The sequence below is a fragment of the Brienomyrus brachyistius genome, chromosome 8 (genome assembly GCF_023856365.1).
Source record: "Brienomyrus brachyistius isolate T26 chromosome 8, BBRACH_0.4, whole genome shotgun sequence".
NCBI lineage: Eukaryota > Metazoa > Chordata > Actinopteri > Osteoglossiformes > Mormyridae > Brienomyrus > Brienomyrus brachyistius.
This window is the reverse complement of record NC_064540.1, coordinates 452009-559470: the sequence shown is the minus strand read 5'-3', so window position 1 is coordinate 559470 and position 107462 is coordinate 452009. Positions and strand designations below refer to the sequence as shown.

The 107462-nt window shown below is 42.2% G+C and overlaps 6 protein-coding genes and 1 long non-coding RNA gene across 9 annotated transcripts; 4 read left to right on the top strand and 3 right to left on the bottom strand.

Moving 5' to 3' along the window:
- Positions 1 to 6849: 6849 nt before the first annotated feature.
- LOC125747135 (uncharacterized) lies at positions 6850 to 9113 on the bottom strand. Its single transcript, XR_007399177.1, has 3 exons — positions 9046 to 9113; positions 7359 to 7592; positions 6850 to 7152 (listed from the first exon to the last, which is right to left on the bottom strand). It is a non-coding gene; the product is annotated as an uncharacterized LOC125747135 (long non-coding RNA).
- A 2005-nt stretch (positions 9114 to 11118) lies between these two features.
- On the top strand, positions 11119 to 42816 carry ripor3 (RIPOR family member 3). 2 transcript variants are annotated; one of them, XM_049021902.1, is made up of 23 exons: positions 11119 to 11261; positions 11852 to 12025; positions 27598 to 27711; positions 28207 to 28359; positions 28813 to 28891; positions 29354 to 29377; positions 30061 to 30114; positions 30335 to 30484; positions 31715 to 31778; positions 31987 to 32030; positions 32232 to 32357; positions 33232 to 33377; positions 33938 to 34067; positions 34426 to 34995; positions 35763 to 35902; positions 36587 to 36746; positions 38030 to 38162; positions 38795 to 38956; positions 39274 to 39432; positions 39924 to 40126; positions 40789 to 40872; positions 41224 to 41314; positions 41933 to 42816. In XM_049021902.1, exons 3-23 carry the CDS (start codon positions 27617 to 27619, stop codon positions 42031 to 42033), a joined length of 2868 nt encoding a protein of 955 aa, XP_048877859.1. In that variant the 5' UTR covers positions 11119 to 11261; positions 11852 to 12025; positions 27598 to 27616; the 3' UTR covers positions 42034 to 42816. The 2 variants fall into 2 exon arrangements, with proteins under 2 accessions (XP_048877859.1, XP_048877858.1); XM_049021901.1 differs by lacking the exon at positions 11119 to 11261 and having other exon boundaries at positions 11776 to 12025.
- Positions 42817 to 46715: 3899 nt separating this feature from the next.
- On the bottom strand, positions 46716 to 48330 carry LOC125747133 (bladder cancer associated protein). 2 transcript variants are annotated; one of them, XM_049021931.1, is made up of 2 exons: positions 48187 to 48330; positions 46716 to 47660 (listed from the first exon to the last, which is right to left on the bottom strand). In XM_049021931.1, exon 2 carries the CDS (start codon positions 47534 to 47536, stop codon positions 47273 to 47275), a length of 264 nt encoding a protein of 87 aa, XP_048877888.1. In that variant the 5' UTR covers positions 47537 to 47660; positions 48187 to 48330; the 3' UTR covers positions 46716 to 47272. The 2 variants fall into 2 exon arrangements, with proteins under 2 accessions (XP_048877888.1, XP_048877890.1); XM_049021933.1 differs by having other exon boundaries at positions 48191 to 48279.
- Positions 48331 to 51848: 3518 nt separating this feature from the next.
- tmem74b (transmembrane protein 74B) lies at positions 51849 to 56557 on the top strand. The gene is made up of 2 exons (XM_049021926.1): positions 51849 to 52370; positions 53237 to 56557. Exon 2 carries the CDS (start codon positions 53313 to 53315, stop codon positions 54066 to 54068), a length of 756 nt encoding a protein of 251 aa, XP_048877883.1. The 5' UTR covers positions 51849 to 52370; positions 53237 to 53312; the 3' UTR covers positions 54069 to 56557.
- Positions 56558 to 63326: 6769 nt separating this feature from the next.
- On the bottom strand, positions 63327 to 68879 carry psmf1 (proteasome inhibitor subunit 1). The gene is made up of 7 exons (XM_049021923.1): positions 68638 to 68879; positions 68090 to 68242; positions 67864 to 67946; positions 67510 to 67683; positions 64400 to 64453; positions 64098 to 64262; positions 63327 to 63868 (listed from the first exon to the last, which is right to left on the bottom strand). The coding sequence occupies exons 1-7, from the start codon at positions 68764 to 68766 to the stop codon at positions 63817 to 63819; spliced, it is 810 nt and encodes a 269-aa protein (XP_048877880.1). The 5' UTR covers positions 68767 to 68879; the 3' UTR covers positions 63327 to 63816.
- An 8328-nt stretch (positions 68880 to 77207) lies between these two features.
- rspo4 (R-spondin 4) lies at positions 77208 to 95215 on the top strand. The gene is made up of 5 exons (XM_049021927.1): positions 77208 to 77418; positions 82177 to 82365; positions 83806 to 83943; positions 87426 to 87590; positions 93220 to 95215. The coding sequence occupies exons 1-5, from the start codon at positions 77337 to 77339 to the stop codon at positions 93372 to 93374; spliced, it is 729 nt and encodes a 242-aa protein (XP_048877884.1). The 5' UTR covers positions 77208 to 77336; the 3' UTR covers positions 93375 to 95215.
- Positions 95216 to 101767: 6552 nt separating this feature from the next.
- LOC125747124 (P2Y purinoceptor 1-like) lies at positions 101768 to 103530 on the top strand. The gene has a single exon (XM_049021921.1). It carries the CDS (start codon positions 101895 to 101897, stop codon positions 102927 to 102929), a length of 1035 nt encoding a protein of 344 aa, XP_048877878.1. The 5' UTR covers positions 101768 to 101894; the 3' UTR covers positions 102930 to 103530.
- Positions 103531 to 107462: the final 3932 nt, after the last annotated feature.

Genomic DNA, 107462 nt, shown 5'->3' with positions numbered 1-107462 from the left:
CTTCAGTTCCATGTTAATCTGACAAGGTGGAATAATTTCCCTATGAAACAGAATTTTGAAAAAGAGATCATTGGAAAGCAAAGAAGAAAAATATTCCTTTTATAGAATTGAATCTATTTTTGAGAAAAATTGAGATTAACTGAGGAAAATTAGAGGAAGGCAGATTACTCCTTCCAAACCTGCAGCGCTTGCATTATGTAGAATGCATAAGTAATTTGACTGCACCTGTTCTCAACCTACTCTGCCTTCATTAGGCTCAATTTATCGAGTCCATTCTATGCCCTTTTTTTATGTGACCATCTGTGTAGCCGCTTAACCTCTGAGAAGAGGGGAACGGCTGATTTGTTTTAGTTTTCGGGACATTTATGACAGTTTTAAGCCTATTATGTATAGTTATTAAAAAAAAAAAGTTTTAGTTTTTCACTGATTGACAGTGTACTAAAAGTGCATTAGGTTGGTAGCAGATTATTCAAAGTGGACAGAAACTGAACGTTAGCCTGCTACTTAAATTTGGACATTAGTACATAAAGTGCTCTGTGTATTAATGTGGGATTCTCTAAAAATCAGACACATAAAATATCCCTGCAACTTTCAGTCTTTCCCTAGAAATACAATTACTAAAACTTAATCCGAAACTAAAATATATAACAACTCAATAAAAATGTGTTTTAAAAATAAAAACTAATAAAAACCACAGTAAAAATGAACTAAAACTGAACTAGATTTCAAATAAAAATTGAAAATAATGCAAACATCTATCCATCCATTTTCCAAACCACTTATCCTACTGGGTTGCGGGGGGTCCGGAGCCTATTCTGGAAGTAATGGGCACAAGGAAGGGAACAACCCAGGATGGGGGGCCAGCCCATTGCAAGGCACACTCACACACCATTCACACACACACGGGCAATTTAGCAAGTCCAATTAGCCTTTTTGGCCTGTGGGGGGAAACCGGAGTACCCAGAGGAAACCCCACGACGACATGGGGAGAACATGCAAACTCCGCACACATGTGACCCAGGCGGAGACTCGAACCCGTGTCCCAGAGGTGTGAGGCAACAGTGTTAACCACTGCACCACCATGCCGCCCTAATGCAAGCATAAGAAGTAAATTAAAAAAACTCAAAACTGTAATTTCACTGGCTGGCACTTTCAGCTTTCAGTCTGAAGAAGGTTGATCTCACAGATACCGTACATAGAATTTCTGAGTGAGCATCGGTATATTTTTGAGCCCCTATAAAGTGGGGGGGGGGGCCTGAATCTGGCTGGATATCTTTGCCCTTTTGACGCCCCTGTCACAAATCCTAGACAAGAACCTTTGGCAAAATCCTTCCCCAAAGAGCTATTCTACATTACCTTTGTTTGATGATGTTTGAGCTGGACTCTCAGGAGATGACAGTTCTTTAAGCTTGTACACACACAGAACATGTTGCAAGTGGTGAAGGACAGCCGCACCTATGCACATGACATATGGCTGCATTGAATATTCCACATGAAGCAGCCTCTTCGCATCGCCTGAGCCCAATAAACCATAAGACTCAGAAACAGCCCAGAGTCAGGTCTTGATCTCACGATCTGCTACAAGTCCTGTCGTGCAGCTGCCCACTTTTGCAAGCAATGGTTAAAATTATGCTGGCGATTAAAGAAGCCGGCCCATTACTCGTGTCAGATGTTGTGCTCCACCGTGACTATATATTGTCGGCATCAGGGGCGTTGCTGGGGATTTTGGGCTCCGTGCAAATCATATTGGGTCCCCCCAGTCCAGAACAATCCAGTTATTTTCCAAATGTAGTCCTCCTGTCACTCAGGGGCCCTTGCAACCGTCCTAACTTTCCCCTGCCTTATGGCGGTCCAGGTCAGCCTTAAATGCCAAAAAGTCAAAGGCACAGGTTTGTACAGCCATATGGAGCAGGTCTCCTGAAAATGAAGGTCCAAATTACCCGGCGATGGCATCGTGAACTGCGGTGCCTCTAGCAACAGCGCTCACTGAATCAGGGAATACAGTGAGATGCCTAGCGCACCTCCGACGGAGGGACAGCGCTCACTGAATCAGGGAATGCAGTGAGATGCCTAGCGCACCTCCGACGGAGGGACAGCGCTCACTGAATCAGGGAATGCAGTGAGATGCCTAGCGCACCTCCGACGGAGGGACAGCGCTCACTGAATCAGGGAATGCAGTGAGATGCCTAGCGCACCTCCGACGGAGGGACAGCGCTCACTGAATCAGGGAATGCAGTGAGATGCCTAGCGCACCTCCGACGGAGGGACAGCGCTCACTGAATCAGGGAATGCAGTGAGATGCCTAGCGCACCTCTGACGGAGGGACAGCGCTCACTGAATCAGGGAATGCAGAGAGATGCCTAGCGCACCTCTGACGGAGGGACAGCGCTCACTGAATCAGGGAATGCAGTGAGATGCCTAGCGCACCTCTGATGGAGGGACAGCGCTCACAGGAAGTCTTGGGACACTTGCTTAAGTCAGTAAAAAATACTGCAAATTTATTGGTTTCAGGATGAAAATTATTACTTTATTCATGTTTGTAAAAAGTATTAATCGTGTTTGAAAAAAACAGCAGGTTTAAGTAAGACATTCATTTCAAGTAGGAGTAAACTGACACCCAAATTATAGTTCTAAAGGAGCCACTCTGACTTTAAAACTTCATTAATGAGGAGTGTCACAGGGTGCTTATTATGTAGTAATACATTTGTAATAATATAAAACACCAAACATTTGTGTTTAATATCCCCAATGGGAGCCAATGACTACAATTGCAATTAATAGCAAAATGGTAAAAGAGTCTGTCAAAATAGCTGACACTTAAAAGAAATTGTCTGTGTGGATGATATGTGCAGATATGTTAAATGGTGCTTGTAAATGGGTTTTTGTTATGAAACAAACTTTTTGCTGAATTAAGCAAGTGTCCCAAAACTCCCTGTGATCACTGTATCATACGCATGTATAAAACAAGGAAAATGTTTCAGAATTACAGGTCTCACAGTAGGATTGTCTGGATGGGATGGTGAATGGACCCTGGAGATTTGGGCTTGGGTTAGAAAATGAGGCAAAGGGAATTGGTTAGGGCAGGGGTGGGGAACCTGATCCATGGAGAGCCGGTGTCAGTGCGGGTTTTTGGGATGGCCTCTCAGTCAGCCAATAACAGTGGATTCCAAGGACTGGAGTTGAGAATCGCTGCTTTATTATTGGCTGACTGAGAGGTCATCCCAAAAACCCGCACTGACACCGGCTCTCCATGGATCAGGTTCCCCACCCCTGGGTTAGGGGATTGGGGAATGAAAGTAAGACTTTCATTTAAGCTTCAGTACAAGAGAATCACGCAGGAACACAGAATCCGGGATGTAGTGAGGGTTATGAAGGGTGAAGCTGCTTTGAGGGATGTGGGTCTGGATGCATGCATGTCAAGAAAGAAAGCAGAAGTTTTTTATTTGTATTAAGGCAAAGGTACAATGAATGAATGGGTTAATTAGTAGGAAATGTACACCCCCATGACAAACTATTATCATGTATATGAACAAAATAAATCTTTTTCTCAATGAAACACAACAAAACCTTCATATGGTAACATCTGTGGTGTAATTAGCTTAGGGAAGCGTGATTTCATTAGTTACTTGTCTACTTTGCATTCCGCTGTGTCACAATAGAGATAAAATATATATGAGTAGCCCTCACCCTGCTGGGGATTAATGATTACCTTTTGGTGTGGTTGCTTAAAATCCAAAATATGTTTATATATTTTAATCCAGCAAGGTTACATGTTAGTTTAACATAAGAAAGCCCTCAGTTTGAGGCATTTGCACCTAAAAATAGTCAGTTGAGTGGAATATTCAGTGAAAAAAATAAATCAGGACCAAACATTTGCCTCCATGTATCCAGCAAAAAAAAAAAAACTAACAGTTGTTTTAATCCTATATAAATAGATAACAGATGAGAAGTTACACAATGAATTGTTTGCTAGCCAATTAACATAAACACTTGCATGCATAATGTTTATCGTGATAATGAATGGAATACGTATGTGTTTTGCTCACAGTCTTGTTGAGGCAACTTGCTCCGACCCCATCTGCACAGATCCCACCCACTCAGTAAAGCGAGAAACAGATGCATGGTAGAGGTTTTAACCTGAGGGCATATTCCACAAAGCAGGATTTCCCAGTTAACTGGATAACTTAAGCCAGACCTGAAAACTGGGCAATAGGAAGAGAGGGAAGGGACATTCTTGTCGGGCAATATTTTAAGAAATTTGGCTTAAGTTATCTGGCTAATGAAGCAATCCTGCTTTGTGGACTACTCCCCTAGGTAGGTCATCTCATTTTAGTTTACAAATACACGCAAGTGACCAATGAGGAGGAAAAAGATTCTGTACAGTCAGGAATATTTACCCAGCAGCCTTGAAGAAACAAGAGTCAAATAGTCATACTTTTAAAAAATCTAGTCATCCCTCCACCCATTTACACAGTGGGGGCAAATCAATAAACAAACAAAACAAATGAATAATGATCTTTTGCTATTAAATACTACCATGTACTTTTAGTTCAGGTATAATCTTTATTGACCATTTGTCCAAGTACAGGTACAGTGGAATTATTCTCTTAACCTGCCTCTCCATGGCTGCAGGGGGGGGGTCACAGTGAGGGGTCAGGCAACATGCAGCACCCTTAGAGCTGGGGGTTAAGGGCCTTGTCCATGCCCATGGACATGTGACTGTTCTGCCAACACCAGGTCTTGAACTCATGACCTTCTGATCAGAGGCACAGCCTGCAGAGTCACTTACCATATGTATGCCTTCTATGCACTCAAGTGGAGTATCAGGTATAATTATCCGTTCATTTTCCAACCACTTATCCCAGGTTTGATAGTGGCAAAAATATGGAGGTTTACATTAAAGAAAATCATTACCTATTTTTGTCTATGATTTTCTGCACCGCAAGTGCTATTTTCATCCTTTGTCTACAAACTGTATCTGTGTTTTAACATCCAGGTAATTCAAAGTTTGTCAGCTGAATCTGAATATATTTGCCAAAGGATTTCTGAGCATTTAAATGTTTAGATGTATCGGGATGTATTTGCCAGCAAATAAAGGAATACAGACGTTCCTCTACTTACGAATGAGATACGTTCCGGACGGCCGTTCGTAACTTGAAATGTTCGTAAGTCGTTATTCAACGTCATTTTAAGGGTATACACAAGTACTGTACAAAGAACTAGGATGCTGGGAGTACGCACACTATACTGCTGCATCGTGGGAGTAGCGGCCAGAAGTCGTACTACGCAGAATTGGCGCGCAGAAAAAAAAATTGATGTTGCGGACAGGAAACGGGAGCCCAACGAACACAATTTGGACTTGCAGTCCTCTTCGTTCATACGTCTGAAAGTTCGTACGTTGAAATTTCATAAGTAGAGGAGCGTCTGTAACTCACGGAGACATGATTTAGGAGTTGGAGCACTTCTGTGTCTGTCTGCTGCGGATTCAAAGCCAGAGAAACAAAAGAGCATATCCATGTCAGTCTCATTGTTGTGATATTTAGCACAAATGGCAATAAGCGCAATTAGTTCTACTAATTTGACTACTGCAGATGTTTACACACTTCTGCCGTGCAGGTGTTTCTTAGCCTCCCCAGTTTGTATAAAGGCAGTGGGTCATTGTAGCTTCAGTGAAGGCGGCAGTGTACAGTGCACCAACTGGGGAGCCTACCTGTGGGAGTCCACTGAAGGAGGGCACCTGCCACCACTGATTATCCTCTTTGCAGAATGGGCTGCTAGCCCCTTTTTAATGAATTGTATTCCATGCCCCCCCAGCCGCCCTCCCCAAGACAGCACACCTTTCATCATGGGTAGAAGTGTTGTTGCTGTCCCAGAAAGTGTCTTTTATCTCCAGTTCTCTCCTCCGACCCGCCTCACCTTTTCTGTAGGCCTCTGAAGCTTCCAATTTGCCACGAAGACTCAGTTCATCCTCGCCTACGCTACCCGTCATTCTCGTCACGTTCTGGCACTCAGAGAATCGTAGATTTCTTCTGACAACTGCTCTGTGGCTTTCTCATCTAGATGCTCCTTCTCTTACGTCCCTCTGGCCGAAAGGGGAAGAATGTTTACTCATCTGTCCCGAAGACTCATTCTCTGATCCTCTCTCTTCATATATCTATCTCTTACTTTAAATTTGACAGTTTAACCATCACTCTGCCTACCCGGCTCCCCGCTGCTGTCCTCTACCGCTCATTTTGTGCCCTTCGCTCTTTCCCAGATGACCTCAATATCTTGCTCAGCTCTTTCTCAACCGACTGCTCAAGCCTAATTCTTCCGAGCAACTTTGACATTCATTTATTTGACGCCTAGTCTTTTCATCCGTATGTCTGCACATGTCTGTCTGCTTGTACTCATACGACCAGCAACCAGCTTGGCCTTCAAGGAACAGCAAAACCCTCATTCCCCCAATTAAACTCCTCCATGCATTTCATAGCTGCCCCCCATCCCCATTTGTCCCTTCATCCATCTCCACCTCCTCTTCCCTCCGTCACAATCCTTGCTTCTTTTCCGCTCATTCACCAACTCTGCAGTCTCACAGTGGACCCAGAGTGCAATCGGAACCTCCTCCCATTCTCCCCTCATACGTCCATCCATGCATAACCCTCCTTGAGCCCCAGGCATCTCGACTCACTTTACGGCAGCAGGACAAAGCCGCGTGTGGCAGAAAGGACGTGGCACGATTCCAAGAAGCAAACCGACCCGGTGACCTACAGTACAAGAATCTCATGGCTTCATTCCACTCTGCAGTTTCTGCTGAGATTACTTTATTTTCGGATAAACCCCAGTTTGCTATTAATAGTCCATGAAAATTCTTCTCCACCTTCTTTTCTTACCCCTCAAACACCTTCATCTTCTCTTATTGTATATAGTTTCGTCTCTTCATCAAGGAGAAGGAGGCTGACATCATCAAGTTAATTTTCTTCATCTCTGAGTTGTGCCGTGGCTATAATATTTGCTTTGACACTTTGAATGCACTCTTCTTAGACATCAACTCACTTCACAGCTTCTCATGATGCCAATACACTGATGATCCAGAGCTCTGCCTCGTCTTCTGCAATAAACTTTCTTTCCGGTATCTTGGTCTGGGTGGCAGACAGTCAATTCCAATTCAATCTGTAGAAGGGTGACATTGTCCATATCCCAGTTATCTGAGCACTTCCCCGCAACATTACTATAACACAAATTCAGTTGATGGTAAGGTCATCTATACCATCCATTGGGTGACCCTTGAAAAGTACATCGCCGTACTTCCTTACATAGCTGTAATAACCTGGTCCTGCAGATTTGCAATACACAGAATCTGACAGATTTGCCCTTACCTCATGAAACTGTCAGCCCATCTGTTGGTCCAGGCTATGATCATCTCTAGACTCCAGTCCCTGCTGACTGGGTTTTTGACTTCCCACACCAAATCTGTCCAGTTCTTACAGAAATCTGCAGCATAAGTTGTTTGCAGGTCCCCCGATGACATGTATCTTCTCTCCTGGTCTCTCTTCATTGGCTACCTGTTAGACCTTATATCCCATTCAGGATCTTAGTCCTGACATGCTATGCTGTCAAGAAAACATATTGCCATAGATGGCCATAGATCAAACTCACAGTATGTTCCTTACTGTTTCTCAACATCAGAAGTATGTCTGAATGTCATAAATCAGAATCTTGTCTGTTTTATCTTTGGTTGCTGTAAGGTAGAATGAGCTTTTCCTGAGCTTCAGGGCTACAGAATCCCTCTCAAAACTCATCTCTCCAGATTATTCTGCAGCTCCAAACCCGTCATTACATCCTATTTGCAATCAAAAGCTTTCTCCCTTTAATGAGCCCTTATGGATATGTTCATAACTTTCTGTTTTGGGGTTCCCATGTATTATACAGTATTCATACTTGTATAGCCTGAGTCTTGGAGGAAATGTATTCTATCATAATTTATGTCTTAAATTTCGTTGTTGGCAAACTATGTTTCACATTTGCAATTGTCGTATCACTGGTAAAGACGCTGAAAAACATCTGATATATTAGTTGATGTCTGTTTGTTTTATACGGTTCATATTTGCACTGACTGGTAAGTTGCTTTGAAGAAAAAGCCTCAGCAAATGGATAAATGTAAATGTGAATCTGGGCACTGTGATTCTTCCAGGGTACTGGACTGTGAGGCTGATACAAATTCCGAAATACACACTTTCACAACAATGCACAGCTTTTCATTTTCACATGTATCTTATCTTTTCATGCATCTGCTCCACAGTATTGAAAACAGGATCACTAATTATATTTTATAATAATGCTTGAAATGAAAATATGGGTTAGCAAAACAAAACACCTCTAACTTCCCAGATTCAGAAAAAGCACAACATTGGATGCAAACCTACAGCTATAATGGTCACTTTTACGGAACGAATGAATTTCTGAGTCAGTTTGTTTGCCTCTAAATTTGTCTTTCTATATTGGTAATCCATCTCATTTTCACCATTCTGTGATTCATACGGTGATTACAGACAGCATGAGTCATACATGCTATTTGATATCTCTCACATAAAATTGAAAACACGCAAGGTCTAAGAGGCTTATTGCAATGCAATAACACAGACCACTGTTTGTAGTGGGTTAGGCCAAGATCTGAATAGTAAGTATTTCTGGCTACTTAAATCTAAGAAACAAAGACCTATATCTACTCCTATGTATATAAAAGCATTTAATTATATAATTGGTTAATTCCATCCATCCATCCATTTTCCAAACCGCTTATCATTCTGGGTCGCGGGGAGTCCGGAACCTATCCCGGAAGCAATGGGCACAAGGCAGGGAACAACCCAGGATGGGGGGGCAGCCCATCGCAGGGCATAATTGGTTATTTTTGAGAGATAAAAATGAGGTTTATATTTGTGTGAGGGAAGAAAAAAACATTCTGGTGTTAACAGGGGATGATGAGAAGAGGAAACACCTGACAAGACATTTCGTGAAAACGCCGATCTAAATTTAACAATGACGGTGATCCTCTGGTGAATTTACCGTATGCAGCCAGAAGGTGGAGACACAACAGCACGTGGTAAGAGCGTTTTGGGTGAAGGCCAACTGTCAACACAAAAACCAAGGGGTTAACTTAGGGGGGTGTTAAAACTGAAATAGCAGAGCCGGGACGACTTGATAATAAATACACACACGTAGAAAACATATAAAAAACATCAAAGATTTCAAATACTTTTTCTGAAGTCTTTTGAAAACTGGCTAGATTTTGTGTGTCTGTTCTCATAGTGAACATGTTCTCATGTGTTTAAAGTACATATGAGTTCCATGTGAAACCTTGTAGCCTTTTAGAGAAAATGTAATCTATTCAGTTTGAAGTGCACACTAACATACAGGATTTGAGTGTGCAACACAAAAAGAACTGGTCTCAGTTTCCAGATCAGTCCGTGTACATATTACGTTTCTTCAGTAGGTTTCTTTTTATAAAACCGACCAAACGATGTGTGTGTACAATCCCACATATGTTTTGTGTTTTGTACAGAAATATAACGCTATTAATGCTTTATTTGGGGGCGGCATGGTGGTGCAGTGCTTAGCACTGTTGCCTCATACCTCTGGGACCCGGGTTCGAGTCTCCGCCTGGGTCACATGTGTGCGAAGTTTGCATGTTCTGCCCGTGTCGTCGTGGGGTTTCCTCTGGGTACTCCGGTTTCCCCCCCACAGACCAAAAACATGCTGAGGCTGATTGGAGTTACTACATTGCCTGTAAGAGTGCATGTGTGAGTGACTGGTGTGTGAGTGTGCCCTGTGATGGGCTGGCCCCCCCATCCTGGGTTGTTCCCTGCCTCATGCCCATTGCTTCCAGGATAGGCTCCGGACCCCCCACGACCCAGTAGGATAAGCGGTTTGGAAAATGGATGGATGCTTTACTTGAATATTTGTGTATCTGCAATTGGTCTCAGTAAAATGAAACAAATTGAATGGCGCATTTTTTAAATTGTTATATTATGCTGTTGTCGGGTGTAATCCTTATTGCTTTCTTTGTTATCTTTTTATGCATCATTCGACCAACGTTACCATGCGCCAAATTCGGCAAACGCAAATATCACTAGAGGGCGCTGTTGTGACATTCACCCTTTAGAAGCAGTATTCGAGACCTCAAATAACGAAAAATATCATCAGGAATTGACATTCAATAGAATTCTTTGTGCATATGTTACAGATGTTCCTATATTTTTCCGAATTGGTTCATTAAGGAAGAAGGTAAAAGAAAGTCTTTTACCGGAATATGTCTCAGCACTCATACACTAAAGGAAACCCCTACAGACCCAAATCATTTGCTGTACAACCAAAGGAAAACAGGATCCTTTATATTAAGTGAATACAATCTCTGGACCTTGTCCATATAACTTTGAGGAATGTTTGCCTCTTTGTGCCCTTGATTCCAGCTACGTAGATGAAAATACAGGAATTGCAGGCCTATAGATAGAGGTAACAACACAGACACTAGTAATACAGCTGAAGGCTGAGAAACAGGTTTGAATGGTCCGGCAAAACTGAAGATGCACAGGCCAACACAATTACAGGGACAGGTAAAATGGTGGCCTGCAGTGTAGTGGAGGAACAGATACCGGGACAGCTGCAGGAACAGAGAGCATGAAGACGTCCTCGCCCACTCAGCGACAGAGGATGCAGTCCTTAGAGTCGTACTTAGTATTTGTCTTTGCGTGAGCTGGTATAATTGTAAGCAGGAGTTTACAGACAACTCTTTCGAGTTGACTAATTGTGGTCTGGGGAAATCCCAGGGCAAAATCAGACACTTTGAAGTGAAAAGACTAAAACGTAGCGAAAGGGACCCACTAAATCTGTTTTGACAATGTCAGTTTAATTACTTCGTTCTATTCTTTTTTTTTCATGGGAATAACCTTTTGTTTTACTCCTATCTTTTAAATTGAATATACTCAGAGGTGTGTGCAGGTCATATGAGCTGGTTGGCACTACTTTGGCTTCAAGCCTTCAGGGCTGTGGGTTTGATTTTGCATGTTCTTGTGGTGTTTGTGAGGGTTTCCTGTGGGTGCTCTCGTTTCCACAATCAGCCTGACGACGTGGTTTTGGTGAGCGTCCGCTCGTTATGCATGCACCGATACGGACTGGCATCCCAATCAGGCTCGTATCTTGTGCTTCCTACGGTAGGATCTGGATTGATGAGTGATTAGGGAAGACCAGTTAATGGATTATGCAAATTACCACTCAGAAATGAAGTGAGTATATTTTGCATATTTGGTATTGCAAAATGAAGGGTTCTGGTTTTTGTATGGAGTAAATTACCCTTCAAATAATTACTTTAAACTGAATCTTTCCATATGCTTCATTCAGCTTGGTCTGTAACTGGCTGGGGAGGCAAGGGGCAGGGGCAGCCAGCCAGGCAATAAAACAAGCAATGTATGTATTTCAAACAAAAATACATTTAAAGCAGAAGAAATGGTTCATTCCTACAATGTGCATGTTACGTAAAACAAATTTCGGGGTCATTCCTGCCGTAATATATGAAAAAGCCATGCCTAAGCACGTACAGAAATTCGAAGAAAAAAAAGAAGCGAAGTGAATTGCAGGAGAAAATTGCATGTAGGGTACATTCAACTTCGAACCGTTTGTAGGGAAAATACAAAGTGAACAAGTTTTTTAATTTTTTTTTTAACTAAATAGTGAGACCTGCAAGCGAGCGAGAGAGTGCAAAGTGAGGGAGAGACAAGCAGCGTGAGGAGGAAATAAATAAGTGAACCGTCCTACCCCCTTTTTCTCCCCTCAAAAAAGCTAGTTCTTGGAATCGTGTGTCATTTCTACCTCCCAGAGCCTCTCAGCCGAGACAACCGGCTATCAGAAGCAAGCAGACGGCTGCCCCTCCTTGTGTCGCACCTAGGCAGACAGCAGCAGCCCCTAGTGCGCCGGACATGAGCGCATTGACAGCTGTCGCTGCGGCCGGACGCCCAGACTGGACGCCCAGATAGTACTGTCTTCTTGCCCGGTAAGACCGGCCTTGCCGGGGGTTGGGAAACGTGCGTGGATCGGCGGCTGATTAGTTCTCCAATACTGGTGTTAGTAGCGATGCAGAGAGAGAGGGGGCTTTCGGGGACCGTTCCTTCCTGGAGGGTGTTTACACTGTCAAAGTTTGTCATACTTTCTCATGCCCTCGCTGCACGGCTGCTTGCCAAAGAGTAAAAAAGAAATTAAGAAAGGAAAAATCCATTGATGGGCTCAAAAATGTAAATTGAGTATATCCAGTGCAAAATCTAGTGCACTCAAAAGTTTACATGATCGGTCTGCTTTGCTATAGCATGTCTCTGGAAGTCAGCCTTCCAGGTTGCTGGTACTTAAGACGTTTCTTCCGCATGACAGCTGCACTCAGATGCTCCATGGGAAGCCAGAGTGAAAACAAGATGATGCAGACCACACTAAGCACTAATAATGGGATTTAATGCAACTTTTTTTTGTTATGGAAAGACATGTTAGGCTCTTCAGTGTATGTGGGGAGGGGTGGGTTGTACAGTAAGGGCTGATAGCAGCCTGAATCGACGAGGTGATGTTTCATAAACCCCCACCAGCCACCCCCATCGATCTCCCGCTGACGCCTGTCTGTGAGAAACTGAAACCAAATTCCTGATTAAACTGCTTGCTTGAGAAACGTGAAACTGGAAAAGCGGGAGAAAAAAAGAGACGCCTGAATGTTACTGGGGGTTATGGGAACCGCGACGGATGCATCTGGGAATGGATTCAGCCTCATCAGAAACACTAACAGACTTTCTACAGAGATCATCTTCATACTTATCTGTCCACCCATCCATTTGCCACCTGCATATCCGGTACAGGGCTGCTCCTGGGGGGGTACACCCTGCAGAGGATCACCATCACAGGACACGGACACACACATCCAAACACAAAGAGAAAATACCTGTTCATCTAACTGAATGTCGTTGCACTGCTGAGTGAATCCAGACCATTTACAACAGGGCTACTCGATTGGTGGACTCCAGTCCCTGTCTGAGGTACAATTTAACCCAGACCACGCCATCGATCTGCCCACCCACGCTCGATGAACCACTCCTCGATCAGCAGAAGCTATCGAGGGGGGCCACTCCCGCAGAAAATTTAAACAGAGGCAGTGGATCTTGGCTTTGTGTCGCCGGTGGAATTTGTTCTTCAAACCCCCCAACCAGAAGGGTGTGCGGAAGCAGGGTGGGCCACTGCACCACCATGCCATCCTCACCCAAAAAATATGAGACAGAAATTATATTGTACCTAGATCAGGTGATGCTGTAAGGAGCTGTCATCCAAGAGGCAGGAATGTAAGACAGGCGAAGTCAGGTTAAGTGAAATGAAACATACATATGGAACATAAATCCTTCTTAAACTCACATGAAACATTGATACATAAGTTGTGATGATGTTCCTCTCTGGCTCTGACAGACGTTTTAATGCTGATGAGAAAAAGTTATGCTGACATAAATTAGACATTTGAAATCTAGTGTCGTCTCCGTGCTGCAGCTGGATTATGCTCTATTTGGCTAAAAACACCGCTGTGGGGAACAGAGGGAGTTCAGTGCGTTTTGTGAATGCAACAGTGTGCCATGAAACTAGAGCAGCCATAAAACTACAGGAGCCTATGGGAGTCATAAAGCACAAACCAATTAATGCTACTTCTGCAGATTGTGGCATGTATAGTTAATTATGTAGTATGTTAAAAAAAAAAAAAGACATTAATATTTACTGCCCCGGAGGTGTACGTTCACAGAATCTGAGTCTGTTCATCGCCGTACCTTTCAGAGTTATCAAAACATTCTGTTTCTCCAGTTTGTCAAACATTGCATTCAGAAAATCTTTTTGAGCTTTTTTAGCTGATGAAATTACACTTGGTATTTTTGACAAGGAATTATCATGCGCAAAACCAATGGGATAAATGGAAAGTTCAACTTCAATCTGTCTCAGTCTATTAGTTATCGCATCTGATATGCATACTCCATGCAGTACAATGACTGGAGGAACACAGTTTTTTAGATACACGATAAAACGAGTGAAATTGGTAGACAGAACACAGTATTAAGCACGCGCACATTCTTCTTCAGGCAGTAAATGCTAAGAAACTCCGAATATTACATTTCCTGGGAGGCTAAAACATGACCTGCTTGTACTGAACAGCTGGAGCACAGAATCACATCACAGGATCAATTCACTTATCTATACACTGCAGTGGAGGGAGATCCCCTGCCCTGTGAGTCCCGGGATAAGCTGCAGACTCACTGCAGCCCTATACTGGATAAGTAGCTGGGCCGATGGGAGAAGGATTGTTTGCAGAAGTCAGGGGCGTATGCCTGGTAGTGTGGTATGTAAAATGTGGGGCTCCAGCCCTTGACAGGACCCTCCCTTTCGCTCTCACCCACACAGACAGTAAGTATATCGTGTTGTACTTGTGCTTGAGTCTTGGTTTTTTTGAATACATGATTTTTGTTACTATTGCATATAGTTTTTTTTTTTTTCAGCTGTCAGGTTCCGCAGCTGGAAATAACAGAATCTTATGCATCCTTTCTCTTCATGGATCAGTCAAAACCAATGAATTATTGCAAATACACTGAGTTCAAAGACAGACGGCATACTCTCAGATGACGGAGGTGGCATGCTTAGGTTCTGTTAATACTCTATTTAATCCTTTCTGGTTTGTAGTGTGTTGTCAGCTTTTAAAGTTTGTTTTCAGGTGACAGTCAGATTTCCTGTGGATACTCCACAATGCATGGCCCTATGAGTTATTAGTCACGACAGCATAACTCATATCTAAAATCGAGAAGGTGCCATTCGTTCTGTTTTAACATGCTTTAAAATTCGCAGATGTCAGCCAGCGTGGCTATACTCTGCGTCCTGACATTCTGAAGGTCACCGGAGAGGAATTTAATCGCATTACAGTCTTATGTCAGACGGACATAAATGTGAGTGAACGTTCTCAGATGTTTTCAGGTGTTTGGGTAGGCGTGATTAACAGAGTGCTGAGTGGCTGTAAGCAGTTCGGTAGAGGGAAGGTTACAGGACCCTTGGTTCTCGTGAAGCTCACACGTAGCACTTATACGTGGCCTACGGGGCCACCTCTGGTGCTGGGCTTCCATATTCCCCTTCACATGTAAAATGAAAGGACAGTACTCATGTCTGCAACATCGCAGACTTCAGCTGGGCCCCTTGTTTTGTTCTGAATAAGTACATTTCACTTTGGCTTGATGTTGAGGGATGGTTGAGCGATGCAGTGAGTTACCACACTGGATTTTTACCTGTGCTGAAATTAAAACTATTAAAGTACAACTGTATTTGTATTTAATATTTTATGACTTAAATTCTACAGCCAAGCCAAAAGTGAGATTCTTATGCTCGAAAGATTGGGTGTATTTGCCTAAATATTTCGCAGAGCGTAATGGTACACATTTATTGTAAGCTGTTCAACTGGTTAATTTCTGCTATAACTAGTACTTCTTGATTATCACCCACCTGTCCATCCATTGTAGTTTGTAGATTTATTTATCCAGAGTATATCCAACCATAAGTTGTCACATGATTGTGGTACTGCTGCTTTTGTGGGGAGTTCCGCTTCACTCCTGCAGAGAATATTCCCGAAATTCAGAATCAGATGCATACTGGCAGCCAGTTTAAGGTCTTTAGTCTTTGCCCGTATGACTTTTAACAGCTAAAGGCATATGCCACCCCCCCCCCCCCAAACTTCTGTTTTTGTCTTTGTGAGCACAACTGTTCCCACTGGAGTGTCCAGAAGTAAGCCACACAGGGAAAACATCCGCGGCTGGGGAAGGATGCAGACCCACAGCCCTGGGGCTCTCAGGCATCTGTGGTACCATGATGTCTCAATATGTGTATTTAGAAGATTTCGGTGCTTTTCAGTGCATTCAAGAAACAAAAACTAAGAAGACATTAGCCATGGTACGGTGATCCATAGTGATAATGGAATATGGGGAAGTATGAAGTTCCTTAGGGCCAGCTGTATATATTGAAAAACAATAAATATTGAAGTACTTTTTACTTCCAGGTTTATCTTGCCAATCAGGATAGAAGGTGTTTCTCCTGTAGATGATACAGGGTTGCATTGTGATTATGCCGAGCATTTGGCCGCAGCTGAGAAGGTACAGCATGACTCTTCGCCTCTGAAAGTTGCCGAGTTGTGAGTTCCGAAAGATCCTGTTGCGGTCAGCTAGGGGAAGCCCTGCGTCGACCCCAGCAGCTCTGCAGCCAGAAGCTTTATCGCTCGGGGAACCACCTGCACGTCCGTCATGAGTGACCCCCACCCCCCGAGCAAAAGTTCTGTTTCATACTTCAGATTTGTTGCGCTGAAAAACAAGTAGGGAGAAATGGAGGAGGGGTGGGAGGTCGGCTTTCTGGTGCAGTGGAGATTTGCACATCAAAGTGAGTTAAACGTTCCACAAGCTTGCGGAGAGATGGCGATGAGCCAACGTCGGATGTCCCCTACCCTGGGTCTGGACCTCATGGGCATTTACTTCAGAGCTATGAAGCCCTATGAACAAGGAGATACAAAATAAATGCAGCTCTCATGACTATTCATGCGGACCTGAAGCAGACTTAAAGTCTAAGACGCTTAAAGCAGATAGACAGACCACATTCAATGAGAAGCATGCCTGTTAGCATCTAGAGTATTATTTTCCAGCTAATATTCCATGAACTCGTTTAACCTGAGTTCTGCTAAGGATTTCCAGCACACGCTGTTTAGGAAGTAGGAATGCAAATGAGCTTGTGCTTTGAGCAATTGCAGACGTCCTAGATGGACCACCTCATAACATCTATGGTATTTGATCAATATGTTGTCGTTCATGCGATTTATCTGTGAATTGTGTTGTTTGTGAGAGACAGCTCTCATTTTTAAGGTTTGCAATGGGGGAAATGCTTAGAGAAAGATGGCATCCAGACTGGGACAGATTACTCATCTGCAACCCATCTCCCTCCTCAAGGTGTACCTGTATGATTTGTATCGAAGTACAAATTTGCTGCTGGTCCCTCAGGGTTTTCCACCAAATATATTGATGGTTATGTGGATGAATATCAGCTCATGCATATCACTGCATTGTAGGGGAGTAACGGCACATAAAATTCATGATTTGGTGAAAACCTCAATTTTGGGTTCATGGTTCGGCGCAGTTTCATTACGCTAAGGCAAACAGAATTTGTTTTGAAAATCTTATTAAAACTGCACAAGCAAGCACAATTAGAAATAATTGTAAACCAAAATACCTGCTGATGTGTCTGACCAACAAAACCTAAGAGACTCTTATTTACACATCTATAAAAATAAATTTAAAATGAAAAACACAAGAATCACGACAAACTAATCCTGTCTAAATCCTGTGTTCTTTACTACCGAGTTTGGTGCATATCTGCAGCAATAAACACCACTATAGTCGTAATTATTTTTTAGCCCGGTCTGAATTTCCTGGCACACGCACCTTTCTGCCTTGTCACGGCCATAAACACACTTGGATGATGTCATCTCAAACAAGTTAGCACACTGGATGTGCTTCCAGCAACAGTTCGGTATAATAGAGCCGACAGAAAGCCTTGATCTTCTCACCTACTCTCTCTCCAGTGCTGCTATAATATATTTGGGAAACAAATTGTTCCCAAACCATGAATTAAGACTGATGGTAATTAGCATTAGCCATAACCAGCTTACAGCCACGATTAGCATAACTGTTTTCCATGTTAAACATCGACTTCTGAATTTCAATTCATTCGCATCATTGCGCATACTGAACCGAAAATTATGTACCAAATGGTACACAACGTATTTGTGTGCCATTACAGCCCTATTATATTGTCACGTTTACCAGAAAATCTACTGCGTTTCTCATCTTTACGACTTTTCCATGAATCCTGGTGAAGCGGTTGCTCATGGAGTCCAACCATGTCCACCTTGGCATAAAAATTCTGACCAGGGTGGGAAATCCAAATTTGGGTTGGTGCACAGCCACGGATATTTTCAACGTGCACGTGTCAGAGGTGTAACTCACAGGCATCGCTTGTCTTGTCCCTATTAAAATGGAAAGAGTGGATGAGTAATGAAGTTCTCCTGGCCAGTGGAATGAGGGTATGGAGAGTGGAACATGATTCCCATGAATTATAACCATAAGAACATTCCTTGCATTGACTGCATAAGTGTTCATGCATGGCCTACCTTTCACCTGGATCTCCAGCATCTGCTATCCATACATTTAAACCATCCATAGGGGACAGTATATGTTCTTTGTGCAGCTACCAAGGCTGTTTGCTAAGGCCCAGGTAGCAGAAAAATGTTTTCACAATTTGGCTCATTGGCTCCAACATTTTACACAGCCTGTGACTTCTACTCATCTATAAGATATAAGAGCAATAACGCCATATTATGTAATAACTCAACATAATGTGACACATTATTATCACATAATACAGTGTTATTACATAATGTGTTGTAACACAACATGTGGCCATGCTTTATGTAATTACACCGGATTTTGTATTAACTTAACATTTAACAAGTTGTCATTAGATAAATTTAGGTAAAATTAGCTAACTTTTCAGGGGTGTCTTTCCTGAAAGGTTCATGTTGCCAAGTAGTTGGTTATCTCATAGTTAAAATCATTAATTGATTAATGAGTTTTTCACGACACCCTTTGTAACTGAAATAGTTCGTGACCATATTCACAAATTAACGATCTGAGGCATTTGTTACTTGGCATGTCATTCTGTATTTGAACTTTCACCCTGCTAATCTCTCACTGAGATATCGAGGGTCACCCAAAACCGATCAGGAAAACATAACAAACCTTTACCCATCCACTGTATTCCCATCACTCAGTGGGAATTCCATTCACCGCAATTCCCATCACTGCTTTGGCATCCTCTATAAAGCAGGACAGACTAGTCAGAGGCTTGATCAACGTCTAGCCCAAAACATTGTAGAACATTCTAGAAACTACCATAGTTCACTGAGGTTCCAGGGGCCATGTGTATGGGGGTCTGGATCGTCACCAGGTTTTTGTAACCCTAAGAATACATACAAATGGGACAGAAAATTTAATTACAGTGCAAAGCTACAAAGGACTGGTCTCGGGACACGGTCTGGTTGCGGCATGCTTTAATCTGGCAAGGAGACAGCGAGAGTTGGTTAGGTTGAGGATGTGTTGGGCAGGAATTATGGAGCTGAGTGGTAGCCCCCTTTTCCCTCCTAATACTGTGGAATAGAGAAATAATGACTCTTACAAGCAGACGACTCACCCACATCCAAGGAAAACACCATATTTCCAGAATGTTCTTCGATGTGAATGTTTCATTATGGGGAATGTAATGCTTCTTTTTATTGCTGGGCAAAATATTTGGGACAGTGCTCTCCAGCGCCTCGTCGCACTCGCTGTTTAGCTTGTGTTTCTGTCATCAGGATGACAGCGTTTGAGATGTTGAGGTGGAGAAAGTAACTGCCAGCTGATAGCCATTTATGTCTGGGTGCTTTCGCTGGATTCTGACGCCTGCTAAATGCAGCAGAGCATCTGACGCGCCAGAAGGAAAATAAAAGTCCTGTTGACATTCTGTGTTACTCCAAGGTGACGTCGGCGTTTGCTTTGTCACGGGGCAAATGAAGCTTAGCATCGACAGCAGACGACCCAGAGCTGCGTGTCTTCTGCCATTCCAGAAGGACATGGATTCTAGGCCGTAGGCGTCAATACATCAGCAACAAAAAAACAAAATACTGATTCTAGTGGATGCTTTGGCTGCCGGTTGATTCCGTCTTTCCTCATCTGCATGGCCAAGGTTATGCTTAGGTGGCAGCATGTGGTTCAGCAGGTGATGTGATCAGAAGGTCTCCTGTTTGGGCCCCGGCAGAATAGTCACATGTCTGTGGGCCCTTGTGCGAAAGCCCTTAATGCCCAGATCCACGGGCACCGTAGGCTACTACCCTTCCCTGTGATCCCCAAGCTTGGCGTCATCTGTGCATCTCCTACCTGATGAGTTACTGTCTGCCTGAGATCAGGTGTGGTTCATCAGAGACCGGATGGGATGGAAAACCTGCAGGGTCACCAACCCCCGGGGTAGACACACCAAGGGGAGTGATAGCGTCACATCACATGACCTGGCCACCTGACCTAAACCCAGTAGACATGGTTTTGGACACCATAGTGTCCTGATTCAAGGTGAGCATCTTGCCATTACAGGTGTCCTGCAAGCTTTATGTCTGTGTGCTTACTAGTGCACCATTGCAGAGGTAAAGTAAACAGGAATTAGAGAGTAACAGCATACAGGACGCGACCTTATTCTTCGAACCTTCATGTTTAGATGATCTTCTTCATTTGCAATTACAGGATTACTTTAGTATGCGATGCAGTATACTGCCCAGGAAACAGTTTGTTGTAAACTTTCTTCTACCTATCCTTGGTCACTAATCTCCCGATTTAATGCGACTAAGGAACGCAACACGCTCCGTCGCAGCACATGCAGGTATCTCCAGGCCATTACATTCACAAACAGCAGGATTCCCAAATAATAAAAGTAATAAAAAAAAAACTTTCATCTGTTCTTTTCAAAATCTGAGTCTGTCGACGTTCATACGCCCTACCGACCGCACTCACGATAATAATGAAAATAAAACAGCCAGAAACTGGAAAAGCCCATAAAAAAAAACTGCCATTATATATGTGGTTGGAGGTCTTTGAAAATATCTTTTGTCCAGGCACTGTGCCACAGGTCTTGGGGTTACGCCATTAGTAAGATTTAATAGTGCGTTCTCTGTATGGTACAGTCTGTATGAGTGGGCCTCCCTGTGTGGACAGTGCACGGCTCGGCTCCATTCGTTTGTATATGCTGTTTCAACAAGGCTGAGCAGCGGGCCGTCGGCTGGAAGTTAGGGCAGTCTCACCGATTCTGCCTCACCGCTTTTGTGATTTACTTGCCTTCTGTCTAGTCCGCCCTCCCCCCCACCAGCAGTACCAACGCCTCCAGTCCTGCATATGTGCCCTGTGTGTAAAGCATACATCACGCAAAGGCCTTCAGAGGACCTCTCCCTTTCGCAGACCGCTCGATTTCCTGTTGAGGGGGCTCACACAGAATCTTTCTTCTCCGGATTGCATGTTCCTCCTCAGGCTCCGTCTCCTCGATGCTCCAAACAATAAAATATCAGCGACCAGAACAGATGGAAGGGAATTTCCAGTGCTTTGTTTCACAGCTGGCAATGTTCTCCCTTGACTGCAAGAATGAAAGAATAGAAGTTGGGGGAATAAGGGGACAGCCTGTTGAAAAGGACAGTGCTCGCTCTCCGAATTCCTGTTTCCCCCCTCAGAGCAGCCCCACGTTCCTCCACCCCCCTCCCCCCCCCGGCCTCCCTCCTGGGTCCAGCATCGCTGAAAATATTCTCCGTTGGCCACCCCGGGACTGCAGGAACACGTGCCTCGCTCGCTGCAAGATTAACATTCGCACTGCCCCCACTGGCCGCCTGCTAATGTCTTTTAAAGACCCCCAGAACAGAGCCACTGTTCCGTACACGAGCCCAGATCCGACAGGCAACTTTACGCTCGTGTGAGAAGGAAAGTCGCGCTCAGTGCAGCACACAGTAGGCTTCAGAGGGCTGAGTCGCTTGCTTTGCTCTTTTTGTAACGTGACTCCAGATTTTCAAAGAATTTTTTTGGAGCTAATTTAATGTGATTTAGGTTTTACCGGTCTGTTGATTTTTCTGCAGGTATTTTCCAGCATATTTTCCGTAAATACACAGGGGAACTAGCCTTACTCTCCAGTTAACGCCAAACTATGGAAAATTGTGAGTGTATTTACAGGGTTTTTAGCCTGACGTCACACATGGCCGAAAGCCCAGGGATTCTGAGTACTCTGCTGGGGTAGACAATATCGGGGTTAAACGTTACTGATGACTCATCCCCCCACCAGCTTCACATAATGATTTCCCTGAAAGATACCAAAAACATGGGGTGCTTAGCTATGTTCACAAGCTGTAAAACTATGTTGACATGCTGAATCTGAGAAACAAAATACCAAAATTTCCCAACAATTAATTACAATTAATGTGTTATTTAATGCCAATGTGGCTCTTCGACCTGGGACAGCCTCTGCCGCATCACTTAATATGAACTGAATGGAAGCATGATTTTGCACTTGCTTAAAAGTACAGCTTTCAGGACTGCAGCATGTTCAGCACTGAGAAACTCCCTTTAACTTTGTGTATGAACAGATAGGTTCTCCCTTAAACCTTCTTTTAGCTCTAAATTAGGTGAGCCACTGACTTGATCTGAGGTATTTAGGTCATGGGTTTGGGTGTGGTATATGTGCACTTTCACTTGAACCTGAGTTACATGAATCACTGGTTTGAGTCTGAGTTGTGTAAACCACTGGTGTGAGTCTGAGTTATGTTAACTTTGAGATTTCAGTATGAACTATGTCAGCTAGTTTTAACCCAAGATATAACTATGACTGAAAATCTGGCAGCGGAATATAAATGCTATTCATACAGCTTTTTTTGGGTGGGGGGTGGGGGTGCTGGTTGCCCACAGCGAGAGATGTGCTGGTTGCCCACAGCGAGAGATGCGCTGGTTGCCCACAGCATGAGATGTGCTGGTTGCCCACAGCGAGAGATGCGCTGGTTGCCCACACCGAGTGATGTGCTGGTTGCCCACAGTGCAAGATGTGCTGGTTGCCCACACCGAGAGATGTGGTGGTTGCCCACAGCGAGAGATGTGCTGGTTGCCCACAGTGCAAGATGTGCTGGTTGCCCACAGTGCAAGATGTGCTGGCTGCCCACACCGAGAGATGTGGTGGTTGCCCACAGCACGAGATGTGCTGGTTGCCCACACCGAGTGATGTGCTGGTTGCCCACAGCATGAGATGTGCTGGTTGCCCACACCGAGTGATGTGGTGGTTGCCCACAGCGAGAGATGTGCTGGTTGCCCACAGTGCAAGATGTGCTGGCTGCCCACACCGAGAGATGTGGTGGTTGCCCACAGCACGAGATGTGGTGGTTGCCCACAGCACGAGATGTGCTGGTTGCCCACACCGAGTGATGTGGTGGTTGCCCACAGCACGAGATGTGCTGGTTGCCCACACCGAGTGATGTGGTGGTTGCCCACAGCACGAGATGTGCTGGTTGCCCACACTGAGTGATGTGGTGGTTGCCCACAGCGAGAGATGTGCTGGTTCCCCACACGAGAGATGTGCTGGTTGCCCACAGCGAGAGATGTGCTGGTTGCCCACAGCGAGAGATGTGCTGGTTGCCCACAGCGAGAGATGTGCTGTTCCCCCAGCCAGTGCAGGCCGATTCCATCCCATGGGAGTGTTTGACAGACAGCACACTCCAGAAGTGTACACCCTGCCTTCCAGACATCCCGGCCAGCCTTTGGGGCTGCAGCGGGAAAGAAGGCTGATCCAGAAGGGTAAATCGCTAAGCTGGGGAGACGACAAGGAATGACGAACAAAACAGAATATTCATCCATCTCTTCTTTTCAACGAAGAGCTCTGGAGAATCATTTTACTTCGAAGAGTAGTAGTAGGAACCTCTTATTCTGACAGCCTGTTCTAAATCAAATACACTCATAATAACATTACAAAGGTTAGGAATGAACATCAAAATCCGGGGGGGTACAACTAGCTGCTAACAAGCTAAAATGAAAATTTTATTTGCCTATTTGGAATCTTTTCACATGCAGGAATTGTTCTCATTATAACTGACCTCTTCATTGAGCTACTTAATCCTCAGCCTCTGACTCCAGCTGTTGGACTGCGGTAGCGTTTGATGATTTAGGCTTAAATACTCCAGGCTTTATTCAGTCCTCCAAAGTAGCTAATAGCATTATCTTACATCATGCGTTACTAAGGTGCCTCAGTATTTCTTTGGGTAGTACCCAGCCAATCGCAGTATTTAACGTTAAACAAAATTAGTTGAAGTCATTCATCACACATTCATAGTACTTTTTGTGTGTGTGTGTGTGTGTGTGTGTGTGTGTGTGAGCACAATGTCCCCACAACGTGATGGATACCCGTTTTTTTTCCCTTATGGACACTAGTTTCCTGGTCCCCATAAGGGAAAACTCAATTTAACAAAAATATGTGACTTCAATGAAAAATCTAAAAATGAAAAAACTTTTTGCTTGGTTACTTATGCTTATGGTTAGGGCTGGCTGGGGGTTAAGGTTGTCATAATTAGTGTTAACATTTTTCCCATAGAAATGAATGAGCGGTCCCCATAAAGATATGTTTACCTGACCTGTGTGTGTGTGTGTGTGTGTGTGTCTTATGATTCGATCCTTGCAGTTCTGTCAGAACCTTTCATGTCAAAAAGTTTATCTGTAATGCGAAGACATGCACCCCTGATATCCGTTTGACTCCAGATGTTTGTACGTCCCGACAAACTTTTTTAACAGCGCATCATTTGATAAAAATAGCAAAGGTATAGCCGTAGTGATTCATCGTCTTACAGTGTAGTCAGACTCGGTCACAGTACAGCGATTTTACGACCTGGAAATAATGCCAGCGCTGATATTTGAATTGGCAGCGACTCTCCCAGCCTAGAGAATACCATGAACAGACCTGTCGACCCAAAGTTAATGCAAGATCAAGACTTAAAAGGCTTGCAGAATCCTGCTTCACTATTATTCACATACTCTCTCTCGTGCCGCATAAGAACCGCAATCTCTGCTTCTCCTCGCAAACACAGAGGCATTAGCTTTGTTATCACACAGAAAAAAACCCTTGTAAACATGTGCGGTGTATGTTTTCGACCCTCGAGCATCATGTTTATTAAAACAGCGTGCAGGACTGCTTTGCAATGCGGACAATGCGGAACATGTGCCACGGTTTCTTTTGTCATCTTATTCCAATTAAATCAGCTCTGTTTATTTATTTTAGTTACCGACTACCCCGTGACTGTTATTTACACATGTCAGATGCTCTGCCTTCCACAATAAACAGTTTTTTGCACTCTTTTCCTGCTCTTGGGTGCTTGTGAAGATCCGATAAAGCAAACAGCTATCTTCTTCTTTTTTTTTTACCCTGGGAATACCCATATCCATTGTTTTCTCTTTTTTTTTCATTTCACCATTATTCTGTGAGAAAATGTGCGCTTTTGGTCTTACTGGAACAGAGGGATCGAAGAGAAAAACGACATGTAGTACAAGAAGAGCAATAAACATGAGCACTAGCTCCCGTCTCGGGAAGCACGGGGCACAAGGCCGGGCACACCCTGGATGGGACGTCAGTCCCTCACACGCCACTCGTGCAATCAGCCACTACGGGGAATTCAGAGACACCACCACATCTAATTCTGTGTCTCTGGTATGCGGAATGAAACCCATATGAACGTGCAAACTCCATGCAACCCAGCCGACAGGCAACGTTCCCAGAAGTTTAGCCAATGTACAGTAAAGGTTTGCCCAAAGCTGACAGAGGTTGTTCTTACTGTTACTGTTCTTAGTGGTAGTGGAACATTATTATCGACGTTTGACATTATAACAAAGTTTCTCTCAATGTTCTCTTAAAGTTTTTCTCAACACGATAACAGTATTACCTTAACATCCCTTCAATGCACTGTTGAAAAAATATTGTTTATAATAAAGTTATTATTTGATAAATAAAAATGCTGTATGCGTATGTTGTAGATGCATCATTGAGCCTTGAGCCCAAGGCCTTAGACATGGAAATCCACAGTGTCGCCTGATGGTCTGTTACACCCTTAGTTTGCTTCAGTTTAATTGGTCTTAGTTGTAGTGGCGGCTGTAGTAGTGGGATAACCTTCATTGAGCATCAAGCAAACTGGACACTTTTCCATCCCTTAATCGTAACATTCAGTAAACAGGCTCAGAAGTAAAATTTGTTAGCTGGGAAGGAGGAGGAATTAAACTTCGAGTCCGGGGGGTGTGAGATTATGGTTCAAATGTTTATTTATTTTTTATATATATATATAAACATTTACATACACACACAAATACACACAAATTCAGACTGTATTTCAAAGCCGTGGTCAGCGTTGCAGCCTGACACCTCCAGAACTGGAGAGTTTGAATTTCGCCTCTAATTTGCATGCCAAGGTTGCATGATCCTTTCTTGTTAAGCAGGATTTCTCTGGGTACTATGGTTCCTCTCTTAGTCCAAAACCATTAGGGGATTTGATATCTCTCAATTGCACAGAGTGTGTGTGTCTGCGTGTGTGTATGTGTGTGTGCGTAGGTATACCCTACATGTGTGAGTGGGTGTGTGTGCGTGTGTGCCCTACAATGAACTGACATCCTATCCTGGGTGTTTCCCTGCCTTGAGCCCAGTGCATCCTGGGATAGGTTCCAGGCCCCCTTGCAGCTTTGGCCTGGATACGCAGTTGGCATACGGATGGATTGATGTTTATGGGGAACACAGCAAAAAGCTAAATAATTTAATCATGCATGTGTTTAAAGCAAGTAGCAGCATTTCATTATGTCTTCAGCACCTCCCAGCACCTTTGTGGGCGTTTCCTTCTGTGTTTGATGCCAATGCAGTGAGACACCTGCACTAATAGCCATTTATGGGTGCCCTTTGTTTACCTGTAGGTACAAACATTCAAAGCTGCATTTATCTTTGGAACATGTGTTGATACTTCCTACTCGCGTTTGTAAAGAACAGGATGCTGGATTTTTTCCCAAGCTGATACGGCGTTAACACCAGAGCTTTGCTGACTGGAAGGAGACTGGAAGAAAACATGGATGTTTTGAGGAGGAACAGGGTGGCATACTTTTATAAGAACAGGGTAGCATACTTTTATAAGAACAGGGTAGCATACTTCTATAAGAACAGGGTAGCATACTTTTATAAGAACAGGGTAGCATACTTCTATAAGAACAGGGTAGCATACTTTTATAAGAACAGGGTAGCATACTTTTATAAGAACAGGGTAGCATACTTTTATAAGAACAGGGTAGCATACTTTTATAAGAACAGGGTAGCATACTTCTATAAGAACAGGGTAGCATACTTTTATAAGAACAGGGGATTACAAGGGGTGACTGCAGAAAGTGGGGTCTGTGCATAGAAAGCTCTCTGAATTATACTTCCGCAACGGGAAGCAGGATTTGAGTTACTACCCAGGGCTTCTGGGTTTTCTATCAGAACATCCCTCCCTCCCCTCTCTCGACTCCTCTTACAGGGAGGCCTCCCTGCCTCTCATTTAAATGATACTATATTCACCAAATGTACAACTACATAGCAATCTTTCAGTTTCTGCGTATCCCTTCTTACTATTTTTTTAAACATACAGGAGAGAGCAAAGCTTGGGGTTAGAGAATTTGCCAGTTCCTTATAGGCCTTGCTCAAGGTGCAACAGTGATGCAACCCTCTTGCCGATCACATGATTTAAAATGGCAACCTTACGATCACAGGCACAGAGCGCTAACTTGCTGAGCCCTACCGCCCATTTGCAGGGCAGATATAGCAGTTCTTGGTGTGAAAACCATGGGGCGAATTTGCTTATTGGGGTAGATGGGCGTCTGGACTGAGGGAGGAACAAGAGGGGGTCGAGATGCGGAGTCGTGGCTGATGCCCACCTGCCTTTTGCAGATCCCACGGAGAGCAGGTGATGTCGGTCAAGCTGCGTTTTGAGTATCCGGCTGAGGGTGGGGTCCAACGGAGCCGCTCGTTCACGAGCTCCAGCACCCTGAACAGCCGACGCCGGTACGCACTCGTCCTGGCCTGGTCCCTGTCCACCTCTTCCATCTCCCACCAGTCTTATGCCTTGTATTTCCACCAGTATCCCCCTTATGTTTCATCCTGTAATCCTCTAAATCAGTGACTCCCACTCCGGTCCTCGGGGACCCCCCAGACAGTCTACCTTTTTGCTAAAATGTGCAAAAATGTAGACTGTCTGGCAGGGAGCTCGGAGGGAACAAACACATGGACCGACTGTGTGTCCCAGAGGACCAGATTGGGAATCACTGGTCTTAATTATCCATTGTCATCTATCCTTTCTCCATCTATCTTCTTGATTCAGTCTGTTGATACCTCGTACCTGTCCGGTACTTACCTGTCCCATTTTTGACCCACTTTGGTCTCATATGTCCAATAACATCAACATTGTGACACCATCCTCACTGTCAACTGCTTCACGTACAGTGAATGTTACTGATCTGTTACAGTTACTGATTTCATTTGTTAAACCTGCCTTTGCAGTGTCTCCTCAGTGCAGAGCTCCTTAAGGTCCAAAGGGTTATCAGGGAAATCTCCCAGAATGCCATACTCCTCTGGCAGGTTGGGCTGCAGCATATGGGGCCCTCAGCCCAGTCAAGTTGACAGGGTCTTCCAGGCATTGCGGAAGGGGCTTAAGTAAGTATTTTATAGCTATAACTACCTCTAATTGCTAAATCCTAACCCCAAGCCTTAAGACTAATCTCTGAATTTGCAAAGCATTTTTAAGCAGCTGAAAAATGCATTTTTGTTGGCCAGAAATTTTTCCATAAAAAAAACTGTAAATAAAGTCTTGTTGCTGAAATGCAGCCCTATTGGTTAAAAACTAAAAACAGCTTGTTACTCAGAAAACACCAAGTGTTAGTAACACAAGACACTCTGTGGTTTCAGCTGAAGACCATACTGGTATATATAAATATTTAGAGTTATGAAACCATTGTGAGTATGTGAGTAGTACTAGTGATATATCAGTGTCATTACTACTGCAAAATAGTTACTGCGAAAGCATGCGGATCTGACAGATATCTCCGCTGGCTACATGGCACAAGGTGAAGATGTTGTTCTTAGCTCAACCCCATCCTATGTGGACAGGGAGTATCTTCAGACCCATCAGGCGGAGATGGACTTCCTTACTTCACAGCAGCGGGACAGCAAGAGAAATTCCAGACTGGTAAGAGATTCCCAGCGACACACACAAACCGTAAAAAGCCAATACAGTTTTTTAAAGGTGTGCATGGAGCCTAAGGTCAGCGAAGGAACGCATGTCATTTTGAGCTTAGACATCAGGCAGGTAATAGATTGTGCCTTAGGGGGGGTCTGACAGTCACTCGTCTGCGATGGATTTTCAACATTGTTGAGAAGAAAGTTAAAGTCAACAAACTTATTACAAATTTGAGTCGACAGCTTTTTAAATTAGTTATAAAGGATTTAAACATTCTGAAGCTTTCTTGATTTACAAATGCAGGCCTCTTTATTTTTGACCAGTTTGACAGCAGGTACCAGAGGAGAGTGATTTTAGGTCCTTGTTCTTTAAAAATTTTCTTTCAGATAATTCTTAAGATCTGTCAGTTTCTGCAGAGAAATATTCACTTACTCTTCAGCTGGGCTAAACTGCACTCATTTTAAATTGCAGGCTTTTCTCTATGACCTGGAAAAGGTAAGTTCTCTTCTGTTGTCTGCTGTTCCTTGCTTGGATCTTTCCTTTTCTCATCTCTCAGTCCCCTTAAACACCCAACTCACGTCAGTCTTCCGTCTTCTGGTTTAGCAGCAGAAAGATGAGATCGAATCTTTCAGATCGATACTCATGACCAAACCCCTTGTCACACCACAGACCAGGGAATCAGGAGCAGGGAGACAGAGAATCGGGGAACGAGGGATTTATTAAGAATCAGTCGTACAAAGACCAATGAGACATCAATGAGAAGACTGGGGAAACATACTCCAACGTGGACTTAAATGCAGAAACTTAATCAGCGAAGACTAGTAACAGCTGGTAACATAGGGGTTCCAGACGTGGTTAACGAGGGGGCGTGGCCCACAGGAGGAGGGGATGCAACACCCCTGCCCATATTAACTGCATGCTTTACATTTAGAGAAATAAAATGAAAAAAAATATATAACTTCCCAAATGAAATTGAAATTTATTCTTGCCAAACGTTTAGGAAGGAAGTTCTTAAGCTTAAGGCGAAAACTTCCTTCTATCCTCCTTGATCCAGTGTCTGTGCTTTTCTTCATGCATGATTCTCCTTTCCTCTTCGTGCTTTTTGGTTTTTGTTTTTTTTCTTGTGGAGCGACCAATCAGCTGTCACCTAATGGGCCTCCCCTGTTTCCTGAGCACAGGAGATTCGCATTCTGGAGCGGTACATACGCAGACTGGAGTTCCACATCAGTAAGGTACAGACAGTCCAGTACTCCTGATAATAAGCATGACAACTCAGGATGAGCTGTAAACAATAAATCCAGGGATCTGTCTATAAAAATTAAAAGCAGATGCTTTAAATACATTCTTTATCCACTCGGCCACCTGCCATTTCCATATTTTCAGCCCTGCAAAAACAAAACTCGAAGATCCATGATTTATTATCAGTCTTAGTAAAACGCCTGTCTGCTTCAGGTGGAGGAGCTGTATGAAACCTACTCTATCCAGTGGCGTCTGTGTCAGGGGGCTATGAATATGAAGAAAGCCTTCTCCATTTCCCCAAGCACCCGTGCTTCTCGGGGAAGCCTGCTGGAGCTCAACCGAAGCCACCGGCTCAGCCTGGAGGTACAGCCATTTTTGGGAGGGGGTACGAGGGACCTACAGTTGAGAAATACAGTCGAGCCTACAGACTTGTGAACGTGACCTTCATGGATTTTTTCGCAAGCTGGCCGTGAACAATTAAATGGGAATATTTATGGAGTTTGCCCATAGATTGCAGAATCTTGCAGATGATATGTAAGCAAAAATATATAAACAGTATTGAAAATGATTTGTGTCAGGATCTGTCCCTACCGGTCCCGTCATTTTCCTGTTTGGCCAGCAGATGTCACTGGTCATCCCGCGTGTTCCCAATGTGTCTTAGCCTATTGTCTGGATCTCTCGCACCTGTTTCCCATTTGTGGCTCATTGTATGTGATCCCCAGTGTTTGACTTATTATCAGTGATTCACACCTGTCCCTGGTCTAGTCCATGTTATCTGGGTATATATATGCCTCCTCTTGTCCTGCTCCTTCTTGGTCATTGTTGATGTACAGCTTAGTGTGTGCTTGTTTGCTCCCGGTGTAGACTGTGTAGACATTAATCCCATGGGGTTTCTCTTCCTGAGTCCAAGCCCTCGTTAATCTTTCATTACTGTCTGCCCACGACCGTGACCGGTCCCTTTTATTTCTTATTTCTATAGCGATCTAAATAAAACCTCCTTCGTGTTGGAAAACTGCATTGTGGGATGTCACTCTACCCCTGGGTCCAATCGTGACAATTTGGATCACATAAAATCAGAAAATACAAAAATATTGCTGTTATTTAATATTTGTTTGTGTACATTAATACCATATCTTTAGTATAAAACGTTCTTCTTGGTTTAAAAAAAAAAAAAAAGAGGCTGTGAGACCTACGTATCTTTGCTTGGAAACGCTGGGCATCTCAATCTCGGTCACCAGCCCCTCCTCACTTGTTAGCTGTCCCTGTGACCATGGAATGGGGGGTTTCTCGCAGTAATGTTTAAAAATGCCAGTGCTTTTCATTTTGCAGTTTTAATAATGGATCGAAGTATTATTAGCTTATTTTCACATCCGCGGGAAACTTCCACCCCTAACCCTCGTAGAAGTGAAGGGATGACCATATAACTGTAATTGCCCTGAATTAACATGTGTTTGATGATTGAACTGACACAGTAATTAGGAGTAGCTGGAATGTTTTCGTTTCTTTTACATAGTCTGTGAGATACATATTTAGCTACTCAGACCAGTAAAAAGAATGATTCTTTGTTAAAACCTTTCAACTCCCGGTTTTCAGGACATGTACATTATGGAGGGAGAACTGGAGATTCTCCTTGGTGAACTGCGCATCAAGATGAAAGGTATTTGGTCCTTCATCGTGGTGTGTGAACTTCAATATGCTTGAAATGCTTTCAGAAAGAGTTCTCTGAGATATACCAGTGTTATGATAGAATAACTATTATAAGAGTTACTCCAAAACTCCAAAAAATGACTTTGAGATGTGACATAATGCAAAAGGAATGTACTGTATCAAAATTAGCTGCTGCAGTTCCTGTTTCTGATCAACAGGATTGATCGGCTTCGCTCGTCTTTGTCCTGGGGATCAGTATGAGGTGGGATTTCAGCTGGCTTCCCTTGCATCCAGCTTTACTGTATCGTAATCAGATAATCAAAACATCATGTAGCCTCTGCTGAGATTTTAACCAAAAGAATCAAGTTAGTCCCAAAGAACATCGCGATGGGACACATAAGTGTCTGCATGTGCATAATGTTACAGTTTCTGCTTTCTTAAGGTCTCTTCCTTACTCATACAGGTAATTATCCGCCTGGGAAGGCAGAGATGGAGGATAAGAGGGAAGATCCAGGCAGATGACCAGCAATCGTGGGATGAGGAGGAGATGGTCTTCCTGCCTCACATATATGAAAACTTTGAGATAAAGGTCAGAGACTAGGCCTATCAAATATTTGAGTTTGTACCCCCAGGTGATGGATAGCTAGTACATGAACATACTTGCTGCAGCTCAAATACAGCTTGTAACTGTCTAACGGTTACCTGATACCTTTGTGTTTACCTGTATTTTGGATGTATGAAATAGAGTCATTGATTCTTATGCTTGATAAGGAGAAACCCTTTTGGAGTTTCCTACAGAAATACTCTACGGAAACATAGGATAATGTAAAAAAACAACATGAAGGCGTTAGTCCCTTCATCTGCCAGTAGCTGGGGGGGGGGGCAGAGCACCCAGCAGTCCAGCTCTGCTGGTGGGGTTGGTTATGTTCTCCTAATGTTCCTTTTGGGTCCCCCGCCTGATTTTGCATCGTGTTGGCATTTGGACACACGTCGGTGATGAACTTGCATTCCCGCTGCGGATTTTGAACCAGCTTCAAAAGAAATCTTAACCTAAATCACATTTTTGTGCTTTACATCTCATTATGCTTTTCGTGTTAAATGGGGTATAATAGTCAATTTCCCCATGGGGATGGATAAAGTATCACTATTCTATTCTATTCTATTCTATTCTATTCTATTCTATTCTATTCTGATTTTAAATGTATTAGTAAATGAGGCACATCAGTATTTGCAAGTTTATTATTCTTTTGTCATGAAAACAAGCTGCTTGACATTTATTTGGCAAATTAATATCAGCTGCGGTGTTATTATGCCAAATGCTGTGTTCTGCGATGGTCCTGGGATAAAGTCAGGAGTCCAAGATTCCTATGTAGAGAAGGAGCGTCCAGGATATGATGGTCTATGTTATGATATTTTAACTTTATGATGGGTTTTCTCTTGTGCTGTGACCTTCGGACCTGCAGGTTACGGAGGTGAAGGGCTTGGTGTCAGTGCCTGTGGGCGTGGTGACCTGCGAGAGCGCGGACTTCTTCACGGCGCAGCCACAGATGATGGTGGTAGATATCACGGAGCTGGGCACCATCAAGCTTCAGCTGGAGGTCCTGTGGAAGTAGGTACCCTGTTATGGGCTTCCAAGCCTGTCTTTCAGTGCTAATTATCACCATGACTGTTCATGAAACCACGCTAAAGCCAGACTTATTAAGAACACAGTCGCTCTCACTAGCTGACTGCTTCATTATGAGTATTCGCATTTCACGTGGCGTAAGGGCGGCTTTGCTTGAGGGGAATCGCTGAGTGTTTTTCATCCTGGTCACAGTCCTGTGCACTACTCAAGATTTCACACACCAAACGGATGAGCCTTCAAACTCTGGGCAGCGGGGGCACATGGATTAATGTCAAAGCAGGAAATGTAAATATTTTTTTTGTTAGGTTTTTATTGGCTAGTGATGACATCACTGTTCAAATCACAGGAATGCAGAATCACACATCGGGGGGAATTCCAATATATGCATGAAATGGATTCAAGTCAAGTTCATGGGATTGTTGTGATTCTTGAGGAAGAACGGGTCGAGGAGGGTGTTGGTGGTGGGGGGGGGGGGGTGCCGGTTGTGAAAGACTGCAAATCTCGATCTCAGCGATTAGTCTGTTGTACCTTCTCCCTTCCACCAGCCCGTTCGACAGCAGGGAGGCGAGACCAGTTACCCCATCCCCCAGCAAGCCGTCCATCCATAGCCGAAAGGGCTCCATCTACAGCTGGACCCCTCCCAGTACTCCTAGCTTCACGGAGAAGTACTTCATTGTAAGTTTCCCTCTGAAGCCAGTGCAGAGTCAATGCTGAAGATCATACATCTGTGCAATAGCAAAACAGCGCTAAGCTAAACCCTTCCAGGTGTCAAGCTAATTCAGCTGTTGGGCTTTCAGGTATGAACGTATATCTTTTTTGCTCAGACTTGCCATGCTATGTACTGTCCTGCCACTTCGCCTATAAATCTCCCCTAAGAATGTTCTTACCCCTGCTGCTGATTTCCTGGGGGTGCAGCGTAATAATTTGGAATGTGTCTCACCAGATGGTGATCCTCATATAGAAACAGATTTGTGAATGTCGAGGTAGGGGCAATGTAAAAAGAATGTTCCCCCCCCCCCCTTTTTTTTTGTAGTCTATGGTCAAGCAGTTCCAGGACTCTGAGAACGCCTTTTCTGTGAGCTCCCAGGAATCCAGAGGGGTTTCCCTACTGAGCTATCTGTCAGACACCTCCCAGGTCTTTATGCCCTCCATTTTTGGGGGAAGTGAGACGCAGATTAACAACGTGAGGTCATCCAATGCCCGGGACCATATGGAAACAAAGCTGTCAGCAGGGGGCAGCACTGATTGGCTGCCTGACCCTGATCATTGCCCGGCTGCTCCCAGGAGGCTGACGCCTTCCCTCCATCGCTACGGCACCCCTGACATCCTCAAGCAGAATGAAGGCTCCGGCCCCCTCAGACACACAGAGCACACGGAGGCCGTCAGCAAGGACGTCAGCGTCATGGAGCCGCTCTCCTTCAAGGACCCAGAGGACCCACCCCTGACCATCCCAGGGGGCACCAGCACTCAAAGCAGAGCCTTGGCTCTGGCCATCAGCAGTCATCTGGGCCAGCTGGAGGCAGAGCTTCAGCAGAAACACATCTGCGAGCCCGAAACGGAGAAGCTGGAGAAGCAGGTCCAGCGTTTCAAGATCATCTTAAAAGTGGGTCCCGGATGGACATTTACATTACAATTAAAAATCTGCACGTTTACACTCAAAGGCAGAAGGTTGCCTATGCCAGAGGTGTCTAGTCTTATCCAGAAAGGGCCGCTGTGCGTGAAGGTTTTAGCTGCAACTCCTTAATTACATTATTAAGTAGAGGACTGATTGGCTGAGGAGTCCTCACACCTGGGTTTGAGCAGCTGACCTAAAAGTTATCACAAAAGCCCGCACACACAGCGGCCCGCGTGGTCTTACTAATGGTCATTCTTAAGATGTGCCGTTTCTCTTTGAAGCCAGCGGTCACTCTCTTAGTACGCATTATCAACGCTTGTTTTTTTGTGCCTCTACAATCGCTTCAAATGTAGATGGATTTTGTGTTCGGAGAAGCCTTTCCGCGGACCAGGGTAACACCGGGCTGTTCGGCCATTTTCCTTTGACCTCATTCATCGCCGAGGTCTTTTCAGCCACAGAAATGCCACGTTCATCGTTCCTCACACCGTTCTCTGTAAATTATAGACGGGGGGGGGGGGGGGCGGCTTTTTCTGAAACGCTGGAGCCACCACTGGTCGCACCAACAATCCAAACAAACTATTAAAATGACTAAGATTGTGATTAATCAAACAGTGAAGGAAGCTCTTCACCCTGAGCATGTGCTGTATGCATCGCAGTCACGTGTCTCACTGCTTGGAGGAGCCTCTCCGCATTAGCGAATGTCGAGTGCACATTTGAGGAAATCATATGAAGGAATAGTTTTTGTCTCCATCCAGAACGAGAACTACATGCCCAAGCCGTCCCCTACAGAGACGCTGTCCGTGGAAGAGGTTCTTGGAAGTTTTGACTTTCTGTCCATGGACTTCAACGCAGACGAAGTCTCGTCTCTGGGCAGCGTGAGGCTGAGGAATCCTGAGTGAGTGCTCCATCACCTCTTACAGCGTTCAGATCAATAGACTCACAAGGAGAAACTGACACAGTCTTCAGATGGATAAGCTCATCCCACACAGATCCATACACATCACCCTCAGAACGAACTTCACAAAGGCGTCCAGTTTGCATTCAAGTCTGTGCCCCCCACACTTTTTAAAAGCAGGTGACAATTAAGTGCATCAACGTTCTCGAGTCCCAGAAGGTCTTTTGCAGTACCTTCGCTTTGGCTTAAAGTGTTAGCTGAGCAACCAAATGTAAATGAAAGTGAAGCGTTTGGCCGTTCTGTCACGATTCCATTCAAATGCGAGTGCAAGGCAACGGCTGAGTGTCCTCGCTGCGTTTGGAAGGCGTGGAGTAACATACTGTATGTACATACACTGTAGAAAATGTAGGATTTCCTGTAGCCAGTCGTGAAAATACGGGTGGGTTCTGTGTCTCCAGCAGTGAGTATTTTCTGGGGGGGGGGGGGGGGGGGAACGACACCACAGTGTGCTGCTTAAGCCCTTGCTGAATGTAGCATGTTTCACAGAGATTGAGAAAGCATGGTTTTATTACTGAGAAAACAAAGGACTTATTTAAGGGGGCCCCAACACGCACGTGGTGGGCTGGGGGGCAGATTTATCCCAGTGGCCCACCCTGGTCACCAGTGTCTTCCCATGTTCCACAGAATCAGCTCATTTAAGGGGAATAATCTGAGAATCCTGGGCCTGACCCCACAAGACGTACAGTCTCAGAAGAAACCAGAACTCACACCTCTGACCACGGGGCACCGTGGCCTGGATCAGACATTGGAAATTCATCTCGGCATGTGTAACATACTTCTGCAGGTGAGCTAGCGCTCTGCCATCATGTCATAGTCAGGTGTTCAAGCAGAAGAATCTAACCCTAAATTAAATTAGAACAGTTGGTAGCACTTTTCTTGACCGGGCACAAATAATGTGGTATTATACTATAACTTATGTATTAATTAACGACAAACTTAGTCCTGGATCTTGCCTCTTATCCTCCATCTCTGCCTTATTATCTGCCCGGGCAGATAATTACCTGTATGAGTAAGGGAGAGACCTTAAGAAAGCAGAAACTGTAACATTATGCGCATGCAGACACTTATGTGTCCCATCGAGATGTTCTTTGGGACTAACTTGATTCTTTTGGTTGAAATCTCAGCAGAGGCTACATGATAATTCGATTATCTGATCACGATGCAGTGAACCACAAAAGTCTTAGTTACATACTGATCTCATGTTTGTTCATCATTAATGAATCATGATGCATCTTTTATCTCAAGTAGCGAGTATATTTGTTCAGGATTTCTTCAGGATTACTTCAGGATTTGTTTTTCAGTAATAACTGATTTATTGCTAAGTATCTGTGCCCCGTTGAGGAAAGTCTAACCGAATAGTCTAATTGCTTGTTTCTTCTGTGTTTTATATGTGCATAAATAAAGTGAGAATAAGGGGAATAAACAATAGCTTTGGTGCTAATGGGTTCTTTGCTGTTGTGATGAACTGCTTATGCAGATTCAGACAGGGTCACAGGAAAGTTTGTTTTGATAATGGTTTGCTAAAGGTGGAATGATTTATTTTAAAGCAAAGTTTTCAAGTGTTTACACTAGGGAATAATATTATAATAAAGTCAGTTCTGTAAAAACAATGTAAATCGATAATAATCTGGAAACTGAATAGACCTGGGGGTGGCATGGTGGTGCAGTGGTTGGCACTGTTGCCTCACACCTCTGGTACCTGGGTTCGAGTCTCCACCTGGGTCACGTGTGTGAAGTTTGCATGTTCTCCCCTTGTCGTCGTGGAGTTTCTCCCGGGTACTCCTGTTTCCCCCCACAGTCCAAATACATGCTGAGGCTAATTGGAGTTGCTAAATTGCCTGTAGGTGTGCATGTGTGAGTGAATGGTGTGTGAGTGTGCCCTGCGATGGGCTGGCCCCCCATCCTGGGTTGTTCCCTGCCTCGTGCCCGTTGCTTCTGGGATAGGCAACCCAGTAGGATAAGCAGTTTGGAAAATGGATGGATGGAGGGATGTATGGATGGATGAATAGACCTACCGAGTATTAGTGTTTGTTTATTATTATATATTATTTTTTGCACTTATCGCAGCACATCAAGCGCACAGATTCACCTCTTGTCCAGAAGGAACTGCTTGACGAACTATCACAGCAACTTAAGGTACTGGAAAAAGTTGGCAAGTTATCCTTGGAGAAGAATTTACACTTGACCTCGATAAAAGACAGTAAGTCATGCTTCGATGTCCTGCCAATGCAACCTTATAATATTACATTTCAAATCCAAGAATTTTTGGATATGCTATTAAATTAAGCATTTCTTGGAATGTCATGGCTTTTATGAGTTTTGTAGGAAGTGAGCAGTTAGGTATGCAACTTAGCAACTTAGGTATGTGTTTTTACTTCAACCCCTTAATTAGATTACTAATTAGAGGACTGATTGGGTGAAAAGTCCTCACACCTGAGTGTGAACAGCTGACCTAAAGGTTACCCCCAAAACCTGCACTCACACTGACCCTTTGCGGATAAGATTGGCCACCCCTGTTTAAGACAGTAGGTGCCCTCTAGTGGCAGAATGAAGAATGATTTTTTTTTCTTCGCTTTCGGTACAGTATCTGTGTTTGTTAGAAGGTTAATGTTTTTCCTGTTTGAGTCATACATCACGGACATTATATGGTCATTGTTAGTGCTACACTTCTTGTAGGCCTTGCACACCTTTTTATTTACAGTAACTTTGCAGAGCATTAATGTATTTTCTTAATGAATCCACTTTATTACAATTAAGGCCCTTTCCCCTTCATGTTTAACACTTACTGGGCCACCCCTCCCCTTGTCTCCTAACCCCCATTGTGTGTCGTAGTCGTCCCAAAGGCGCAGAGGCAGAAGAGCCTGCTGGCCTTCTGGGAGGAGAGCACTCTAGGCGAGTCGCCGTTCTGCTGCTCGGCCACGGCGGCCCTGAAGACACTGAGGAAACGTTACATCCACAAAGTCAGAGCCAAGCTACCGGGCCAGACTGACGCAGGTGGGATGGGGGGACAGGCTGAATTTCCTAATTTCATTTCTTCATTTCTTAATTTAATTTCCGGCCTTGTTATGCACTAGCAATAGCAAGGGGACACATATGCCCAGCTACAAATAATAAGTTAGCCATCTTGTGATCATTAATGCTTCCTTTCACCACTTGATATAATGAAAGTGCTTCATTCATTCATTAGAGATTCATTCAACAATCCTGATTTTAACTGTATCATAAGTTGATGCATTTTAGATGCTTTTATATTCTTCTTTTTCATTTTATTTCATTTTTTCCTGTCCCTCCCCTTCTTTTCCCGTGTCCAGTTTTCATGCAGCTGCTACAGCAGATGCAGTCCATCTGCAGGATGGTCCCAGTGCCTCTGCACAGCTCAGATCATGTGACCATCTTCCAGTTCTTCAACCACCTGACCAGATGGGGCCTGACGGATTTTGGAGAGCACGTCTCCCGCCTCTCCAAAGAGCGTACGCCACGTGATCCCGCCCGCGTGCTGTGATTATGTGCGACCGGTCCAGGTTTATGGAAGTTTCAGGGAGCGATTCCTGTGCGTCTACATTCTGTAACAACAGACATGAAAAATGTCTCTGACGTTGTCATCTCATACACATTTTCAAATGATAAATGATCTTATTAGAAATACTTCATTTTAAATGTTTTCAGATGCATGTATTGTACATGTTTATGAGAGAAGATTTAAGCTCAAGGAAAACACGTCTCGCTTGGTCTGCTATTTCTCTCGTAGTGCATCGTCCATCACATAGCACAGAGATCTGAACATCTGCTGCTACATTAATTGAAGCACGGCAGGGTGTGAAACCGCGGAGAGTTTATCTTCTGCGCTCATAAATGCAGGAAAACAATGAGATTCATCAGTGGGGAGGGGTAGCATGTGGAGTCCCGGTGACCCCACTGTGGTGACCTCTGGAAGGTGACAGGCGCCGTGCTGTGTTCTCAGTGCAGCTGGTGAGGATCCTCCAGAGCCCTGAGCGGAGGAGGGCCCTCCGGAGGCTGAAGGGGAAACGCATCTCCGAGCTGCAGCCACTACACTCCACGCTGCGCCTCCTGGCCGCCATGCACACCGACGACAACCGCAAGGTCTCGCAGGCCGCCAGCTCACGGCTGTGCAGAGCCTCGGCCTTCAAAGCCTTCCGGGCGAAGGTAGGTTCAGGCAAGATCAGCAGCTCTCTCTCCTTCACTCCTCTTTCACCCCGGACACACTTCAGGTATTCCCACTCCTTACAAGACAGGTGCTATTCCTTTGTTATTCTTTTATTATTCTGGTTCTTTCTGTTGTTACTTGTGTAAGAATAAGTAGAGCATTATGCTAGCAACACAAAGGTTGTAGGTTTGAATCCCAAGGAACACACATAAATTGTAACCCTTCCCTGTACTGTAAGTCACTTTGGATAAAAGGGTGAAGGAGGGATCTCAGCATGGGGGGGTTAATAGGGGTGGGGGCTCAGTAAAATTTGCCAGCCTGGGAAGGGGGGTGTGCTTGGTGAATTATTGTGAATTTTGCGTGATCGTCTGTTATCAAAAGGGGCACTTAGTATATTTTGCAGTGGGCCCCCTGCCTTGATGTTGTTGTTATTATAATTTGCAATTTTTTGTTTCTTTTTTTTGTTTGTTTTTTTACCATTATTCTGGGATCAGCATCTTATCTTATCTTATCTTGTCCTGTCCTGTCCTGTCCTGTCCTATCTTGTCCTGTCTTATCTTATCCTATCCTATCCTATCCTGTCCTATCTTATCCGTGTGGTTGAACAGCTATTTCATGTTCCAGAGTATTAGCCTGCCCCCCTGACTGTGCCATTCCACAGGCTGTGGTGTATTACACTGCCATGCTGGGACACACCGACGTGCAGCTCCAGAGGGCGGCCTGCCTCGCTCTGAAGAACCTCAGCGTAAGCAGAGCCTGCCGAAGCAGCTGTGTGGTCGGGGCGCAGCCCCCTGCTACATGGGGGGGTGTTTTGGGTCAAATTTCTTCACTTTCTCTCTCTAGATTCTAGTCTGTGCTGCTAAAATGAATGGTTTATTTTGAAATAACTTTTAAAAAATTGTCCCACTTGAGTGAGAGTAATTGTTACTTAATGGGGAATTTAAAATGTGTTTTATAGGCAGTTTCCTTTCTGAAATTGGCCTGCTCATGTCTCCATTAGCCTCCCTAAGTGTTGGAGATGGGGGAGAGGAGTAACTGATTCTCCGCCTTGGGAGAATGAGGAAGGCAGATGATTGTGGTTGTTTTTGTCCTTCAGGCGACAGAAAGTGTGGAGCAGGTGGCTGATCTGTGGCAGTCGGCAGACGAGGAGTTGCGCAACGCTGCCAGGGAGACTGTGCTGTCATTCGGTAAAACTCACCGCGCCGTAGGGGGGCGAGTCAACATAACCTCACATGTTACCCGCATGCCTGAACTAGCACACAACCAACACGAGTTTTACATTTCATATTTGTGCAAATTGTGCAATATGGACACGTGTGCTGCTGTTATTCACAGTGGACAGCCGGAGTGTTACGGTCAGTCGGGTTTCTCGCGTGAAGCTAAGGTTCAGCTCTCCGGAATTTTTTTTTTTTCAATACATTGGGTTTGTACTGTAGATAGTTTGTAAATCCATCAGTGAATTTAAATGTTTAAATGATTCAACACCACATAGAACATTTGCTTTTCCTTGTTGATTTATGCATCCATGGAAACTTCAGTTCACAACCTTAGTCTGTGGAATAACATTGGTTCACAAATCCAAATTTTTAACCAATCATCTACTGCCCATGCTGTCTGAAATGTTCCAGCTTAAATCAAATATTTTCTTGCCTCTGGATCACAGATCGGAATAGTACTCTAATAAATGAGTCATAGAGACGTGGTTTGAGTAGAAACAGCCAGGATCCTAGACAAGAACATTCCTTCCGAACGTATCCATCCTTTTGTAAATTCCTGTGTTCCTGTGTTTGTGGTTTCCCTTACAGGTAAAAAAGGACAGCTAGCATTCCAGCGTATGGAAAAGATTTTCTGTGAGCGACAAGAGGAGATGTACCAGAACTTAGACACAGAGATCACTATATTATAAAATAAATAAGGGAATCTCTCCAGGAGATGGCAGCAGTGATACCCTCTGGGTATTGCAAGCAGAGGTTATAGAGGTCGTTGTTTTGCTTGCAGATAGACTGGATATAGAGGACTGGAGCTGAGGTGTGACCTGTTACATCCACTGGGTGTTCAACCAGGGGCCAGAATTTTGGGATACCAGAAATATGAATTTATTCAGAATTAAGTTTTTTTTGTAAAATGTTGTAAAATGTTCATGAGGATATTTATAGACATATTTTTCAGTTTATACGTATGTCAGTAGTCACATGAATATATAGAAGAGTATAAATTGAATGAATGTACTTTATGCTGAGTGATTAAATTTGGGTCTTTGGTTCTGTCCTGTTTGCTTGATGTTACCTGTTTTTTGTCTTTATTTTAAGAAGGCAGAGAAATCAGCAGTCTTTACTGCATTGCCACATTATCTGTTACAGTACAAATAAATCTGCATCTTTGTAATATATGTAATTTTATAATATTTGATCTGTACTTTTTTTACCTGGGTTTTTCATCAGGGAAATGGAAAATTAATGTTTTATTTACAATATTGCCATTTATCCCGTGTTTATATAGGAGTATTCATAACACTGAAATTGTGCTAATATTACGGCTAGTTTTTTAATCAGAACCTGATCCACTTTGTGGCTGTTAAGTACGTAGGAAAATTACTTTGGCGAGATGCAATACATGTTACCTGATCACAAACCATGCAAAAGTATTTACACTCTGTTTATAACATGTTAAATTATAGAAAAGCCTAGAAGCCTTGCGTGTCCGTGTCTGTTGTTTTTTGTGTGGGTTAATTTGAATGTCATTATAATAGGTAGTTATCTTTCCCCTGAAATCCATTCCAATTTGTGTTTTGATGAGAGGGGGTCTATTTAGTTTCGTTATACAACAATAATTAAGCACAATATTGCAGATGATAGGTATCATTATGGCTGATTAAACTGGGTGTAATAAAGACAGACAAGATTTAAAAAGAAGACAATAATGTTCAATGTTTTATCTACAGCCCTGAGGTCACACTTCTGTTCATGTAGTCCTGATTTAGGTAATATTGATGTGGATGATTTGGGGGAAGAAATGATGTATTTTACCAATAATCTATTTTAATTTCTCATCCATATCCATCCATCCATCTTCAGATCACTTCTGGTAAGGATTACAGTGGCAGGATCAGACTGGATTCTAGCACCTTCTGGGGGATCTCCATGAAGTTCCCAAACCAGCGGGGAGACCTAATCCTTCCAGCCTGTCCTAGGTGCTCCTCAGAACCTTCACCCAGGACACTCCTGGAACAGCTCCCTCAGGAGCAGACCAGCTGACGCTCTTAAGATGCCCAAATCATCTCACCAGATTCAAATCCGGTGGTCAGCAGAATGAGACCGTAATTGGGTAATAAGGGCCTTGTTTTACCAATGGTAAAAATCACTCTGGTGACCTTGGAATTCAAACCAACAACATTCTGACTGCAGGCGTAGCATCCTAACCTGCTAAAGCACACCGCACACACAGATAAAACCAACTAAATGACCATAGGTGGAAAAACAACATTCATTGACTGGAAAACCACGAGCCTCAACCAACACGTTACTTTCCAAACATGGACATGTCTGTCAATCACAGGTTCCCTTTTACTGTCACTCATGGACAAGGTCCTGAAAAGTCATTCATTAGGGGCAGTTTTTCCCCTCTCACCTGCAAGGAACATCCCGCTTATTTCCGTAAGAGCCCCATGACCGTCAAGGTATTAATTATTATCCAGTCTTCATCAAACTCAGCACTGAAACAGGTCAAGAGTTTTCTGACTATCAGTCAGACTATTTTTAGTCCAAAAAACTGTCAGGAAGTACTTCAGTGTCGTTTACTATAATTTGGAAGGAAATCCAAAAAGCCGGTACTGGGAAAATCAAACGCAAGGAGGAAATCAAGCACTATTTCCAGAAAACATTGTCCATAGCATGGGTCAGAGACACATTCAACTGCATACAGAGTAATGGCTTGATGGTGGACAAAACAGAAAAAGGGGAAGATCGTGATGATGATTTAGCAGATGTCTGTGTGTCCAGCAAGAAACTAAACAAGCTACGCAAATGTAACTGAATAACTTGTCAATTATTTTGTTCAAAACATGAATCTTGCAGGGCGGCATGGTGGTGCAGTGGTTAGCACTGTTGCCTCACACCGCTAGGACCTGGGTTTGAGTCTCCGCCTGGGTTACATGTGTGCGGAGTTTGCATGTTCTCCCCATGTCGTCGTGGAGTTTCCTCCGGGTACTCCGGTTTCCCGCCACAGTCCAAAAACATGCTGAGGCTAATTGGAGTTACTAAATTGTGTGTGTGTGTGTGTGTGTGTGTGTGTGTGTGCCCTGCGATGGGCTGGCCCCCTATCCAGGGTTGTTCCCTGCCTCGTGCCCATTGCTTCCGGGATAGGCTCAGGCTCCCCTGTGACCCAGTAGGATAAGCGGTTTGGAAAATGGATGGATGGATGGATGGATGGAAGAATCTAGCATTTTGACTACCTGCCACAAGAGGGAGATGGAGAACAATGTATGATGCTATTCTGTTATATTTGTACCGATAGCCAATATTCGTTGCATGACGAACAATGCAAAAATACTTCTACAAAGTGCCAACCACTGAACATAAATAGCAGAATGAAGTACAAAGCTTTTTAAATCTCATCATTCAAATTTTGTGGGGAAAAAAAAACATAGAACCAAGCATTTAGTAACTGTGGTGGAATTGTTTATTGACATGTATCTCAATATCATGGACTAAAATTAATTTAACATTAATTAATTAGATTTTGCAACGTCAATGCATCCATTTTCAGAAAATCCTTACTATATTGGGGTAGCAGTGACCCAGATCCTGTGCTGAAAATTATAATGGGTTACATCCTGCATGGGACTCATGTTCTGGATCAGCACAAACACAAGTTAGCACAGGAAACGCATGAAAAGGCAAGGAGAGAGAAAGGCTGAGGTCAAAGGCTGGCAAGGAAGCACTGATTTACATTTCAAACTGTTCAATGTATCAGCATTTGGAAGATATTTATCAAAGGAACCATTTTCTGCAACTGGCTGTACCTTGCAACAGACCGCCATCACACGCTCTGCTAAAACATACAGAGATAAAGTCAGACTTCACATTCTGAAGACCCACCATAAGGATGCTGACAGGTAACTGGGGAAAAAAACTCTCCATTGACAGAACCACACATACTGCGAAATTTAGAGACATAAATCAACCAAAGAGTGGATGTTTGCTGTGATGGCCTGACTCCATCCTGCCCCCCCCCCCCCCGCCCCTCCCGAATAAGGACTCAACAGAAGCTTTACTAGAATGAAATATAACAGTGTTATATAATATAACAGTGGTTCTCGGGTTCTCCCAGAACTGTGAGGGAGCAATAATGTGGACTGTCTATGGGGTTCCTGAGGACCAGATTGGGAAACTCCAATAAAACACAAAAAAAAAAGCTTTAAGCCAGCCCACTGTGTCTGGAACAGTTAATACAGAAAAAGTGTCCTTGACAAGCTGATGCCAGGTCAGCTTTCCAGTCACTCTGGCATCAATGCGGCATTAAGGAAGGAAGTCACATTCGCCAGATCGTAATGAAGAGGACATCTCCTGGCTCGCTGTGGTTATCGTGAAAACAACCATTATAACCTAACAGACGTGGGAAATATTTTCGAGAGGAGACTGATACAAATATCATTGGCCAAGGTAAAAATCCAATTTGCGATCTACAAAATGTCTATTTAGATAACAAAGACTGCCAAGCAGTGTATTTATATTACCGTACATACATGTGTGGCATAAGTCTGCCTTCTTGAGAGTGGGGCAGACACTGCTAAATTTACTCCAGCAATTACACCTTGTATTAAATATCAAAATCTCTGGTTACGCCTCTGCAAACACACAGAATGAAAATAGAAGTATCTGGGTCATATGATACAAACGGCATATGACATGTTACAACAGGAGACAGGCCCACAGAACCAGGCCATCAAAAGGGAGCATGTGTTGATACTGATATCGGCCTTTTTCCATTTCTGATTTTTCCAGCGAGAGAATCCCAATCACAGGATCACACAGTGCAAATGGCAAATGTTAACCAACTCAGAGACATGAAGCTCTGATATCAGCTCTGTGGGCCTTAGAATGAAAGACTAACATGCAGATGTATTCATATTTTTAAGATTTTCTGAGAGCATTGAAATTCAAACCTGGACCTGCTTCAATCACTGGAAAACTACCTGCATTATAGGAAAATTATTATAAATAATAAATGATGATTTATCAAAATACAAAATCTTTGAAAATAACTTGCAATTCTACTATTAAAATACATCGTCATTCTAGTGTCTGCTTAAGCCTCCCTGGGCTCTATTTTTCCATGTTTCCTAATATCAGAATTTATATGCAAGTTGTTGATGAATGTCAACTCAAAAATGTTACTTACAGGTTTAACCTGATCCCACCTTTCCCATAACTTACATAAGCAGCTTGAAGCGGTATTAATACATCATTAGGCAGTGATTCATATCAATGTTTCACAGTTGACCACAAACTACTGCAGCATTCAATACTAAAAAAAACAGCTTCAAACATGCTCCAGTTCATCTTCAACAGAATAAAATATATAGCCCTGTTTCCTTAAAAAATAACCTTTATTAAATCAAAATAACACAATTATTCATAACTAATACAGTTGGTACCAGCATCCCCTTTTCAGACTAACCCGAATAATCCAGCATTGGCCTTTTTCCCTTAGTTTTACCTAAATCCACAGAAGAACAGAGGCAACAGCTGCTCATGCTGACTTCTGCAATAACACTCGATATTCACCACAACCATCTTCATTCCAAAGAAATCCAATTCAAAAATCACACGCACATTACCTTCAAAATGTTGAAAACAATAAGCATCTTGTTATTACAAAAGCAACCAAAGGTATGTATGGACACAGCAATCAGTGGGAAAGAAGACTATAGCCAACCCATGCAGTAATCCTCAGAGGAAATGGATCTCTGTCCTGTGCAGCTACAGGCAGGATATGCTTCGTGTATGAAATAAATGCTTCTCTGAATGCAGAAGCCAACGTTTGGGATTTTATTCACAGCCCAGCTACAGATTGTCCCACGTCCTTGCAGATGTGAGTCTGAAGAAAAGGTGATCATGTACAGAGGGGCTGACGAGTGACTCAATCTAGGTGCCCACAATGCTGGGGTCGTGTGCAGAGTCTGGCAGTGGAGAGTCCTGGCAGTGGTACAGGAAGCAGTTCCCCCAGCAGCTGTAGCAGATGAGAAACAAGGCTGCCAGGAACACCAAGGCACAGATGGTACATGGCTTCCTTTCCAGAAGAAAGCTAAGCAAGTAAAAACCCATGAACATCGAGTGGTTGAACCATAAGGCCGGGTTCAATGGTTTCGGGATGAGCAGGACCGGGAGTAACCACTGAAGGCAGTACATCGTCTCTGGAGTTTCCACACCGGGATCAATCTGACGTCCAGCCGGGCAGTGCCTTCGCTAAGGGACCTCTCCGTCCACCACTGAAAACGGGGGTTCACGAGTTTTCGTTAGCTTCAAGCCGTGCCTTAAAAAAAGAGAGAAAGCCATTTTTGAGTAAAACCATGTCACCGCATTTAGTTGCGAGAATTTTTCAAAGCAACGACAAACGAGTTTCTTTTAAGCAGAATTTTTTTTATATATCATAGCTGTCTATTACATGCTAACAGTCCCTACATTTCCATATAGCACCTAGCTATGCCAGATGAAAGTCCCTACCTGAAATAAAGTATATATGCTTAATTTCCGTATTTACTAAAATCCCAACGCATATTTCGGTTAATATAGGCAAGGTGGAGCAACACAGCCAATAAATACGCGCAAATAACAGCATGTCGGCTAGCTAGCTACATGTTTGGCAGTAAATATTAATAATACATAACAAGGTAGCGAGTGTGTCGAGCCTCGTGAGCTAGCGAAGCTGGCTAGCGTCGTTAAAGTGGGTTATTCCTAACGCTGAACAAAAGACGGGCTGGCCTGATATATATGGGACCGGTGTTTGGGGAAACCCTACACGGCAATACGAGCCACGGCGCATAGGACAACGAGCAGACCTGCCATTCTTAGAGCTCACTTGCGACTCCACACACCGTCCGCCTCCATTACTACTCTCCGTCTCCTGCGTAGCTTCAACTCGTTCCGTGTCAGGACCCAGAAGACGGAAAATATTAGCTGTCCGCCTCCTTTGCCTGCCTTAAAAACGATTTATTAATGTTAAAGGAATGATGTGAGAAGAATTTGTGAAAAACAAAATGAAATTATTACCTTTAAAGTAGTTTGTTAATAATTTGCAAAATAATGTCTATGCTAACCAGTTTTTCATTATTATTATTAAATTGGTACCATAACATTCTCACTCCCTGCATGGACGTGACGTTTACTGGCATCACTTGACGTCGCATGGCACATAATTGTAGTAAATAAAAACAAGCAGCCTGTCCCAAAACACACCTTGGCTTAGTCATGGACATTAAGTGTTGCTGCCTTTAATCCCCTGTTTGTTGTAGGTTCGGACATTTGCGGTAACTGACTTAGGGGTGGCGGAGTTGGGTTTTAAAAAGCGAGATCACAGGCACTGACTTCGGACAATGTAGGGAATGGATGCAGATGTACAGGCTCAAGTAGATCCATCTCTGAAAACATTTACAAGCACTCCCTGCATTTTATAGTGCATCAATTGAGATGTCAGTCAGAGTTTGGCGTTGTCCACAGCCACCATGCTACATGGCATTTCTTGTCGGATATGTCTGTTGTGCATGTTGACAAATGTGATTAACTAGTGGGTTAAAATAGTCATTTACTAGTCATCTCAGTTCTCACTTAACCTCTGTTTGAATACAAAATAAAATATATATTAGGTTGGTGAAATTAACAAGAAGCATCATAAGGGAAAAACAAACAAACTGCAAAGTATGTTTATTAAAATCTTTTAGCCATCTGCAGTGCATTGTGTCTCAATAAACCTGTTTGTGATTCAGTTATTTTTTTTAATCCCCAAATGCCGGTGAATAATGTTCACCTATTTATTTTGTGTGCCTTTTATGTTTGTTTATGCTGCCTGGCCAAACTGTAAAATATAATGAAAGGCTTTTGGGTGCACCAGCGTGACTGAATTAAGGTTATAAAATACCTTAAAAGAAAGCAAATGGTATGAAATTGCCTGCAATGACCCAGCTGTCCCATTTCGAGATGCTATATGTTTTAAAATGCTGGGCACATGTCATGTCCTGTGCCAGTTAATGAAGAAGGCAGGATTAAAGGTGGCAACCAAGATCATAGAGAACAAGAATATAAGTGCTGGAAATGATCAGGACTCATTGGGATTGCATGATGCTACTTGATGACATTCAGCTTTATTGAGGAGGGAGCGCATGAAGACAAAAACGCTTTACAGTTTGGCTGTGGCCTTTGTATGTTGTGCAAACTGATTGGGTAGAATAAAAAAAACAAACATTTCTGTACATAAACACGTTTTCTGTTACCGATCACTTCTAATTGCCTTCATACTCTGACCTGAAGCATAATAATAATACTGACACTATATTGATCCCGCCCCGTCTTGCTTGTTAAGGCCCTTGCTCAAGGGCCCACAGACTCATGACTATTAGGTTGAAGCTCGAAGAAGCGTCCTCCTGATCATAGGCGCAGAGGCTTAACCTGCTGAACACATAAAAGAATAAAAGACCACGAGTTTGGTGTGATCTCCAAAGCTCTACTCTGTCTTTTCCACGAAGCATGAAATGACCCTCTTTAAGGGTGGGTACTTGATGTGCAGTGCACTCTGGGGTCTTTCTGAAACGGGCTGTTACTGTTAAGTTTCATTAATCAGAACATTAACAGTATATTAACCACAGGCCCTTAACATTTTTTGTCATGTTAACTTTAGAAAGGAAGGTGTATTTTGTTGACACAAAACCAGATGTGTTTTTCTTGTCAAAGTTTAGTTTTTATTAATGGATGCAGCTGGCTGCAAGAAACTATTTCAGTTGAACTTATACTGAAATGTGGCTTTTATAAAATTCAGAGTTGTTGATTGTGAAAATATCTTCAAGTTCACATAATGCTTTAGTCTATATTCAATTCTCTTTCAATTGTATATTCAATATGTTAAATGTCATTTTAAATTGTGCATATTGTCAATTAAGTAATTTATTTGAAGAGATAATGAGAGAAGATGGAGGAATCCTCCTGCCCTGGGCCTTGCATAAATAATGCATCGCACTGGCTGGATCCCTCATGGTTTCCATGGTAATCCTACCATTTTATCAGACTCCTCTGTGCTCTTGATTTTCTGTGGACTGAAAAATAATCCACATTGATCATTTCAAAATAGATCATATTTAAAGAGACTCTGCTGGTGCTTAAAAACGGTGTAATTTTCCAGTGACAATGTGGTATGAAAGACCCTTGGAGAAATCCTCCCCCAGTGCAAGAGACTTCAAGCCAATCATTTTCTTTTTTGACTTTAGTGTTTCCACAGGAATGTACTACGAAAAGACGTGTGCTTCTTTTGTCATGATTTGAAAAGGAAAAAAAAAAATGTGTTTTTATGTTGGCTATACTTGTGTGATAACCTACAGTACACACAGAATTAAGTTTTTGTCATTTTTGTATTGTCCACATTATCACCACAGTATCGTTAAATGTATAGAATATGTAAACCAATGAATGGATGGTGTGATATCTTCTGGCTGATTACAGAAACAGTGTAAATATTACGTCAGTTACCATGGTAATGACAGCTTCTAACTCAGAAATCCGCGCATTTAACTAAGAACTATGTTCGTTTTAAATTTCGTTCATTTTAAACATGACGTAATATATTTATTATAAATGATAAAGTCATGTAATATTAATCGATTATTTTGTATTAATTGTCTTAAAATTAATTAATACTTTTTATTAATAAAAACACTAATTGGTACCCCAACAACAGTTTAGATGCATATATTTACAGAATGTCATCCACAAGGTTAGAAATAATTACTAAGAGTTACTTACCCACGATTATTACTTATTTAAATATAAGCGAGTTAGATAGATAGATATAGATTTACATCTACTTTATTTAGTTGACACTAGACTCTTTTGTTCAATTTAATAATGTTAAACGATCTGAAAACACCATAACAAACGAGCTTGTCTTTTTGTTAGATTTTGTTTGCTGACCACTTTCGTTTACAGTTACTGCATAAATTGCTGCATCAGAGGTAATTGATATCGTGTTCGGTCCGCCTGAAAAAGATATGCCTGCAGCTATTACATTTTTTGCCTGAAGGCAATCATATACTGTAAATACACTTATGTACTTCAATAAACAGCACCTCACACTACCTGAATAACGCCCCTACCTGGAGCCCCTAAAGGAACGCAGTTGGAAAATGCTATTTTCAAACAGTTTCGCGTTCAAAACCACTATTTTAACTAGCACGTATTCTCCTCGTTCAGTACATGGGTAGTCTATTGAATTGCATATTTGTAAGCGTACGCTACACCTTATTAACACAATGTTATTTACAAAGCGTTTGTATTAAAAAGTGTAGAAATTTCTGTACATTATATGTTGGAGACATACACAGATTAAATCCAATTCCACGCCCAAATTCAACCTCTTGAGAGTCCCGCTGTTGCTTTGCGCTCTAAGAAAGAACCGGCGATATATATTAGCTGCAGGTAACCTTTCCACCCATAGGCGGCAGTATCCAACAAATATAATCCTAAATGAATTATGTTCTCATAAATCCCTTTGATTATTAATAGACAATACATCAAGCTGGCTCCGATACCACAGATAGTGAAAGTGACAAGTAAACACGGCGCTGCGGGGGTGGGGTAAAATCCAAATTATTTTAAGTGCCGGCTGTTAAAACGTTATTTATCTCAATAAAGCGCCACTGCCTGGACAAGAGCTGCCCTTTATCCATGGTACCGCTGTGCACAGTGTAAGTCTATACACACCGCGCAGTAACGCTTTGGTATGTTATGCTTTGGTACCGCACAGCTCTGGCAATGATAATGTAAAATTATTACTTGTTCAAAATATATAGCGATATAGATCGGGCGTTTTCAGTGTTGGATGTAGCTCTTGTGAAAGCTCTCCTTTTCAGCCAGCGCTGCCTATTCGCGCATGGCTACTCCATCACTTGAGAGGTCCGTCGGCAGGGTCTCTTCCTCGGAGCATCCTGCATCTTTCAGCCGGGCTCTTATCAGCGCCAAAGCGGAGCATCTGCGCCTGCAGGTAAGCGTGCCCCCGCTGGTGCATGCATCCGTCATTAAAACACGGAAGATCGCCTTTCACCTTCCTTAAAAAAATCAAGCCCTATTTAAAAAAAATACCCTTTCAACTCACCCAGAATGTAAAATCCCGGGTATACTAAGAGCAAGATTGGAATCGGTATCAAGGTCATACTGGGTTTTGCACGGGTACTAGGATTTTTTAAGGGGTAAAAAACCACACCTAACATGGGACTTCCCGATATTATTATTGAAGTTGTTAAATGCATTATGGAATTTGGAGCCGCTGGGCACAGTAAGCGCAGTTTATGGCGAAAACGTGTTTACAGCAATAAGTAGATGCATATCAACAGTCCTGGTGGTTGGTGTTACATTCTCTGGTGTTGCTGGTTTTACTGGACTGACAGTTACCGGGCACCTTGCTCGGTAATTATGGTCGGAGGTGCTGCGGCATCGGGCTGGTGGCTCGAGTTGCCGAGTGGCAGAAGGGGATGTTACTGGCAAAATAAACACGGAGCTTCTCCCTTATTACAACTGTAAATGCCAAGTAAAAGAAGATATCACACATATTTAATATATAAATAAACGAAAGCGTATCTTTTTTATTTCTAGGCGATAAACGTACTCAGGTTGAACAACAATACCTGACTCTTCTTTTAAAAAAGTAAAAAACAAAATGTTCCTCTGATAAAAATAGCATCAACATAAATATAGCTTTATTTGGTTTTACTTGGGTTTATAAGGCGATTAACTACCGCATATTTTGTTATATACTGAAATGAACAAAATTAAATAACTTTAAGCATCTACATTAATGATTTAGAACAGAAAAGTGTACTTATGCCTATTGCTGCTTTTAATCTTTTTTAGGCTTTGGTTCTCGGAGCAATGAAAAGCAGGAACTAGTTTTTTTTTTTAACGGAATGACTAGGTCAAAAGTATTTCGATGGAGTCCTTGAATGCTGTTGAGCTTTCTCATTTGGGGGGCGAGGGGAGTGACTCTGCCCATCAGCTCTCAAATTCCCAGCAACGAAGACATCGGTCACCTCAGACGACATTGGGTCAGGGCATCGAAAACGCCTCATTCCAGTCCGAGGAGCAGGATTCTGGGTTTGCCCATCAGGGGGTGACCAGCATCAACCTCCCCTACTTCGCACCCAGTGACAGGGAGCATCCATCACACTCGCAGCATCTACAGCGGGACGTGCCGTCTCCCAAGTCCGACGAAGAGCCAGAGGCGGAAGCTGGCGGCCAGTCGGTGGATTATGGCTTCATTTTCGCCCTGGTCTTCTTGGTGAGTGGCATTGTCCTGGTGGTGATAGCCTACACCATCCCCCGTGAGGCTCGAGTCAATCCGGATACTGTGAGCGCGAGGCAGATGGAAAGACTGGAGATGTACTACGCTCAGCTGGGTTCCCACCTCGACAAGTGCATCATCGCGGGGCTTGGCCTGCTGACGTTGGGCGGGATGCTCCTCTCGGTGCTTCTCATGGTGTCCATTTGCAAAGGCGAGCTGTACCGAAGGAGGACATTCACCATGTACCGAGGTCCGAGAAAGACCTACGGATCTATAAACCTGCGGATGAGGCAGCTGGAAGGCGAAGGCAGGGAGACTCTGGTGGAGTGGGAGCCGGTGGCTGGCTTGTCATCGGCCATGAACACGTCCACGTCTGCCGTGGTGAGCGCAGAGGCGGTCAGCTAAAACCGACACACTTTCACATCACCAGCAGCACGACTTTCCTTTTTTGCCTGACACTGGAGTCCAAGGTTTGTTCTGACCGGCGTTCGCGGGCTCAGGGGCCTGACAAAGGTGGCCGCGGCCTGGAAATGGACTTTTCCAGAAGGACTTCTCAACACGGGCACCCCACAGCAGCCCCATTCCAGCAGTCACAAAGACGCACACGACCCACATGTGTACAAGCTTTCGCCGTACATATCAGGCCATAATTAATGGCCTATGACCATTTATAAAGCACAACGAATACAGTTGCAGAAGTTGTGGTGTACTTCAAGGAAAAGTTGCTACAGTACTGGTTCTTTATGAAGAACAAAAAAGAACATAAATATCGTTATGTCACATAATGTATACAGTAAAGTATGAAAAGATATTAAAGAGTTTAAAGCTTAACTATCATATAAAGCTGCAATATGCCTTAAATGACAAAAAAAACCACTTTGGCCAAATGTGAGGAGTAGATCATGTATTTAACACTTTAAGGTCTAACAAAAGCTGTACTTCTGCATTCGCTTTTACTATTGCCAAGGATGACTTGGACTTAAATGTAGCAACACAATGGATTCACTTTAAAAGCTGCAGGTGACAATAGGTCAACATGCTAAAACCTTTGGAGCTGCTCATACGTTTAATCAGGGTGACCTTTGCCCAGATTTCCTCGGATATACAAAACAATAAGAGATGTTTGTTTACCGTTATAATATTAGAGCAAAGGACAAATCGACGTCTGTCAGGAATGTTCAGTGCATCTGAGATAGGCACAGTGAAAGATGAATGTTTATATCTTAATCAGGAATGTTTTTAATTACTGCTAATCCTGAACCTTCTATGTAAGGATCTGCAGTACAATACACAGAATATTCTAAAGGATTCTGAATTACGCAGAATGTAAGTTACAGGTAGCAAATCGCTTAAATACACTTTTTTTCTGTAATAAAAAGTAGCACAAAGTCAGTTAAGCAATGACAAAAATATAATTTTCCCTTTGGGCAATATAATCCCTCATCCAACTTAATTACACTTAACTCATCGTGTGAAAGAGACCCAGAATTTTGCTACCTGAGACTGATGAAAGGTCTGCTTGTTTGTTTACCTAAGCACATTAGCTAAAGCAGTGTGAGGAGTCATTGTTAGTGAGAGGCGATCTGTAAAGGCACGTGGAGCGAGGAGTTAAGCACAGCAGATTCGTGACGCGGAGCAGTTCGCACCTGTATCTTGGGTGTTTGCGTTCTCGATATTTTATCGGTGGTCAAACTGCGTGAGGGACGTGTGTGGAGAAGCATCCTGCTTTGATAAACGTTTAGTGAAACCTGTGGTGTATTTTGTTGCCTGATTTTGCTTCTTGGAGAATACTGTAGATATCATAAAGACAATGTTTTAAGTGATTTCACGCATTTCACTATGTCTGCTTACCATTTCTGAAATATTTATCATTCTATCTCTTATATATTTAATATTTTAATAGGTTGTGACAGAAGACAAAACGCTGACTTAAAATTGTCATTGACAGTAAGAAACAGACTATTTTATGTCATGATAAACTATCCCCAGCTATTTATTGTGTCTGATTAGCGTTTAGAAGTGGTTTGTGTGTTTGTTGTTCCATCTGACTCCAGACCATATAACCAAGACTTTACGACAAAAAAAGTGTCGAAAAAGAGCAAACAATGTGAAATATTTGCCTTTTACAGTGAACATAGTATGAATATAATTAACTGCTATTTCAGGTCATTGTCAATAGATTGAAATGTACAGGCCTACAAAGGTCTTTCAAAACCTTTCTCTTGATCAATAACAAAGTGTAACCTCGTCTTTGCCGATAAAATATTTTCATACGTGATTTCCTATAAAAAACCGGAGTACTTCGCATTACATGAAAAATGGCGATTAAAGGCAAAACGAACAATATTGATCTGTTGAGACTCTGCTAGATGTATTTGTGCCCTTAAGTACAAAAATGAGGAATTATTAACTGTAGCCACTGAAAATATTCAAAAGGTTTGACTGATGGGTATTTGATACCGATGTATAAAGAGCCTTGCTTTATTTTTTCCTCAGCTCATTCGCATGTGCATACCATAATAGTAACATCATTACAAGCAGAAAGGTTACCACGGGAACTAGCTTGCTAACATATGTTTGGTATAGTTGTTGCTGTTTGTTTTTATCTAGCTTTGAGCTAAATCAAAATGACCACCATGAGATCGACTGGAAATTGCACATAAAACCATTCTGTCATCAACCTCTAAATGTCTGAGAGACCCTGACTCTATAAAACAGTCTTTCTATAACCGACGCTTATAACTGTTTTATTAGAAACATAACTATACTAATTTGTATGGCAAGTATTAATGCAAATGTAGCCAGGAGAAAAAAAACTGCACAGATTATGTATGGAGAATCAGTGCAGTGCCTCAAAGTCTGATGAATAGGGACTGTTACTCCCCCCCCCCCCCCCCCCCTCGTTTCCTTCCCTGAATCCACACAACGAGTCTTTCTTCCATGTAACTGGAAATGGTGAGAAAAATATAATCTTAAGGGCCCGAAAAGGGGCATCAATTAGTGTCGCATGTGATGCGTGTAAACTGTTGTGGAACCATAAATTTAAAGACACTCTCCTATATCCTGTATTATACAGTACACATGTACCTTTTATTTTTGTTTTACCAATTTAAATGTGACAAATAACCTCTTTGCTGTTTTCTTGCCATTTCGGATTTGGTAGTGAGAAACCTTATTGCTGTTGTACCTGGAATCGCGGCGTGAAAAAAAAGAAAAGCAGAAATTCAGCTGAATATATTACATATGCTGTATAACTGAAGTGAACATTTTGTCAAAAAGGGTAAAGTTGTAAGATTATAACGTATGCAACATTTTTATGTACTTTATGTTGATCCTTTGCCAAACGTCACTTTACTGATGTTTGAGTTTATATATATAATCGATTTTCTGTGAAAGATCAATATAAAATTGCCTAAAGATTCAACTCAGTGGATGATTGTGTGTTATTGTTTAGATTAAATGTGGCATTAAAAAGCACAGTATGACGGCCGTGTTGTTTTATATGGGTTGATGGGTTGAACTGTTTTTGTAATCGTGAGACCGCATTCGGCCCAAACCTAGCATGGAAATCCGGATCCTCTGCGTCAGCAGTAGACTGAGCAGAGTGGACCGTCCTTACCTTACTCCACCGAATGGTGATATTCATGGTAAATCTAGATTGTATGAGGGTAGATTTCCAGGGCTTAGAGTGTATGACAAGTTAAACCTGCTCATCCTATTAGAGCAAGTTCCGCCGCTGCTGATTCTGAAAAATGAGTTTACAGACAACAGAGACGAACAACGAACTGACTTAGTTATTGAATTAAGAGAATGGCGGTTTCCTCTAAGGAATTAACATTCTGTGCTTTCCTGTATAATCCCCTGTCTAATTTGCTCATTTTTTCCAGCCCTGTGATAAAGGTCCGTCCTCCTCAGGCTTTCCACACAGTGTCTTTCATCCCCAGTACATTGTATGACTTAATTGCTATAACTGCCCAGAAACGAGTGAAAGAGAGCAGAAATGATTTCTGCACAGGGACAAAGGGAAGGCTTTCGCAGGAGCTTAAAGTCAAACAGACTCCACAGAACAATGGCCGCCCCATAGAACTGCTTTAATAGAACAAATATTTTAAAAGGACTATGCAAAATTTGGGCGACTTTGGTACTTGGCAGCTACAGAGTTTTCTGTAGGTGCTAAATAGGTAATTATTAAATTATCATCAGATCATCACTGATTTTTATTTGTATGCAGAAAAATGTGCAAAACTGCACAGAATCTGTTAATTGAAGTTATTATACTAATCTACAAAAAGTTGTTGAAGTTTGTTCGGATGAGAAGGAGGCGTGGCCATGCACTGTCTAAAGGCAGAGGTGGTCAGGTGATCAACGCTCCTGTTCCATTCCCATGATTCCACTGTTATTTATACCTGTTGCCTTTCATCTTGGTCTCCTTTATTTACAGACAAACGCTCTCGTAGCAGACAGCACCTCATGCATCTCCAAATTCTGGTTGTTTTTTTTTTATTCCTTCCCCCGTGTGACAGGTGATCCATCAGAAGAGAATTTTTTTAATGTAACCGCTATGTTTATAGCAGCCAGGACTGTGTGATCGACAGTGTGGATTTGACAAAGATCTGGCAACTCTGTGCGTCCTGCAAGATTGTCATCGGAGAGAAGAGGAGTAGAGTGGATGGGCTTCTTCACATGTCATCGCATTTGCTTCTCAAATATGATGTATTGGCTCTCTCATTCTGGGAAGAATGCGACACTTCCCCTCCTTCACTGGACCTTTGTTTTCATTGCGTCTCCCAGCAGAGTGTCGGTTCAGTAGGTGTCTTACCTCAGTCTGCGTTATATCCAAAGAATGATCTGGCAACCCCAAAGCAAAATGCAGTCCCTTGCATTCTGGGATCATTAGCTACCCGTGAAAGGGTGATGCCATCTATCGCGGAGCAGACACCGCAGAGCCCTGCAAAAAACAGTCCACAAAAGTAAATCTCTTTCCTCTTAAACTTGTAGGCATATTTAATGCACGGTGCTATTTATGGGTAAAAAAAAAATCTGTCCTTCAGAGACAAATATAGTGTGAAGTACTATGTAATGCTGACTGCCTGTGTTCTACAAATTTGCAATCAGGCTGTGGTGGGAGGGCATAGCTGAGCTCTGATTACAGGCATTGATTGTCCTTTGGCGCATGCAGTCCAACTTGCAAGCCAGCCCAGCCTCCCCCCTGTGAGCCTCAGGAACCCGATTGGCGATGCGTCTATTCCATCGATCTTGCCGCAGCCATTACTTAGCAGGTCTTAACTCTCGAAGCACAAATTAGGATGAATACCTGCACTCCGTTACAGATAGCCCAAATAAATCAACCCAATTTGTCCTACGGGCAATTTGGGGGACACTGATGAGACCCCATCAGTAATATGAAACTCGAAAATCCAAGAATGCCGATTGAAGACTGGACGGTGAGATTTTGCCGAGATTTTGGGGGATGTCTTCCGACTGAAGATCACACTTGCTACCAGTGCCAGAACTTCCTTTTCTGGGGCACTGGACGAAACTTTACTGGGCAGGCTCTGCTTCCAAGAGAAACTCACAAGCATTTTTTTTCTCCGCATCGCATGTAATTCAGGACTTGAGGTGACTGCCTGTTCTCCCAATAGCTGGAGCTGGTCCTGCTTGTCACCTTTTTGAGCTGTTATTTCTGCCCGATTCATCTTTTTAGACCTCGTGTCATTTGTTTATTAGTATTGTAACCCAGTCCACCCAGGTGCCGCCTCAGTTATTCATACAGAGCAAGGATGTTATCAAGGCCAGTGATGACGTGCAAGGAGCTGCAGGGATCTCTGACTGAGGTGGATGAACAGCTGTGAGTCAGCATTTATCCAGGACCTCCACACAAGAACATGCCAAGAAGAAAGCTTTAAATCCGCCATGCGATTAAGTAGCAATATTGTAATAATCCACCCGTTTTTGATAACTGCTTATCCTCTAGGGTCTTGGTGGGCTTGGGGCCTATTCCAGGAAGCACGGGGTGTGCATGCAGACTATGTTTCTGCACCATGAGTACCCAGAGCAGACCTGCAAAGAGACGGTGAGAGCGTGCAGGCTGCACAAGCCAAAGGTGACACTTACTCCCTCGGCCTTGGAGGAGTGAGGCAAGAGTGCTGCTCTCAGAACCACAATGTCACTCTTAGCAAGATTATAATAATCACACAGCTAATTCCCAGCTCCTGAAGCTCTGAAGAACTCCGTCCTCCAGTAATAAATGCTAAATTAAATCTTTAACGCCGGGATCCAGGATTAAGGGCGTAAAAATGTGTCACTTGAGTATCTCAGATAAAACTGGAGCCCAAAAAGAAGAAGACCGTTCATGTGTAGATGGATGCTGAATAATGCATGCCTTTGGTCGGCGTCTGAAAACGGAGAGCGATTCAGCAGTCCGTCTGCTGGCCAGAAGGTCATCCCACCGCAGTGATGAGAAAAGTGGAGGCCCCTTATTGTCGCAGAGGGTGGGGGAAGCAACCACCCTCCGTATCTGATTGCAGTGTGTTTGTGTGTGTGTGTATGTGTGTGGGTTATGTATATATAACATTGTGGGGACCATTTTTTTGGTCTGGTCCCCACAATGGGAAAAATCAATCAGAAAACTGAAAATGCCAAAAGTCTTGTAATTTGTGTGGTTACATATGTACTAATGGTTAAGGTTAGGGCTGGGTGGGGGTTAGAGTTGTCATTGTTGGGCTTAGGGTTGTGTTGTGTGTGTGTGATTATGTTTGTATTACATTGTGGGGACCAAATGTTCCCTGTAATGTGATAAAAACCTGTTATTTTTATTTTTAAGTTGTGGGAAACATTTTTCAGGCCTCCACAAAGATCTGTGAATGCAATCAAAAAACTAAAAATGCCAGAAGTCTGGTAGGGGTGAAGGTTGTCATGTTGTGATTAGAGTTTTCCCCATAGAAATAAGTGGAGAGTCCCCCCAAAGATAATTACCAAAATACAAATAATTACAAATCTGTGTGTGTGTGTGTGTGTGTGTGTGTGTGTGTGTGTGTATGTGTATGTGTGTGTGTGCGTGCATGTGCAAGGTCATTAGACCCTTGCTGTCTCACAGATTTCAAAAATCTGATATCCACTCTAAATTAAAATACACGCTCTCATGATCACATTAATCCACAGCTTCCAATGAACTATGACAAAAATTACAGGAGTCACAAAATATTCATCTCTGACATCCATCGGTAAAGTTCCTGGAGAGGAAACAGAATTCATTGCAAACACTTTCAGAGTTTCTGGGAACTTTTAATCAAGTTATAATCATTATACCAGTGCATGAAATTGCCATCTGTGATCAGGCTTGTGAACCATTCTGTGCCTAAATTAATTTACTTAATTGGGCCCAACCTGGTGTCCTTCATTAATCTGTTCTGCTTCTCCATGTCCAGTCCAGGAACCCTGCATTATTCATACGCAGAGACACGTCAGAACTGGCAATGCATGTGGAAATATGAGAGCATCTTACATCATGGTACATGCAGAATCCCATGTTGCCTGGGTGCGCTTCCTATGCAGCCCAGCCACTTCCTGTAAGTGAGGAGGAACTGGGCTGCGGAGTCCAAACGAACTGAAAATGATGCTCACACTCAGATCGGATTGAACTAAACATGCTGAACATTCAAATTCATGTGTTTAAACCTTCAAGGACATGTCAAGGATATTAAAGGAGACTTGTACTTCTTATACTGACATGTATTCTTATTATGCTAATTTTCGCTTTGTTGATTCAGATCATTTCTTATTTCAAGTAAAATACAAGGAAAAGGAGTTGTCGGTAAGAAGGACAATCCACACACACATTTCTTGTCTTTTTCAAAAGGCTGGAACTGTTATTGCATTTTGCACGAATGACACAGAAAATCAATTTAAAATGAATCATAAATCGCTGCTTTGTAGGGGCCTGATGTCTATTTTCTCTGCAGCTCGAGTATCTTAATGCTATGTGAAGTTGATGAATAGGGTTTTAAATCTGTTGTGATCTGGTATGTGCCAGGAATCAGCTCCTAAACCCTGAGCTTTTCCAACTTCAAGGGCAGGACAGTGTTCACGTAGGGACTGTGTTTTTTGTATGTGTGGGACTCGTCAGTCTTCTGGTGTCCGTAAGTGTTTCCTTTCTGCCATCCTTTATTGCCCCTAAACTCCAAAAGCGCTGTTTCCCAGAGGCGTGTGACCGTGACCTTGGCGTGTGACTGTGTGTGTGCATGTGGCTCCTAACGCAGCTGCATCCTACCTTACGCCGCATACTACCCTGGGATAGATTCGCTGATGCGCAACGCGAACCTGCAACTTACATCGCGGGTTTGGGAGTAATTCTACTGCAGGAGGTAAAAGCCCCACACAGTCACCGATTCGCTATGCCTCAGTTTCAGACCCGCTCCGCATACTGAATAGCTGCTGTCCTTCTGGGCTCCAGTCTTAACATCCCAGGGGTCTCTGTGTCACACGACACCAACGGAACATTTCCCGTTTGCCATTTTCTGTTGCCGGAACAGGTGCCGTGTACCTGTTTTGCGTCGGATTTATTCGATTGTGTTCCCCAGCCTTTAGCTCGGCAGACGGCTAACGCGGATTAGGGGTCACCACAGTGACCTGCAAATGCCCATAGGCACATTTTGTCTTTTAATTAAATTACTTCAGGCAAGTGATCCAAGGTCCTAGGAGTGTGCTCCCAACGAGATGGACTGGAAGGCCCTTTTCTGTGCATCTGTCCCTTAGTTTGCTGGCAAGGTTTGGTACATTTTACAAAAAGAAATGGTCTCTTTTGTAGTGATAAAAAGACAAGCCTTAAAATTCACAATATCCGTCTGTTCCGAGTGCGTGTATTTCTTAATTTTTTTGTGTGATGTCACCCTGCGACCCAGTAGGATAAGCGGTTTGGAAAATGGATGGATGGATGGACGGATGTGTGATGTCATTAATATGCTGGGTTGCCATGTTGTGTTGTCCACCCTAGAGATGGCATTTTCCCCCTGGACCCAGTGAAGCCTTTTGATTTTTTGGTTGAAGCTGGGGCATTGTTTTCATGCAGAGCATGCCCCCCCATGCCCCCCACTCTGGGCCCCAGCCATCTGCAGCTACTATACACAATAATCGGGGCTTTGGGCCTTGACAGCAGGGGAGCTGAAGTCAGGATGCTGGGAAAGGTAGATTTTTCCTCTTCATAAAGACTGTGAAATCCTTTCATGGTTCACAGGGTGCTGGAACCGGAGTCTCCTGTGTGCATGACATGCTTTGAGAAGAGGTACCACTATCACCAAGGTAACACCTTTGACATTTTACTCAGAATTTTTATGAAACCAAAGCAGATAATTCATTTTTAGTCATTTATTTTTTATGCAAAATAATGTACAATTGAGGAAGCAGGGTCAACCAGGCCCCTCGGCAACTGGGATTAAGGGTCTTGCTCAAAGGCCCTAATGGTGACATCACTCTGTCAACCATGGGATTCGAACCAACAACCTTCAGAACCTGAACCTACCGAACAGCATACAGTCCCTGGTATGTGGCTCTATTATTAACTTCCAGATGTTTTAACAGTATTCAGGTCTCTGTTCATTCAGGGTTCACTCTTTCCATATCGCCTTTGAAATATTGCACTACCACTCATTCTAGAAGTTTTGTTTATTATTAACATTTAAAGCTTAATCATTACAAATGGAAAGTTAGATACAAACAGAGTTAACAGAATTATGAAAATAAAAACAGCTTCCACAGCAAATAAAGTTTTAGTTTCTCAAAGTAGTAGATTTATTAGAAATTAAGATAGCACTCATGAAAAAATTGACATTTAAATTTAAGCAATATTTCCTTGTATTTACAACATTTTAACAAGTGCAATATCCTTTGCAAAGATTAACACTATTTAGCAATTATCTAACATGTCGTCATTCAAAGTGGTAAATGTCTCACCATTACAATATTGTCATGTATTATATAGCAAACAATTCAAACTAACCTATTTTCTAGAACACAGGGTTACAGAATTAAAAATTTACGCACAACAGATTTGCCCTTCCAACTAAACGACGTGACTTATTGGGAAAAGTCTTAAGCAGTATTTTCCTGCATTCTTCTGCTGGGGCAGGCAAAAATCAGGGGGCTGGAGATGGTGTTTCTACATGAACATGTCGTCATACCCGGGGGGGGGCATGTGGTCAGGATCCGGGCTGCAAGCACAAGGATGAGCAACCGGTCAAAAACGACAGCTTTGATTTCTGTGCATTCAAACATACACTCTAACAAAAATACACAATCACTCAGGTTCACTATCACCCCCGGGCTAAAGTCTGTTCTTTGTCAACAGCTGGATCTCTGTGATGAAAACCTCCACTTCATCGCACTTCAATTATGCAATTTTTGATTTTAAGAAGTCCCACGAGTGGGAACGTCTCTCACCCTGGGCGATTCATCCCCATCCCAACAGCTCCAAAGGGGTCAAATCGGGCCCCCGGAGGCACTGCACCGGGAGGCAGACGACCTGGGATCCCAGCAGAGGGGTCAAAACCCGAACGAGGGAATCCTGACCGTAGAGGGTCCACGATCATCCCTCCTGGTCTACCGCTGCAGTGGCCAAAGGTCAAACACAGAGCAGTAATTGTGAAGGAGTACTGGATTACTGATTCGTTCATTGTATCTATCAATTACGATATATACACGCCTACCACAACTTTACTGTATATATACCGAATCAATCCTACCTGAAGGGATCCAGGTCTGCACCCCCAGCAGCAAATGGCGCCATGGGATTGCGCCTTCGAATGCATGCGAACACACAGAAGGAAAAATGATAACGTTACACATTCCAAATATGATACCTCTTATCGATACATCGGTCCAAGATTTTCCAAAGGCTTTTAAACCTGTTACATATTTTAACAGTACAATATTGATGGATATATCAAACGTGTCTATTTTTTCCCTATTAGAACAGCGGAAAACGAATGTTGGAGTATTATTCAGATATGTGTATGGGAAGCATTATTTCTGACACGCGTTCTTTTATGATAAATCCATTTGATCCGCGGAAGGACCACCATTAACGGGAATGCACATGTAGCGGCGCCGCTGACAACCCACTTCTCAAGCAGGAATCAAACATAACAATGGATTTTCTGTCTAGAAGTTGAACACTGCCAGGTCGGAAAGGCCATCCATGCTAATTCAACAAAACCTCCATCCATCTTGGGGGGATGGAAAGCGAACAAGAGATGGCCGACATATTCGGTAGCATCCATGCAGACAGACATGCAGATAAACCTCTGAAACTGCGGGGTCATTTAGACCCCGCCCAGCGTCCTTCGCGGTCGGCCCACAGGCTCACTCAGAGCGGAGCAGCGCAGCAGAACTGTGCGAAAATTAAGATCCCCCAAAAAAAGTCCTCTTCACTCTAATGCTGAGTGTGGCGCTTGCAGGCATAATTAATATGACATCACAAGGGCACCCCTGCCTCGTACGGAAGGGGGGGGGGGGGGGGTCACATTACAGCAAAAATGACAATAAATGGCTGACATCATAAGAACCTGATAAGGTCAGACACCAAGGACGCGCCTGGGACGATACATCGCTGGGTTCTCTGCTGGTTCCCGGGACAGCCTCCATCTGTGACTGCCGCCAGCCGCAGCCAGAGACACAGAGAACAGTCGATATCTTAAAATAGAAGCTACTCTGCCTGCTGTAAATACTGAATAACAGGAGGGTCTGTGCTAGGATGGTGACATACAGGCCCCCGAAGTCTGAAACAGCAACTGCTCGCTTTCAGTGCAGTTTTATATAGAAAAGCAGGACATTCTAGAAATATCAAAGTTTACTGTAAGTAGCAGCAAGCGGCTGCCATTACCCATTTAAACAAAGTCAGTCTCATTTGGAACACTGTTAATATAGGGTTGCAAAATCCATCCATCCATCCATCCATCCATCCCCACTTACACATCTAAGCCTGGAGCACATTCCAAGAAGCCCAGGGATCATCCTGGCCTGGACAGCTGTCCAGTGTAGGACGCATGTTATCACACAAAAATCACTCTCTGCTACGTACATATTCTACTCGCAAATACATGAGGAAAAAAAACATGGAACACCTGGGAAAAAAGCGCTTTTTGTCTCACTTGGAGAAAAGTGTCTGCTACACACTGAAGTAGCTAACAATGTCATAAACATCTACTCAAGCAGCATCCAAAGGCTGCACACAGACACTCAAAAGACAATAAACCATTCAATGCATCTTACTTATTGAGCTGACTGGAAATTTTAAGTGAGTGAGGATAAGCACAATTGTTTTTTCAATCTAAGGCACTCTCGAACGACTCGAAAAACCACGTCTCATTTCCGAAACTCGTAATCTAACTCCGAGATTCCGTCAACTTGCCATACAAGTTTTTCTTTGGACCACGCCGGACTCTTGAGCCGGAGGCCCCAGTTATTAGCTGTCGTCGTATAAAAATGAGAAATGCACGGTTCTTTCAGACACCAGCCATCCATCATGAGCCGCCGCTCTCAGCCCGGCGCCTTATTAAATTTATAGAGTGCACTACCCCACCTCAAATGCCGGCTATGCCAATGTGTGATTAGCGGGGCTTTCCAGCTACGCATTATCTGCCTGACTTGTATATCGCTTTGGACAACAGACAATTGTAAATGTAAAAGGACGACAATTAAACCAAACACTTTCATTCTTGATTTATTTTACCATGGGGCGTACTTGCTACGTATTCCCGAGTGATTAGTCAGCAGGCGCTACTGTCTGGAAAACAGATTGGACCTGCTGTATTTTACTGCTTTCCTTCATCGATTCGGGTTCATCAAATTGTTCTGCAGCAGATGCTCAGTTTGTTTTAAAATACGTGCAAATTTCGGCATAGTGCTGGGTAGTAATTTAAACTGCAGGAATGGCGGAAGCTCAGAATTACAGATTAACTCAGGTGACATAAGAGTTTCCCAAGTGTCATAATCACCTGAATGAAATAGATCAAGACACGTTTAATGTCCTATAGACCGAGGCCTATGTACTTTGCGCTTTAAGAAAACTACACAGTACCACAAACATTCAATAATGTACTAATAAATGTTTTGGCACTTAATTTCACACGTGTAATAATGGTAACACTTTACTTGACGGGACTCAAATAATATTGTATTATGCTATTACTTGTGTAATAATTAACCACAAACTAAGTCTTAGTTACATGATTACCTCAGGTTAATTCATCACTAATGAATCCTGACATGTTTTATCTCAAGTACTTGTTACTTTGTTACTATATGTTACTTCTGTAAACCTTTGTGAACAACTGAAGGAACCACTGAAGGAACAAGTAATGAATAAGCGAAATACTGATCTTGTGTTTGTTCATCATTAATGAATCAATGTAACTCAGTCAGGCCTCAGTGCATCATATTAATCACAATTTACAACACATACGTGGGACTGATTATTATGAAAAACTGCTGCTACAATTGAGATAATGAATAAATACTAATGCACAATCTTTATTCTATCAAGGGCAACTACGGCGTGTTACTGAAAGTAAAACATACTATTAGTGCACTCACTCTCCCGCCTGCATTTTTGTTAATACTAAATAATAATGCTAGAAAAAGACACACTTTACAGCTTTTAAGTAAAAAGCAGGTGTACTCTTGCAAGACCTTTACAACAAAAATATTTTTACAGTAATTCATATTTTTACAGTAAAATGCAAAAATGTAGAAAGGTTTTGAATATATAGTTACGACTTTAAAGTGTGCTAATAGCCATCTTAATCTGCATGCATATCCTACAGCCACCCTCATTAGGGAGTCTGGTTCCTACCAGCCGGGCTGCGGGTAAGACTGCGGCTTCCTCGATGGGATCCGGAGCGGGTCATCCTCCGTCTCTCGCTTCAGGGGGGTCTCTCTCTGGGTCTTTTCAGCCTTCTTTGAGGAGACCCAGGGAAGCAGGTCAGCCTGGACCTTTTCTGCCAGCTGTTCCGGGTTCTTAAACACCCTGTGGGAGATGGTTCATATTAGGGCTGCGTATATGTTCCCTTACAACCGTAAAAGGGCTGCTTTCTCGCTTATTTATTGTTTAAGACTGTTTTCAGTATGTTGTGAGACCCCCAACAGCATTATTCAACAGTATGCAAAACAAAAAAACAAGGTGTGACTTCACACACTGTTGACCAACCTGTCGAAGTCTTTCAGGTTATCCGCATCTATATAATCACTGACATTCACTGTCAGGTCGGACACCTTTTCAGAAGGTGTATTCTGACAACAAATTAAACAAGTCACCTTACTGCTAACAAGTCAATATACATGCATAATTGTATTGTTATTACTATTACGATGACTAATCAGAAATTCTGTGCTGGAGATTAAAGTCTTTCAGGAAAAAAGTGTAATATGAGTACCAGTATATTGAAGATAAGAGTGGAGTCGACAGTGATGCCTTTGACCAGTAACTGTGACTGGCCGTTTGCGGACTGATACCGAAGGGTGTATAACTCTCTGTTGCTGTTCCACCCCTGAGGGAGTAACTCGGACTTTTTATCGGTACTTTGTGGCTGTAACAGAAAGAGAAAAACGCAAACTCACAACAGGCAACGACACGAGAACTAAAGACTATCTGGATTGCAGGCTACCCAGTAGTGTCAGTTGCCAACATGAAATATAACCATTAATCTACTGTACAAAATCCCTTAAAAGCGAATAAACTATCCAAAAAAACGTTACTGCTAACGAAATATCAACAACCCAAATTCATACACTCGATATAGTAATGCTGATCCGAATTCAAACTGCTAATTACTCTGAGCCATTAATACCTAAAACCAGCCCCTCGATGTAGTTAAAATGTGTAACGTCATAATTGTCAATTAAATTAGTTTAGTATTTTGTCATTGTTGCACGTAGTGGTGGAATCACGGAATAGACAGTAGATTGCAGTGCAGATCCTTACCTGGTCTCCTGTTCCAAGACATTTATACCCTTGTCGCACAATTTCCCAGTGAACAAAGGAGACTAAAACATCTTTGGGAGACGTGATACTTTCGACGATCGAGCTGAATAGCAGTTCCAGTCCCGCCATCTTTTTAACATCCAAGTGAGTCTGCAGAAAACGAATGCGAAACACAGAGCCGAGTCAAAATGATACCCACACGGCTTTCGCTCATCGTGTTTTGGTCCGACGAGTTTAAGCTCCGTACGGGAACGTGTTTCCCTAATATAAAGTTCCGTCAATAACTCATTCCTTGCACTTTTGTAATTAGAAATTCATTTTAAGGGTGGGTAGCCCTGTGGCTTTATCTTTCAAAACCTGCCCCAGCTATGTGTGTGTATATGTATAAATTCTTAATTTTCTCCAGGTACTCTGCTTTTCTGCCACAGTTCAAAGACTTTCAGTTAGTATAAGTGGCATCTTTAACTTGTCCATTCAGTGTGGCAGCTGTGTGATGGACTGCACTCCAGTGCACGGTGTACTCCTGCTACTCCAACTCCTACTGCATTGTGCCATCTTCTGCTTGGGATAGGCTTTAGGCCACGTGACCATGATGAGGTTAAGATGAATCAATATACACATTTTAATTTTTAATTAGCTTTAATCGTCTTTTTGTAGGGCAATTTACAGGCTTGCGGCAGATAGATGTGGCTTATATATCAGTGCCAAGCCATTAAATAGTCATTTAATTATTTAATGACAAGGCAAATAAAAATCTAAATGCTCAGGGGATCTTCTTGCCAAGGAATGAGAAGGTCCATCCCATTACATAGAAGATAGAAGCAGCCCTGATCGCACAAAATGAAGGAGGACGTGTGCACATGGTCACCTTTTAAAGATGGCAGAAGAAAGTGGAAGACAAAAAGTGGCTTGGTGTGGAACTTGAACAGAACTTTTTGCACGTCTTCTCATCTTGCCGTACTTCTTTCATCCCTTTCATTCCAATTGTTTTACAATTGCTGCACATTAAGAGATGTCAATGTGATTTTGTTGTACTGAAGTAAAATGACAATAATGCTGTCCCTTTCTTGTAGTACATGCTGTATGCCTCATTTTAAGAAATATAAAAGCAATGTTAAATTAAATATCCTCTAACTGTATAACATAAAAGTGTTTATGGAGCAATTATTTTGAGTGTATCTGACTTAAATTAGATACCATTGAGGGATACTGGTCTTTAAATATACAAAATGAATCTATAGATGGCAGCATTTGCTTAGCTAAGTGCTGTTGTAGCCTCTTACACACACAGGATGTAAACAGGCCAAAGTCTTGAATATATTGTTTGAATATACATCCCTCTTCCATAATCATGTATACAGTACAGGGTCACAGTGAGCCTGGAAGCTATTCTAGGAAGCCCAGGGCACATGTCCAATCCATCGCAAGGTGTGCAGTCATACTTGCAGTTACATTTTATGGGATATTTTGAAATGCCAGTTTTGCAGTTTTCACTGCAGGAGGACAACTGCACAGACAGGAGAGCTGGAAAACTGCACACACAAAGGACCAGGGACAGAAATACAATCCCCATCCCCGAAGATATGAAGTAAAGAGGTAAGCTTTAATGTTCCGGTAAAGGTAATGTGTCATGCTTTAAAAACCAAATCTATTTAGGTCAAGCCAATCTGAAAAATGCATAAGCAGATAAATTAATTAAGATTGCCTATATTGAGCGAACTGGTATTGCAAGTCACTTAGTAATGCTTTCCGAATTTTTACTTCATGAAAATGTATTCCAGTAATTATATAGAAAAACTCCCATGGCAATATACTGCATAAAAAGTTGGAAGTTGGATAAATAGATGGATGTCTTTAAAAAATGGAATTGACAAAAACACCGATTAAAGTTTTCTCCGTTTGAATGAGAAATGAATCTTTGTCCAGTAGTCCAGTCTTCGGAGAATGGCTGCTGTTTATATGGTTGTAACTTCTAATTGTGATGAGACGTTCGTCAAGTGTTATAATAACCCCAATTAATATTATATAGCATCTCAAACACATATTTGTTGATTTTCCTTGACACTCCCGTTGTATATTTCATGAACGAACTGTCAAATATGTGTTCTTACTTTCATCACAGAAAAAGCAAAGAGCCCTAAATTCCCAGGAATTGCAACAGTGACATCTGTTTCTGTGAGCTGAATATCTAAAACACATTTAACAGAAGTCAGTTTGTGTTGCCATACATATACTAAACCTCAGCCTGATTAATTAATTGACTGCGTTTACAAGATTACAAACACCGTCATGTCTTTTAATCTTTTTGAAGTCTTTGGTCCTTTGGTCCTTGGTGATTAGTTATAACCTGAATCACTGATTCTATAACCAAAAATTTTGTGTTATTTGTCTTTGTTTTGTTTGTTTTAAAGGTGCGTTCAAGGTCAGTCTTTTATTTGCATCCGTTCACTACAGGGTAACCAAACTCAATTATTTTCAAGTGAGAATCTTTCAGATTGTTTTCCCTACTTGAGTCCAGGTGGCCCAAATGTGGATGGATTTTTTTTTAAGTTTATGGAACAATTAGAAAGCTGAGAGATATGTGGCATGCAACAGCATAAACCACAGAGAAACAAACGTGATTAAACTCACCCGATCTGTGTCTGGCAGCCTGTGGATTTGCCATCTATCAAGTTTCACAGTTGTTGTGAACTGTCTAATAAACAAAGAGTGACTCATCATTGATTCTTCGTCTTTAAGTTTGATGATGCTCTTGCTCTTCTTCTGCTGAAAAAAAGCCAACAACATATCCTAAGCAAATAAAAAACAAGTATAGGTGCATGGAGATCCTGGCACCCCGACCTCACCCCTCCCTTGGAATATTTATGCCATTACCCATCTCGCAAGGATGTAACATGACTCAGTAATCCAGTGCATTTTGACATGTGGGTATGTTTTCCACGCAGAATAGGTTCCTTTTAACCTGTACTAAAGTGTACCTTCTTTAAAAAGCAAAGCTTTATAGGGGCCAAGAGGACAAATGCCTACCTTTGCTGTTGCGCATTACGTAAAATACTTAGGCTCATAAAACTTAACCCAACACACAGGCTGGTTTGAATACTACATAACGGGCATGTGTTTAAAGTTAAGCAAATGAGTCAACCTTTGCTCAAACAGGACTTGTGAAAGCTATCATTGTTGGACTGTTCCAACCTAAAACTTTTTACTTTTTAAATTTCAATGTGTTTACTTTTAGATTAATGCCGTTTATCTAGCAGATACTTTTATCCAAACTAACTTACAGTTCAGTGAGTACCAGTGTAATAAGTATGTTTAACAGAAAACAGAAATCGTTGACACAAAGAGAGCTGGCAGAGGTGGTGATTGAGCGCAGGGCTGAGTTATTCTGCTGTTGATCTAAGAATGTAGGAGGAAGACAGGAAAAGATGTACTGGGCATATTTATGTATGGGAACGTGGATCCACAGAAGCCTACAGATATGCTGTGATAAAGAAAAGATCTGGACATTTATGAGGGTGGAGGAAGTCCAGTCCACCATATCTGCTGCTTCAGCAGCATCAGATGTTCTCAGTGTCTCCCAGTCAGCCTTCATTTCTGAGCAGCACCTTTCACCCCTGCAAATATGCTCGAGGGCGCTGTATCGGGGGGGTGGGGGTGGGGGTTAGAACAGGGGCCCTAAAAAAATCTGGAACATTGTTGGATTTATCTGGGTTGGGGACCAATTATAATATTCTTTCGCGGGGCCCAAAATCCCTAGTGGCAACCCTGGTCTTAGTGTTTGGCTATTTTTCGCCTTGACAGTCTGGGCAGGGTTTGTGTCTGAGGCAGTGGCATCTGAAAGAGTTTGACATTGGGGGTGGGGGGGGTGATGAACAGCGCTGGAAAAAATTAAGAGACCACAGTAAAATTTTTAGTTTCTCTCATTTCTCAGTTTATGGGTGTGCTTTTGTCTAAACTCTACGTTTCTGTAAACTCCAACTGGGCTCTTCTCTCTTTCTCATTGATGAAGGGCTGCTTCCTTCTTTATGGGACTTCAGTCCTGCTTCTTGGAGCCTGTTACCTGTCCTAGCAGTGTAATTCATACCACTTTATGTTTCCTTCATGTCATCTCAGGCATTAGAAAGTTGCTTCTGCCCTTTACCTGGCTGGTTTTTGGTTGTTCTCCTGTCTCACATTCTTCTTGTACCCTACTGCGGCAATATAAACTTTCAGCCTGGAAGCAACCTGCCACTCAGTAAAGCTTCTGCCAGCAGAACCATAATTAAACCAGGATTTAACAATGCAGATTGTTAAACTGATCCACATGAAGTACAGAATTCGTTTAGTGTATGTTTTGTCCACTCACTCTGCTTATACAGCAAATTGGCATCAGTAACACATGGATTCATAATGAAAGATAAGGAACATCTATCTATTTATTGGGGGTTGTCTGCCGTTACTGGGGGGGGGGGGGGGGGGGTGGGACGCATCCAAAGCCCCTAGTCTTGGGGATGGCGTTGGTCAATCCATTAAACTAGGGGTTACCAGTATGGCAGATTGATTACCAGTTAAAACAAACATGCTTTGTTTGCCATTCGCACAAATACATTGGAATGGTTCTCTTTGCCAAGTGTATCATGCTCTCCATAGCGTGGGTGGGGGAGGATGAGGTATCACAGCATAGGTCAGCCAATGTGTTGCACCACTGGAGCTGGGGGAGGGGGGTTAAGGACCTTACTGAAGGGCTCACAGACATGGTACCGTTCAGCTGAGGTCTGGGCTCAGACTGGTGACCTCCTGATCACAGGCCCAGAGATCACACGCTGCAATGCCGGCCAAGGACTGCATGGGGGCCATCTCCTGAGGACCAATTTCACTTTGTCTTAGAAGTGGGGGGGGGGGGGAGGGGGGGCGGGTGCCACATGGGCTTCGACTGGTACTGCTGAGGGTCCAATTCAACCTCCACGCTAATTGGACACAAGCCAGAGGCTGGATACAAAAATAGATCAAACCTCACGGTAGCGGGTGTTTGCGTTTGGAAACGACCGACTATGATAAGGGGTCTGCAGCTAAGTTTCCTTCAGCGGTTTTAACTTAACAAATGATACCTTCGTTATGCACTTTAAAGATGTCTTGTGTAGTAGACATGGTAATGGATCACATGTGAGCACATGCAGGGAGCTAGAAATTGTATTACCAGTTTAATTAAAAGCACATTTACAAATTAAAATAATAATTACAATAAAACTTAGTCAAATGTCACGCACAGTAGTTTTGCTTTGCAAAATATTGATTTGGACAGCCCCACTTCAGGTAGGATGTGTGACCATTACTTTAGTTTTGTTTTTACCTAAAAGTGCTTAATAACTTGTCTGATTTACCGCTGTTGAGCTGTGGCATTCCGGAATGTGGCTTTGATCAGATGCCGTGTTTCTCAGATGAACACAATATTTCAGTGTGGAGAGGACTTTCAGCTTGCGGTGAACAGTGACCGTGGCCTACATCTTATATATCACGTATTGTGAGCTGCTACCACGGGTTATGAAATGTATCCCTTCCCTGAAGGGCAGGTCTTCCATTCTGTAAAGTACGATGTGACCAGCTGGAGGAAGTCGATTAAAGATGCCACCTGTACAGCCTTTTCAAGTTCCCAGACCCAGATCCCTTAACGCTGTGAAAATAATAATTTCTTTCGGCCCCAGTTATAATCAGGTCAGCTCCAAAACAACTGTCAAGAGCTTGCGTGGCTGCTAGAGTCTCGTTTGGAGAAATACATTTCTTGGCACATTTGAAGGAAATGCCAGCTATCTGTGACTGAAACTTGACACAAGGAGACGTTTCGGACGGTTCGTCATTCATCCTGCGGCAGCGCAGAAGCAGAAACCCGGAGCCTCGGGCACAGCACATGTGCTGCAAAGTGCCAGGCTGGGCGTAGCATGTGTTCCTGATTGAAATGCTACCTTTGTGTAAATCTTCAAGCCTTTTAAGGATTTCACGCCACTTCCCTGTGAACGCCACCACCCCCCCGCCTCCCCCCATCTTGAACATTCCTGTGTGTAGAAGAACGTTGCCTAGATTCAACTGAATTTAAAAGTTGGGCCATTAATTGGAATGTGTCTCACTTTGAAGGCTGATCATTCACTGACTGACATTAGCTCGGTGACTGAAATTAACAGTGCGTGAGTGTCAGTACACTTACTGCAAATTATGGCAATATTTAAGGCAAGACCCACATTTTTAATGTTATCTCTATTCTCTATATTTTTTTCAGGAATATAATGGCTTTTTGTAGACTATAAAAACTCAAACACTGAAATAGTGAAATGGTGAAAGGTGACAATTTTTACGATGCTGAGTTGAATCGGTCTACAAGGGCATCATACCGATCCCTAAACTTACAGAGGTTGTCAATCTACAGGGGACATGTCACTGGAAGATGCCTCATCCCCAAATGACCTGAGATTTGTTTTGATCCTTCCCTGAACTTTGCTAATTGTATTAGGGTCTGGTAATAATTTAACAACAGAACACCGCTTCCATTGCAAGGCCCCTACAATCCTGTTGGAGCAGAACTTCCTCATGTAATGCATGACCGTCAGATCAGAAACAGTCTGATTTTTTGCCGGATTAATTTTTTCCGATCCAGAGTTTTAATCGTCCAAAACATCCTACCCTTTCCGCCTTCCCACCCACACGTTAACAAAATGACATGCTGGTAAAAACGCTTTCCTCCAGAAATATCACAGATTTTCCATTGCGAGACCCGTGACATAAGATATAGCAAGAAAACATTTGGCGTGTCGATATGCTCCATGCCGAGAGATTAACATCACTCAGGTCTGAGGTGGTTTTTTTAGTCACAATGCTGGCATTTTCTGAGACCTTTTGATCATGTCACCAAATTAATAACAACCATTTAAATGACAACATTCCCTGCAGCCATAACTTGGATGTTGCTGCCGCTACTACTACTGCTACTACTACTGATGTTGCTATTACTACTACTGCTACTACTACTGCTACTACTACTGCTGTTGCTATTACTACTACTGCTACTACTACTACTGCTATTACTACTGATGTTGCTACTACTTCTATTACTGCTTTGGCTACTACTACTACTGCTACTACTGCTCTTGCTGCTGCTACTACTATTACTACTACTGCTACTACTGCTGCTGCTGTTGCTGTTACTACTACTTCTACTACTACTGCTATTACTACTGATGTTGCTGCTGCTGCTACTACTAGTGATACTACTACTACTGCTATTACTACTGATGTTGCTACTACTTCTATTACTCTTTTTGTTACTACTACTACTGCTACTGCTGCTGCTACTACTACTACTAGTGATACTACTACTATTACTACTACTACTACTACTGCTACGACTTTAACTTTAGTAATTACTTGTTTGAATTTTAATCCCAGTTTAGTCCTGGCTACAGTCGGGACAGTTGTTGTTTGAAAGCTTAGGAAGTGCTTAGGAAGTGCTTAGGAAGTGCTTAGGAAGGGAGTGAATTAGCTGCCCACTGCTTTGTCACTCTGTTACATACAGGTATGGGTTAAATGCAGACACATTTTGTTGTCGTGCGCTGTGGTGCATCAACAATGACAATTAATCACTAACAGAAATTAAATACACAGACCATAGTTCGTAAATTGTTCAACCATATTCAATAAATAAAACCATTCAAATAAGGTTCAGATACACTTCTGAATCAAACCAAGAACCAACATAAACTTTAAAATATTTGTACACACAGTACAAATGTTACACGGGGGGGGGGTTAAAATCATCCCACTCAGTGGCCCTAAAAAACCTGGAACGTAACTGGATTGGTCTGGGTTGGGGGCCCATTGTGATTCATTGGGACCAAAATCCTTAGCAGGACACCTGCGTTTCTTTTTATTATTTTATTTTTTTATTATTATTAAAAAACATATATGGGGAAACTAAGAATATTCTCATACATCTTTAACGCTTATTTACCAAAGTAAATGCAAGACAGGAATCAAGACAATAGGTTAAATCAAAACCTGTAGTCTTCACTGCATAAAAAAACTGATGTAAAATATTATTGCCACTTTAGGCTATAACTTACAGCAGGTTTGATTTATTTCAAGACACTGAAATAAATATGTTGGTGATTTCAAGACTGACGATTGAAACAATTAACGTTTATATATATCAAGTTTTATATGTATATAAATATACAAAATTTAAACAAATCATGTAATGAAGAACATAACGACGAACGAAAATACTAAAATGTTACAATAAAAAACAACAAGCGTTAGAATAATAATAATTAAAAAAAACTGTACGTTCATTAAGTGCGAAGACACGGAAACGCATGAGTGGTATAAACAACATCTGTTGTTTACAAGACACGTGTTAATTTGCAGATGCCCAATGAAACGTTGGGGTACCTAGCTGACTAACCCGATTGTAATTACAACATTCTTGTAATCCGACCCTAACCGGATTTTACCGCGATCTTGACGACTCAAGATCTGAAAGGGTTAAATACTGTGCGTGATGTAAGTTGAAACTTTTTTGTGACTTTTTTTCTACGGCTATTTAACCAGGACTTTCCTAAAAGGACAAGACAAGGGAAAGTAATACATCTCATACAGATTTAGGAGGAACAGACTTGTCCTGAAATCTTCTCAGATGTCACGAAACCTGCTTTGAGCGGTTGTCGTCTGCCCAGATGCATTTGCGACTCCTTGTCATATTAACTCTGTTCAGCAATGCAATGATGACGTTAACTCCGAAGCCGAGAAAAGACAGTGGTAAGAATACAAATATACGCATGCATTTAAGTCAAAGGCGTAATTAAGTAGTTACATGCTGTGCGCTGTTGAGTTTATTCGACTTTAATGTACTCATTCAATTGCAGATTTTCAACTGCATAAGAGAAGTGTACTTGACATCAGGTAGCTTTTCGTTGCGATTTCATTTGAATACATTTCCCCTTATACATTTTATGTTCGTTTTATAATTTATATTAGCTAGGTAGATCAAGATAATAGGTAGATTCAGATAATATCCAATTTTATTATTTTAATGAACAACAGAACGTAATAACAAGAACAACATTATTATTGACTACAAGAACAGCAATAGTAATAATAACAATTATTACAAAAACAATAATAACAACAATAATGTACTATTCAGTGATATTAATGTTATTATAGCTATAAATGTTACTTTGTGCATGTTTGATTAGGTACATAACTATATAAAATTAAACTGGCTGCTCGTTCGATACTTTCGCAATTTACTTAGTATGCATGGGTACTTGATTTATCGTCATGTGGTGGAACGACATGCTTAGAAGCATATACTTCCTATGAAATACAAAATGCTGTTTCTATAAGAAAGAAAAGAAATGTAAGCAGATGCTTCGCGTTTTAGTATTGCCATGAAATTCACATTCACTGAAGTTATTGAATAATGCGGAGTGAATACGCATGTCTGAAATGTTAATCCCAGTAACAGAATAGAGAATATAATCAATCCGTTACCATTAACTTTTATTATGTATTTTATTATTCCAAAGCAGTTTTTCCAATGATTTATTTATAAATGATGATACTGCATCAAAAACGCAGGAATCATTTAATTTTAGAGATTGAATATTAGGAAATACGATGGACTCAAATAAGAACCTTGATGTGCCCCATTGATTGGATTGGTTGTGCCGCTTAAAATGAGATTTTTTTATCTTGATTGCTGGCCAATTTTATAATCACAATTCTTTAGTTATATAGTGTTAAAATTAAATTATGAAAAAATACATTTTGTTGGATTCTGATAAATATCCTGTGCTCAATGTGGTAATATCTGACTCTTTTGAGTGTTGATCTCCATGCTGACTATCTGTTTAAAAGGGGCGCTATCTTTGACTGAATTGCAGCCTAAAAATAGCTCTACCTGCATGAAAATAAATCCCGGTGATCTATTGCTTGCAGAACCAGTTATATTGTTCTTCTTTATGGATTGGCATTACTTTAGTTGATATCCAGTCTTTGTTAGTGTTCCAATATTTTTGGCATAAAAAATAGCTAAAGGCATGAATAATAAGTCTTGTTTTATTTAAAACATTTGGAGAAATAACAATATATTGCCAGTTGTATTTTTTTAACATAATATTTGCCAAGCGATGTAGTTTGTCACCTATACTAAGCAGATATTCTAAGTTTGGTAGTCTAAACCAGTGGAGAAAAGGTCTTTACACCAGGCCTCTTCAGCAAATACCTCCACAAAACACTGATTTGCCTTGAGCAAAACATGCATTATTTATGGTCTAGACGATCACAATTTAGGTGAACCAGGAAATACATTTCTAAAAGACTTGTCACATGACAATTAAGTAAAAGCCGTGAGCATCAAACAGATGTTTATCACTGAGAAAACCCACGTGTTGCCAATCAGGTCAGGACCCCTGGATGCCACATGTCTCACAATAAGCACAGCCAATCTACGTTGTGTCGCATGTATTGTGAAATGTTTCCATCGTGAGATTACAATGAAATCAGGATGATAGCTATTTTATCTTGTCTATGATATGAATTTTTCTTTAAATTTTGGTAAACATTTGCGAATTTTAGGGATTTTGGACCATAAAAATGTACACTTTAAATATAGCAACAAGTACTGTCTTTTTGTCACAAACTTGTCACGTTACGTTATGCTGGCATAAAGTGACATCAACTGCATAGCGAAAGTTAAATTTGTCCAATTCATTTTATGGTCACGTGCCAGAGTTATGATTATGTTGTAGTCGACTTGTTACTGTCGATTAATCCCTAACTGGAAGGGCATGACTGGTACGTTATAACACTAACAAAGACTCCCCCTGTATAACAGATGGTTTGATGAACTGACATTACTTTTCTCATATCTTTCTTGGTCATTTCCTGAACCTTGCTAGCGTCTCCTAGCAAATATCATTCATTTGAATTGTCTTAAGAGGGGGTTTGGTGTTTTGGAAACATTTTGACTATGTGCATTTAGTTAGACAAATGGACAGCGTGTCATTTTTATCTTTGACCTTAAACCACAGATTCTAGCAGCCACTTCCACTTGTCAGTGCTTGAGCATTACACTATTGTGTAGCAGTTAATCTGTGACATACAGTAACTTACCTAGAACATAAAATATCAGCTTACTAACATACATATTATTATTCACATATAGTGATGATGTGTCATACTGGTGGAAACCACTAAATGGTCATCATGAAAGTCACCCCATGAGAGAAGACATGTCCAATCCCACTGAAAGCAAATGCTGTGCTGAATTGTTAGGGATTGAAACAGCTTGGTGTGTTAAGCAAGCTACTGTAACTCAAAAAGGTTCAGAATGAAGGTAGATGTGTATAAATGTACCACAGTAGCTGTTACAATAGTATTATATTTCGGTAAATTTTATAAAAACACAAAACATGTCCAAATGCAAGATGTTTTTTTTTTTTTTGCTGTAGTTTGTGTGATTTTTTTTTGTCCATTTTCAAAATTTCACAATATCTAGCATTAAAAATTTTTTTACAAATAAACATGTAGGCTTGCACGTCATTGACGGTAACGATGTCAGCAGTCACGTTAGTCCATTTCTGTTGCTCAACACTTGTTTTTGTCTTTGTTAATTCTTATGCTGCTGTGTTAAATCAAGGCAGAAGAAGCTCTGACTGCATTTGATTTGTGCGTACCACCGCTGTGCAGCCTCTGCAGCGTGCATGGGAGCTAACGCAGCTTAGTTTTATGTCGACATAACTCGGAGGGGATCACTGCCCTGAAAAAGAATGAGTTATTTTAATAATATTTAGTATTTTATTGATCCCCGTAGGGAAATTGTCTTTACACCTCCCACAACTTCCTGTTTCTTTATTTTTCATAGAGTTAAGGGTCTTGCTCAAAGCTGGGTTTGAACCTGCAACCTTCTAATTACAGGCACACAGGCTTAGCCCACCGAGCCACACACTGCTCCCCAATTTTTTTGGGCTTTTTTTGTGTGTTGAAAGGTTGAAAGTTGATGCTTATCAGCCCATTTCATAGTGTCGTTATGAACACATAGAGGCACGCTCACGTACCCAGCAATGAGGACCCCATTCGCGTATTGCCGTAAATTTACAAGAAGTTCAATAAACTTAACTTCCATTGCATGCTGACCTAAAACAAATACACCTTATATATATTATGGGATGAGCTCCGGGCTTACAGCATGAGCAGCTGCAGACTTAAAACAAAAAAAATGACATATATATATTCTGTGTGTGTGCATTTAATTCTAAATGGGTTGTATTTGTATAGCACATTTTTCCACTCCTTCTAGCACTCAAAGCACTTTACAGGTTGCTTCACATTCACCCATCCACTGCAGAAGCTGCCACACAAGGCACCAATCTGCTCACCAGGAGCAATTTGGGCTTCAGTGTTTTGCTCAAGGACACTTCAATGAGATCTGGAGGAACAGGGACTTGAACCAGCAACCTTCATATTGCAGAATAGTAGCACTACCTCCAGCACCACCATCGAATATCGCTAAATGTTCTTCGTAATTTTGTAATTTTGAGTCATGTTTTTTCAATGTTTTTCATTGCTACACTTCCAGCTAGTAATAGACAAAATGACACCTCATTCATCGATAATCTAGTGTTCTTCGTGGCTTGCTTTGTGCACCATCTGTTGGGGTGAAAAAGCACAGCAAATGGTTCATGAAATGTCATTTTATCCATGAATACTCCCAACATTGTCAATTTAATCTTCCTCTTATTACTATCATTACCTTCATCGATCTTCCAACCACTTATCCACTTCACGCTCATGGGGCCTGGAGCTCGTCCCGGCAGCATGTCAGACAAGGCAGGGAAACACGCTGGACGGGATGCCCGTTTGATATGCACTTCGTTCTACAAACTGTCATGCTAAGTTTCAGCGAGTGACACATTTTCTCAGCTGTCTGAAGAGTTTCCCCATCATCAATCATCAATCAGCTCCTGTGATTATCCTTCACAGTGGGGTCTGCTGAAGCCTGATCGGAGGCCGGAGACTTGGGTTGGTTGATACACTCACATTACCTGTTTGCCAAAGCTCCCCTCCACAGCTTTCAGAAAGGTTATGGTTTCACTTAATCATCTGCAAAGAGGTCAGTTCTTTCTCATCTTTGCACTTAGTGTCTGGAGGGAGCAGCATTCTTGTGGCAATAGCCCCTGTGCCTCTTGTGCATTTGCCCTGATAGAGGCATGCAGCGGTTAGTGACCGGACCCTGGGCTGCGTCTCATTTTGTACAATTCTGAGATGAAACAGAAGGGAACAAAATGAAAATGAAAACCATAACTAAAAAAATTGCAAACAAAAAAATCCAAACCGTAGAGTCTTAAAAACAGATCACAGCTCCTTCGATGGCAGAGACACAACCTGTCTGCAAGAAAATCCTTTCTACACAGAATAAGCAGATTAAAATTATGGATTAGTTAGTAGTCGCTATAGAGATGATTTCAATGTGGGTGGGGCTAATGCGGTGTCGCGTCTGTGTCTGCGCAGGCATCAAGGACGCTTCCGAGGTTTGCCGGAACTGTCTGGAATGCTCGCTGGATAACGGCTGCCTACGCTGCCCAGAGAAGCTGTTCCTGTATCTCCAGCGAGAGGGTGTGTGGCACCTCGGCTCCTGCCTGCACTCCTGTCCAGCGGGACACTACGGCGTACGCGGTCGGGGCATGAACCGCTGCTTGAGTGAGTCTCTGCGGGGATTAAGCTCGTCTCCTTCAGCATCCAGAAAACATCACTATATATATATACAGCACTATATACAGTACAAGTCTTAGACAGTCAAAGGAAATATTTAAAGCTATTTACTGAGGTAGTGTGTATGTGCTCTGAACAGTTTAACTTTGGAATACAATGAAAACTAAGAAGATTTTCTTCTGTTCTCTAAGAAGTTACTGATATCTAGCTGGATGGCTAGATGAACATCGCTTCAGTTCCCTAAAGCTCTCCTCAGCATTTGTTTAATTATACCAACATTTAATTACTTAATTTGATTTGTTTAAAAAGTCAGTGAAGTATCGTTTAGCTATACGAGGGTTGGTTGTACAATACATGGGTGTATTGGGTGGCTACTGGGGTGAATTTAGGAGAGGTTTGGAAATAATTTGACCGACAATGTGAAGTTCACTTAAACATAATTTTCTTTGGCTGCTTAAGACATTTGCACAGTGCTATAACTATATTCCCAAATTTTACATGTGTATCTAAGTATAAATCACTTTTCCTGGGGGTGGGATGTATCTAAGTGGGCTAGGGATTTCTGCCCTTGTCTGGAAGGTGATGGGTTCAAATCCTATAGCTGGCAGAGTAATTATATTACCTCTACTGCCCTGATTTAGGGGCAGGGGCATCAGAAGCATTTTGAATGTGGGGGGCACACTGGCATAAAACTAATATTTTATGTTAAATGTGGGGGGGTCCAAATAAATAATTATGAAATGTGAGGGGGACACGTCTGATGATTTAGGCCCCAATCCCCCCATAACCCCAGGAGCGTTTGTTGACCATAGTCTCAGGTCTCAGACTGCAGACGTTCTTCCCTCCCCTTTGCTTTGGACAGAAGCAGCTGCTAAATGAATAAATTAATTTTATCTGTACATAATGACATGTAACAAATGCTTTCTGTATTAATGGTGCCTTCAGCCATCGATAGCGTAAAATCAGGTATCCATTAGTATGAATCTCTTCAGAAACCATTGCACGATTAATGAATTTATTATCATGATAAATACGCAGTGTGTGTCACTTTCAAAAATAATTATTTACTGGAGAAAGACTTGTAAGAAAATGGTCTTTTGGAGTTCTGGCAATATAAGATATCCTTGGCGTGCATTACGAAGGTCAGCAAGACTTCCCATAAAAGGTTTCAACATGTGACAATACAAATGTAGCTACAAATCAGTGTAAGTCATTCACGATTGTACTTAGGTCCAAAAAATTGTATCATGTGACGTGACTAGTCATACATGTCCATAAACAAGTTCTATATGCACAAAGAATTATGAAAAATATTATTAGGGCTTTGTGTTGGCATGAGATGAAATGCTTCTTTCTGTTCTTCTGGTAAATACCGTATATGGAGCTTCATTGCAGCTCAGTATTAATAAATGCTTCTCGGTTTCCCAGAATGCAAAGCCCCCAGTTGCGATTCGTGCTTCAGCAGAGACTTCTGCACAAAATGCAAACCAGGGTTCCAGCTGTTTAAAGGAAAGTGCCTGCACAACTGTCCAGAAAGCACATACGCACATTTAACAGACTGCTTAGGTAAGTCTTTCAACCAAAATTTACTTTCAGGAAGTTAATCTTCTGTGATCCAGGGACATTTATGAAAACCTGCTGGACACTGTACTGTTACCATGCCTGTATTGATTTCTCTAACTGCTTCAAGGGCCATTAAGGTCTTGTATGCATGCTGTCTATCCATTTCGGTGCTTTATAGAGCGGCCAGCATATTTAAATGTTGGTATAGATCAGTATAGATAGAGGTCAGAAGAATTTGTGTCAAAGGTTTTATGTTTGATCTTCTTACAACTCAGTACATTCGGTACGCTTTCAATTCAGATACCTGTCAGAAAACTTATGGTAATCTTCATTAAATCTGTTGTTTCACATGGATTCTATCTGAATCCCCTGAACTTTTACAGTATCTGCTTGATATTACCCATACATGATACCACTTAGTAACGCATGTATCATCAGGAAGTAACATTTCAAATATCCTTGCACACATCACTTATGTTGATAATGAAGAGTCTGGACTTCACTCCATAGTAATTTCATCTTTATTCTTTCTGTGGTTAGTGTTTGGTCTATCCCCAGGGTTGGGAAGGAGCCCATCTGTGTTTGTGGAGACTTCCTGTGGTTTTCCTTCAAGGTCTCTCCCTGCTCTTTAGGTGGAACGTCTGTTCTGTCTGCCTTGCTGGGTGAGGAGACCCAGCACTGGAATTCCTTTCACTCAGCCTTCTTGGGCTTGTATGGCCTATTTGTTGCTGCGTCACTATTAATTCCCAACGCGCTTTAAATTTTGAGCCCATATACTGTACAGCACTGTGCAAAAGTCTATGGCAGCCAAAAAGAGATGCTTAAAGCTGTTTATCTGGGTAGCACATGCACTTTTAGGTCAGAACAAAAAAGAAACAGCTGAGCTGTAGAACACATGCAAATTAAGAGTAACACAATAAAAAGTAGTAAGAATCGCTTCTGCTTCCCAAACAGTTACTCCCATCTTGTCGGACGGCTAGATGAACGTGGCTTCGGTTCCCAGACCTCTCCTCAGGGGCACCTCAGCCATTCCGCATATTTACTACATTTCACCACCAGCTTACTTACTTAATTAAGTTATTAAAATAGTCAGTGAGATACTGATTAGCCGTAGAAGGTCTGCTGAAAATTGGATTATTGGATGGCTGCTGCAAATACTGGGGTGGTTTTAGGGGAGGTTCCAGTGCAGCTAACACAGACGTAGATTTACACCAAAATAAAGATCATTTAAACATCATTTTCTTTGGCTGCCTAAGACTTTTGTACGGTGCTGTAGAGTAATATGGCTAATGTGCGCTTCAGTCTGCCCATTCCTCCATGTTCCAATACTTATGCGGCACATGGTGAGACCGGCATCCCTCTCAGGAAGCCGAGGATGGGGCACACAGACCATCAAGGCAGCACAGATTGTAATTTAGAGACACCGGTTCACCTAAACCGCAGGTTTTAGGGCCATGGGGCGAAGCAGAGTAGCCGGAAGCAGCCTTCCCGAGCATGAAGTGGGCACTCTTTCCCTGATGTTAAATGTAAATGATATTATACAAAAGTATATAACCACGAAAGCATAGTAAAGGTGTTTAAGGAAGCATCAAACAACATACACAATTTTCATTTGGAGATTTTGTATTGATACTACATAACTGTAAATTCCCTTCAGTCAGCCCCAGCACAACATGCATGAAGGAAAAGTGAATGAAGTCCATGTAAATATATTCCTCTTAATCACAATACAAGTAAGGGAATTATTGTGACTTCTGGTTATTCTTCTGACACTTGACAATGACTGTGGAGACACTGTGAACCTATGATTACAACTGTATCTATAATAACCGATGTGATGCGATTGTAAATAATTGCTTTTACAAATTTATACAGTTAGAATTTCCTGGAGGAATTTGGAATTAAGTCCCTTTAAAGGTACAACAGGATGACCATCCTGAAATTTGATCCAGCCCTCCCCCGCAAACAAACAAACAAACAAACAAACAGAATGTATGGCATTGCTGTTTCAGTTAATTTTAAATATCTGGGTTTTAAGTGCAAACAAACGTGCTGCACATTCTGATTTCAGTCACCTGACAGTCACAAAGGAGTGGCTGATAAAAGCGGTCAGGTGTGCACGTCGATGCCTCACCACTGTGCCCCGTTAGCGAGACACAATGCGGCAGATTTAGCAGGAGTCAGGACGCTAAACAAAGGGCGCCGGCAAACAATCAAAGTCGAAGGCAGAAAGCCATCGTCCTGCGGCAAGAGCTGCCCGACGTTAAATGGGCTGCAGCTGGGGGTGCAATAGAAGGCAGCTGAGGCTTCAATGCACTGCAGCTGTCTGGAGTCTCCTCCTACTGAGATAAGACCCCGGCCAGAAAAAGAGAAAGATGACCAAATACTAGCAGGAAGGGAAATGCAAGCCAATGGGGTTGAGCTCGAGTTTTCTCCCAAGAACTGACACGCTATGTTGCAGTACTTAGCGCCGCTTCCAATTTCAGTTAATTTCCTACTGAGAACTTAATTGCTTAAACTCATTCTTTCCGTTTCCATTAATTTGCGTATTTTTTTTTTGCAAATGTCAGACCTCTCAGGTCCTTCCAGTTGTATTTTTTTAGGTATTTGTCTGTTTATCATTAAAGTTCAAATCACTTTTCAGTCGACCGGGGTGGACAAACGTATTCTACCAGAACAAGTCGTTCTGCACGGTTTTGGAATTGTCAGAGATTTCTTTTGAAAGAGGTCAAGTGGATTCTTTGAAACACATTTTTCTATAATTGTGTAACTTAATTGCTCAGCCAAATGATTCCTTTGTTCACAGGCATGTGACAATCTACTTGTGAAATGTGCTGTAACAAACACATTTGAACATTTACACGATATAAATCAACATCTTTTTAGGAAACAATCTACTAGTTATATACATGATTGACAATCTGTAAACATAGTAGTGGCTAAATGCTATACTGTAGCTATATTTGCATGTTTTTCAAGATATTTGTGACAAGAGAAAAGAGATTCAAAACTGAGCGAGATTTGGGTGTGCTGTTAGTCACCGCCTCATTTAACTCAATTTGCATCCAGTAAAGTAACCAATGAGAAGTAGACTAAGTTATATGCATTTATAAGTTGATCATTATTTGCAAAATATATGTGTCTGTTTTTGGACCACAATTTACTCTTCAATCAACCAGAAAATAACTTTTACCCATTGGGTTCTGTTATCTACAACTTATAATGTCTGGTTTACATTTGTATCTCAAGATCAGGAAGTCAAAAAATGCTTCACTGGGCCAGGTCCTCGGGCTTCAGCCAATGACCTACATATTTTGAATCAATTTCCTTAACCACTACTCCACCTGGTGGCCATTATGTGACTACGAAAACATCCAGAGAAACTCTAGTCTGAAGTGCATAACACCTATGAAAATGAAACCAGACATATATTAAATACATTAGGCATCTATTGGGTAGCGTTAACGATAACAACTCTCTTTCAGAGGACTGTCAGTTGCAGCCTTGGAGCGAGTGGACCTCCTGCAAGCGAAAAGGTTTGAGCTGTGGTTACAGGTGGGGGAAGCAGAGCAGGAGCAGGCAAAAGTCACCCCTCTGTCCAGCTCAGAGTGAAAACAGGAAATGTCCAATGCGAAGGAGATGCCCGGGAGGTAAGTTGTGTTTGGCTTAAAGAAATATGTATTCTGCAATCAAGCATGACACATGCATTAATTGTTGGCTGGTTTTACCTGAATCGACAGTGTGTATCACGTTATGTGAGGGGATTTTTCAGTTCTCGCAGATCCGTATTATTTTGTATTGCAATATTCAGTGGGGAAAGTGGGGAAACGTCAACTTTCTGCACAAGAAGGACGACCCTCTCTGTCTACGTTTGGGTAGCAGAAGCCTGTTAACCTTCTGCATCCTGTCTCCTTTGATAGCTATAATCTGTTGAAAAGCATATTATCCTGAAAGTGCACTTTCAAGGTGCGTGGAAGTTCAGAGGAAGACTTACAAAATATCGTCTCCACGAGACCGGCCACATTGCGTTTCACGTAGCCCCACCAAGTAGACTTAAGTAAAAACATTTATTCATTGCTCAATTCTGCAAATTCAGTGGTAAATAAATGCATTAACAATGCACTTAGTCTTCACGAATCTTCAGTGATTCAGATGTGATCTACTATATACAACTCAAAGTTCTTTTAATTTACTTATAAGAGCAGTTAGAAAAAATTATTTGCAGGGGCGTACATTAGTAGGGGCATGGGTAGCCTGGCACATTCAGGGGGCTGCGCACCTTAAAGGGGTGCTTGAATATATAAAATTGTGTGGGGGTCCAAGAAGGTATTTTGTCAGGGTTCCCAGAAATTCTAGCTATGCCCTTGACTATTTACCCACTGCCTAAGTTCTCTCCTGCCTCTGATCAGATAAGCGTAGTAATGTAACACAAACCTTATGTCATTTCGTCTAGTTTCCGAACCAAAACATGATTCTGTGAGCAACAGCTTCGCAAATCGCAAATCACACTTTGTAAATCCTACAGAAGTGCTGACACATTTCAGTTGTACATGAGTACAAAACAACATAGAAGCAGAAAACATTATTATTGCCAAGTTACTAATCCACAATGAAACATATTGGATCTGTTTGTTTAATTTGAACATTGCAATGAGTTGCTTTTATGGAGCCTGTATGAAAGCAACTTAAATTTTCCTGGAATAATGCTCACTACTGTACTTGCTAACTTGGGCTATGAATCCACGTCCATCCACTTCTATCCCTCCTTCCATTCCATATATAAAATATTTCCCATCCTTATAAAAGATGAATGTTCTTCATTAAATGTTCGCGATGTTTGCATGTAATTAATTATCGAATTTTGCTGCTGTATCTTGTGCTTTCCGATTTTACTCTTAAACGTACAGATAACCGTCATTTGTCATTGGCAAAATGCCCATGTATTGCATTCTAGTGCAGTGATAGGTGTTGTCTTCATACATGAAAGCAAGTATCTGAACTTTAGCTAACATTACTTACTGGGGAGAGAAGTACGGAAGATCATCTTTTAAATAATATATGCCTCTACGGACTGTCAAACTACTCTTTTGCATGTTTAGTCTTTGCTGAAAGAAAATTCATTAATACAATACTTACTGTAGTTAATATATATTCCATATTTTTTCATTCCTCAGATTTCTCACAATATGTTTTTAGTAAGCTTTTGCAGCTTCCAAATAGGGCAAAATTTACTTTCTTTTAACCATTACTAACAATAGTTTTTTGTTTTCCTCAAAAAATAACAAGAAACAAACCCTCTCGGTAGCAGCAATAAAGAATAACTGACTCAAAATTGCTTTAAAACAATGTGTCATTGAAGGAAAATTTATGTACTGAATACTGAAATATCTGGAAGGCCATACACATCAAAGCAATCAACTGATTGAATTTCCATGCATATTTATGTTAGCTGTATTTAAGTTCCCAAGTAGATAATTGCTGTGCATAAAATGAGATACATTGAAACTGTAATTTTAGTACCACATGCAGTACAGGTTATTTGACCTCCTTGCTTAATGTATTAAATGCACGTACATAACTGAACTACTGTTCAGTCTGTGTGGCCTGTGATGATCTGCTTTGTACTACTAAATGTAATTTATTTTGGTCAAATTTGTCTGAAACATTGTGTCCAAAACATTATTTACTAGTTGTAAGGAAAATTGTGGTTTAGTGGTTCAGCGGCAGTTGTTACCCTGAAGCACTCGTTTACGAAAACAGTTTCAATGTATCTTCAGTCTTAGCCTGTAGAAATAACAGAAATGCTGCCCATTTCTCGAATTATTTATGTCGCGTGAAAATAATGTTGCAGAGAAAGTAATATGATAGAAACCTATAATAGACTGGCGCCCTCTGTAGGCTGTACTGAGCCGTACACCCCATGCCTCTTGAGTTCGGCTCCTGGTTACTGGAACGCTGACTGTGCCAGTCCTTCCAGAGGAAAAACACAGATGGCTGTGCTCTTTGCTCCGATGCCACACTGGTGTTAATTGCTAATGAAGCAAAGTCATCATCACACCAAAGTCGTCATTTAGGCAGTTGATTTTAATAACGTGGCACACTGCCCCCACGCTCGTTTAATGGTGCTCGCCGCTATTTGTGGGCTTGCATGTCAGCGCCTCGTTATGTCTCGTAACAGTCAAAGGGCCACTGTGAGCCTTCAGCCGCTGCAGAGGAGCGGGCGGATCTTTCTGGAACTGCCGAGCAGATGGGAAATTGGCTTGGTGTGTGGCCCTGCGGGTTAGGACTCTCTTTCCGTGATCGGAAGGTTGCTGGTTCGCATCTCGTGACCGGCAGAGTGATGTCACCATTGGGCCTTTAATCAAGACGCTTAATCCCAAGGGCTCCGGGAACGTTGTCTGACCCTACACTCTGATCCTCATTTGTATGTCGCCGTCTAATAAATAAGATTAAAAAAAAAAAAAAACCTTTCTAGAAGCATCTCTCTTGATGACCAAAGGCATGACGACCCCCTCCCCATATCACCATTAAAAAAAGGACACAATAGGCTTTCTGGTGCAGCCAGAAATCATACTAATATCATACAGTCTTAGTTTTGAGGTCATTAAAAGGTTTCAGAGGAAAGCAGCGTCGTCCCAGAAATGGGTTGGCTGTTTGTGAGAAGGCTTGTAACTGATACCCCACAGGCTCGAATCTTGGCCCATGTGTTCTGACAGGGTGAGCATACATCAGAAACAGATCCGTCCCGGTCTACATATGCGACCGCATGAAAAGACGGACGGCTATTATTTAATTTGGAGCTGTCCATCAAGCGCCATCCGGCATCAAAGAGGAGCAGCTACTTTTCGTTGCTCACATGGAAGGTGTTTTGTTCTTTCTCCCGCTCATACGGTTTCCAGCATATCATCAGAGGCCGGTAAATCATGTGACTTGGCCAGAATGACAACGAGACAAGATCTAAAAAAAAAAAAAAGGTCAATTTAAAGTATGTGAACTTTAAATTCAAAAACGGCCAAAATAGATTTTAACCCAGGCAAAGCCATATAAAGTTTACTTCCTTTTGTTGGTGAAGTTTATTACCATGTTTTATGTATATATTTATTGAATAAAACATCTACTCAAATACATCCCAACAGTCTGCGAACATATGTTCCTTCCAGCCGAAAACTCTAATTTTGAATAACCAAATCAATAGCAGAAACCAAAATATTTTATTGAAATGAAAACCATGTGGAATAAATTGCTTTCTTCAGCTACAGTTCTCTAGAATATCAGTCTAACTCAGATGCAAAGTTGCAGTATATGTCCAGTATGTTTTGTTGTTTTCTATTCCAAATCCACTATAGATTTCGTCTAAGAGAAGCTTAGATGCAGCTATGGTGTAAAAAGGCACATGTGGCCTGGGGATTCATCAAAAAGAGCGTTTCCAAGCATGCAGGACTTTTACCACTCGCATCACGCTAGCTGCCTGCTCCGTGCCACGGCTTTGCTGTAATTTTAATGTGCGGGATTACATATCCGCAGGGGCGCAAGCTGTTCAGTAAAACAACACGATTCATTTACGCGGAGATTACGAGCTCGTTTGGATCAAACGGATTTGGGGTCCTCTGCAAGTGTTTGCATTTTCAGGCTGAGGGAACCGGTATGGCTGGACAGCTGGCTCTCTTTGGACCTCCAGAGAAGCGCCAGTGGGATGTGGGGTCACGCTCCTCATGCATGCACTGCTTCTCCTTTCTGCTGTCGGTCTTATTTACATTGTCACACGTCGCGTGGTTTTTCTCTTGCTTCTCTCGGCCTTTTTAATAGCAAAACCCCGCTTTGCATGTCTCACGGTCAAAACAAACACAGAAAAGAGTGCATGTTGTATGTTTAAAGGCTTACATTCGTCTTGGGCACTAAGGCCAGGCTACTCAGAGCTCAGGCTCTGATCACTGCGCCCTCCTGGAGTCTGGAGAGTCTCCTTTCGCTGCCTCCTCAGCACACTCAGCTTGTGTGGGTAACCTTGGTGATGAACCCACACACACATACACACGGCAGCATCTTGGATTTCATCTTGGCAAGCGTGTGCATTCGCAGGAGATTCACGAAAGCGAAAGTCTGTTCCTTGCAGTCCTGTGTGAAGCGTGGACTGAGAAAAAGCGGAAAGCTGTACAAGGGACACACCAGCCGACACACCAGCAGAAGCACAGCGTGAGGGTTGACCGTTCGATACTTTCTGAAACTCCCACTGTGGCTAATCTGGGCCCCGTCGAATGGAAAGTCTTATATCTGCCAGTCGTTCGTTAAGATGAAAGGGAGCTGATCTTCAGTGGGACTCCATTTATGTTTCGGGCTGGGATAATGATCAAGACAAAGAAGGAGAGCGAAGGTCTTACAGCAGCGTCTGGTTGTGGACTAAATAGGACCAGTCACATTTTTTTCCTTAACTGGGCCAAAGCAAAAAGCGTTTTTATGAGCAGTGCTTATTGTTTTGATGTAAAATTTAGTAACTAAAAGTGGACCGGGGGTGGGGAGACGCATCTCAAGCATAAATTTTATGTTAAGCCAGCTGTCCGAGGGAAATTCCTGAAAAAAATATGTTACACATTTTCACCACCACTAGGGGGCAGCATGGGGACCACATTGCTGGAATGCCATGGAACAAGAAGTGCTGGGGTCTCCGCCATTAGAGCCCAGCCCCCTATTGCAGAGACACATTTTAGTGATGTGGCCTCATAAGGCCTACTTACAAGAAACAAACATTTAGCATGTGTTTCTTTAAACAAAATACAACAAAAAAAAAATTTAAACGGCACAGTGAACACACATTGAGTTCTCTTTCAGTAGAGAATCACTTCCTTTCTTTGGTCTGGTTTGCTTTCCTCTTAATTTCATTAAACACAAGTGACGGTTGTAGGCCAGAGAGGATTATGGGAAGCGAAATATGAACTTACATATTTCAGCATCTCAGTCTCAGTCGTACAATGTATATAGACGCTGTTGCACATGGAGTTCATAAAACAGTATTTGAGTTTCAGGTTGTCCTTCAGCCACACCACAGTTATTAAGTCCCTAACAGAAACCATTCATCTGTAGCATTGAATTCATTTAAACATCTCACATTGTTTAGGTCTTAGAATTCTTTCTTTGAGACTGGAGATGAAGACAAACGCCTCTTTATTTAGTCACAACTTAATCTGGAAAACCAGGTTATAATTAAAAACAAGAGTAAATATGAAATTACATTCCAAAGTCCAGCCTGTAGCGAATTCAATTGTTTTGTGCTTCTCTTCTCTATAGAGCGACGGGAGACAGTAAGGAAGTGTGAGAGAAAGACGGGAGGCAAACAGAGGAATCTCTGCAAGGATGGAGTGGTGACAGACGCACCAGAGGGTCACAGAAGAGACACGCAAGGAGAGGAGGACGGGAAAGTGCAGCGGCAGATCCGGCTTTGACTCCTGAGACTCGTGTCGATGCGGGAGGGGATTCCATCCTGTTTAGGGAAAATGCTTGTGATGGTGAAGGAAACAAAAGATTAAAAAAATGACAGATAAAGAACAGATTGCCATCAGTTAAATTATCATTCTCAACGACATCTATTTATTGGAAATATGAATGGCCCAGAATGCGAAGGATGTTTAGCCTCAAATAGAAGTGATACAAATTTAAGCTATTGCCATATGATTGTTTTTAATAATGAAAGATCTCATTGGTTTTAAAAGTATAACTTATAGCCATACTGGTGATGCCAGAAAATAACTAGTGAGTAACATGATCACCATACACATCGGCATGTACATACTCAGTCATTCACACTAACTTCTTGGATGCGCCGGTTTGCGGATTATGGATTCCTCTCACATGATTGCTTCGGCCCCAAAAGGCAGCTGAAGTGCTTGTCTTTGGGGGCCTCCAGCCTCATGTCAGCTTAGGGCTTCCAGAGAAGTTAATTTGCCCCCGATGAAGGTTTATAAAAAGTTCCATTTTGCCCTTTTCCTGATTCCATGACCAGGCTTCCTTTCGCTGATTCACTGTTACTTCGCCTGTTGTCCTTTCAGTTTCCTTGATTCACTGTTACTTCGCCTGTTGTCCTTTCAGTTTCCTTGATTCACTGTTACTTTGCCTGTTGTCCTTTCAGTTTCCTTGATTCACTGTTACTTCGCCTGTTGTCCTTTCAGTTTCCTTGATTCACTGTTACTTCGCCTGTTGTCCTTTCAGTTTCCTTGATTCACTGTTACTTCGCCTGTTGTCCTTTCAGTTTCCTTGATTCACTGTTACTTCGCCTGTTGTCCTTTCAGTTTCCTTGATTCACTGTTACTTCGTCTGTTGTCCTTTCAGTTTCCTTGATTCACTGTTACTTTGCCTGTTGTCCTTTCAGTTTCCTTCATTCACTGTTACTTGGCCTGTTGTCCTTTCAGTTTCCTTCATTCACTGTTACTTCGCCCGTTGTCCTTTCAGTTTCCTTGATTCACTGTTACTTGGCCCGTTGTCCTTTCAGTTTCCTTCATTCACTGTTACTTGGCCTGTTGTCCTTTCAGTTTCCTTCATTCACTGTTACTTGGCCTGTTGTCCTTTCAGTTTCCTTCATTCACTGTTACTTGGCCTGTTGTCCTTTCAGTTTCCTTCATTCACTGTTACTTGGCCTGTTGTCCTTTCAGTTTCCTTCATTCACTGTTACTTGGCCTGTTGTCCTTTCAGTTTCCTTCATTCACTGTTACTTGGCCTGTTGTCCTTTCAGTTTCCTTCATTCACTGTTACTTGGCCTGTTGTCCTTTCAGTTTCCTTGATTCACTGTTACTTCGCCTGTTGTCCTTTCAGTTTCCTTGATTCACTGTTACTTCGCCTGTTGTCCTTTCAGTTTCCTTGATTCACTGTTACTTCGCCTGTTGTCCTTTCCGTTTCCTTGATTCACTGTTACTTGGCCTGTTGTCCTTTCAGTTTCCTTCATTCACTGTTACTTCGCCTGTTGTCCTTTCAGTTTCCTTGATTCACTGTTACTTCGCCTGTAGTCCTTTCCGTTTTCAGTTAAGACGGCCTCCTCACACTGTGGTTAAACAAGTAAATTCATATGTTTCTACCCGATTGCACAAATAACAGCTTTAATTTTGTATTCCCTATTTTCTGTCCAGCTACAGGCTTAGAGTGCTTCATGTTATATTAAATATATTATAATGAAAAAATTATAAGTACTGTTACTAGGTAAAATGCATCAACAGACATTAAACAATTTTAAGATCAGAAATTCTATGTAATTTTCTTTGTTGACAATAAAACAAAGAATTGCTTTTAACCTAAATTATACACATGTTGTTCTGTCCCTTTATGTTATATTTAAATCTGGTTACATTACTAATTTTACAAATATTTTATTGGCCATTTGCAATCTATTCTGCGTTTAACTCTGTATGAATGGATGAATCACAACTTGGCCTTATTACTCTGTTTATTTGAATATATACATATATTTCAGTTTTCCGAGTTTTATTAATGAGGTCAGGCAGACAGGAACTGTTTGTACCTGTCTAGCCAAAGCTGCCCACTTAAAACTTCACTCCTTACTTTGAAACAAAGTTCTTAAAGTCTTTTAGGCCACTGAAGTAACTCCATCCATCCATCCATCCATCCATCCATCATACAACTGCTTATCAGGGTCATAGGGGGGCCTGGAGCCTATCCCAGGCAGCAAATGGCACAATGTTGGGGTTAAAACCTGGGCGGGACAATGGTTATTGAAGTAAAGTTATTTTAAAATTTGAATATTGACAATCCCCTTTTTTGTCCCAACAACACACGAAAGATCGCTTTAGAAAATAAAGTGGAGAATATAATCTGTTTGCAACATAACATTAACACTGATTTCATAATATCTTAATGCAGTATTTAATATAAAAATATAAATTTAATTCTTTTGCTTCCAGACCAAGTTTAGGCCATTAGTTTTGCCACTAGAAAACCCATTTGCATTTTCTGTCATTATTTCATTTGTCGGGGGGGGGGGGGTAACATCTCGCTGTTCAGTGCCTTTCTCAAGGGTAAAAGGCAAAGAAGCACGCAGGACTTTGGGAGCCACAACTGGCATGTAACCTGCTCACTTAACTGAACCTACATCTAGACTTTAACGACACGTCGGTCAAATGAGGCTGCAGCCCCAGCACCTCATTGGCTGTGGTGTCCTCACTCTGTGCTGTTTTGGTGTGGTTCTGATTGGCTCACAGGTCAGTGCCTGTGGTCACAGAGATACTGCAGCATTGTGGCGCTGAGTGATCGAAGTTGCATTTTGCAAGCAGTTAATTGACCTGAATCTCATTTCTCAGATGCAGTGAGTTTAGAATGATCCATGACAGCATCTCAGCTCTCGTGCAACTAATTTCATACCCAACTCTTACTTGTTCAGCTCACTTATCATGAGCAACACACCAGACATTCATACTTAATTTGCCGAACAGTTTTGTCAGCATTGAACAACGCACATTTTTTCTTTGTTTTTAGATGTTCACAACTATTTAAGATTGAGTGAAGAGCTTTAAAATTAATCCTTGCACAAGCTACTGACTCTATTTCTGGAACCTTCTGGTATTATTATGATGCCATCATATATAAAATTGTTGGAAGCAAAGTATTATTTTATTTGATGTTAAATTGTTGCTTATATTTACTGTTATTTTGTTTGATAAAATGACGTGCATTTAAATTGCTTTAGACTGTTTTTGATTTGCCCTCTTATAACTGTTTTGCAGTGGATTCATCTGTAAGCCAGGCTGCAAATAAGAACATAAGAAGAACTATACAAACGAGAGGAGGCCATTCGGCCCATCAAGCTCGCTTGGGGAGAACTTAACTAATAGCTCAGAGTTGTTAAAATCTTATCTAGCTCTGATTTAAAGGAACCCAAGGATTCAGCTTGCACTACGTTATCAGGAAGACTATTCCATACTCCGACTACGTGCTGTGTAAAGAAGGGCTTCCTTAAATCCAGTTTGAAATGTTCTCCCGCTAATTTCCACCTATGGCCACGAGTTAGCTATGGCCATAAATGCACCTTATGAGTTAAGTTACGAGGCATAAATGCCTAAATTTATATTGTAAATAGCTCACTGCATATAATACATGTATAAATGCAGACTTGAAGTCTTCATTTAAAGTCCACCATGAATATGGTATTGCTCCTCCTTCTTCCGTCAGGAGATGTTTGATAAATTTGATTTGAGTGACACCCCGTGGTCACAAAGTGCAATAATTAATCTTTTAACATTCTGATGCAAGTTTATCTTCCAGCGGTTTTACGGTGACTGGTTGTTCCCTCCTGCTTTAAAAACTTAGGTGGTGAAAAAAAATCACTGAATGGTTTAAATGAGTAACATTTATGACATTTTAGGCAAAAAGGTGGAGACACCAAAAGGAGTCAGTTGACTTCGTGTGTGAATGAAACTATTGCAGTTTCAGGAAATGTAAGTTCCTCGTCCAATATATATATATAAATACTATTCTTCACTGAGCAATGTTGTTGTTTTCAGTCCTTTGTGCTCAGGGGCATTGGAGGATCATGGATACTCTGGCAAATTCAGGGGGACCCAGCACAGAGATGGCAGAGTTACTAGGTACTGTACACTCCTGTTAGTTATTCGTCATCAATGTTGCGTTTACGTTTGCCCTGCCTGCACTTCCTAATTTCACCAGCAGGTGTCCTGCATTAGCTTCACAAGGCTGCTTGTTCAAACGACGCTTACCAATCCTACATAATTATGTTCCCTGATCTGGTCAGGAGTCAGCGTAACTCCCGTTACTTTGTTTCTCCTGTCCAGGGATGGAAACTGCGTTTTCAGCAGCATGTCTGTCTCGATCCTGCTTGAATCAAAGTTAAAAATATCTAGCCTGACACGAGAATGGAAAATGATTCACTCAGCGCGGTGCTGTTCACATTCCTGAAGTCAAGCCACGACAGGCTCCCTCTTGTACACATGCAAAGGCCAGTTTAAAATAAAGAGAGATAGCTATAAATACAGAAGATAACCATAGGTGCTGTACATGTGGTGACAATAAATACTTGATCTAATGTCTATAACAAGGCTTCGAATTTTGCCCATCCAACTTCCTCCTTGCCGTCGCTTCTGCCTTGAGCTTGTCATATAATTCGTTTTTCACTTATCAAGCCTCTCTAGGGCAGGTATAATCATCACTGTCAAAGGGCTAAACTGCTGATACAAAGCCTTTGACTTCGTGAGAATCATTATATTGCCACCCAGGCAGTGATTAATTATTTACTCAAATACATTTTCCACTCGCAGTTAAACTGCTCACATAACCACTTCTAATTTCCCAACTTTAATGTTTTTCAAGTGTTTACCCATAATGGTATTTATGAAGCACCAAATATTCATCGAAAACACAACATATGTACAAAATTGTTTTGCAATGGTGGCTAATGGAAAATACAAACTATGACCAGATTTTACAATATAATGTATATGTACCCATATATGTACCCATAATACTGAGGTAGGGGAAAATATACCAGATATATACTCCTTTGTGCATCAACAACTATGCACAAAGGGGTAACTACGGCAGTACGATCTCTTACGATCACCTATGGTCCCCTGTGATCACCAATGATCCCCTGTGATCTCCTGCGATCACATATGATCCCATGTGATCCCCTACGATTCCCTGTGATTGTCTATGATCCCTTGTGATCGCCTATGATCCCGTGATCCCCTGCAACCCCCTGCTCACTGCATCTTCCTTTTTCCCACTGCTTCTTGTTTCTGAGGTAGATATTTTAATACATAATTACTGATATAATAAAAACGAGCATTTTTCCTGTATCTGATAGCAATAACTAATGAAAACAATAGCCAAAAAAGTTCCACCCATCTTCAAGCCCATATCCAGTACATGGTCACAGGTCCAAAAGTAATTGCTGGAAACAGAATAGAATGAATGAATGAATGAATGAATGAATGATTTTTTTTCTAGGGAGAGTCAATACAGAAAACTATGGTAGGGATTTTCTTTACGTTTTCCGTTTGCGTTCCCTAACAGATTAGAAGAAGTGCCTATATTCTTATCATTACCATTGACAGGAATGGTGTAACACCTATGTAACTGTTTAGGAAACAATCAAGTGCTTTTGAAATGATTTTGTGGATTTTTATTAATCTATACGCAGTTGTTTGTTTATTAGGTACGCCTGCTGGCTGAAGCAAACAGCCCACTCAAAGTCAAAAGTCAAAGTCAAAGTAAACTTTATTGTCATCTCTGCTATATACTGTACAGGTACATAGAGAGACGAGATGACGTGGCTCCAGTTTTTTTTTTTTTTTCCAGTGCAGACGAGAGAAAGACATGTAACAAATCGGCACGTGGTAAACAAAGTAAATAAATATAAGGTATACAAAAAAATATACTATACTTGGAGATAGAGGTAGAGGAGGTTATAATAGTTATGTATGGAAAATGTGAAAATAAGTGGCAGAAGTGCAAAAATGCTTGTAGCAGAGTTTGTGTGTAAAGTGCAGATGTGCAGGAGTCAACTTGTTAGCAGTCCGGGTGTGTGTGTGGGGGGGGAGTGTGTTCAGGAGTCTAATGGCTAGTGGGAAAAAGATATCCCGCATCCTGGAAGATTGAGTCCTGATGCTGCGATAGCGTCTGCCAGATGGGAGGAGTGAGAAGAGTCCGTGTGAAGGATGATAGGAGTCAAGCACGATGCAACTCCTCTGAACAGTGAACCATGTTACTACAAGTGAATGCATACAGCATAGAGACAGGGTCAAGAGGTTCACTTCCTGTTTAGCGGAAACGTTACAATTGCTAAGATCCATGATATAAGTGATTTTGAATGTAGTGTGATTGTTGGCACCAGATGTGTTTGTTCCAGTATCTTGGAAACAGGCACATTTTTGGGATTTTAACACACTATGCACAGTGTCGGAGTTTAAGGAGAATGGTGTGACGAACAAAAAATATCCAGACAAGGGGATTTCTGTGGCTAGAAACACCTGATTTATGAGAGAGGGGAGAGTTAAACAGCCAGACTCATTAAAGCTAACAATAAGTTCAAAAATAACAGCTCAGTACAGTATTGTACAGAATGGCTTCTCTGAACACATAACTCATCTACAGTTTAAACAGTTCTGGAGGCAAAAGTGGGCTCTGCCCAGAACTACCTAGCTGTAACTAACCATTATGGGGAACAGGGGGGCACCGAATGTACAGTATATAACCATTTAGCTAACTGTTAGCTGATGAGTGCTTTGTGATGTTGTTATTGATGTTAGTGGTGAAGATAGCACATTAATGACATTAACAGAAAAACATAGATTACAGGTGCTTCTCGTTAAATAATTTACTTTCTTTTTTAAACTTAGCAGTTACCTAAATGTTTGACTTTTAATATTTAATAATAAATGTACGTATTCCCAATGCTGGTGTACGCCATCGTTGTCACGTCCCTCCGTCCAGCTCTCTCGTGGACCACGCCTACCTCGTTAAACCCCGTGTGGAATCCTTCCGTTTGCCAGCTGTTCTACGTTTCCTGCCGTTTAGTCTTGTGTATTTCAGTCCGCGTTGAAGTCTGTTTCCCCTGGTCTGTCATTAAGGTTGCATGTTTACCCCATTTTCTAGTATTCACGGCTCACTTTGCCGGCTTCCCTGCACCGGACGTAACAATTGTTCCATGTCCCGATCATGATAGAAATCAAGCAGAGGAACATGGCAAAATAATAACAAAATATAAATGCTGCGAGAGTCATGAAATACTGAGCAGGCTATTACTCGTATATTTTGAAGTTAATGTTTGCATTGGTGAATTCAATAACAGCAACGTTTTCTTTTTTTTTTATCTAGAAGGGCATTATGACTTTTCGCAATAACTCATGAGTCGGGAGGGGGGAACACACTAAAACTAAGGGCACACACACGCAGTCACACACTATGGGCAACTTGAACCACCAGGTCTCTGAACCACATATTTTTGGACGAAAACCGTAGTATCTTCGGCAAATATAATGTGTGTTTAACATCAATAAAAACAAGTACGTTTGACCTTTAGATCTTGAAACTGCTATGCGTGTTTTTGATATATATATATATATATATATATATATATATATATATATATATATATATATATATATATATATATATAAATATATATATATACACACACACACACACACACACACACACACACATATATATATATATATATATATATATATATATATATATATATATAATTGAAAAATAATGCATGTTTGAAAGTAACCGAGTCACAAGTTTGCCAAGTTGACTAAGCTGCCAAGATATCTTGGTGGATCTCTTATTCATATTATTTTCACCATTTAATAGTATTTCAGCCGTGAGCATCCTTAGGTGTGAATCCTTAGGTATTTCGAGCCTAGTCCCTAGAATTTTAGCCCCGATGTCAAACTTCTTTCAACACAAAAAACGTCGCGCCCTGTAGGTACACTTGACTTAGTCCCTGATCTTTTCAGTACCTAATAACTCCCCCGGGCCTGACCATTGCTCAACAGCCTATATAGATTTAAAGACTCATTTATGTAGGCAAGGTGAGTTGCATACACAGAATGTCTGGCCTTAAGCCAAAACTAATCAGTCTATGCCAGATCTTAGTCACTAACCCCAGACCCAGCAAACTAAGGGGATCTCGAATATAACTACTTACAGTACATGACGATTGCATATCCAGTCTTATGTGACCGACACTATCAAACTATTGCATTATCTGTCTTCATCATAGATCCTGCAGCCAAGGTCAGACATGCCGCAAACTTGTGCGAGCAAATACTTCGCGGCACGTGGGCGTGTCGTTTCAGACTCGTTTTTACGCAGCCCAGAGAGCAGACTCGTCTTTAAAAGACACAAACAACTTTCAGTTACGGACCTTAGCTATCAAATAGACACACGACAACTAAAAGAAATTATACAAACTAAGCTAAAACAAGCTTCTTACCATGATGCATGATTTCTTAGAAGAACACTCTTTGAGGTACCCAATGAAGAACGTCGACTGCACAGAAATAAACTTGGATTTTACGCACACATTTTTGCCCATCGTTTATATTCTGGTGTTTATTATTGGGATTATCGGTAATTTCTGGGGTTTGTATTCAGTGAGGAAGAATTGGAGGAAACTTGGTAATATCAACATCTTCGTGCTAAACCTTGGAGTTGCCGATCTGCTCTACGTGTTTTGTTTGCCTTTCCTGGTGGTTTATTACTACAATAAAAGCATATGGATCTTCGGAAAAACATTCTGCATGGTGACCAGGTTCTGCTTCAATCTGAACTTGTACGGCAGCATCGGCTTCCTCACATGCATCTGCATTTACCGGTACCTCGGCATCGTCCACACCATGGAGGTGATGGGAAGGATTAAGACCCGACATTCAATGGGGATAAGCGTGTTGGTATGGTGTTCCGTTCTGATCCAGATAATTCCCGACATGTTTTTTGAAAAGACGCCGAAAAATTCATCCGATTCATGCTATGACACTACAGCCGACGAACGGATCAGGGATTATCTTCCATACAGCATCGGATGGTCCATAACTGGATTCGGCGTCCCACTGTTCGTCATCCTTTGGTGCTACGGCCACGTCGCGGTGGTCCTCGCAACCCGAGCCAACGTCGATGCCCTGCTGAAGCAGCGGTGCCTGAAACTGGTCATCATCTTGATCATCCTGTTCTCCGTCTGCTTCATCCCCTACCACGTGCTGAGGAACCTTAACTTGGTGACCAGGATATTTAAGCAGGACGGCACCTGCCACGAAACGTACAAGGACATTTACGTCGCCCACCAGGTGAGTCGCGGGCTGGCTAGCATGAACAGTGCCATCAATTCCTTGATTTATCTGCTGGGGAACGACGATTTTCTCCTGCGCTTCCACGGGTTCAGCACGAGGGCCAGGATGTCCCTGTCCCGAATGGCGGGGGTCGTCATCTACAAAAAGCCGCAGGAGTCGGACTCTATAGACGCAGCTGCATGAACAGTTTTGGGATCGCTGACAGATGCGTCCATAACAGCTCTTATCTTGGACCATACAGTACGCCCCAGTCGTGTAACATTACACCCTGAGCACTTTTGCAAAGTTACCCTTGACCTTCGTAGTTGACGCATTGTGAATTACGCGATGTACTTTTCTTACGACTCTTAGGTCATTAAAAGTTTTAAATGTTTTGAATATCGTCCTTAATTTTTTTTATGAATTATGGGCAAATTCGTAATGGAATAACGTGAACGTTTGAAATGTATTTATACTAGTAGGTATTGTTTATTTTCCTTTCTTTTAACTTCGGTCTATTTAATCAAGAAAATCTTAATTTTGTGTTATATTTTTCATTGCTTGTACAATATATATTTTTGTGTCAGTCTGTATAAAAATAAGAAAGAACAATAAAAACGGGCTATGTTTTTAATTATTATTATTAGAGAAAAGTTGCTGAGTGGGCATACTGAGCTGCCTAATTAACTATATTGGCAAATTGTTATATGCTAGGCCTTATTTATATATTAGTCATGTATTTGTGAGCCTTGTTAAATGTATAGTGTTGCAATAATGATTAAATATAAAATAATGGTTGAATCGATTCATTCTAATTTGTATAGTCTCTAGCTACTGACACATTTCGTTTTAGTCCTTAGGCATGGAGATCGAACTACATTTTATTACACACTTAGTCCAGTTTTAGTTATTTACGGGAAGGATAGCATTAGAAAAAGACCATTTTCTAAGACTCACACGCTAGAGAGGAATTAAAGGAAAGGTCACTGAGTTCTTGTTGTCATTCAAGCTAATTTAATTAAAAACCTACATTTTGCCCAGTATGGTTTTTATAAGAATAAACGAAACAAAAGCTGCTACCACTAGCAGTAATCAGTCAAGCGGCCAACCAATCCTGGTCAATGTGCTGCGGGGGGGGGGGGGGGGGGGGGTTAGGGTTACCCTATTCCAGGCAGCACAGGGTATGGGTGCTGAATTAGCTGCCCCCTGCCATGTCACGATGTCACATATGGGATGAACGCAGAGGACACATTTGGTCCAACACTGTGTCAACAATGACAATTAATCACCTTCACTTCACTAAAGAGAGGGTAGGTTGTAATTTTATAGGCATCAAAGGCAGCTGGAAGTGAGCACTCAGGAAGTATGTGCACAGCCGCTGCCAGGAGTACACTGTGGCTGGGGTACCAGTCCGTCACAGACATAAACATGTGCTCACACATTATTGATAGTTTACAGATGCCCAGAAGCCTAACTGCATGTCTTTGTACTGTGGATGGAAACCGACACGCCACAGGAGAAGCAAACAGGCCAAAAGAACAAGAGAAGAGCGGTGGGATCCGAACCCCCAACCTTGGAGATGTGAGATGACGGTGCTGCCCAGTGTGCTGTGAGGGCCGTCGTAAGTCAAGGAGCGAAACAGCAGTGTGATATTCAGCTCCCCCTTCGGACTGCAGGTGACTGTCAGAAGGTTAGCCTGAGGTGCCGCTGTGGCCACGGATCTCAACAGAGGTGACCTTGTAGCTCAAGACAGTACAGACACATCCAGTCATTGGGAGGAGGGCGAAGGCACAGGCGTCAGTATCAATACTGAGCATAATTACTGTAAGCTATTATACATGCTAACAAGTCATGCACAAGTGCACTGTGTCATTCCCAGGCTCTCCTGGGTGACCTTATTGGTCCCTCTCTCTCTCTCTCTCTCTCTCTCTCTCTCTCTCTCCATTTCCCTCATTTAGGGTAATTGGAGTGAAGACAGAGTCCAGTTATCAGAGTCGCCCACATCCATTTCCAAGGGCATAGGAACTGGTGGTGGGGGGGGGGGGGCATGGGTTTCCACTTCATCGCCCCCCCTAGAAATGGACCTTTCCATTGAATTGCCCTCCACCCAGGGACGGATTACGGACCGGGCCAGCGGGGCCGCCGCCCAGGGGCCCTTGGGGTGCAGGGGGCCCGTGGGGCCCCTAGCCCAAAACAATTTGCAACGCTTATCAACAATGTATTTTCGTTTTGTCTATTTTAGAGGGCCTACATTCTTTGATCCTCTGCCTACAAGGGCCCCTGACCCTATAGGGAGGGCGTTTGGCTGCCAAGGGCCCTTGAATTGTGGTGGTTGTGGTGGTGGTGCTGGTGGTGGTGGGGGGCCCTCGCGAACGTTTTGCCCAGGGGCCCACACAACCCATAATCCGTCCCTGCCTCCACCCCATATCAAACTCTTTCCTATACCGTTGCTTGTTGCAAGTCTCCGTTTTCCTGAAAAGGTCTGTTAGACGGGACTTATGGATGCGTTTTTACTTTCATTTATGGTTCTGTTGCAACTTTATTTCGTCACCATACAACGTTTTTACATATACCTAAATTTATACGAGAATGTATTAGGGGGTTGGGGGGGGTGATCGTTTCTGTCCGGAATCTGCCGGTTGAGTGCCTCTAATGCAGTTGGAACATTTCTCATGATGCGAGTAGCAATTACATAGAATAATGTAGGGGTAGGGTTGGGCGCGGGGTGGGGAGTTTTCCTAAGTAGATGGGTTTTGTCATTTTTTTCCATGGGGGGCATGGTATGCTGAAGACATCCAAGACGTCATCCCCCCCATGATTAAATTTACCTAGAGGAGGGGGGATCGGCACAACATAGTTTGCCAAGCTGGGAGTATGAAATGTATTAAAAAATGGGGGAGAAATCGCTAAATGGATTTAGAGAGACTATTCTCTGTCAGCCCCACTAAATAGGGTTTAGAACTGCCTATGATGGTATCCGTGTGCATTCTATGAAAAAATCCAGCCCTGGGTACAGGAGGAAGTGAAATGATCTGCCAGCATCCTACATCACGTGTGTTACATCACAGTTTGTGCATAGCAGGCATTTCACCAGGGAATGTCACAGATGGAAAAAGTTTGATGTTTCGTTTCGGTGCAGAAGAAAGTTTCATATAAACAATTTATAGTGAGTGTTCAGGACCATAAAAGGGCGTATTTTGTTCAGGCAAATGGGACTGAGCCATTTCTTCACAACATTTGAAGGAAATAAGCTACCCCCATAGTTAATCATAAAGTCTAAAAACACAAGCAATGAGGTATGATAATGCTTTCTTAATAATCATAGTGCGGGAATTTCCCACTTTGTCTTACAGTAGGGTGCACAGAGTCGAAGAAACTTGTTTTTTAGATATACACTCAAAAAATAAAAATGGGACCTGTGTTTGTCATGCATATCATACACAATATCAAATTCACCGGTTGGTTCTCCCTTTTACACAGGCTCAGTGGCTATAAAAACTCCTGCGTTTATGTGATATAAATTAAATTTAGTAATTGGTAACAAAAGTAGCTAGCCTGATTTACAGCGCCCTCAATTATTGGCACCCCGTGTAAAGATTTTAAAAAAGGGTTAGAAAAAAATTCACCTTTTGGTGAAGTAGCTTCGTGTCACACAGAAAAATTGAGAAAAATCCAACCTTTCATTAACATAAATTTATTCCAAGAAAAAAAATCCTTCATCAAGAAATAATTATCTTTAACAAAAACACGTGCCACGATTATTGGCAGCCCTGCTTTTAATACTTCGTACAACCTCCCTTCCAGGGGAGATTGGAGAATACAATACATATTTTTAATAAATTTAATTGAAATACCGTCAATCGCATCGGAAACGCTAAGGAAACACAACATGCCACTTCTTGACAGTACAGTACCATTGTTCTTTTGATTGTTCTTGGCTTTTAGCCAAGCTTTGCGAAACATTTCTGGTAATTCTTCACTCTCCATTTATCGTCTTTCTTTGTCTTGATTTTTATGAAACGAAATGTAAACAAACGAAACTTACTGGGTTTTTCTTGCTGCTGTTATTTCCCAGTGAAAGGACCGCTGCCTTGTTATCATTCATGCGTACTTTGAACAATGGCGTCAGCTTAATACAACCCATTGTGTAGCTGTTCTGTGTCGGCAGTGCGGAGGGTGTGAGTACTTCGGGGGGGGGGGGGGGGGGGGGTTGCACGTAAGCTAATTTCAGTAGCAATATCTACTGACACCGGTATGCTAAGTGATATATCGTACATTCGAAGTTCTGCTGTGTGGAAACGTCTTGAGGGGCAGGTGCTGAAATTGGGTGGGGGGATGTTCCATTTTGCATGTTCGTTGGTGATGGAGGGGCACTTTCAATCATGTGACTTGGGCCAGGTTACTTACCCCCCATCCCCGGTCATGCCTGATCTCTAGCAGTAAATAAAACAAACACACAAACAAACAAATAAATAAATAAAATGCAAAAACCTAAAATTATCCCTTAAACTATTATGTGTTAACCCATTTCAAATGATCTTTTAATTTGATCGTCCATCATATAATATCTGAAAATGCACAGTGAGATGTTTATTACTCAGGGACTAACCAAAAGTTAATCTTTCCCCGGTGAAAAGGCTGGAACATCAACCCTTAACTTCTGGTGCTATAACCACCTTCTTACTCGGATCATGAAGAAACGACCGGGGGGATGCGGATCATTAGGGTGGGGTTTGG

What these genes read in the sequence shown, in the direction of transcription:
- rspo4 (XM_049021927.1), top strand. Translation starts at nt 77,337, where the DNA reads ATGCATTTGCGACTCCTTGTCATATTAACTCTGTTCAGCAATGCAATG. An exon ending in ACATTTAACAGACTGCTTAG is followed by an intron (nt 83,944 to 87,425) that starts GTAAGTCTTTCA and finishes ACTCTCTTTCAG; the next exon opens with AGGACTGTCAGTTGCAGCCT. An exon ending in GCGAAGGAGATGCCCGGGAG is followed by an intron (nt 87,591 to 93,219) that starts GTAAGTTGTGTT and finishes TCTTCTCTATAG; the next exon opens with AGCGACGGGAGACAGTAAGG.
- psmf1 (XM_049021923.1), bottom strand. Translation starts at nt 68,766, where the DNA reads ATGGCGGGACTGGAACTGCTATTCAGCTCGATCGTCGAAAGTATCACG. An exon ending in GTCTTGGAACAGGAGACCAG is followed by an intron (nt 68,243 to 68,637) that starts GTAAGGATCTGC and finishes TTTCTGTTACAG; the next exon opens with CCACAAAGTACCGATAAAAA. An exon ending in AACCTGAAAGACTTCGACAG is followed by an intron (nt 67,684 to 67,863) that starts GTTGGTCAACAG and finishes CATCTCCCACAG; the next exon opens with GGTGTTTAAGAACCCGGAAC.
- LOC125747133 (XM_049021931.1), bottom strand. Translation starts at nt 47,536, where the DNA reads ATGTACTGCCTTCAGTGGTTACTCCCGGTCCTGCTCATCCCGAAACCA.
- LOC125747124 (XM_049021921.1), top strand. Translation starts at nt 101,895, where the DNA reads ATGATGCATGATTTCTTAGAAGAACACTCTTTGAGGTACCCAATGAAG.
- tmem74b (XM_049021926.1), top strand. Translation starts at nt 53,313, where the DNA reads ATGGAGTCCTTGAATGCTGTTGAGCTTTCTCATTTGGGGGGCGAGGGG.
- ripor3 (XM_049021902.1), top strand. Translation starts at nt 27,617, where the DNA reads ATGTCGGTCAAGCTGCGTTTTGAGTATCCGGCTGAGGGTGGGGTCCAA. An exon ending in GTCCTGGGGATCAGTATGAG is followed by an intron (nt 32,031 to 32,231) that starts GTGGGATTTCAG and finishes TTACTCATACAG; the next exon opens with GTAATTATCCGCCTGGGAAG. An exon ending in TCGCTCTGAAGAACCTCAGC is followed by an intron (nt 40,873 to 41,223) that starts GTAAGCAGAGCC and finishes TTTGTCCTTCAG; the next exon opens with GCGACAGAAAGTGTGGAGCA.